The 138,459-nt window shown below is 41.9% G+C and overlaps 3 protein-coding genes across 5 annotated transcripts; 2 read left to right on the top strand and 1 right to left on the bottom strand.

The window, feature by feature from the left end:
- Positions 1–18,442: 18,442 nt before the first annotated feature.
- On the bottom strand, positions 18,443–40,666 carry LOC117538212 (exportin-5). Its single transcript, XM_034203787.1, has 33 exons — positions 40,565–40,666; positions 39,899–40,020; positions 39,749–39,821; positions 39,491–39,628; positions 38,181–38,363; positions 37,986–38,012; positions 37,719–37,904; positions 36,922–36,998; positions 36,793–36,837; positions 36,591–36,681; positions 36,392–36,475; positions 36,159–36,284; positions 35,956–36,046; positions 35,743–35,871; positions 35,450–35,565; positions 35,186–35,341; positions 34,797–34,838; positions 34,604–34,693; positions 34,323–34,519; positions 34,134–34,236; positions 33,792–33,973; positions 33,246–33,346; positions 33,049–33,145; positions 32,822–32,958; positions 32,607–32,704; positions 32,436–32,482; positions 32,222–32,328; positions 31,528–31,587; positions 22,155–22,249; positions 21,957–22,064; positions 21,509–21,646; positions 20,823–20,987; positions 18,443–20,555 (listed from the first exon to the last, which is right to left on the bottom strand). Exons 1-33 carry the CDS (start codon positions 40,664–40,666, stop codon positions 20,406–20,408), a joined length of 3,663 nt encoding a protein of 1,220 aa, XP_034059678.1. The 3' UTR covers positions 18,443–20,405.
- A 1,900-nt stretch (positions 40,667–42,566) lies between these two features.
- Positions 42,567–72,799, top strand: tp53bp2a (tumor protein p53 binding protein, 2a). 3 transcript variants are annotated; one of them, XM_034203782.1, is made up of 22 exons: positions 42,572–42,660; positions 42,947–43,103; positions 54,625–54,772; positions 55,784–55,897; positions 57,200–57,270; positions 57,790–57,891; positions 59,470–59,644; positions 59,805–59,986; positions 60,118–60,282; positions 60,501–60,539; positions 62,111–62,158; positions 63,510–63,693; positions 65,749–65,865; positions 66,075–66,196; positions 66,312–66,708; positions 68,428–69,266; positions 70,391–70,528; positions 70,685–70,818; positions 70,931–71,097; positions 71,228–71,427; positions 71,519–71,600; positions 71,659–72,799. In XM_034203782.1, exons 2-21 carry the CDS (start codon positions 43,077–43,079, stop codon positions 71,558–71,560), a joined length of 3,411 nt encoding a protein of 1,136 aa, XP_034059673.1. In that variant the 5' UTR covers positions 42,572–42,660; positions 42,947–43,076; the 3' UTR covers positions 71,561–71,600; positions 71,659–72,799. The 3 variants fall into 3 exon arrangements, with proteins under 3 accessions (XP_034059672.1, XP_034059673.1, XP_034059674.1); XM_034203781.1 differs by having other exon boundaries at positions 42,567–42,660; positions 71,519–72,799; XM_034203783.1 differs by lacking the exon at positions 60,501–60,539 and having other exon boundaries at positions 42,573–42,660; positions 71,519–72,799.
- Positions 72,800–86,749: 13,950 nt separating this feature from the next.
- LOC117538205 (semaphorin-4G-like) lies at positions 86,750–116,195 on the top strand. The gene is made up of 16 exons (XM_034203779.1): positions 86,750–87,036; positions 96,898–97,208; positions 101,944–102,092; positions 103,292–103,354; positions 103,444–103,542; positions 103,696–103,789; positions 103,868–103,981; positions 105,174–105,328; positions 106,156–106,331; positions 107,930–108,074; positions 108,992–109,214; positions 109,551–109,666; positions 109,803–109,957; positions 110,344–110,402; positions 111,216–113,847; positions 115,325–116,195. Exons 2-15 carry the CDS (start codon positions 97,061–97,063, stop codon positions 112,223–112,225), a joined length of 2,706 nt encoding a protein of 901 aa, XP_034059670.1. The 5' UTR covers positions 86,750–87,036; positions 96,898–97,060; the 3' UTR covers positions 112,226–113,847; positions 115,325–116,195.
- Positions 116,196–138,459: the final 22,264 nt, after the last annotated feature.

The following is a 138,459-nucleotide window of genomic DNA, read 5'->3' as shown; positions in this document are numbered from 1 at the left end:
CTCACTCGTGCCCAGCTGTTCTGTGGTGGTTAGTGTTTATATCCATAAGAGTAAATTGGCAGCAGACGGTTAACACTGATCAGGATAAAGGCCGAGCTTTGACCCTACACCCCCTACCGTACCAAAAGGTCCTATGTTACCATGGTGACAAGGCCAAGGCACGTGCCTCCCATTGTTGAGCTGTATCCTCCAGGGTCAGCCACACACCCAGTCAGAGGTCAGATGTCATCCGGCCCCTCGCTCAGGTCAGCACTCACCAGCCCTCAGCCTTTGACCCCTCCAAACACTGAACAAATTGAGAGAAAGGGGAAAGGGGAGGGGGACAAGATGGAGAAATCAAACATATCAACTCAACAATTCTGCTCGAACACCTGACAGTTTAAGATATTCTGACAACATGTGTATATTTATTGTGCTTTAGGACTTTTGAGTGCAGACTAATAGAGTAATCCTGTGTATGCAATGTACAGTATGGTCGAGGATCCCTCTTTGTTACAGTATGTCTCCCTCTTGTGGTGAAATATGATTGAAATGTTAAAGTTCCTGCAGACTTGATTCAAAGCCAAGCGCAAAAATGCAGAAAAAGGGGCATTTAGGATAAATACCATATAACCATAACAACCCTTGTGTGATTTTCCTCTAATACCTTTGTTCCATGTCATCCCCTTTTCTTTTACAGTGTTTCTTGTCTATATCTACTATGTAAACTATTTAATAAAGAGCAAAGTTCCCAAAAATGCATAATGTAAAATGTATGCTGGATCTTGGTGCATCATAAATATGAGATACGCAAGATAGTGTATGGTCTTCTACCCTTGACAGTCATTTAATGTTGGATTCAAACCATTTCTTTCAAAGTTAAATGTCCACATATTCATCATGGTCATTCATATTTTTTTATAAACAAAACAATATGATCCTTTATAGTTTTTCTGACCAAAGCAGACATATGTCCACACATTTTGGAAAGCCTTTGGTCAGAGGTGCCATCTTCTCCATTGAGCCTGGACGCATGTTGGGATATTCAGGTCATCGAGTTGCTAAGTGTTGCTCAGGCGTTGACAAAAGAAAAATCTTAAGTTTATTAAACGGAACAGGCTGACAGTCCACACTTTGTTAGGCGGCGAATGAACAGAGTGGTTTTGACAGGCCTAACCTCTTAAGCTTCGGGTCCCACTGAGCTCGGCACAGCTAGAGCTAAATGCCATCTGTCCCAACATCATGAGGCCCCCCCCCCTCAACTGTCCCCCAACAGTTTAGCATAACGAATCATGCAATTTTACTGTTAAGGAAGAATATGTTATTGTTTATTAGGATTAATGACCTTAAGACACCTACATTATTTCATGTTGCATCTCTCTCTCTGCCAACACCTGTTTGGGGTTTCCACCAGCCATGTCTTAAACTTAAAAAATAAAGAGTAGAGCAGCCAGAGCAAAAAACAGGAGGAAGTTAAGAGTGAGTAGGATGAAATGGTAAATCTAAACCAATACTAGTGACCCCTGAGAACTGTCTTTGCTTCACTGTAACTACGAATAATGAGTCAGTAAAACATTAAGAAACTTTTTCTTTTAAGTTTTGATTCTGCAAACAGTGCTGCACAGACCCTGTATTGTACCATATAGAGATGGCATGGGAAGGTTAAGGTCCTGCACTTCCTACCGGTCTGACACTGAAAACCTATTCAATCCACCACTCATTGTTGTCTACAGTTAGTCTCTTACTGTGACTTGTCAATGGCTATTTCAAATTCAGTTTTCAACTAATTTCTCTTACGCTTTACTGACTTCCAAACACAATCTGAACAATAAAATAATGATATCACCATATGAACTTGAGTCTCTCCAGCCTTTCACAGTATTGTCTGCTCCGTTAGCTGTCATCTAATGTTAGAGCAGAAATCGACCTTTGTGCCCGGTAGCTTTAGCACTTCATTAAGGCCCTGGACCTTCGCTGCACAAGTAATTGTCTTCCTCTAACAAAAAGACTGACGCATTGTATCAGTTGGAGGTAAATTATCAAAGGAAGCCGATACAATGGACATTGCAGCCCAATTTAAGAAACAGGTCTGGAAGGGGCCTCCTGGTGAGCCATATTGATGGTGGTTCGGTTTGGACTGAATGACATGTGCTGAGATCCATATAGAAAGAAAATGGTGTGAGGGTGAGAGAATTGCAGATGCACATTGTACAGTTTGTAAATCTGAGTGCATTGGCAGCATGGTGTTCAAGAGTTGTGTGAAATAATGTGGGGTAGTGTTTCTGTATTTGAGGCCATGCTGAGAAACACAGGCAACCCGAAGAGCTCTCAGAGGAGAACACTGGCTAAAAACAATTGGGATCTCCATGAAGTGATGTAACATGTGTATTTGTTCCAGCCTTTCAGTTAGAGGAGCCCTACTGTAGAGGTGAAAGAAGAAAAAAAGGCACTAAGAAAGGGAGGGAAAGAGCGATAGTAGGATGAGGAGGGGGCACACAAGGCATCGTGGAAGGCATCGAACAGTTCAAGCCATTTATGCCATGTAAAATATAAAAATACAATGCGTTTTGTATTAAACTAAACTTAACATATTAACACCGATTCAATTATGAGTCTTGTGTCACATTTCCAGTTTTTATACTGACCATGTGTGTTCCTACACCAGGATTTTTGTAATCCTTAGAGCTGCAACTTTTAGCACTAACTATTTTTTTAATTGTTTATGTCTCTGAGCAAACGAACTAGACATTTTCCAGCCTCTTCAATGTGAGAGTTTTATGATTCATTTTGTTTTTTGGACTGTTGCTCAGACAATTGAAGCATCTTAAGATGTCTTTTTTGAAGATATCGTTTAAGAAATGTTTTCAATATTTTTGATTAATCAGGAAGATCATATGCATATTGATAAATAATAAAAATGATCATTAGTTGCAACACTTAACTTACACTAGCTTTCATTTTTATAAACAACCCTTCCCCCATGTTATGTGGAGACCAGGTTTGATTCTATTGGTCCGATGTGGGCCTGTCCGCCATTTAGCCCTGCACTGCAGTCTTGGATGTAATGGGCCGATCTAACTACTGACTGTCCTGATATTCACATCACATCCCAGTTATTGGACACATAATTCCTCCACACATCGCTTCAATCTTATATCACCCACACACACGGCTGACTACAATTATAATTTCATATGCCCCAGTGTATCAGCCACCCGAGCAATTTTCTGCCATTTAAATGTGAATTTATGTCTCATGTAAATGAGCGGGGAGTCGATTTAGGCCCAGTGGAGGACTGACCTTTTCCCAGGGAGCATTGTGCTACAGCCCTCTGGTCATTTCAAGGTCCCCGTTCATCACCTTGATTTAACAGACGGCAACGGAAGCGGCCTCACCGTCTTATCAACTGCTCTCCTTAACGAAATGCAGTATCACCAAACATTACATAAAGAAGCAACTATTTTTAATAGCATGAATGAATGAAAACTTTATTACAGACTCAGGGTCCAGATAAAAGACAAGCTAACTTAAAACGTCATATCTTAAAGCGTCATATCTCAACATATCTCCCTACGCTCTTTAATTGGCAACCTTTATACAACAGCCCCCTTAATGAAATGAAAAATAATCACTCTCCATGGTATGGTACTTCAGAACAAGGGGGTGCAATATTAACATCAGAAATCGTTATCATCAAGTTGTCTTATAAACTCAGAGTTTTCACTGTATGTAACAAGCCCTATCCCTGTGGTAACCTAACTGCACCACTGTGTGGGTTAACTACTGTTCGTCTCTGTTCACATGTTCAGTGTTAGCACATGGCTCACCTCAGGCTCTGGGGTATATAGTAAATGTGATTTGCAGACCCCCATTTAAGAAGAAGGAACAACATTCATATATAATCTTAAATTCGCCTATCAAGGTCGTTTTTTTAACTTTTTAATATGTGTGAATAAAAAGTGCGTAGTTTCACAGTCCCATGAACAGGGCTGAAGGATTATATTATATTTCTTTGGATGGCATATTTTCAATCGTGAGAATAAAACCCTTGACAAAACATTCTAATTAGTGCATGTTTCACAGGGTCAGTTATTGGCTGTTTTATAGACCGCATCACAACATAACAAGCAGTAATATGTGACCTTTACTGAGAGCATTTCTCGACAACCCGGGTGCCACATCACTTCAGTTAGACCCATCAGAGAGCAGGCTTCTATCCACACTCATCAGGGGAAAACACTTCTGTGGGTGTCTTAATCGACAACTTCAACCCCCTTCGCTATAAAAAAAACATTTGTATCTATTTGTATACTTTTCACACTTAAAGACTGCACACACACCTAAGGAATATATTCAACCTAAATGAATAGTTTTAGAAAGGCACCTATTTTAGTATATGGTTTGCTTTTTTTCCACATGTAAGTTAGCCACTGTTGTAGTTCAGGGAAGAAATATGAAGTGAACCTTTCAGCTGATCAAACTATGTCTGAAAAACAAGACCTTGACAGCATGATCGATCACTTGCTCTTATCACAACAATAACCAGTCCACCTGCTGATTATCACACGCTCTCCAAAGCCACCGCCAGTATTGCAAAACGCACAGAGCCGTCAGCTTACTCACCCTCAGGTCTTATCCAAAGCCCAAGGTCTTTACGCCCATCTACCAAATACATCTGGCTTTTGCTCATACCATAGAGCTATAGTTCATTTGTTTGTGTCTGTGCTTAGTTTGATAAAATGTGCTTTTTAAATTTAGAGTTTTCTACATAATTCTTAACTAAAACTGAGTGAGTTTCGTAAGATGGTAAAGGAGAAATGTGCCCGTTGAAAGTATTGGTCAAACATGAGGAGAAAAGAAAGAGGTATTTCATGAGGGTGAGGCGCACGCAGAGCTCTTTTACAACTGACATCAGGTACTGTACATGCAGGGAAACGAGATCTCAAGCGGGCGGTGACGCATCGTTGTGAGGCTAATAAAGGCGTAGAGAAGATGCAGCAAGGAAAGGGCCTTCAATAACATACGCTGTACTCATGTCGGTATTTGAATCCAGTGTGGAAGCCATGAACATTACAGACATTGTACTGCTACTACAGCATCAAAGACCTGGTAGAAACAGTGTATATGTACACCATACAATTTCACCTCTAGGCGTAGTTTAAAAAGACATGGCACGGCACAAATGTGTTGCTTGAGTTACGGTGCAGGGTTAAGACAAAGTCCAGAAAAATGCAGTGTTGCAGGTAAAGTGCTGTGTAATTCCAGCCCCAAGAAAGGACTTGAGGGACCAGGAAAAGAGCAATGCGGCTCACAACGCGGTCGTGATTGATGGCCTCTGTCCGTGCAATAGCTGACTGAGCAACATGTACATCTCTCTTATTCACACACTTAATGGCATGCACACATCCTATAGTGTGCTCAGTCTCAACATTTATGTGCCCTAACCTATATATGTAATGTGCATGCCTCCCTTTAAGTAATACACGTAATACACTTCAGGGCTGGCATGGTAGCTCATACTGTATGATAGAAAGAACATACCATGCTACCTCATCCTCTTCTAGAGTCCGACCTGGGATCTTTGTCGCATGACTTCTTTCATCCTCTGCTCTGTTGAATCAAAAAGAAAAAACAGGAACAAATATTTTATTTATTTTTTAACCTTTCAGGGATGTGCATAATATATATATCATTGTATATTGGTATTATGGATCCACAATACTGCATGGGCATATTTGTTCCCCAATCTTTCATCCTGTCACGTCTCTGTTGTCTGGTGCCAATACACGTCTGGTCTGGCGTGTAGCCAGGCTGGGCCGGTGGCCACCGCGGCCCAACAGCCGAGCAGGCAGGCCTAGCTTAATGCTGACACATCGCTAACATCAGCCAGGGAGAGGAGACCTCTGGGAGATGCTGAAACATCAGCACAGCACCATTTCAGATTTACAAGGAGGGATACACTTGCTCATCTGCAGTCCGAATAAGAAAAAAATTCACACTATCATGTGAGTGATTATATTGGTAACCTCCTCTTAAAGGCTGAGCAATTATATGTATTTAAAGACATCTTGAGGCCAAGATATATTAGCCCTACATTGTGCGAAAACACTAAAACGGCCACACCCCTATAAATACATATTTGATGATTCACATAAAGCCACCATAATAGACCATTGCAGTTTTTCCCTAACAAACAAATCAGATCAAAATATTGATACAGTCCTTGGTTTTCAGCGGTTCACGTTCAATGCATCATGGTATTTAGGGTGTAGCATGAGCTGCAAACAATCATGACTACGTTTTGAAAACACAAGTACGTTAGTGGCTAAAATCAAATTATTAGCATGAACAAACATTAAGGTAGTAATACAAATAAAACAAAACACCCAAGTCTTACAAAGAGTTTTTTTTTTAAAAACAGACATTTTTAGGAGTATTCGACTGAGCAGCGTAATCATTAATAAAAGTCGATGACATTTTGCAATATTAATCAGAAGAAAGGCTAAGAAATGATTATTGTACAAGCTGTATCAACATCTGACACCAAACAGCCTCTTCACAAAGCCAATGGTTTTTTCATTCCATTTACATGATCATAATGGCTGCCCTTTGTGTTTAGCAAGCAATGCAAATGAGATCGGTTGAAACGAGGATGTGCCATCGATATGCGGAGATATAACCAGGAGTGCCACTGATTGATGATGCAAACCTACTCCCTATTGCCTTGTTTGTGACCTCTGACTTCTCAGCCCTCGAGGGGTTAAACTTATTACCCTTTGACTCGTTCGACCTCTGCTGTGAAAGGAGCTAGATTGAAGGATGACCACAGCTTAGGTCCTATTGGCCGCTTTCTGACCAAACTGTGGCCAGAGGGCTGACCATCCAAACCCTAGAGGGATGTGACCCTGGCCCCGCCACACGCTCCGAAGATAATACTATTAACAGGTCAATACAAGCCTAAAAAAACAGGGGAGGGGAACACTGCTTTAAACCAAAAGGATGAGCGAAAATAAGAGAGGAGGGGGAGATATAGTGGAAGGAACAGATTTGCAGGATGGATTTGGAGGTTCTGTTTGAACAAATGTCACCAATTTCATTTCCAAACAGGGACGCATTGAACTGGATGCGTTTTGAATTCTACGGATTCAGAGCAAGGCGCTCCTGAAGAGTTCGCATTGTTATAACTCTGCTTATTCACAGAATGCACGGTCATTATCGTGTCCTGAACAAACACACGAAAGACCACAAAGTGAGCCCAAGTCGGGGTAGAAAAACAATATCATCATCAGTGTAAAAATGTCACAATAAATAAAATGGGTCTGAATTGTGGAATTATATCAAATTTGAAACTTAAGATACTGCAGCTTTTAGAAATAAATGTCCAGTAGTAAATATTTGCATCAATATATTAGAAGAGTGTTGTTCCTGTACCTCCATCTGTAGTATGAGCAGAAGAGGGGTGTATTGGGTGGCCATACAGCACATTACATGAAAGACATGTGCTCCCTTCCCTACTCCCTCACCCACTCCTTCACCCAGTCCCTCACCCACTCCTCGTTTTAGGATTACAAGCCTTTTTGGCCATTTCCCTCATCTTTCTCTATCACTGAATACAATATGTTTCAACCTTGGACTAATTAAGTTTTTCTGTGACACATAAATCGACTTTTTGATGATGAAAAGACAAACAATATGCAGGCCACAACTCAACTCACTGTGTTACTGTACATTCTGTCACAACCACTAAAACACATGGAAAAACCTCCTCATATTCACACATACTCAATCAAATCTTCACGCTCATCATAGTAGCCTACTATCATTTTTTTTTTAAAAACACAATACTTTGCTTATATTGTAAAATTGCTGCCATGCTTTTTTACTAGACTTGATTTGAAAGCCTGTACTGAAACATCATGAATACGCATATATAGGTTCTACACAGAGTATTCAAACGCACTTTGTCCATCTCCACCCTTTAGATTTGAGCACCATTAAAAAAAATGCAAAACTTAATAATCTAACAATCGGCCAAAACCGTGAAGCTCGTGAAATCCGTTTGAAAATGAGGAATTATATGAAAATAATAATAATCAAGCTCAAACACATGTAGCTAACAGAAACCACTCTACTAAAGTTGTCAGGTCTGCGGCTTCATTAGAGCTTGTAAACAGCATGCATCTAGTCTCACACTAACGCACATGCAATCTCACACAAACATATAAGCAGCAGATGCTCGCAAATTACTCTAAACAACGAAGAGACAAAATCTGCTAGCTAAGGAGAAACTGCAGACCCAATAAAACTAAAGCAGACTTGGAATATATCGCAGAAATGAAATGAAACAAATGGGAATAGTACCTTCTAAAGCATCTATGTGATGAGAGAAGGGTGGGACACCTGCAGAACCTTGCATGGTCTATCCAGAGCTCTTCAGCGACTGCTCCCTCACGGAGCAGAGTGTGTGTGTGTGAGCCAGAGAGAGAGCATGTGTGTGTGTCGATGGCTGAGGGGGGGGGGGGGGGGGGGGGTCCTACCCCTCCTTCTTAGGACTGTGCCTCCTTAACAGGATGGAGGGGTAGGTGGGGCCACTGCAATAAAGCAAACACACACATTTTTCTATGGTTGTTATGTCCTCGCTTCTCTGGCTGTTTCCCGCCTCAGACTTCCATCTTTCCGTCTCTTTCCAACACTTGCTCTCAACCTCATTCCCTTGCAGACTTGCTCTCATTCCTCTTGCTTCGTGCTTCTCTCTGAATCTCAGTCTGTCTGCAAAGCGCTTACACTCTCCCTCTACCTTTCATACAACACCCCCTCCTACTCCTTGCCCCTATCCCTCCCTCTCCGACTGTACGGTAATATTAACATGCTCCCATTAATCTGGAGAGGAGAGGGGCATATGTTGTTATTGGCTGGTGGTCCACAACCTGCTAAACTCCTGGTGTGTGTGTGTGTGTGTGTGTGTGTGTGTGTGTGTGTGTGTGTGTGTGTCCCATTTGTTTTTCGTCTGAAAATACTACAGCGCTAAGATTAAGCGGGACAGTCAGAGCATGGTGTGCTGAAAGATGAAAAGAGAGGAGAGGGACAGCGGAAAAAGGAGAGGAGTGGTGCCACGATGAACAGAAGGGAAACACACTTTTTTAACCTTTTAGAGTTTGTCTTGCTCTGGCTCTGTGTGCCACCCCCCATCCTCCCCTCCACTCATCCGGCCACCAAACCCATATCCCATCTGATTCGAAGAGTAGCCATCCCATTATAAATCATTCCCTTATTCCGTTGGCCACATGTTACATAGAAAGTATTGATTTTCCTCCCCCCCTGCCGCAGCACTGATTGCAAAGAAACCCTTCACAACGGTCACAAACAGGAAGCGGAAAAACAAACCACGGGTATGTTTCGATTGACCACAATGGCGGCTCACGAAGCTTCGGTCACAACACTAAAGACAGGAGATATTTGCTTTTCTGCACATAGCACCTTTTACATCATGTCAAAATGGCAGCTAAATAACAAATAATTAGTCTGTAAAATACAATGAGCAGTAATTGCCCCAGTATCCTAAATCAACCCAGGAAGAAATAGTACAAGAAAGGAAACCATTACATACAGTAAATCAATATTCAGTTTTTCTAAATCAAATATCAGTCCACAAAGATTATTATCTTAAATTTAGCTGTACAGTCTTAGGAAAATAAAAACCTGTTGTTTGAGTTTTAAAAAAAGGTGGGATAATAAACTGCAAATGTAAAATATGGTTTTAAATTAACCATTGTCCAAGATTAAAAGTGACCATCAGAAGAGCAAACACTGCTGTTTCCATGACAGCAGCTGAGGATACTTTGAACTCTGACCTAGTACCTCTGCCTGTGCTCTGAAGCAATGACCAAACCCAGGGTCAATCAAAATGAAGGTCAGCAGGGGTCAAATGGTAATGACCTCTCTGGTTACGCAACCACATCGTATGAAGAAGCATCTTAGCATCATTCATCCTAATCAGAGCGGTGCACCTTCCAGGGGTTCGCGGTGATGCTCGTCTGCATAAAGAGATAGACTTTCACCTAAGTGATGATGCATGAAAGAGCTGATATAAGATATAAGATGATAAAGTTAAGATATGAAGGATTAAAACATTTGAAGAATATAAATATGTTGCGGTCTATTCTTATAGTTATTTGATATATTAAACCCTCAACTTTATTGGTAGCAACTTTGTTAGTTGACTTACATTTTCATTTGGGAGAAACTTTGAATACATTATTTCACAATGATTTACTATAAAAAAAGAGTCTATTTATGTGCATTTCCAGGTAGAGGCCTACTGGATGTCCAATGAGTCAGCACTAAATAGAGAAGGGTTAAATGACTAATGAGATAATACAATTATCCGCTCCAGCAACCTAATGTACTACAACTTTCAAAACAACTGAAGTGTCTAATAAAGAATGTATTTACAAAACATCCCAAGAGGAAGAGGGGGATGATCTTTAAGAAAGGATGACACTGTCTTGGAGTAGAGAAACTGGGTTGGAGGAGTAGGGGTAAAGACAGATGAAGGGGTGGAGGGGATGATCAGAGGGGTGCCAGACACAAAGAGGCCAGGGCCACGGCCGGTGGCACGCGATGGGCAGATTAACCAGCGTTTCCTCCCCTAACTGAAGCATTAGGACACCTGACTGAGTCCCGCCAATGGCAGCCAGCCAATGATTTGTGGGGGGGGGGGGGGGGGGGGGAGAAAAGCTGGGGCTCGCCTTTCAACACTCAGGCTCTTCAACAACACAAAGAGGGGTGGGGTGGTGTTCGTGGGGGGGGAAAAAATAGGGGAGTGATGGGCCGGTGGCTTGGAGTTGGGAGGGGGGCTACAAGCCTTGCCCCTCACCATCTGCTGCCGAGGCTAAGTGAGGACAGGGGTAGGGCCAGAGTGCAGGGTGGGGTATACAAGCACGTGCACAAAAAACACACGTGCATTTGCGTGCACGCACCTGTTAGTGTGTCAGTGGGTTGGTAGAGTGGCAGATGGACAGCGCAAACTCCTGGCACCAGAGCTTGGATGTAAGTCATCCTACGTTAAGGAGTATCCCCTTCCCCCATATTCCTAACCCCAGCTACCTAATCCACAGTGCCAGCCAATTATTTATGTTTTGCTCAGTTTGATTAAGACATCGACGTTGAAGAGATATTATGGGCTGGGTGAGACGGGGTGTGTGTATGTGTGAACCGCTTATCCATGCGGGTGTTTACTGTAATCAAAACCAAACAGACACTGCCCCTTTGGCCCCCACACAATTAGCAATGTTTACTATTAGATGCATTTTAACAGTCACTAATCCTTTTTACCCCCCGAATTCAGCTCTTGTGAGAGTTACACAAAAAGGGAAAAATAAAAAAAAAGGTACTAGAGCAAACATCTATATGCCAGTGTTTCCCCAAACAAACTACACCCACTCACAAATTCTCATACATTATTTGACACAATTTCCCCCTGTGTTGTGTGTTTATCTGTACATCATCAGTGAGCTTTTTCACCCTGTTAAAAAAAAAAAAGGGGTCAGAGCAGCAGACTTGCTGAGCAGTAATCTGAAAATGCCTGTAATCCTCCATGCAGAGCCCTTCTGGAGACTGTGTAGCAGTTAGGAGAGGTGTAGCCTCATCGCCGTTTAGCAGCCATGTGTCTGACCAAGCTTGACACGCAACCAGAGCCTTACAGCTGCCAGCACACACACTGAGAGGTGAGGCACAGTAAAGCTGCCCTGGTCACTCACTGGAATAATTATGCAATTTGTTTGCCCTATACAATGCATTGAGTGAGTGCAGGTCACTGAACTTATTCAATTCTGTGTTAGAACAAGTGGTAGGTTTCAGAGCCAATCAAATCATTGGTTTAAAAACAAAAATACAGGCTGTGGACAATTTATTAATAAACTCCCATTTATGAAACACACCAAAACACATTTCAGTGAAATCTGTTTACTAGGCAACACCACCAGCAGCAATCATAAATCAGTCAATTAGTCGGTGACACTTCTTTTGAGTAAGTACACATAAATATTCCCAAGGAATATATGTAACAATGAAGTGGCACAGAAGTTCCTGAAAAAAAAATGTTAAAAAACAAGTGGATTATTTTACTAACTTCCACAATGAAAATTGTACTGGGGCAGAAAAATAGGGATCACACTTTTTTACTTTTTTCGAGGCTTTTGGGTCAGTTCTTTTCTGAGTATGCACCATTTTCAATGTAAAACTTGCCTTGGAGTCAGAGTCGAGAACACATGGTGTACTGTCTGCAGTGTCGTTTCTCTTGCACACCGTACGTCCCAGATGCATATCCAGGATGTAGTTTATCCCTGCGACCACCTACAGGACACAGCAGGAGTCATTACCGGCAAAATGTTTATGACATTTAATGAACATTGACCATGACACAATGAATTAAGTTTTACCTGGATTTTGGCCGATGTTATGTTCACAATAGTGTAAGTAAACTGTTCTTCTGCTGCGTTGGCTCTGTTGAATTCAACCACAGCAAACCGAGCTGCCCTTAAAACGTCGGTGCTGTTTACCGGGACTTCATGAGGCTGACCGGTCATCACATGATGTGCGGTTACAAGGGGACCGGACAAAGCACAAACGAAAATAACAATACAGACGAACATCCTGAACCCAACAACTTGCGTTGTAGTAGCTGATAAGAGCTCAGTTTGCCGCTTCTGAGTCGCGGAGTTCGCGTTCAGACCCAGGTATAAAAGATACTAGAAACACACACCTGTTTCCCATGTGTGTTGATTGAGGGTCCGACATGAAAATACTCCGACCAGAAACTTCTGTGTGGCGAGGCAACCGCGTTGCTAAGGTGCCGTGAAGCTGAAGCTGCTGGTGAAAAACAAATGTTAATTGACGTGGGAAATAAATATACATTTAAAATGTTGGGAGCGACAGTTATTATTTTTAAGACAAATAGAGCAACATTTCAGTCTGCAATTAACTCTATCTGGCAACCTAAATAATAATAATAATATGATATAAAATAATCAATAACTGCAGTCTCGCAGCTGGTTGATACATTTCCCTGCAAAAACTACATTATGAAGTCAATTAATATTCCAAACCATTACATAACAAGGCTACTGAAAATCAGTCTGGGGAATGATATAACAAATTCCCAAGGCATTGAATATCCCTTATGATATTGCACTGCTGTAAATCAAACTTGAGCAGGGTTTTCTGGAGTCTGTGTGACAAGGGATACGTATGTGGCAGGCATAATCTCATCGAGACACATTATTGAATGAGAGAACTATGTGAAGGTAAAGGGTCAAATAAATGCAGCAAAATACAGAAAGGTTGTGAAGAAAGACCTGCTTCAGTCAATAAAACAGCCACGTTAATTTTCTAAATATATAACTACCTCAAGCAACAAGGTCACATACTAGTCCAGGAAACAATCCTTTAAGAAATGCTTGGCAAAACATTAACCCTTTGATACACAACATGGGTCAACAGTGACCCGAGTTAATTTTAATTGTAAATATCTTTGCAACAAATTACTTTAACAATTCAAAATTCCAGGTATTCCCCAATTAACTTGTTTATGATCATCATAACTTCTTACTTTCATTTTTCCTTTCTTAATTTTTTAATAAAAATCATTTTTGTATCACTACCCAAAATACATACTATAATAATTATTATTTTAGCAGTGATTTGGACCAAACATGTATTCACTATGGATTTTGATAGCAAGCTTGTATTTGTAAACGATTGCCGTTAGGAACATGTTTACCGTGGTTTCACATGCCAAACTGGTCACATGTGACAAGGTTGCTTTTGCACGACTGATTAATGTAAGTCTTATTTTAGACTTCTTTTACTTAAGGAGATATTTGATATTTTGTGAAAGATAACTGTACATAATATTTGAACATTACCTTGTCATCCATTACTAGTGAGGAAGAGAGTTCATGTCTACTGTATGTCCAATTAAACAGGAGGAACTGGCAAAAGGCTGCTAGTGTACGATTATTATATATATCGCAACATCACAATGTAAAACTTCTTCACCAGTATCCTTCTGGCTGAAAAGCTCCTTGAGAAGAACCTGACCATTGTGGGGACCCTTTGCCAGAACAAGACGGACATACCGCCTGTCATGAGGCCATCCAAATTGAGGGAGAAGGATAGAATAAGAATCTGGAGTCAGTGGCAACATGACCATGGTGAGCTATGTGCAAAAGAAGGGGAAGGCTGTTGTCCTCCTAAGCACCATGCATGATGACAAAGCATTGGATGACAACAGTGTAAAGAAGAAACCAGAAGTGATCCAGTACTATAATAAAAGCAAATCAGGAGTGGACACAATGGATCAGATGGTTCGCACCTACACAGCAGCGGAGAACAAGGAGGTGGCACAGGTGGGCATAGTGCGTACAAATGGCCAAAGCTCTGCTGACTCAATAACTGCAGTTCCAAACCAGCTCTGGCATTAATATATATATATATATATATATATATATATATATATGGCTGTATATATATATATCAGCACCAAAACTGTGGGAGCTTCATGGGTTTTCATGGCCGAGCAGCTGCATCAAGCCTTACATCACCAAGCACAATGCCAAGCGTTGGATGGAGTGGTGTAAAAGCACCAGTGGACTCTGGAGCAGTGGAAACGTGTTCTGTGAAGTGACAAATCACACTTCTCCATCTGTCCTCTGAGGTACGAGTCTGGGTTTGGTGAATGCCATGAGAACGTTACCTGCCTGACTGCGTGGTGCCAACTGTAAAGTTTGGTGGGGGAGGGATAATGCTATGGGGTGTTTTTTCTGGGGTTGGCCTAGGCCCCTTAGTTCCAGTGAAGGGGAATCTTAATGCTTCATTTTACCAAGTGATTTTGGACAATTCTATGCTTGCATGACTGTGCCCCACAAAGCAAGGTCCATAAAGGCATGGTTGGGTGAGTTTGGTGTGGAATAACTTGACTGGCCCGCACAGAGCCCTGACCTCAGCCCCATTGAACACCTTTGGGATGAACTAGAATGGAGATTGCAAGCCCGACCCTCTCGTCAAACATCAGTGTCTGACCTCACAAATGCTCTTCTGGATGAATGGGCAAAAGTTCCCACAAACACACTCCAAAATCTTGTAGAAAGCCTTCCCAGAAGAGTGGAAGCTGTTATAGCTGCAAAGGGGGACCAACTTCATATTAATGCATAATAATTTGGAAAGGGATGTCATAGAAGGTTGTGTAGGTGTAATGTGTATGTGGCCCAATGCTTTTGTCTATATAGTGAATAAAGAGACGCATGGAGAGCACGCCCCACCTCCAAAAGCACATTACAGGGGGACTGTACTAGCTACATGTACGGTTTGGTCCAAGTCCTCAATCATTTTTGACCCATGTACGCAAACTTGATGTAGAAATACAAAAACTGTTTTATGTCCTAAATTAAGAAATGTAGAATGAAAATAATTATGTTTGGTGATCAAAAACAAGATATTGAATGAATACTTGGAATATTAAATTATTAAATAAATAGATTTCCAAAAATATATATGCATGAAATAACATTGTAAGTCAATACGGGTCATTTCTTACCCATGTTGTTCCTTAGAAGGGTTAAAATGGCTTTTGACTTTGCATGGCAACATTATGTCAGTTACAGTATAAGATCATTTATTGTGCTTCATTATTGTTCTTTGCTTTAAACTCTTTATTTATCTGATATGAAATACTTCCTTTATAACAAAACTTTGAATGAACGACATTAAGAAAAGTCACAGTTTCTTCTTAAAGGCAGTGAATAATTTTTCTCTCTTTTTGCAAATTAGAAATCTTGATCAGAGCAGTCCTTTTCTGTACCTGTAAATGTCATCATCTAACTTTTGGGTCGTGTGTCTGTTGCGGACAAATGCTGAGAAATGTCTGGAGCTTAAGTTTGCAGAGTCACACTGATGGGAGAATCTTGCAGAGAGGAAGCAGTGAGGGGAAAAGCAGGAGGAGCAAAGTACTGCGGGATAGACGATGGGCCCTAGAAGACATTGGGGAGATGAGGATTATTAAGAAGCATTATCAGAGTTCGTCATTTGGATATTTTTTGCCTAGAAAAAGAAAAATACAAAATACAAAGGCATCCGTTTGTTCAATCACAATCCTGATATCTGTGTAGCGTGGGTGGGAGAAGGCATACTGAAGGTGGGTGCAAGGTTTTGTTTGTTTTATGCACTAGAAACGTCTCTCTGCTCTGCCAGTTTAGACAGAAGAAAGAATTACCATAGTGCTTCAACACTTTTTTCAGATACATGATTTCCTTTATTAACCTAATTTATAGTACAAATATTTAAAAAAAAAAGTAAAACACTCAACAATTCTAATTAGCACAAAGACAAAGTTGCATTCATTTGTTCATTCAATAGATTAAAGAAATGCAGTTTACTTTTTAAAGAAAAGCAGCATATCCTTAAAAAACATCATGTTTGGCATACAGTATTGATAAATGCCTTAACAATGAGGTGGTTATCATGTTCGTGGAAGAACTGTCTGCACATGTAAAGGACTATGTATGACCTGATTGATTCAGCTCTCAATTACAGCCACTCGTAACTCTTTCAATGCACATACAGTATGCACATACAAATATTGTCATAAGAATGATTGTGGGTTTGTAAACAAATATCTTTGATAACTTGAAAGCAAACTCATGTCAGGATTGCTAACCGTAAATTGAAATCAGTAAGAGCAATTATTTAGGAATATATAGATCTATATATATCAATTATTTAAATGCAATTTCTTGTGTGTAGCATTTTAATGTTGGAACAGCTGGAGGTGAAGCTTATTTTACCTACTTTATAAACATTTGGGTAGTTTAGTCCTTAATAGTAGGCCTACATAAAACAATCTGATTCTTCATTTGACACATGAAGATGTGAAACAAATGTGTAAAAATCTATACAAAAGCAATGCTGAATTTACAATATTAATTTCTTAATTGTAGTGGAGTAATATTATAGTTTTTTTTAGCCCTACAGCTAACTTTTCTAACCAACATTTAAACTTTAAACTGAGGATGTTGGTTCAACAATTCAAGATGTAAGAGAGTGCATGTTTACTGTGAATTTACAATTAGCTAAATACATTTTACTACAATAAAATACATAACATACCGGTAGACTACACAGTTCTTCTTCATTGCGCTTCTTTACAATATTTGACGGTGATCGGTAATAGCAGAATTCCTTCCGGAATGGAATGTGAACTGCTTTTACGAATATGCTTTCAGAAGACTTCCTCGTTCACTAATGAAATATCCCTTATAATATAACAGTTAAAACATTAAATGAAGGTCATGCAAAGGTAAAGGCAAGGCAAGGCAAGGCAAGGCAAGTTTATTTATATAGCACTTTTCAACACAAGGCAATTCAAAGTGCTTTACAAAAAATGAAAGAGATTAAGAAAATGGCATTTAAAATCAGTCATTAAAAAGAAAAGCTAATAAAATAAACATTAAAAGAAAAAATACATGGATAAAAGTTACAGTGCTGTCAATTAAACATTAAAAGAAAAAAAAGTACATGGATAAAAGTTACAGTGCAGTCTAAGATATGAATAGTTCAATTAAAAGCAGCGACAAAAAGAAAAGTCTTCAGCCTGGATTTAAAAGTAGTCAGAGTTGTAGCGGACCTGCAGGTTTCTGGGAGTTTGTTCCAGATATTTGGAGCATAATAACTGAACGCTGCTTTACCGTGTTTAGTTCTGACTCTGGGGACAGAAAGCTGACCAGTCCCTGAAGACCTGAGAGATCTGGATGGTTCATAATTTAGCAGGAGGTCAGAAATGTATTTTGGGCCTAAACCATTCAGTGCTTTATAAACCAGCAGCAGTATTTTGAAATCTATTCTTTGACACACAGGAAGCCAGTGTAAAGACTTCAGAACTGGAGTGATGTGATCCACTTTCTTAGTGTTAGTGAGGACTCGAGCAGCAGCGTTCTGAATTAGCTGCAGCTTTCTAATATATTTTTTAGTGAGACCTGTGAAGACACCATTGCAGTAGTCGAGTCTACTGAAGATAAAAGCATGGACAAGTTTTTCCAAATCCTGCTGTGACATTAGTCTTTTAATCCTAGATATATTCTTTAGGTGATAGTAGGCTGATTTAGTAACAGTTTTAATGTGACTGTTGAAACTCAGGTCAGAGTCCATGACTACACCTAGATTTCTGGCTTTATCTGTTGTTTTGAACATTGCACACTGAAGCTCAGCGCTAACTTTTATACGTTCTGTAAAGACAACTATTATCACTTCACTACTATTTAGATGTTGGGCCGTGCAAAACAAAACAAATATTAAGACCCAGATATCAAGGTTCTAAACAAAGAACCTTGAACCTTGTCCATCTGTAGCAACTGAGCAATTCTAATGTAACATTTCTCATAATTCGAAATAAAAAAATATTTAGACAAAATTAAATCAAGATTGATTCATTTATTTAAAAATAAAACAAAGTATAAACCACACCAAATAAAAAAAAACGATGTTCTCCTTTTAACAGAACAAGTTAGTGTAAGTAAGTAAGTTCTTTTTTTTTTTTTTAAATGGCCGAAGGTGAACAATCATCACAAAGACAGGTAAATCAGTTCATTGGATCTCCAAGCTTCACAAATGTTTCTTTTACAGGGCAAGTAGGATGTGAACCCGTTTTCAGTCAAATGTAATCTAGAATTTCAGACCAATCTTCCCAACACAGTACTCATCATATCTAGCATAGCAGATCTATAAGAGTAAGATATATCCACCAAATCATGATTAAAAACAATCCCTTGAAAATGGAGGAATGTATGTCTGGTTCACCATTTTCAGTTTTCAATGTTTAGCACTCTGAATAATGGCAAATGTACAAATACAAAAAAAACTAAAGTAAAACAAAACTAATTAAAGACTTGGATTAAGCTACACATTAGTTGTTAAGCTTATTCATAAATAATCTTTGTGAAAACTGTTGTGGAAATATTTTCCAAGGCCCATAACTTTGACCCAGTGTATCAGTTCAAACTGTCCTGACTGAGCACAGGCACCTGTAACCTTGGCTGCTGTGCTCTCAGTGTTCTGTCTCCCTGTTCCTGCCTGTTGGCGTCAGCTGATAGAGGTGTTATCATTCTATCTTGTTATGCAGCATGTTGATGATGCTCTCTGAACTAGCTAAATACATGGGTCTGGGGTAGAGTTCTTCAGAATTGACGTGGCAACTCTACCGTGAAGTCAGAACCTCTGACTCTTGGACTTGTGATGTGAATCCTCCGGCCGTTAACTCCAAATAAACCATCATGTGTTTGACATCAAAGCTACTGCTCTTCCCGTGTCTCCTTCCTGAGTCGGTGACTCCCACTACATAGCTACACAGAAGTTTCCTCTACAAAAACTATATGTAGTTATGTTTCTCAGAAATGATTGTAAGGTCACGTTGGTCATCAGGTCTAGCATGAGTGTTTTGGCACAACATTTGGCTTCATTATTTGTAGTATTAGACATGCTAAAACGACTGCTTTGTAATATCTGCACACTAAAACATTGCTGTTCATAATCATATCTACAATATCCAGTTGCTTTCTTTTCTTAGGGTATGTTTCCATGATGCATCTTCACCCCATCTAAGGAAATGTACATGAGGTACATTTTTGCATTCTTTCAGAAATTAGAGCCAGGATTTGTCCAAAACATTTCTTCTTCTGGACCGGCCTTGACCGCAGCAGCAGCAGCGTGGTTGCACAACAAATCTGTAAAATGTTTTTTTTTTACACAAAAAAAGGTTTACACACACACTCCTTCCTAACAGGCTACTCCTGTTGCTATTGGCTATATTTTCTTTACCTTTTTAGGTATCATTAGAATGAATGTCAAACCACAGCTGAACTCGCTGTTTGATACCATTGTCCCATAAATCTGACATGATTAGTGTGAATGATGCTGGACAATGAGCAAATAATGGCGCCTACAAACGGCTGAATCATCCTGTTAGAAAATAGTTTTGTGGCTCAATTAAGCTTCTGCTGAAGAATATAAAATAATGGTTGGTAGCTATTTTCAGATTGTCTCTTCTCACAATACGATGAAGAAACATACTTTAATCTGAAGTCTTTACTACTACTTTTTCCATACCTCATTCATTGCTAAGAGTAAAGGAATCAAGACGTAATGTGCAATAGGATTTTAAAATGGATCTACTGTGTTATACTTGCTTGTACAAAAGACTGGTGGTAAGATTTCATGAGTGGTGCTGTGGTACATCGATGGTAAAAAATAAAGATGACCTATTGAGAAACAGGGGTGTTGACAGTCATGTCAGGGAGAGCCGCACTGCACTGAGACCCCGGTGTGTACACATAACTCTCTGCAGTCAGTATGAAGTCCATTAGAAGCACTCTGTGTTCCTACAGGGTATTCTTCTCTGGGGTGAAGAGAGCTTCCAGGCCTGTTGCTTCACTGTTCTGCACTACATCCTTGTCCGGCTTCGGGCTTTTATAGAGCGATGGAAGATTCCGGATATGAACCTCCTTCCTGAACTGCTGGCACAGAGCTTTCTGTTGACGGGAGTCAAAGAGAGGAGGGGTTAAAACAGAGCTATAGGAGATCTACCAGAAAGAATTTCATTACATTGTACAGCCCTGTTGAGCTGCTGCACATTTTCTTTCTGCCGAGCACAGAAGATTTACTGCACAGCCAGAATCACACACTGCTCAGTAATGACTTGCACTCTGAGGCCAGGGTGTCTGGTCACTTCTGATGAGCAGTCTCCAGTGGGATATAACAGCGAAGCACTGCTCTCTAGTGGCTAAATGTGGCATTACCCCAACGGTTCCTTCGATGAGCTTCCTGAAGTGGTCTTTCCTCTTCTTGTCTCCAACCTTCTGGGCATTAGGGTCCAAGAGCCGGTGGTCATACTGGTCCAGAGCCTCCACACTGATGTTTGGGATCTGGGTCATCACTACTCTTAGCTCTGGATAGCGAGCTCGCTATAGCAGATAAACAGACCGGTAAGGAGATGATTAGCAATGCATTCTGAGGAATTAACTATAAAGACCCACAGATAAAACTTCTATATATTACTGATAAAATAAGTACTTTGTGACTTCACAGCAGAACCAATTAGTCATTTGACTGCCAATGACTCAGAGGCTCATTTGATAACCGTTTCATTGTTTGATGTTATTTTTGGCAACGGAAATATCCAATATTTCTCACTGGGAGGCTAACATTTGGCATGGAGGTCAAGTTTTTGTGAGGCTGTGTGTGTGAATGAATGTACATGGTCACAGCTTGTGCGGATTTTTGATGGTTCATGCTTCTTCCATTTATGACAGTCAACTGAACAGTTTTTTACTGCAAGTTAGATAAAACGTGCATTTCAAGACATCACTTTAATCATCTTATAGTAAAAACAAATACGAAAAACAATGGACTGGGCAATAACGGTTAAACAAACAAGGTCAAAATAAAGAGCAGATATGGCAGAGGTTATTGCTTTTAGCCTCACCAGGTTTTCATAGATGAGCATGGCCAGCTGAGAGAGGGTAGAGTTACAGACTTCATGTTGCCCGTGAACCTGAAGGGCCCTGAGGACGCTGGTATAAAACCATGTGACTGCTTCAGGAAGAAGATTACCCCCGATAACCTGAAGGGACAAAGAGCGGATTTGAGAGGAAAACTTTAGAAATATGTGAAAATTAAAAAGGTACATTCAACAGCCACCTTTAAGTCACAGACAATGAGTGAATATCAACAGAAACTCAAAATAGCCTGACTCGGTAAACATGAAATTGTGCATTAAACGGTCAGAAAGGTGTCAGAAAGTACTTCCTGTGTTTAAAAAGCCGTATCAAGCATGGTCGTTTCAGCCTTAGACTTCCATTGTATTTTAGGAGATTTGTGCACACTAATGAAATACTATAAGGCTAGCTTTTATATTGTACGTTTGTTGCTACCTGGCGCAGAAGTGTCCAGCAGACCATGGAAGCAGTGCGGTGACAGTTGGTGGTGTCCTTCCACGACAGGGAGGTAAAGGTGAGGGTCAACATGTTCATGTAGATGTTCTGGATGAGAAAAACAGAGACATTGAGCCTATCTGCAGCATTTCAGTAATAAATATGCTGTTGCTAGAGTGTTATGCGTCTCAGGCTGACCTCGTGTTTAAACAGGTGTTTTCCCAGCTCACTCAGCTCCTCTGTGGGCTGGGCAGGAGACGCCGTCTGTGCCGAATCCATCATCATGTCTTCCTCTGGGAGAGAACAGTTCAAGAAAAGTATTAAGATAAGATAAGATGGAACTTTATTTATCCGCGTGGTGAAATTCAGGCGTTTATAGCAGCCACAGGGTCAGGGTGAAAAACAGGATTCAAACAAGGTAAAAAATAAAGATAAAATACAATACAAATAATAATACAAACATTTAAAAATAAAGTGATAAAGTAACTGTTGAAAGAGATATCATGGTAAAACGTTGGTCATTTGAAGTAAGACTAGAGGTGTCCCAAAAGACTTGGAAAATGTGCTTAGGAAACCTTAGACTCGTGCATTATGGGTGTGCTGAAAGTCTGATTTTGCATAGAATTGTTTCTTCAAATAAAGCATGATATGTCGCCTATTTTGGTATAAATATCAGCCTATAAAAAATTAAACATGATAGACTATGCACTATCCAAATGATTTGGACAATCATAGCAGTATCATGGCGATCAGAATACTAATCAGATAATATTAAGAGACAGTTAAATACAACTAATTGTGATTTGACAATAGGCAGGAACAGTACTCGACTATGTCAATTATTATATAAATTAGACACACAAGAGTCATCATTCATGCCATCTTGTCATTGTGAGTATTTGTTTGGAAGTGTTCATTGTGAGAAATCCAAATAAAATCTTATGAATAAGATAGAGCTTTATTGTCTCCCCTAGGAGAAATCCGTCCTGGGCATCGAGATAATACACATAAAACATTCAGGTCAATCAGTCATAGATACAGAACAGAGATCACATATCACATGGCAAAGAAACAAACAAGAAACATACAGGTACAGCACTTTCCCTATTGCACATATCCCTATTGCACTTTCCCAAATGCATTCATACATAATCAAATATTGCACTTTTCCCTATTGTATTTATACATAAATCAAATATTGCACCTTCCCTACTGTATTCATACACAAATCAATATTGCACTTTCCCTATTGCACCTATGCATACACTCTTAAAAATGCTGGGTTATTTCTTTAAACACATTGCTGGGTTGATTTGGCTGGGTCATAATTATGGGTTATTTGGGTACTTTAAACACACTGCTGGGTTGTTCATGCTGGGTCAAAGGGGTTATTAGGGCTTCAATTGCAGTTGAACACCTGCCTGGGTTATTTTTAACCCAGCGGTTGGTTTATTCATTTCCCCGCTTCTGATCATTCTGGAACCATCTTCGCGTTGATACGTCGCAACTCTCTTTCCCAGGATACAGCTCCGGTGAGCGCTTTCACACACACACACACACACACACACACACACACACACACACACACACACACACACACACACACACCCACACACACACACACACACACACACGGACCAAGAGCCAGAGAAAGAAGCTCATTGATTAAGGTAAGTTTAGGTTACTAGAGTTATTTATTAATTAAATGAATCATTAAAGTTAGCAACTATTAAAGTTATTTTTAGGAGTGAGTGACCGAAGTCACCGAACTACATATTTAGTTCCCTGCCACATGTTACCATATGTTAGCTTAGCTTAGTTTAGCTTAGCATAGCATAGCATTTTTTTCTATCTAACATAGATTTGGCAGACCCCTTGTAGTAACTGTACATTTGTTATTTGGTACCTTACAATACATGTTAAGACATTGCACAGTTTTGTGAAATTCTAATGTACTTAATCTGATTTTATTTTAGTTTTGTGAGGGTTTCCCCATGGACACGTTTGTCACAGAGACGTTGACTGCATGGCAGCTTGAGCACTTGATTGAGACATTTAAAGGTAAGTTCATTTTTATTGAGACAATGTTGAGATGTTACTATTAAATATGTAGTTATATATTAAAAAGAGGAAGGCTATATCCAGTTTTTGAAATTATAGTCTAAAAGTGATGCTGTATACAACATAATTAGCATATTGTACCGTGAGGCAGAGTCCTGCATCGGGTCGGGTACCCACGGGTACCCGAGAAAAACGGGCGGGTGCGGGTCGTTTTTTTATTCCTAAAGAAATGCGGGTCGGGTCGCGGGTAGCGTCTGAGTCCTACCCTACCGGGCGCGTTTAGAAGCGGAGCGTCTTGCGTGCTGGCTCGCAGTTTTTGTTGATTTGGGCATATTTCCTGCACAGACTACTTTGTAAAGACCAAGTTAATAATAATTGTAATATCCCAGTTATAAACGAGATGAATCAAAGATGTGTTGCTGTATTTTAGTAGCAAAAAACAGCGTAAATTAATTATGATGATGAATGCATTTTTTTACCACTCAAATACAGCAACACATCTTGATTCATGTCGTTTATAACTGGGATATTACAATTATTATTAACTTTGTCTGTACAAAGTAGCCTGTGCAGGAAATATGCCCAAATCAACAAAACTGCGAGCCAGCAGACAAGACGCTCTGCTTCTGAAATGCGCCCGGTAGGACAAAGTTAATAATAATTGTAATATCCCAGTTATAAACGACATGAATCAAAGATGTGTTGCTGTATTTTAGTGGTAAAAAAATGCATTCATCATCATAATTATTCTATACATATAATGTACGCAGTGAGTGGCTGTTGGGAGGAGAACGCTGGCATTTCTCCTCCTACTTGAAAGACTCCGGAGGGATAGGCTCTGCAAAATTAGTTTGTGTGTGTATATATATATATATGCTTTATATGCTCTGAACATTCCACTTCCTGCTTGCGCCACGCCAAAAAATAGGATCGATCCTATATTTTAGAAATTCCTTGCGCCGAGGCGCGGCGCGGCGCGGCGCGGCGGGTCTGGTGGAGTAGCACCCATTGACTAGAGTGGCCGCGATCGCTAAAAACGCCGCGGCGCAGACGCTCCCGGTGGAATCAGGGGGTAATTATGCCGAAGCTTCAAAGTTGTATTTATCATCTGAATTTGCCGAAACAAGTTTAATATTCTGAAAGCCAATACTTTGTTTAATTTAAATCAGATGAAAACAAACTGTAACGGACCCTGCCGTGTTATCTATGATTACTAATGTCAGCGAGAGGGAGGGGGAGCGAGCGGCGCTACGGCGGTAGATTTTTTCACTGCTGCGCGGCTCATTTGAGGAAAAAAAGTCCTCACAAAGTTTTGTCAGTTTTTCATTGTGATTCATTCTACGTTTTATAGGCAATTCGCCAGATTCTTCAAGGCACTATTCAGGGGATAGAAATAGTACAGAGTTTGGAAGAAGACCGCTCCATCATCAGCAAGCAGAGAAAGCAACTTGCAAGACTACTTGTATCTCACCTGATGGAAACCAATGGTGAAACGTGAGTGAGCCGCATATGAATTATTCTGTGAACATACACTTTCAAAAAGATGAGATAAAACATTTCAGTAAAGTAAATGTACGATGTTGCTGTCCAACACTGGCTATCACACACCTTCAACAACAACCATGTGCATGCAGTGAACGGCAGAACTCAAATGCACTTTAAAAGCACAATTCAATGTTCAATTCATGGATTTGAATCGTCATAAACAATAATTACCGTCTCATCTCATCGTTCTTTGACAAACTTCTACCTTCTATTTTAACAGGCCATCCACAGACATGAAGAAAGCCCTTGCCGCGGCATTGGTGTATGAATTCCCTTGCCTTTCGGATGCTACACGCAGTGGCTATGTAAGTTAATCAATCAACTGATAAAGGAGAACACTCCATACACACACACCTAAAATAAATGTGCTCAAACATTTTTCCTAGTGCAGTCACACGCACATTTTTGGATTGCTCCTTAAAATCCCATGTAACCATCTTCATGGTTACATGAGGCCAGGCCAATTTAAGCTGAATCAAATTTTCTCTTTTACAGGGAGCTTGGTACACACCTGGCCGAAATCACAAACATTCTACAGGTTTCCTGGAGGAGCGCTTGAGGAACGTCAGGAAGCGCATGAGAATGCTGAAAAGACCACGCCACCAAGAACAACAGGAGGAACAGACCGTCCCCAGTACACCAGGTAATACTAATAACCAATGTTAATTATCCCTGCCAGGCTAGAATGGATAAATGCAAGGTATTATATTTTCGGTCCCATGACTCTTCTGTCCATCCATCTTCTAAAAGCTAGTCTCAGGCACCGCTGGACCGATTGGCAACTTTTCACACAGTCAGGGGCCAGAACCCCAAATGTTTGAAATCAGCTATAATGAATCTGAGGACCTCTGTACTTATCATTCAACAGAATCTGATGTGCCTCCTGAAAAACTTCTAGAAATGGTTGAATGGATGAAGGTCAATAGGTATCCAGTGTCCCAAGTTGAGGACTACATGAGTCAAACAGCTCTACATAGAGGCAAGTGGATTCGCAGCAATGGATCTAAAAGCCTCCCGGAAATCTTGACTGAGTTCCCTAGGCTTGTAGACAATCCTGGCATGGTAAGAAATTATTTTGCTATTGCGGTTCTGTCTATTTGAATGATACTCTATTTGTGTTAGGATTTGAGGTAAGGCAGCACCCAAATGCAGATTGAGGAAAAGCGGGTTTCAAAGTGTAACAAAAGGCGAGCTTTAATTACAAAAAGCTGTTGACAATGAAAAAACAAAACCATGAATCCATAAACAGGTAGCACAAGGTATACATCCAGACAAAAACCGATAATGACAAAACATGGAGGGTGACATGAAAGACAATGAACCCACAAGGAGCACAGGGGAAGACGAGACTAAATACAGAGAGGGGTAAGACAGGACAAGACACAGCTGGGCAGGGGAGGCAGAAACACAAGGCCAACAGGTGAACACAATCAGACAATCAGACACAGGTGAGGAGGGAGGAGAAAACACAGGGGCACAAGTTGAACACAATCGGGTTATCAGGCAGGAGGGAACACAGAGACAGGAAGCAACAGACAAGACGGGGGGTGAACACTTTTCAAAATAAAACAGGAAACCAAAGACGGATCTAGACATGACAAAACACAACACAGACAGATCGTGACAATTTGACTGATACTCTGCAATGCACTACAATTTTATGTTTAACCACTTAGACCAGACCCTACAGTATATACTTTGTAATAATTGAATAATTGACCTGTTGAAGTGACACTGGCTGTCAAATTGTCCCTAACCCTTTTCCTAACAGGTACTACAAACCCATATCCTTCTTTAAACACTGTTCTGTTGTTTTTCATGTTTTCCAAAATGTATCAGATATCACAAGACTTCCAGCTGCTTCATCCAGAGGCAGTGGGAAAACTGTTTCAGAACTGGGCTACTATGAGTGACCGAATCCTCAAATATGCCCAGCGAGAGGGAAAACTGCCATTGGTGTTTGATGACATGACACCAGGTAAGCTATTTCTTACTATTTATTACATGGCTTAGTTGAATACTCGATTCTGATTGGTCAATTCAGAACACGTTGTTAATCCAGTACAGACAGACCGCTGTCAAAGATTTATTGACCGTTGTTAAGGACGCTCACATCTGCAGAAAGAAGTTAGGTCGATAAAGTTGGGCAGAAAAGCAAACTGCATGCAGTTTGCTTTTCGAACTGACAAGACAAGAGTGACAAGAAAACAGCGGAGAAGTAACGGGGCAGAAACCCTCCTTTTTACGCAGCAGTCCAGACATAGACATCAAACGGCGACACATATTCAGTTGCCAGTTCCTTTGGCATTAGGGCAGGGGTCTCTAGATACTTTCCAAGGTTTGACATCATGAATTGTGCTACTTTTAAAGCAAGCAACGATGTTTTCAAATCTGTAATCAAAAAGCTCCTCAAAAACGCGATCGAAGCAGTTCCTGCCGTTGCTACGTTAGTTCAAACAGTAACAAAGGACTATTTTTCTTAGCGGATGCATGTGACTTTAAATACATAATAGCGGACTATTTATTAAATCAATAAAAACATTTTCTAAATCTATAAAATCATTTAAATTAATATTGGGAGTCATTTCGATGCTTTGTTGAGAATGTGGCCATGTAATAAGCGGGATAATGTGCAGCGACTTGGTCAGATCTAGATCCCTCCACTTCGTGCTCCTGATCAGCCTGTCGGATGTTCTTTTCCCTATATTGACCGCGTCGCTGCACATTATCCCTTACGTAACACACACACACACAGGTTCTTTGAAAATAGCAGATCTACAAGCTTGCATTGCGTCCCAATGAGACTCATTGTGAGCTTACATCTGCATTTTAAAAAATATTTTAACAATCATCTTGTATGGGGTCCTGTGAACAACATGTTTTCGGATGGGAGTCTGTGGACAAATACATAAATACATTAACAAGTTTGTGAACCACTTCATTAGATACCTTGTTGTCTTTCTTTGATTCCTGCTCCCCCCTTCCTTTTCTTTCTCTTTCTGAAACAATCAAAGCGATGGAGCTTGCACAAAAACAAATTTCACCCACTGTTTTACACCTGTGAACCTGTGATGTGACAATAAAGATTCAGATTCTGATAAGATGCCACAACACTTCCTGTGATTATAATTATAATTCACGCTTTGTTTTTACCATTCAACACCAGGGCAGAAAAGTCAATATTGCTTCAGAAATATCAATCTTTATATACTATTTAAATGTTGATTTTAATATGTTTTATTCTTATATTGCGTAGGCCGAGCTTTGAAAGTCCTGCCGACTCTGCTTCCTCCATCGGTCTACAAGAGTGGAGGAAAAGTCCACAGACCGACCATAGAGGAGTCCTGCAAGTCCTTCATCAATATCCAACCAGTAAGTTTTACTTTTGTTTTTCTACTTCAATAATAATGGGTGTTTCTGTGTTTAATTACTAGAATTTTCATACTTCCATAAAAAAGATAATAAAAACAACATGCTTAACATAAATGGCTGGTTATATTGCAAGTAACTGTTGTGTAATTAACAGGTGGGGACCAACATGGTACAGTACCTACAGAGAGAAATCAACCCTTGCCGCTCATCTTGTGTCTTGGTGATGACACAACAACATGCCAGACCTTCACCATTGTATCAGAAAACGCTATCGAAACGGACACTTTGCTGGGTGCAGTAGATCTCTGTTTCAAGGCTTACTTTGTGTTTGACATCAATTACACAAAGCAGTGTCTGCCCACCTGGGAGTTTATCCAACAGGCATTGGTAATACCAATGCATGGTATTGATGGACATGAATCCTCAAATGTAAAATTTTTGAGGACATCAATTGCCGCCTTGGCCTAAAGTTTTACACTACACACACCACACACACACACACACACACACACACACACACACACACACACACACACACACACACACACACACACACACACACACACACACACACACACACACACACACACACACACACACACACACACACACACACACACACACACACACACACACACACACACACACACACACACACACACACACACACACACACACACACACACACACACACACACACCACAGTTATACTGTAGTACTCTCGTTGATAAATTCAATTACGTGATTAATTTGAAGTGCTGAATAACATTATTTATGATTTGCCATCAGTCAAGCATTTTGCATTCCTTAAATGGCATGTCATATTGAGCGAGTTTGTTTTTTTTGACCTCTTTTTGTATCTCATTACCAGTGAGTACAATCTCACAAGCAACATCTTGTAGCTGTTTTTCTTCTCCTAATCGAAACTTCTGGGTAATTCTCTGCAAGTTCATCAACTCTTTTGTGTACATGACACATCATCATTTTCTCCAAGTATTATTTTTACACGATTTAATTTGAAAGTTGCAAATTCCTTTCCTCTCACTTTTTCTTTGTTGTGCTTGAAATGTTAAGCATGGCAAGAGAATGCCAACTCTTCTGTTTCTCAACACCTGTTTGCTGCTGCTGACCAAATGCTTTTCAGACACACTCGCACGCACGTCATTTTCTTACTTTACCTGATTTGATTTACATATTATTTACTTATTTAATTTACTTCATATATTTATTTACCTTTTTATGTTTGTGTTATGTTTTTTTACAAATGTTGTCTCTGTCTGTTTTTTTCCAATAAATGCATTTTTGAAAGATAATACGGTCTGTTTGGAGATAATTCATTACACTATTATTATATTCTATTTAGCCCAACAATATATTTAATTTCAATCACTTCAGTCAAATAAACAACCCAATGTATGGTTTATATTTAACCCAGCAATATAGTTAATTTCAACCACTAGCTTGGGTCAAATAAACAACCCATCACTTGGGTTAAAATTATCAAACCCAGCACTTGGGTTAAAACAACCCAGCGCATGTTCTGTCCCATAGTGACCCAGCAGCTGGGTTACGGTTGGGTTATTTTTTAACCCAGCAGTTTTAAGAGTGTAGTGTCCGTCAAATTGCACATATCCCTATTGTGTCCATACCTATTTACCAGTGGCGAACCGTCAGGGCCTTCAAGGTATTCAGAGAATACCCTGGAACACTCAGATAAAACAAACAAAAAATCGATTTAATTATATAAATAAAATGTATATAAAATGAATAAATGAGAATCGTATCTGTGTTGTTGATCTATATTACAGTGTTACGTTGATTTGTTTGTCCTTCTCGGACCATGCACTACGCATTTCAGTGGTTTTGTGTTAGAAAAGAAAGCAACCAATCAGATCTTGTTCTGGGTCTCTGGGTAGAATATCCTTCAACCAAGGTATTCTACATCCTTGATAGAATGCCCTGGCCGTTGCACTGAATGAGAAAGTACGTTTGGACTGACTGTTTGATCAACCAATCATATATTGATTTGTAGTCAATGGGCGTATTCTTTCAGAGTTCCCCTCGGTTCCAGGGTATTCTAGAAGGCCCGCTAGTTAACTGGCTCGAGACAGAGGATCTAGATGAATGTGACGAAGCAATTCATGCCGTTTTATTGTTTTTAACGTTGAAATGACAAGTGTAACAGGTGAAGATGAAGTTGTTGCGGAATTGTTGTGAGTACTCTTTTCAAGACGACAATTCAGTGAAAAGACGGACATTATAATGCCGCGGGGGGGGGGGGGGGGGCGGTGGCTGGGTGTGTCTACAGAAGGTCCAGTTGTGATAGCCACAGTTCGCCACTGCTATTTACACATAATGCACTTCGCCTGTTTAACTTTCTCGATTGCACAAACTACACTGTAAACATTGCACCTCCCAACAACTCCTAACACAGCATAATCACAATTGTTTCTGACTGTTCAGCAGCTTGATTGACAGAGGAACCAAGGAAAACTTATACCTGTGCAATTTACAGTTTGGTAATCTATACCTTATATAATATATACATATATAATAAAAACAAAATACAACTGTATTTAAAGGGTTATCTTACCATCTATTTCCTCTTTATCTGCTGCTGGTTCATGTCCTTTTTTAGATATGCAGCTCACAGCTACAAGAGAAGAAAGAACAGAAATGTTGTGGCCGCACAATAACTCAACTCCTCTGCTTACAATATTAAGAGTAATGGCTGATCAGGCAGTTGCTGCTATATGCTGAATTATAAAACACATAATATATTTTTAGCACCTTCTGAATATGCACCCCCAAACATCACCCTTTTTTCGAGTTCACAGTGGGGGTCAGTTATTTAATTACCAAGGCAAAAGACAGTCAACATGTAGACTTTCAGCTCTATACAGGAATTATGGCTCATATTTGCACTTTGCTGATGTGTTTTTAGTTTGCACACAAATTGCCCACATGATTAAAAGTGCATTAGCAGTAACAAGCCATGATTTTCACCGTGTGTTTGGCTTAAATAAAAAAAGGTTATGTCAGGGACATTATATTGCTATCATAAAACAAGTGCACCGTCATTATAATAAAATATCCGTTTGCAACAGATATTTTATTTTTTAATCAATAGCTCTACCAACAAGTGCACAAGTAGCTGGCTCATTGCAATGCTAGTTAATACACTGCATTCCTTAACTCCAGTTTAATTCTAAAATAATAAGTTAATAGCAACATTAACTTTTAATTCACTTTCATTTATTTTGAACACAAGACATTCTGAAACTTACAGAGAAGGTCCAGCACCTCCCTGGTGAGCAGGCGGACCAGCTGCTCCTCCAACATCTCCTGCGTCACATGGCTCTCCTGACACACCACCACCTCCTCGTCCTCACCACTACAAACACAGAAAAAGATTAAATAAAGATTGTATTTAAGGAAATGTATGCGAGTATCGTTAGCAAAATGTACTGCAAGTATTCTGTAGCCCTGGATAGTACTTACTTGACAGAGGTCCTCTGGCTGATGAGTTGCCACTTGACGTTGAGTCTCTGTAGTATGAAATGGAAACAAGACCATGAGATTTAGCAACCTAAACAACAGTGAGTGTATTAAATATATAATATGGTCAAATTAATGATAAATGTTACAGAATGGGAGATGTGGAGATCTGACCTGCTGCATGTAGGCAAACAAAGGTCCCAGCAGGGGGCACAGTAGACTGTTGTAGTACTCCTGAGGACACGATAGCACCAACTGCCTCAGAAACACCCGTAAAGTTATTAAGGAAATAGTACCATGTCAACATAAAGCAACAGTTCAGATTAGTTCATGTAGAATGAACAGCAGTGATAATATTGGATTTTGAAATAAAACAAAAGCAAGGATATGAATCATAGGGCGAAGTCTGTGGTCTGGCACATGGTCCAGGGACGAAAAAGCAGAGCCAGCTATTTCTTCACTCAGCCTCTCAATGGTGTAGAAATCCTGCTGCAGGGACACACCTGCGCTTCCCAGGACATGGAAGCTACAGAGGTAAAGAGAGTGTAAGATAAAGTAACATTTAATCTGAAAAAACATGTTGAAACAAAACCAAACGTTTGGGGATCTTTCTCACCAGTTGTCATACAACGTGGACAAGAATCCCTGCATTCGCTCCAGGTTGCTTTTATACACAGCAGTGTCATAAAGGTCCAGAAGGTTCTGAGAGAGACCTGAAGAGAGGACATATATAGAAGGTGTAGACAAAATCTATGAAGATGATGGCTTACTCATGGGGAGTGAAAGAAGAAATGTTCTGGAAGCCCATCTTACCGAGAACCACATTTTTCTCTGCGTCCATCACATCATGGGCCCTGGAGAAGGTCTCACTCAGACGAGCCATGTTCTCGGGGGTGAACAGACTGTTTTGGGTCCTGCAGTGAGGAATAGAGCAAAGAGACTGGTCACAGATCAGTATAATAGCAGGAGGTATTATTGGGACACTGCTAGACAAACTAATGAGCAAACACAGAGGGTAAACCACTGACCTCATTTTATCACACATTTAATGTAATTGTAATTAAATAAAGTAACTGCCTTTTTTTTGTTATTTGCACCGCCTCTCAGCTGCCAATCAAATCAAAGTGCAATGCTCTAAGCAGACCACCTGATCATGCGAAACCTTTCCTCTTTATTTTCCTTTTTGAAATCAGAAAAGGGCTCCAACATGCTGCCATATACATTGTAAAGCTTTTTTATCAGCTATGAAAATGCTTTTTACATCAGCATGTCTGACTTGGCAAACCTTACTGCCCAGGTGAAGACATTTGTTGAATGAAGAAGTAATGAAAAGTATTGTGATAAATAAAAAAGGCATACCTGATTAGAGCCAGCAGGTTGGGCAGAAAGGCCAGAAACTGGGCAGTGCAGGGGTTTCTGTAGATGGGAGCTCCTGTGGGGGTGAGGCCCCCCACAAAGCCCCCAGCTTTGGCTTCCTCCAGGTCGGCAGGCCAGCGCGCACGCTTCACCACCCCCATCATGGCATACAAGCAGAAACTCAGCTAAAGAAGGCCAAAAAAGAAGAGATTAAGAGTTACACAATTGTTTCATTATTGGGCTCATTGCTGTCTCAATACTTACAATTAGCCCAGTACTCTTTATGAGCAAACACCTGCAAAATGAGCCTTAGAGCTCACATACTAAGTAGACCTACACACTTACCCGCGCTCTATTAAGGCCCGATGTGTCTGCATCTTTATTCTGCTCAGTGACAACCTGATCGGCCCCGACAAAGGACAGGTACACGGCAGGGTTCGACAGCACACTGGAACACAAAGAAGAGATACTTATCTTTCATGACTTTAAAGCTCATGTACATATTGAGGGGGAAAATAAAGAATTCATACGCACTGCCTCATCTCCTCCGAGGTCCAGTCTGCAACCACTGAAGCCATCAGCTCGTCTATAAAAGCCTTCTGCTTTTCAAAGTCTTTGAACTCGTTACTGATGAGCACCAGAGACTCCATTAGAGAACTTTCCATCTGAGAGAGCGTGGCCTGGCTTGAGCACAGCTTCTTTACGTGATTGTAAAACATGTCAAAACAAGGCTGGGGAGGAGAAAATAAATCATGTTAACTAATGGATATACATGTCATGCAATTTTACTTAAAATTGGTGAATTGGACACTCACCAAGAGGACCCTAGGGTAGTCTCGGCATATTTTGATGATTGAAGAACAGGCGTGCCGTCTCACGTTCTTTACAGCTCGGGACCGAGGTGCCTAAAGTTATCAATTGGATGTTTATTTTTTGGGGTTTTAGACATGTAGGATTAGGAAGATCACAGGTTCTGTTATGTTAATTGGTTCTGTGAAAGAAACTCACCTTATTTTCCTGACCAACCTCAAATGTGACTGCTTTAAACAGCTGTAGGGACAAAATAATAAAGTACTGTTAATATTGATGATAATACTTGTTATAAACTTGTTTTTAAATGTTGTAGAAACTGGTGGCATAGCAACACAAAGCATGCAAAATTGTGTACATGGGATATTTAAGAACACAGACATCCCCACATTTGAAAAGAGTAATACATATCATATTGAATAGAGTTTTTCTCTACCTAAACTTAAATATCTTAGAAAACCATCAGCACTACATTAAACCATCATAAAACCATCATAAAACTACTATATATGTATATTAGCCATTACTATATTCCGGTTTGAAGATGCACATAAATAGTATGCAGTGACCATGAGGACTCCGCTGACCTTGTAGAGGACCTGTGGCAGGAAGTTTGGTCTATGTATGACAAACGGGAAGAGAGCAGAGACGTTGGTGAGCACACAGGACAAGATGAGCGGGTCTTTGGTGTCGTAGTTCAGCACGGCCTGCAGAAGCTCCATGCTCTGATCTATGGGCAACTTCTACACGGTAAGAGGCAGAGGGAGAGGGGGGCAAACGTTTACATCATTATAGTCCACATTATTTGTATCACTCAGGTTTGTTCCGTAGCTTAAAGCGATTCCTCTTACCTCCTCCTCCAGATTTTTGAAGATCTGTGTGGCCATACACTCCATGAACACAGTCATTGCATCCCACTGCACCACTGATGGAGACAGGAAGGAGCACAGGCCCTCTGCAGTCTTAGCTAGTGAGGTTTAGAGAGACCAGACAAGTTAATTAGCTGCTTTTAGGAATGTATGATCATCCATATAAATGCAAAGTTTAAGTAGAGAGCCAATGGTGTATGCTTTACGTGTTCAATTATCCAAATCAGCCACAAATGTACAGATAAGAACATTTAGAACACAATAAGGACACTTACATGTGATAGCCCCAGTATCAATAGGGCTGCTGATCTGATACTGTAACCATTCTGCTGCTATCTGGAACGCCTCCAGAGGAACAATGCGACATGCAAACCTCACCACCAGTCCCAGCTGCGCCCGATAAGCTGTTAAACATGAACATACACTGTTAAAAACATCAAGGGATCAGATAAGGACGACCCAGGTAAAGCTACATCTGTAATGCTTACAGTTGAAAAAGAAATTGAAGTCCTCGTCACTGTCAAAGTCCACACAGGAGTACTGGCAACTTGGGTTATCGTCTCTAGAAGGAAATCCAGCCTGAAGAGAAAGACAAGTTAAAATGAAGACCCCTTGAATTATACCTAACATATAAGACACCTGTGGTACCCTGAAAATGTTTACATCTGGTTGGCTTACATCCATGTCTCACCTTGACTAGGTTGGTCATAGACGTTCTGAGGAATTTGGCGGCCATCTGTACAACTACTGCGTCCTTACAAAGAGCCTCATGTCTGAACAAAGAGCCCCAGGTAGGCAGGGTGGTTTTCTTCAGAAACTGCAGAATATCAAACACAGCTGAAGGATTCATATTCTACAGATTCAAATGCAGTTTACTACATAAGGATTTAGAAGTGAAAGCCATCAGAAAAAAAGTGATCTCACCTGACTGGAATGTGTAGTGAAGGCTAAAAGGGCTTCCATGTACTTGCTGAGATTTGCAGGTACTTCAACCTCTACATCTGAACCCTGTGGAGAGAACACATTATACACGTTGCTTATATGATGTTACACAAAATGTATTCATGGCCAGGATAAAAGGCCATGTGAACACAGGAATTGATATGTTGTCAAATTCATTTACCACTAATGAGCAGAGCTGGCCTCCCAGAGCGCACAGCACCTGACACAGCCTCTTCAGGAAGATGTAGCGCCGCTCCACCACATCCACTGCTCTAAAAAAGGTATTCACAAAGGGGCAATACTGAATACACTTCTATGTGCTTTGATGGCTCTTTTAAATCTGTTTGGTGCTCCACAGAAGGCATTTGTGTCACATGACTTACTGTGATTCATTGGATTTCATACATATTGCCAGTCCATCCGCTGACCTGCAACCAGACAATCCATTGATTAACAGTGACAATAGGCTGAAGCCAGTAAAAGTGGTGGATGGTGGAGGAAGTTGTACTCACTGGGCTGCAGAAAGCATGTAGTCGATGGCCACATCATCAAACAGCAGCATGAAGGGCTTCCTGTCCTCCAGCTTGCCCTGTGGCAGAAACACACAATACATGGTGTGTTATTGTTAATTTAATGTAAAACTTCAAGGTAGAAACTGAGCATACTGTAGCATGAATCATCTGATCTACAGTTCTAAAATAAATGATAGGGCAGTTTCATATTCCAAATCCATTACTTTCACCAAGACTGCACAATCCCCTAATTTATTTTCCTGTATTTTTAAATTCAGCATCTAGAATCTAGATCAGCAGCAAATAAACACAGTGATATACATTCAAAACAGATTGGCTGATGGTGAAAATGTCAGAGTCAGACTCATGACTTATAGGCGTTTAAATAACACCATCAAAATAATTTCCTTAAGACTTTAAAAGAATCTCTAAGAGCACACACAACTTGTTCGGACTAACCAATATATAATGTATATATTATAAATAATCAACTAAGAATTATTGTAAAACTAAAATCTAAAAACGGCTAGGTTTGTCTAGGAGTGCGTTGTGAGGCAAAGTCGTTGTATTTTTTTAAGTAACCACAAGGTGGCCCTATTGCTACAGATATGCATCACATCTTTCCATTTCCCAATAAATTCCATAAAATCTGGTGAGATGTTTCCAACATATCATACAATAGCTACTATCTGACAAACAGAGAGAACAAAAAAGAAAAAAAAGGGAATTACAGCTGGCATCATGGCTTAAGCTACAGTCTAAGGGCCTTTCATTCCTGTGTTTTCTCTGCGACTCACCTTCCGACTGATAGCGATGAGCAGACACTCGGCTGCCTCCAGCTGCAGCTCCGGTTCACTCAGCAGTAAACACAACATTTCCAGCAGATGACAGTTTCCGGAGGTGATGTACACCAGAGACACCCAGTCTATGTAGCCTGCAAGTGTATTCAGCGTCGCCACGGCAACTCTGCAGTGAGCCCTGGCCTGTGCATGGAAAATCAAGGTAAGTAATCAAGTTCATAAGAGGTTCATTTTTAGAGCAGAGAAGCTGTGGGGTGTTCTGACCTGCAGCTCATGTTCGGGAGACCCTTTCTGGAAACAGAAATACAAGAAAAAAAAGATCAGAAAAACAAGAAATTACCCTACTTTTTTATTTCAGCTATATGAAAAACAATGGATCAATACATAAAAACCATAACACTGGCACATGATTTTGATTGCTACTTATTTCTACAAAATAAAAGTTTGGACGCCACTGACCAGTTTGCGGTATTCCTCCACATTAAGATGCAGAATGGCCATCATGAAGCTGAAGATGCTTTCCATGTTTTGGGTGAGGGTCTGCTGGATGTCTCTGCGTCGCTGGGTGGGCAACGTCTGGAACGTGATCACATCCTCCGCCAGTCTCAGCAGGATCAACATCACCAACTCTGTCTGAGCCTCCTATGAAAAGGCAGAAGGGCATTTTAGCTTCAACTTTATTTATTACATTTCACACCTGCCTTGTATAGTCCGGTTGAATCGAACCCTGGTGCGTTTAGCCGCTTGGTGCGGTTCATTTGGGTCGTTGTGAACACAATCCGAGACCTCTTAAGTGAACTAAACAACCGGACTCTGGTCCGCTAAAATAGGTGGTCTCGGAACGCTTGCTTGCGAACTCTGGAGCGGTTCATTGTTGGTGTGAACGCAGTCCGCACCATAACATAGGAAGCGTAGTATTTACGTGTCACAAGAACACGGATATCTTCAAAATCTTTAGCGAAAGAGTCTTTCAAGACATCCGCGGTTGTTTAGTTAAAGAGTAAAGCAGAATTAAGTGTTGAACAGTGTCGTGTAAAGTAAAAATTCTCCGTCAGCTACATAAAAGTAAGAACACCTGTCGTCGGTGAAACGCCCCTCCTTACTGCAGAACGTCTCTCATTATGTTATAATGTTTTTTAACGGATGTTGTCTGATTATATAATCATATGTGCGGGCCGCTAGTGTCTGTCGAGACCCAGACTAACAGCAGCATGAGAATAACCTGCCGAAAGTGCCGATGCTCCATGGCGGAGGCTCCGGTAGAAATTGCCGGGATTTGCGTTTTTACCCCCTTAATGTCTGACCAATGGTTGAACAGCATTTCCGTGCACATGACTTGTGTTTAAAGTTTATAGTCCGTTTGAGTTTTGCCAGTGTGAATGCAAACCGAACCTTCTGAAAAATGAAACAATGTAACAAACTGTCGCTTGGTGCACACCAGAAAATGGACTATTAGGTGTGAATGCACCAAGACCATAACAACAAAAACATTAAAGGGCTGCATCTTTTGGCCAAAAAATATACTTTGTGCTCTACTACAATAACCAATTGGGAAACAAGTTGTTTAGGTTCATAGTTGCTCATTTATCCTTCATTTGCTACAATCTTCAAGTAGTTGACACAATGACACCAGATGAAAATGACTAATCCTTGACTGGCACTTATTTGCATGCGATTTATGACATAATGTTATTCAAATTTCGTGCAAGCTGGCAGAGGAAACGACACATATGCAATAACAAACTATATACACGCTATTAATTACTCACCCCATTGCTAGTGAGAGCCTCCATCTCTTTCAGCATGTCTGGCCAATGTTGAGGCCATTCTCTCTTTATCATTTCCACAGTGATTCTTGACAGGCCATCTTTGATGTGGCTCTCCTCCTCTAGGATAGAATGAGTACCCTGATAAGACGCAAAACAGGTGTTAGATAAGTGTCTACTACTGTGACAGTAAGATTCAGGATCATTTAAACCAAAAGACAGATAGTTATATTGTTAACAGCCTATTAATGTCACACTTACAGTTGATAACAGGTGCATGGCACATTGCTTCAACTGGACCTTCTCTTGTTGTGGCATGTTGTTCCATCTGAACCTGCAATAAAAATAAGATTAATTTAGCTTTTAGCATGTCATTATTTGTTATAAACATGATTTCTCTGTTGCACTCACTTGATTACGTGTTCCAGGATTTGCAAACCAAAGTGTCTTACAACAGCTGGCTGGGCTTTGTCAGCCAATTGCAAGGCACATGGGACACAGAATGAGCTGGTCTCTTTAAACTCCTCGCAAAACTGATGTGAAACAAAAGCTTGTTATTACAGACCCATCGATAAACTTAATGATATAAGGTATAAACATACGATAATATTACCATATTGGTGTAGTTAGTCAGTAGGAAAGTGGCTTCAACAACAGCTGCCAGAGCAACTTTTAATTCAATACCAAATAGCCTAAAGTTAACAAAACAATTAGCAATTTAAGCTAGATGCAGCCCTGCAAGGTTTATTGGACTTGTTAAACCAGGCTCAGTATTTAATAACCCTCTGCAGGACTTTCAGTAAATAACAATGTCTTTGAATGAATGCATGTCTTCACTGGATATGGTGCTGGGGTGATACTCATGGCATGCAGGGGCTAGCTCGCAAAACATCTGGCCATCATTATTTATAAGCGAACGTAGACAAACTGTGTTAGCAATGGTGTTAATACTAGACCATTACAACATATTATTTTTTTATTCAGCTACGCAGTTACTTGAGACTAATTTCACACCAACTACAATATATGGTATTCTCAGCTAGCTAGCAGCTAGCTAGCAACCCAAAACGATGCTACCTTTAGGGCCTCCAGCCGGTAAACTTGTCCTGTTTCTGCATCCATCATCACATTCAGAGCTTTGATAAGCTGATCACACATGGCGGCCACCTGGTCAGCCATGACTTCAGGTAGTGTCTGGAGAAAGCGAGGATCTCCCTTATGCAAAACACCTGCACGACAGTGAGCAGCGTACACAGGGACGTACCAACGTGCACACAATGTGATGTCCGCGCGTTTGAACTGTTGGCTTTCCGTTGAATTAGAATTCTGGGAGTTGTAGTGGAACCGTCATGTTTTTTTATTAAAAAGAAAGATCGTCTATGTACTGCAAGAGATATCCCATCAGGGTTACGAAAAATCATGATCATAGGAATACTCAATCCATGTTCCTTCGTTTGATTTGTATTTATTTCTTAACAGAAAGCATAAAAGCGACTGCGATGTTTTTTTCTGTTTTTACATGACTAAATGGCCAGATTATCTTTTGAGATAAATCAAACTGACAAAACGTACACGGACCCAGGGGCAAGACAAAACCCTCGGAAGCTATTTCAAAATAAAAGCCCTCGTCTGGTCTGGACACTTGATAGATGAAGCTTTCCCTTAACAACCATAGCTATTCACAAAAGGCGATTCATCCTAATTTAAATAGCAAGCCGATACACGCAAACCTTGAAGATGGATAACTAGTAAAAGTGCAAAGTGCAACGCCAAAAGGACTTTCTAAAAAATATTTCCTTGTCATAATGTTCTACCATAACCACTTCCCCTGTTGGATATTTCAGTGCCACCAAATTCACTTCACACATTAATGGTTTCTCGTTTGCTAAAATACCCAAATTGGTTAAAAAAAATGCATTTGCTTAATGTTAATTAATTTGAATATTTTATGGGAAAAAATCAATAACTTCTCTACACCAACAATTCACGTTACACATCAATGGTCTTTTACTTAATTCATAACCCTAACATGGAAGCAATGAAAATAACCACGGCTTTGATTGAAAAAAAGTAAAGCGTTTTGACGTTTGTTATGAATTTGCGACAATTGCACTGGCTTTTGCAAAGCGAACAGTGCCACAATACGCCACTATTTGAAAGTGTTCATAAAAACAGAATTATTACACGCGTATTATGTGCACTTTTCGTATTTTTTCAAAGCGTTGGTTTTAAATGGGAGTGCCCGGTGTTAAACACCCAATAATCACATCTTTTGTTTTTGGCTTTGTTCAATATAATTTTTTATTTTACAATATATCTATGTTAAATTACTTATAACATGCTTCATACTTGCAATGCTGTAGTAGCTCATTAACGCTCCTGTTCCTACTTTTTTTACTGGTTTCCCACCAGTAATACAATCAACACACATTCTGCTACAGCGGTTCAGCTTAATCCGGTGACTTACTTATGATGATGATTTTAGTAGAATTTTACTTTATGACATGGAAGTTATGTAATATTTGATTTTATCATTTTTCGGCGTTTTACTTTGTAGGCGCGGTCCCTGTGCACTCTGCAGATAGAAGTGTTCCATCTCGGAGGACCCTTATACAGTCTATGGGATGACGGAGCCTATCGGCATGTTCTGATAGAAATTAGGTTGAAACTCCTTATGTACCTTACTATTGTTGTTTAAGAGACGAGGTTTGTGTTTTGATAATTGTTTGTGTTGAGTTATTGAACCATCAAGTTTGAATCAGTCAAAAATCGTTCTTACCTAACGCTAACCGAACTAGGAAAGCAAACTTTAACTTTCATCTTCTAAAATACGAGCAGAGTGAGACCTCTTACCTTTTCAACTCAGGTTGATCTTCACTTTTAATGTAAGTTTTAATTTACATCTAAAACATATTTCTGCCCAACTGAATGATTTGAAACAAATTAAGTAGATATTAACTTTTATTTCATGCGAGTGTAAATGCTACAGTGTGTACCGATCTAGCCGTTGGGGGTGTTTTCTGTTCCAAAAGGGGGCGGAGCTTGAATTCCAAACTGGAATGAGTTTCCTCCTATGGTTTCCTCCCGATACGTCACTCTGGGATAGGCTGTGAGCTGCGGAGCAACACTGTCTGTCAACGGAGTTTCGGGCTGATTACCTTGGCGTTTTTGGGGTAAGCCAAAAACAATACAAATAATCAAAGAATCGCTGAATAGATTTATGATTAATTTTACCTTTAGTTTGTTACAAAAGGTGAGGGTTTTTAGCTTTGCCTCCCTCTCGCAACGAGCAGTTTTAAAGTTCGATGTTCACACAACTACAAGGGAAACTTTTGTCGGGAAGGCCTTGTGTTATTTGTTGCAACAGGTCCTCGACACGGGATAGTATTCATGTATTTTATATTGTGTGCATTTTGGTTGGACTTATGCAATAACGAAGTCCTGTGTTTTGAATGCAGGACGGGACCCCCAAGTGAGAGAAAGTAGCCTTGCCCATCGCGGCTTTAGGCTCTGGGATTAAAGTGATCGCCTGTCCCACAGCTTTCGTCGAAACTGCGAGTTGGGGATTCATGCTGTGTTGGTTAGCTAAATGCGGTACGAAGCTAAAATGATGCCGGTAAGTTCATGTTTTAATTACTTGGCTACAAGTTTCATCGTTGTCCTTTCGCATTGTATTCATTGTATTTAATTGTTTTCGACATGATATCACTGCACTTACCCTGCATTGTGAATTACCTGGACATATAATTGGACGCTGCAAGATGATGCGGCTGCGACTTTTGTGTTAATAATTTGGCAGCACAGGTTTCTGCTGTGAAGTTCACCATGTGTGACAGCAGTGTGTGATCTGCGTATGATGTTATGTCATATATTTGCTTTCCACGCATACGGTCTCTAGCTACCTTCACGTAAACCAGCCAGAGTCCCCTGCGTCAAACTACCTTTTATAACCTGCCTCGGGACAGTTTACATTAACCTGACAACATAGTCATTAACGTAACTCCGTTAAGACATGATCCTGCTCAGTACACACAACAAGCAGGGGGCACCTGCCAAGTCTGGATGGCACTAAGCTAACCTCAGCTCTGGACTCCTGCCATGTCATCACCATCATCACCATCATCAGAGGTCCATTTCTCTTGCTGCAGTCAAAGCCTCTTTCTCTCAGCACTTCTTTGATGTATGTAGAGAGAGAACAGCGGACAGTCTGTATGTGCTCACAGTAGAGAAATAACCTTCCCAACAATTAGAATTTGAGACATGTTTTTTTATTTTAATAATGCAGGAATGCAAGCAAGGGTGCAAAGTTCAAAGAAGTGGTGGCTGAATTTGTAACTAGTAAGCGTTCAACCCAGCAAAATAATCGTATTTATTTTTAAATCGTATAAATTAAAGTTCCCTTCACAACTTTCTAGACATCAAGAAGGACATGTGTTATTGCTATTTGTTTTCATCCTTTTAATTGTACCAACAAAGTATATTTATATATATATATATTAATATACTTTGTTAATTTCTTTTTATAGGCTAATAGTTTAATAAACTAATCTTTTAAAAACCAAAGCCGGTTTAGCATTAGTTGCCAGGCTTTTTAGTTTGAAGAGGAAAGAACAGCTATTGTCTGAATGTTAACACTGCAGTGTTTTGTGTTTTTACCTCAGCTTCTCTGGTTGTTTCTAGTTATTTGTGTTATGAACAAATATGTTAAGTTACATGCTGTACGATGCACAGACTGTACACTTGATTTACAAAGATGTAAACAACTAATGACAAATCCAGTGTAATCCTGTGTGGTAGTATGTCTCAGGTTCTACTAATAATACCCGTCTGTGCCTTGACCGGTGCTTCCAGTAAAACAGCTTGATCAGTGAATTAATCATCTTAGCTGTGGAGTCCTATCTGTCTGGTGCATGACCTCAGTCTGCTCCTGGCACATGGTTATTTGGTATCACCAAGCTCCCATCTTGTCGAAACTAATATACATGTCACCCTTAAACTCTTTCAAACAAGATTTGTGAGACCTTGTTAACCGCCCTCTTTATCCCCATTTCTGACTCCTGAGAATATCTGTGTGTTTTGTTGTGTTTGAATGGGATACAGCTTCTGGTGTTGGCCTGATAAACACAAAATGGCCTCTATATATCAACGTCTGATGTGAGGTATTGTCTTAGAAATTACACCCATAGCCCATGACCCCGCTGGTACATGCCAGGGGCTCGGGGGTAGTGAGAATGTAGTGTCGTAATTACTGCTGGGATGGTAAATAAGGGGTCACTGTTTTCTGAACACAATGAGCTGCAGGGACTCTTTTACAGCTTGTTGTGGAGAGCACATTGTGTGTGCGCCTGACTGTGAGTGTTGTGGCAGCACCCTGATAAGAGATGCTCACCCTCTGTTGAACCATAGAAGATATAACTCGTATACCCCTTATTTACCATCAGGTTTTCTCAATCTAGGCTTTGACTGTCGACAGTTACTAATGACACATTTAGTCTTGGACTCTCTGCTGGTTTTTAAGCTTATATAATGTTGTCCTTTTTGTTAATATTGATTATATTCAATACAATGCTCTGGCAATATACAGTGACAGAAACCCAAACCTGTTAACATGCAAGTTCCTGCTTTATTTTGGATGTCAAATGTTGCAGGCATAAATCACTTCCTCATTCCTTTCCCATGACATAAGTTGCTTGCTGTGTAGATTTCCAAGTAGATAAACTATTTTGTGCCCATCCTGCATTATTGAGTTTTGCCTTCTTTGACCACACGCATGTCTCAATTATACCTCAACAAATCTCTCTGTTGTTAGACTTTGTGGTGGGAAAAATGAAATGGTGCTCTGGGAAGCCTGATTTTGCTGTATATGTCAACAGAAACATGAGAAAGCTTTCTCTGTGGCCACCATAGCCTTTGTGTGTAGCCTGTGGGAGAGTATGATGTGGTTACATAAGCAGCCTCATTGGTGATAGCCAAGGACTCACAAGGGCAATGTTTTGACTTTTATTTTAATACGAATATATTTAGATTTTACTGTATTGGCTCAAAAGAGTAGTGTCAAAATACACTTCTCTCCCAACTTAACAAGCTAGTAATTTTATATAGTTTGTATTTTCTTAAGATAGCTTAGAACAATATACCATAATGTAAACAAGCAGGATTTCATCACAAGGCAGAACAAAGATTTTTTTCGCTGAGTCAATGACGCTATTTTACAAGATTTCTGTGATGCACCCTGTTAGACTGCAGGACACTAATGCTACAATACCAGCCTCACATTAGCTCGGTTTCTGAAAGGAAGCACACATGAGTCACCTGAGCAGGTATTGACTTACCTACCATAGAGTATTGAGTGACTCCCATCCGGGGGAATCAAGGTGAAAAGCCGAACTACACTCCAGAAAGACACTTTTTCAAGCAGCGACAGCATTTAAAACGGTCTAACTATTAGGAACACTGCGGCTATGGTTCAGAAGTAAAGCCAGGGTGATCAGGGAAACAGCTTGTGACCCTTTATCATTACATATTCCCAGGAACTAAGATAAAAATTAAGGTCCATCTTCTTCTTCTTCTTAAAGCTTGGACTTGGAGGTTGTGGTTGAGTTGTCAATTTTAGCTTAGACAGGTTCTTACTGAGTTAAATGATCCGGAAGTACTTAAGTGGTGATAAGAGCAGTTAGGATACTCTAGATCAGGGGTGCCCACACTTTTTCAGCTTGGGAGCTACTTTTAAAATGACCAAGCCCAAATGATCTGCCTAAACTGTGTCGCGAGCGGGGAGGGGGTTCTAGTGTACTAAACGGCGGATAAACTGTGGCGCGCATTTGCGCTTCAGATGAGGAGGTGAGGCCCCCTCATAACGGCATGAACCCGTATGCCAGTGCCACAATACATTTGATACCCTTTCTTTAGTAGAATTGTATAAATTGACTAACTAGGTAATCAGCTCGTCGGTGATTTGCAGCCCATGCGTGGTGAACTGCATGTTAGAAAAGATGAGATCTCAGACTGGCTTACCTGTAAGTCAATCAAGTGGCAAATGCCATAGTAACGGCCCCTACACACGGCGGCGTGCGTTGAAGCTTGCCGGCTGGCATGTCTGACGCTCGACCAACAACCAATCACATGAATCTCCCGCCCCGGACACACAAGCGGCGGTTTCATTGGCTAGAGCTTGTACTGTCATATGATTCGATTGGCTGACGCTTCCGTCGAAGCTTCAAAAGTAGAACATTGCTCAACTTTTGAAGCGAACAACGCTTTGCTCCCACAATGCAGTTTGGCGAAGCGTGACGTCACCCCATTCAAAGTGAATGGGCAGAAGCGTTGAAGCTTCAACGCACGCCGCCGTGTGGATGGATGATAACGGCTAACTTTTTTTTTTTTTCAATGCCATGTGATCGACCCACACTACCTTTGCGATCGACCGGTCGATCGCGATCGACGTATTGGGCACCCCTGCTCTAGATGATAGGAAAGGAGCTTCAATGCTTCCTTTATAATTTCCTTTAGTTTAGGATAGATTTGTCCATCCTTTACAAAAGGAAACAAGCTATCCAATTCCTTGTCAACACACCATTCGGCTGTTCACAGAAACAAACAAAGTATGAGATAGATACTACAGTAGATGCGCTTATTGTATCTCGTAGTGCAGAACATTGTATTTCCCACGGCAGAAGCACATCAAGAACACCTTGTTTCCCCTCCTGCCAAATCTGAAGAGCCAATGGGATATGGTATAAATATTATAATGAGAACAGTAAGCAGTCCATTTTCTCATTTAACAAGATAACATCGCAGTTGTTGCATTATTCTTTATAATTTACTGCTGTGCAACCCTGATGTTTGAATACATGTCACTTTGGTTTGTTTGAATGTCAGACATGTATTGATATTCCAGCCTATGTAGTCCTAATATTGATACTACTGGAAACCAGTGTTTGCTGCTCTCCCATGTACTTTTGTTCACACTAAAACAATTTGTCCCGGAACTAAATATAGACTCTAGTTCCTTTGGTTAACAAGTGGACAAAAAGACAGTTCCTGGAAATGTTTCTTCATTGGAAAAGACCTTTTGTAGTCTGCCTCCTCCAATCACCCGCTCTCCTGCTTCAACAAAGACTCTTTAGCACATGACAGATACAACACAACCAACAAAGTGGGCGTTTTTAAAGGATGCCAATTAGTGTGCCTGTCACATTCTCAATTGCTGGCTTTTAGTTTACTTTATGAGATAAGTGTTAGAAAGATGAGTTTTGCATACAGTAAACTCGTATACCACGGACAAGCCGACAAACTATTTAAATAGCAAAGTCTGTGTATGTTATCTGAAATAGCCTCAACTTTGCTGCGGCCTTGTTTTTACTCTGAATGATCTCATCCAACTGTAGAAGGCTTGGAAAAAGGATACATCCACTCCCTTCTGGTTCATTTTGACTGCCATTTCCCTTATCTGTCAGATAAGCGCGAGTTGGAACGGTCTCGTATAGGCCTGGAATGGAAAGCTATTGTGCAGATCGTACAGTGATAGGCTAAGTAGTAAGTACTGCAGTGCAGACGGAGAGAAGAGGTTGTCCTGATCCAAGAGTCACAGCTTTCTGCAGCTTCAGTGCGTTGTAAAAGCTGCTTGTATTTTTCTGCAGCTACTGTGCATTCGGATAACGCCCGTGTCCTCGTGTTTGTTACCCCTGACCTTTTCTCCCTCACCCTGTCATCCCTCCTAATGTAGCATAAAGAAAGTGAGAGAGAGATGAAGAGGAATAATGCATAATGCACATTAGGGAGTTTTCTGCTGCCTCGCCTTTTTGAAAGACTGCTATGCTGGAACAGTGTCAACTTTTGAGGCTGTGGCAGAGAGAAGATGATGCTGCAGTGTCTTACAAACCCGCTGTAATCAGATTCAGAGGTGACTCCCTCAACAAGACCTAGTGGCGTCATTTGCTTACCACAGCAAAACTTGTAATTGAAAGTGTGTGTGGACAGAAGGCCCCTAAGGTGAGACCCCTCCGGCATGGTCAAAGATATAGTCCCTGTTATCTTATCTGCGGTCACCCTGCCTCACACTACCCAGTCTCCTAGTAGATGTTTTGTATATGGCAGTCAATCCCACTGTATCATATCAAGCCTGTCTGACACTCTGCCTCATTGGATATGACTACATCCAGGCTCCTTCAAGGCAGGGATACATCTGGAATGCTTAGAAAGGGTACATGTGTATATAGTAAATTCATAGATATTCATCAACACACTCGAATATTGGGCTCTTTTATTGAGCATAATGCAGCTTTTCCAAAGTTGGTGTCAATGTGAAGTTGTTCCCTTGTGCCTCCAACACACACTGAAACTATTTAGCTTGCTTATATTATACTACCTTTGCCTTCACTTAAAAGCAACATTTTACAGCCTGAGAAATTAACATAACTTATACATATTTATTAGTCTTTTATCAGCAGGAGGTTTTCAATCAGGTCAACCTGATTACACGCGACGCATGGCTTTACAGGTTCTTTGTTTGAGATTAAACAGCTATGCAACACTTTGACAAGCCGAAAATACATGTAATGCTACTTGCAGAGAAAAAGAAGCCTTGGTCGTCCCATCTGCACCACAATCCTTTTTTGGTTGTTTGTTATAAGTATTTAATTGTACAGTATTAAACTTCATACCTATGTTAGTTAGATTAAACAGGCCATATACATTTTGGGCTTTTATTTGAGTTTTGAATTAGTTTATTTTATATCTATACAGTATATTCTGAATAATAAATAAGTTAATTACATAAATAATGTGTTGATTTATCTGTAATGCAATTAATCTCTTAGCTTTTTTTAGTTACAATCAGTGTTTAGGAAGAATTTCATAAATGTCCATGTTGAACAAGATAAACATTATGAACAAACATGACTGAGCTATTATAGTAAGGATTGATTTGAGAATAAGAAATCCCTTGCTGATGTTACAGCCAACATCAGTAAGAGTATGTTATCGGATTTAATTTAAACAGCAAGCGAAGATAATGAATGCATGTCCAACATTGCTGTGGGTGTTTGTAGTTGTATTGATGTGAATTCTCAGTAACAGGATGCTCTTTAATTGGCCTGTCATCCTGACATTGCAGAGTAATTCCATTACAGTACAATCCGTTGTTGTTTGTCTATTCCTGGAAATGGGAAACTGCAGTGGCAGACAGTTTGGATCAGTCTTAACTCAATATGGGACCAATTGCATTTAGACGATGATCTTGACAGCCTCATGCCGCAGAAATGACCCTCACAAGGAGAGCGAGGACTTTCAAGGTGGGACACTGAGATTCATGTACTCCTATAGGCTGTTGGAAGCGACGTCACCAAAAGATCATTCTAATTGTTTCCCTTCTATCAAGACTTCTTTCCACTGCTGCACATGTTATCTGGGCGATCAGTGGGAGTGCCGCTCTCCCACACCAGCAGAGCATTCCTCCCTGTAATTGGCTACGGTTACAGTGTTGATCTTTAAACTCAAGTCTCATCTCAGAGTCCTCTGTCTACACAACTAAAGAGGCTCGAAAAGCCTGTTCCCTTTTAGGCGTGCAATATATGGCATCTGCTTCATAGCAATGAGATCCAAATTACACAGTAAATAGCCCAATCAGCAACTAAGAGGCTGTAGGCTTTGTAGCTGATATCTTCAGTGTACTGTACAGTGTTCCGCATTATAGTCCTGAACCTCCCCACAGGGACTCCTCCTTGTTTCATTTCATACAGGAGAGAATTATTGACAAAGGACCCTGTTTCCTTGCAATAACCCAGAACAACTGTTAAAGGGTATCTTTGTTTTTTCCCATCTCTTATTCTCTAGCTCTCTGCTTTTTTCAGCAGGGCAGGTCAAGCATGTGCTGCCAGCTGCAGTCACTCTCTCAAAGATGTGTTCTTATTACAATGCCTTTGGTCTGAGGGTTTGATGTCATTGCCTTTCATCTCACACACACTCCTGTTCTGTGTCCAGAAAAGATGTTCTTAAGCATGTGCCAAATAACCCTCGAGACTGTATTTTTGTGTTCTATCAATATCACAACAGAACCTCATTTGATAGATTTAAAAGCACAAACCAGGCACTTAAATGTGAGTAATGAATATAAACACCTGCCTGCTCTTGGGCGTTGGTTACCCAGAAGAATATTCTCTTTTCAACTTAAGATATAGCGTATTTGCTGAAGGCTATTGAATTTAAGCTTACTATAGTTATACTGAGCCAGTGGTCTGTTGAAAGGCTATATTTTGATATAGCGGCTTAACTTAATCCCTGAGATATAGCCCCAATGACCTAGCCTTATAGCTGCTCTGCTTTGAAAGTATCTACAGTGCAGGCTGCAGTGTTAACAGACACATCTCTTTGCAATACATACAATTGTCAGTTTGCAATTCTGAGCTGTCCCAGTGCCAAAATCTGAGAGACAGCTTTGACTTAGCTAAGGCTGTGATCGAATTAGAAATATATTTTTATAACAGCGAACTGCAGCAGCTCGTCCCAGTTTGGCTCAGGCAAAACAGGGGGGTCAGGGCACTCTTCTTACCTGTCTCTCTGGGATGGTGAGGAAATTCACCTGCAGTAGGACATTATGGAGACGTTTGATATATCGTAATAAACCAGTTTTTGCATAGAATATAAGTTGTATAATTAGTCTGCTAACAATGGAAAGCCAAAGTGGATGTTCTGCTGATAATAATGAAATATGAATTCATTAACTAGGCAATAAGAATATGCAAGATGAATGCAAATGTTCCTGATTGGTTTAATTAATTATGAATATGTTGCACATGTGTGCGTGTCCTAGCCTTTAAGCAGCGACCGCACGCATTGGCTGGATGAAGGTCAGCAGCAAAGTGCTAACTCATCCAGATGGAGGCTGGGCTTGGGTAGTGGTGGACCTGGATCATTAACTTTAGTGCTGAAGAGAATTGGCTTTCAGTGTAGGTATTGCCACCCCCAAGACTCCACACCCCTCCCATCTCTCACTCTCTTTCAGCCCCGCTCTCCCCCCCTCCACCCCCCTCACTTTGTTGTCTCTCGTCCACTCTCCAAATATGAACAGGGTCATTTGAATGTCGTACGTTGCTGGGAAGTTGTGATGATGTCAGCGGCTCTGCGCTCATCTCTTGAAGGCATTTTTTGCTAAAAGCAAGCTTCATGACATTGATGCCAGTTGAGGTTTTATTTTAATTACTGACCCTGACAGTGCAATTTATTATGTTTACTGATTCCCCTTTAGTTCTCAGCTTCCACAAACAGTAAAACGGTTCTGATAAGGAGACAGGAAAGGAACTGTTTTGGCTTTATTCTCCGGGGTGGTCTTTCACCACAGAGCTGTTAGGTCCTGTATGGCCTGTGAGGAACACAGAGGGGCAATGTCTATTTACAGCTTTCTGTTCTGTACTGTAGATCACTGACGAGGATGACTCACTGCTGATTCGCTCTATTGATGGGGATCTTCAATTTGCATCCCTAGGAACAAACCAGTTGACTCAGCTCCTCTGAGTCAGAGCGCTCCCCGTTGTTTGCACCTTTGCCTCATCACAGGGAAAGAAAACCTTTTCCGGTTGTGATACAATACAATGATGTTGCTAAGGAAAGGTGTCCCCTGCCCACTCACTCAGTAAGCTTCATTTGAAGAAGAAAAGGGGGATAAAGCCACTTATCTTAAGGCTGCTGTGCTTTTGCTCAGTGCAACCTTCAGTTCAAAAGCTACTCAAATACTTTTGTTTCTGCTCTTTGGCTGCAGCTGCTCTGCATGCTCGCCCCCTCAAGCCCCTTTGTACTCGTGACCCTGCTGACCTGATGTTCCCACCATGGCCCCTTAGGCACAGCCGCTCACGGCAGCATGCTTAGAAAAAACCTGTCAGTCCAACCTGGATGTTCAGGAAGCTCACAATACAATTCTAACAATGAGACACTTTCTCTGGCTGCTATTTTTCTATTGGAGTCACTGTGTAGACATAGTGTTGTGTCGAAACCTAAAGCTAAATACCAAAGTTGAATACGTTTGTGTGACATGTCCCAGGGCACCTATGTTATGTCACAATATTCGTTTTATTACAGCCTTTTACAGCCCTCACTCTCCTCTCGTGTGATCAGATTACAGATGGGAGTATATTCCAGCTTGCCCTAAAAGCCTCTTAAGCATACATCTGTATATTATTACACAGTCACGGTTCTCCACTTCCTGTTTACTGTCAGTGTTTGTGTATTTGTAGGGTGTCACACAGGCAGAATATGACTTGACTCCCAGATGTCCATTTTAAAATGGACTGTCAAGCCTTTAGTTTGACAAAGGCCTTCTTTATTTTATTAAACTGGACTCCCAATAGGGCTGAACGATTAGTCTTTGTTTTTGTTTTTGTTTTTTTTGCTCTTCTTGTGGGTCAGTCATCATGTACCAGTCATTATTGACCAATCAGAAGTGGCCCATGATAGTAGGTGATAGACAGATTGATCCAATCACCTGGCAAGTATTTTTGAAATACTTTTCCAAATGGCTTCCAATGGAGCTTTCCTAGATGGTTTGGTGAAACAAACCATCTGAGTCAGGTTAGTAATGCTCCATCACATACACACACACACGGTGAATCTTAAACTGAAGCTTGACTTTAAAGCAACCCAACGGAAGTTTCATGTAAGTTTAGTTATTTCACTCGTAGCTCGAGCTGCGGGGGTGCTAGAGACGGGAGCACGTTGATACGACCTTCCTAGCCGGAGATATGGCCACATTTTACAATAAACTTCCGTTGGGTCGCTTAAAAACAAATATCGCAAATCGAATCGCACTTGCAATATCTGTCAGAAAAATCACAATTAGATTATTTCCCCAAATCGTGCAGCCCTAACTCCCAACACCTATTATTTTACCTGTATGTACCCTGTATGAGTATTGATTTGAGAATCCTTTAAAATGTTTTTTTTAATACAGAATGTGTTGTGGTTTTATTCGAATTGAGACATGAATTCCACCTTTGGGACACTTACTCTATGACGGCTCTATTTTCTGCTCGGTGTCAAAGTGTTTTTTCCTGCAGTAGCTTAAGGCATTCACTTTCCGCTTCAATGACATCTTCATTGAGTCCATTTCTTGATAGTCCTTGACCATTCTCTACTATCTGTCAGCCTATCACGAACATACACATCCAGTATTGCCAGAGTCCTCAGTGGGCTGTCTGAGATGAGAGTATGAGAGTGTTTGGCAGTGGTATTTAGGGGTGTGTGTGTGTGTGTGTGTGTGTGTGTGTGTGTTCTCTCTCACAGTGGTGACAGCACTAGTTAGCAGTTAGATGGCGTTGGCGGAAATGGAATTCTGGGAGCTGGCCTGTGATGTCTCTGTTGACACAGAGGAACGGGGACTGGGAAACACACTGCTCTCTGTAGCCCCTTTCAGACATGCACCTCTTTTCTAATGAGAATTTAACATGTGACTCTGAATAAGTATGAACATCCTATTAGGCTAGACCTGGTAACATTTCTGTGTAACTTGAAACTCAGCAAAAGTCTAATTTGAAATGCTCATGGAATAACATAAAGACTGCAGCAGTACAATGTGAAACATGCAGAGAGAGATATTAAAAGTCTTGCACTGCCTCATAAAATGACTGTTATCTCAATCAATAAAAAATCTGGCCCACAGTCTCTATTATTTTCCTATATACTCCTGCCAACTGTACTAAATGAATAGCCAGTTGAATCCTTTACATAGAGAAAATGAAATGAGTGTCTCAGCTTGATGTCTTGCCCTGTAATGCTTGTGCACTGTGAACTATTCTAAAAGAGGCAGCAGAATTCCCTCTTCAATAATATTTTATACAAAAACAAACAGTGAAAAAGCCTCTGTACTATCACTGTTGGGAATGGTGGCAAGGCTTCTTTTGCCCACAATGGTCACTAAATGCTTAAAGTCAATATGTGTTTTAAATATAAATGTGCTGCCATGTTTGAATAAAGCAGTTCAAAGCATAAACCGGAAAATCACGAGGCATGGATGACAAAATGCTACATTTAACAGATGGATAAAGACTGCAATGTTACTCATTCCCTGTCTGAAAAGTGATAGTATGACCAGATACACACTTCTTATTGTTATTTAGCTCTATCTAATGCCTCTCTCTTTCTGTCCCCAGATGTTCCTGACAGTATACCTCAGTAACAATGACCAGCATTTTACTGAGGTCCCCGTTACCCCGGAGACACTGTGCCGGGACGTGGTGGAGTTGTGCAAGGAGCCGGGGGAGGCCGACTGCCACCTCGCTGAGATGTGGCGTGGATCTGGTGAGTGCCAGTTCACTGTTATCCTGATCCGTCTACACACCATGAACAACAGGAGATGTTCAGTAACAAGCTGAGGAATATGGATGTGGGCAGACACTTGTTTGTCCTCTTCCATTTAATGAGAGGGAAATTGCTTTTCTGAAGTAGACCATATATGGAGATTAGCTTTGTGGTCAACTGCTTGCTGATTTCTTTTTAAAGGGTTGCATCTCTTTTGGGTCTGCAATGCAAATGAAGCAGAGCCCATAATCCCTGTAACAAACACAAGCACCCAGACATCTCCCTCATCAGGTGGGAGGAGGGGGGGTGGGTTTCTTCCCCCTTTTCCCCCCATCTGTGAGAGTCAGGAGGTATTCAGAATCAAAACTCAAGGAGCCAGGCTTCGTTGCTGTTACCATGGTGATGCTGCCATAAGAGTGAATCAAGTACCAATCATTGCGTTTGAGTACTTCCAAGTAGTCTGAAAAGATTGTCACATTTTGCAGCCATGGCTCTCCTTGAAAACACAGCAGCGACATTTGGATGAATTTAGATGTAAAGCTTTAAGTAACCTAAACATTACAATCATCGCTGATTTGTTTTGCAGGCACGCCATCACAATGGATCATTTTCATTGACCTCTACTTGACTGTAATGTGTCAGTCCATTTGTGTAATGAAATGGTCTTAAGCAGGTTGAAGAAGATGTCTGAGGAATGGATGATGAGCTCTTTGGCTCAGTACCAGCCAGAATAATTGACCACACAGTTGTTTTCCCCCAAGGTCATTACTCAGAAAGATCAACTAGATGCAGAAGGTGCTGGTGAAAGTGTCACTGTAGCCCAGCTGCGTTGGGCTAAAGTGTTTGAGCGAGATTATTCAAAGCAGACCTCTCACGTGCACCTACATCACTATTGTCACGTTTTCAACCATGCCAAATCAAACATAATGAAAATGTTTCAATATTGATTTTGTAGGTGTGACTTTTTCTGTCTGACGCGAGTGCTGAAGTAATTATGTATTCTGTCTGCAGAGCGAGCTGTAGGTGACGGAGAGAGGATGCTGGATGTGCTCCAACGTTGGGGACAACACAGGGCAGAGGTGCGCTTCTTTTTGCGTCACAATCGAGCCCCTAGCAGGGAATCTGGTAAGTGTCTACCCCCACCACAAATACAAGAGATAATGAAGCAGGAGCAAGGGTTTCTCAGTCCTCTCACACAAGGGTCATGGTTGGGACGAGGGCAATCCCCAGAGAAAATACATTTGACACCAACGTAGTAAACTCCAGAGATGCCTGTAGCCTCTAAACGTACACACACCAACTCTGGTGTTAAGGATCCATTTGTGGCTGAGAATAAACCAGACCACCTCACCTTGTACTCTACATATTAGCAGGCCTCAAATCATTGAACAAGCCTTATTTAGCTGTACTGTTTGAGGCCAGGGTTTCCAAGCTACAACGTCATAAGCCTGTTACTTTTCAGTTTTCTTAGGAACAGAGAAAACGCTAGTATTTTGGTCGTGCGCTATCCTTTCAGCCCCCAGTTGCGTAACTAAGTCCTTTTACCCCTCACAGCTTGAGTCTGGCCCAGGGATTAGATGGCTGTTTTCCCTTCCTGTTATCTTAGTCCGCTCTTGTTTTCCCACACTGTTAGTTTAGCTCTGCTCACTATTTGCAACCCAGTTCTGCATTACCTTTTTCTGTTAAGACTTTTTTTTATTAAGGACTGGTGCATTTGGTGTCCCGTTTCTGTGGTGCTGATATTATTCATGAAAGTGTAGCAGTAGGGAGTTAAATGTTAACACTTCCTGATTCGGGGCAGGCTCTCACCAGGTCAGAAAACGACAATTATTCTCTGCTGAATTGAGCTAGCGAAGTAATTCAATACTCAATCTTGCTTATGGAGCCTTACCATGGTGTTATATTTACAGCAACCAGTATTTAACATGCATACGTATGTCAGGGGTCATCGAAGACCATTATGCAAGCTAAAGGGCTTTGGTAATGAGTCAAGGCTTTGAGATCTGGATTGTCAGACCCCCACCACTCTGAGCTGTTAAATGCCAGTAGCATGTTTGGATATTAGCGCACATATTTACACAGATAAGCAAGTATACACACAATTGTGGAACCCAGTGCCAGGCGGTTATGTATTACGCTAAATCCTGAGATTACTGCAAGTCACAAAGAGCTCTGATCCCAGTTGTTTCCCAGGACAGCTTAGATCATTTATTCTGTTGTGCCGAGCCGTCTACTGATCTACACTGTTCTGCAGCGAGTCCAGAGAAAGTCGTACAGTGAACGGCCAAAGAAAGCTCCAGTCATTCTCACAGTTGTCTGCAAAGGCCATTCGTTTTCTTAGTTTTCCGTTTCATGGTTTGGACTTAGATGAAGATCCACGGTAGATTTTGATGTCTGAGGAAATCTTCCATCTTGTTGGTTTCTCAGGCGGCTCAAGAGGCTCAGAGCAGAAGAGGAATGGAGTGAAGGCTCCCCCAGACAGACGCATGGAGAACGGGGTGAGTTTGAATAGGTTTTATTTTAAGAGAAGTTAAAATGCATTTAACAGCATGCTTACAATTAACAGTTTCTTATTCAAGAAAAAAGCATAACTGTAAATAATTCAAACACATGTTTTAATGCATCTCATTGTAATTATAATCATATATTCCTTGGATCATGCATTTGTTTTGCAAGAAATGTTCATACACTACGAATAAGATGTTTCCATATATTTTCTTTATTCTTGTCACACGGTTCATAGACTTTATTATTTCAAAAACATTCTATGACCTGATTTATTGTTCCTTTTTAAACTGAACAACAAACCAGCTTGATGATTTGCTGAGGGGTTGTCATTAATTCACTTCAAAACACCCTGAAGTATATAAATGCTAATGAAACATTAATCAGTGCATCATCATAACAAGGACAGTTTCTTGAATAATCAAGTTGAAGATGTCACTTGAAAATAAATGTTGTACTTCAAATCCCTTTAATGCGTTCTCTTTTATCCCTTTTATTTATACCCTTCCCAGGTGGTGACACCGCGGATGGACATGACACTATCGGAGCTACAAGAGATGGCTTCCAGGCAGCAGCAACAAATAGACTCTCAACAACAGCTCCTTGCTTCCAAGGTGAATAGAGATGAAGTGCAAGATGAAAGGGGAGATGGAAGAGAGAAGGGTGAATACTGGGGACAAGAGGTTCAAGTGGTGGAGATGAAAGTAAAAGCAAGGGAGACAGAATAATACAGCAAGATGAAAGAGGAAGTTATTGAGACAAAGTGGAGAAATGGAACATAATACAAAGGCGATAAAATAAGTGGAGTGCACTCATGGAAATAAAGATGCTTGGATAAGAACACACATGATGGTTGTGATAGACGGGTATGATGAGTTGTGTATGGCTGCAGGTGTAGTGTTTATCATTTGAGAAGCCTGAAACTGCAGCCTGTCTGGGATTCTCACAATGCAGGACTTGTGGTATTTAAAAAATCTCGCTTTCTTTCTTGCTTAGGACTGTTGTTTTTGAGTTTTTGGTGACAGCAGGGGATTGATATGACCGAAACAGACGTGATATATTAAAACATTGTGTGCAAAGAACATGTTTCTTTGCTTATACATATTGATCTCTCTTGTTTAAAAAAAAAATTAATATGCTTTAATATGGCCCGCAGGCTGAAACCTGTCTAGCATTCTGATCGAAGCAACTGTTGCCTGAGGATGATGTAAGCCAAGGAATGCTGCTTCAAGCAGTCATGAACACTTGCACAATCCGGAAAACAAACATTACAATCAGCACACATCACCTGGTATAGTTCCAGGTAGAGACAGTGTTCTGTTCCAGGTAGAGACAGTGTTCTGTTCATCTTAGAACCGGTTTGAGGCTCAGGTGCATAGCACACTGTTTCATTGTTTAAGACTGAAGATTTAACTCCGTTTCACTTTACACAAAGATTTCTTGGCTCTTGTAGCTATTTTCATTTGACAAAAAGCAATAGGATTTTGCTTCTGGATTTTGGAATATTGCAGAAAATAAGATCTGTGCTAAACCAAACTTTTTATTTTTACTTAACACATTTTTATCAGCAGGATCATTTCCACATATTAACACCACTTCATGATTTTGATCTCAAGTGACTTGCTAAAGTAAGGCTATAAACTCACTGCATATTGCTCGCTTAGGTGCTTATCACCACCTCTAAGCTAAAGCCAGACTACTGTTTTTAGCAATTGCCCTTTTGTTAGACACAGAAGCTTTGGACATTCACTACTGGGGTCCTTTATGAAGTATTTTATGTCTTAAAACTAAATGTCAAATATGTTTTGCTTGTGTTAGACACAGAACTTTCTGTATTTCATGCATCTAATCAAACACACTTTAAAAAAACAAAAACGGGAAGTGTTAAATGCTAACTAATTCCAGTGTTTTGAGACTCATTACTGTTGCACTCTATTTAGCCTGGCATGTTGATATAAAATGCATTCCTAACAGCCTGCAGGAGCAGTAAGAGAGGAAGGTGTATTCTTACAACAGCCAATTTACTAGTGGCCCATAACATCTGTACCTCAATGCCTGAGGACATTTTGACAGCACCTGTTGAGGAACGAAACTCAGCCATTGATTACTCATTAATGATAGTTAACAGGGTTGTGTCTGTTAAATAATGTTCCTGACCTTGTCTCCCTTTCTCCTCTTGTCCCTTTCTTCAGGAGCAGCGGCTGCGCTACTTAAAGCAGCAGGAGCAGCGTCAGCAGCAGCAGGCGTCTGAGCAGGAGAAGCTGCAGCGCCTCCGAGAGAACATCGAGAACCAGGAGACTCGGCTCAAGAAGGTCCGGGCCCTCAAGGGCCAGGTGGAGCAGAAGCGCCTCAGCAATGGAAAACTGGGTAAGCTCCTCAGGAACTTAAAGGATTTTATGAATAAATGCCTGCTCAGAATATTATATGACAGGAAGCGTGGAATATTTGATTTGAATAGATTATTTCTTTGATTTCATGATGTTCTGTGTCCCTGAATTCTCTCATCTCAATTCCACTTCCTTTCCAGTGGAGGAGATCGACCAGATGAACAACCTGTTTCAGCAGAAGCAGAGAGAACTAGTGATGGCTGCTACCAAGGTGGAGGATCTCAGCCTACAGCTCGAGTTGCTTAAAAATGGAAAAATGGACAACTTCAATGACAACCAGAGCTCTGTGGCTGAACTCGACCGTCTGTACAAGGAGCTACAGGTGTGCAGAAACAATAGTTACTAAATTACATAAATCAGCACAACACATGGCTCCAAACACAGTATTTATTTTAATGAGCACAAACATTGAACCATCTCTTCCTTTTGTCCCCATGTTTTGTCCTTCTTCAGCTGAGGAACAAGCTGAACCAGGATCAGAACTCTAAGTTGCAGCAGCAGCGAGACGGCCTGAACAAGCGCAACATGGAGGTGGCTGCCATGGACAAACGCATCATTGAGCTCCGAGATCGGCTGTGGAAGAAGAAGGCAGCGCTGCAGCAGAAAGAGAACTTGCCTGTAAGTATCACATCAACAACATAAATACACATATGTGACCTGATGCAGAACCCCCTGAGGTGTCTTTCTGGATAAGGTGTTGACATTTGTTAATGTGTTTTTCTTGCAATTTCCCCAAGCCACAATATTTCAAATAAGTTATGGAAAAGATGTTGATCAGAGCTCCCCCTAGTGGCCTCATATTAAAGGCTGTTTGTATGTCTCTTTCCCTCCGGAAGCCTCAGATACCCTGGCATTCAGAGCTCACCCATTCCAACGTAAGGCTCCTTAACTTAAAATCTTCTGTGTGGGAAAACCTAGTGATGCCCTCACTCGAAGGAGATCACTCCTATCCGTCTTTTTCCACTCTTTGATCCCTTTGTCTGAGATAGCTGGTGTGGATTGATTATCATTTTGATTAGAGTCGCATCTGAGTTTACACTCCCGCTGTTTTCAGTTCCATTTGGCAGAAACAGCTTCTGCAGAGAGGAGAGGAGTAATAAGCGCATGCTGACACTTCAGAAAGGCTGGAATGTCAGCGGAGATGCTATCTTCTATGACTACACAGAAACAGGAAAAGACGAATAATTAGTTTACTGAAGGCAAACAAACTTCTTACCAAGAACGTTTGCTTTTAAAAACATATTGCATAATACAAACTGAATGTAACAGATACTAGAAATACTTGAAAGGCTGAATAACCTAGTCTCTTTACTAGATCTTATTGTCGTTATAAGCGTTGGCTCTCAGCTCGCTGCCTGGTGTCTCCCTGCTCCACTCTCCCCTTTACAGGAGTTGTTTTGAACACATGTTGCCATGGGACTGTAAAGAAGAGTCAACAGACTGTTGGGAAGGAATATTAACACGTTCACTGCCTGAGATTGAATGCTTGTGAAGGGATAGCAGAAGATGTAAGGGTGGCAAAAACGAAACATAATCATTCTGATCGAGTGATGAATGATTTTATGTTTTTACCAGCTTAAAAACACAAGTCATTTGACTTTGTTTCTTTCTTTATGTCTACTGATCAGGTGGACTTCCTCTCAGACAATATGCAGGTGTTTCATTGGCCGTCACCATTAACTTTCTGTCTTTCAACCAAATTAACATTCAACCAATTAACCTCAAATTTCGTTTTGCAATATATTATGCTGATTCCTAACTTTGTAATGCAAATCAAAAAGCTCCTCTATGAAATGATATTTCCCCTGGGTTGTAGATACTGTACAAAAACATTGCCTCTTGAGTTTACAGCATGCGATGTTTACTTATGCAGTGTACAAGATCTATGAGTTGGAACATAAATAATAAATGTTATAATGTAAATGTAACATATCCTCCCGCAGCTCTGCCTGGAAGATTTCTAGATGAAGTAAAAACGTGCCACCTTATCCGACTTTAGGGAAGCCCAACTTGTCTTTTAATGTTCCCTTTACAAATCGAATAAAGTAGGAACAGAATAGAGAAATATGTGTGCGTGTGTGCATGCCTGTGTGTGAGTGTGTTTTAGAGATGAAGGCTTGAAAGGGCCCGGTGAGGAGGTGATTTACCCACACCCTGCCTGGAATCATAATGAGAGGGCCTTTTTCACACTGACACAAAGACCCTCCATCCAAGCTGCCTCTCTCCTCCAACCAAACAGCAAGAGTCTGTCTGACATCACCCAAAAACCCTGTTTAACCATTCTGACTGAAGAGAGGTAGCCTGAGAGCTGCCAGCCGAGAGACACCCCGCACCGTATTATGATGCGTAGTACAGGGAACTAACAAAAGGCTAATATCAGATTGAAGAAAGGGATACTTTGGTATTTTGAACTGCTGTTTTATGTTTGTGCTTTTGTTTTTTCAAGAATGGCTATCCCGGTAAAGAGAGGGCTTCAAAAGACACTCATCTTCAGGTAACTAAACTAGCATTGAAGCTGATCCTAAAGTATGTGTCCCTTTTTCTTTCTGATCATCTTGTTTCCAAAGGGACAGCTTGTCATCATGAATTCAGGAGGATATATTTTTGTCCAGGGGATGAGCTGTTTTTAAAAACACGGTTCAAGTACTTTACCGAGTCTAAAGGGACATTTGGAGTCTGTTTGTTTGGTTTGGAAATCACAAGTGCATTTAATTTATTGTATAAGATGTGGTATTCATGACTAACTTACCCTCTTTTAACTTCAAGCGTTCTCTGATTCAAGCCTGGAATTAATCTACAGGATTTCAAAAAGGTTGTGCTGTAGATTTGACATCACCTGTCCAAGATGGAGATCCCACGACAATCCAAGCTGCTTTCAATTCCCTGCACAATGCTCCATTGCAACTTGTTTTATAAAAAGCACTATAGGAGTCAAATCATGGGTTTCAATATTTGATACATCTGTGTAAGCTAAATCTTTTATAAATCAGCAACTGTAATGCATGTGTTTTCTTGAAGCAATGTGGTTGTTCATGGTCCTCATGAAACCATGGCCATCATCAGCGTTATAAGGTCTCACCTTCATAAACTCTCACAAGTGTCTTACTCTAATGCTAGTTCTTCTAGCATCAGCTACGGGTTGGAAACATTATGACTGCCTTACAAATCTTTGAACCCTTCCATACTAGCCAGAAAAACATATTGATGAACAACTTGGCCCTGGTCTGGCACCACCTTTAGGCCACAGCTTTCTCAGCATTTGTATCCATTATTATATTATACAACTCCGTTTTCTTTGTAACTTATTAACCATTAGAGCCTAAGAGGGCTAATATGGACTTGTAGTGTTTTTGATTAGTGCCCAAATGTGAAAATGTATTAAAAATATAACATTTTAGCATGATTTCTGTGATACTCATCTCAATGTCAACAAAGTTTTATACATTCGTAAGTTGTGGTTACTATTTTTGTCATCCACGTTTATGTGTCTGAATAGTGTTTCTCCCTTATGGCAATATTTGTGTACCTCATTCCTGAGTGAGCAATGGGATATTCAGTGCACAGGAAACTATTGCACGTTAATTGAGTTAATAGCATGGAAATTCCTTTTGGAGCATAAAAGTTTGATACAATTAAATATCCTTTTCTTGAGTAGATTGTCTATAATGAATATGCCTGCAAAATGTATCTTCCAGTTCTCCTAAACTTCCATTACTAGCTCAGGACTGAGGCACAAATACAATGCCATACTCTCTCCTGCACACGTAACACACACATTTGAGACATTCCCTCAGATCTTTGCTTCTCTAACAGACTCTCTTCTCTCCCACCTCTTCTCTGTACAGGTGCCCACAGATGGCCCAGCCGGACAGCAGTCAGGTCCGTCTCGTGTGGCGGCGGTCGGCCCGTACATCCAGTCGTCCACCATGCCCCGGGGCCCAGTGAGGCACGAGCTGCTCGTAAAACCAGCCTACCCAGACGGCACGGCAACCCTCCCTGCCCACGACCCGCAGAGCAAGGCCGGCCCAGGTGAGCAGCCGGAGACCACACAGCGCCCACACAACGCCTGCAGCCTTTTACTTCTAAAACCATTCCTTTTCATTTCTGTAACATGGCTCGAATCAAGACTCGGGGGCGGGCCATCAATAGTAAAAATGTATTCAGATAATTGAGGCAATTGCTGAGTTCTGCAACAGCTCACTTGTAAAATAAAAGCTTACATTTTCAGATCAAAGAACGGTTAGGATCCCAAAAGTGTTTTCAACTACTATTCTAGGTGTTCCTTTGTGATTGTACTCCCATTAACTGTTTAAATGTGACAACACCATCCTGCTTTCAGTAGAAGCAGTGGATTCTGGGACACCTGCTGGTTGCGATGTCGATCTGAGCTCGGAAGGTAGCTAGTTACCTCCTGGATGGTGTGTTGTGACCGAGTTTTGCTGAGCCTGAACTTTGAACTCTTTATCCTCTTTTACATTTTCTGAAGAACTTGTGATATGCTTTGCAGTGAGTGAGCCAGTTATTGAACCATTGTTCCTATTGCCACGATGTGTGTCTCTTCTGCTTTTATCCTTTTTTAAAAGTCAACTTTTAGAGCCAGTACAGACTAAGCTGCTGCACTCTCTTTCCACAGACTGCAGTAGCATGTGTGCTGTGTGCTGTGTGATGGAGTGGAATGAAGTCTGACCAAAGCAATGAGAGACCAGAGCAACATTTCCCATTTAGAAATGTTCTTTGTTCTTTCTCAGTAATTCTTTCTCAGAGGCTCTGTCTCTAGACTCGATCTCTTAGCCCTGAACCAGTCCCCCAGTGGATAGTGGGCCAGCTTTATGTTATTAAAAATGAATGATCATACACAGAAATGAGTCATTACAAAAGAACAGCACCAGGGACCACCTCTTTCCTCATTCAGTCTACTCATTATCAGCCCATGTTTTCCTATTTAAAGCAATCCCACATACAAGAAGTGAAAGTATCAGTTTTTTCCCCAGTCTGTCATGATGTTGCACGCAATTATTTCTGCATGCTGAGTTGATTTGCAGCATGTAAAGAGGAGAGAGAGGGATGGGCAGGGAGGCAGAGGAATCTGCTCTTGGTATAAACACATTCCCGGTTCTTCTAGCAGGGACGTTGTGCAGAGTTTCAGGCCGGCTCCTGGGGGTTGTTCTGATCTCTGCTTGGCCCCTCAGGGGGGCCCCTACCTGGGCCGTGCCAACAGCATGACTCGAGCAAAGGGAGATATGGAGCTCTAAGGCTACTTTTGTTTTTCTTTTCTTTCGAATGCATCTTCCTCAGAAGCCATGTTCTTGCTTAAGCCTCTGAAAGAGCTGCGGGCTAAGAGAAAAGGTACACACTCGTGTTTGTGTGTGGTGCGTGTATTTCTCTCCACGGCTTTGTGTGGTTCTGTTTATTTTTAAAGGGGAGATTCCTACTGAAAAAGCTGAGATTTATTCTCATAATTGGCTAGCTACATTATTAGTCCTTTCTGCTTGTTTTGCCGCTGTTTGTTAAAGCGGGTTTTTGTTTGTTCTCCTCAGTTATTTTCCGCCGCTCTAAATGGGTCAGTCGGAAACAAATGCATAACCTTCAGTTGAACTGACAAGCTGTGTGTATCCTGACCATCCAAATCTGATCTTGTTGGCAAAATATGTTTTGTGTTTGTTGTGTCGTTCTACGACACCACTAAACTATGGGCACTGCAAAGGATAATCATTATGATTATGAAGATTTGACTGTCTTTGATGTGATGCTAATCTTGCTAGTTGCGAGTGCTCCATGCTTTTGTGGCTCATTTGACTGTTGATGTCTGCGGACATGCATGGCTACTGGCTGAGTCTTAGTCAGTCAACCAAAACAACAAATGATGAGTAACGATGGAGGCATAGTGCTTTTTTCAAATGACTGTTTCATGACTGTTTGCTCTGTGTGACTCTGCATACAACACAGCTTTGTGCTTTTGTGGGACAATTGTGACTGCAGAAGGTTACCACTTATCTTTATTAAAAGAATTATAGTATTTTTTTGACATTAACACATTCTCCGCCTGTCCCTTTTTCTTTCCCTCCTCTCCTGCTGGTCCCACAGGCCTTCAGCCATCCAAGCTGGCAGACTGGGGCTCTTCAGGTCCAGAATCCAACACCAACGGTCATGGTTCATCTTCAACATTGCCCCGAATGACCTCCCACTCCAACACAGAACAAGGTTAGAGCAATACACACATGCAAACACCACACACACATACAACTCCTCCACAGAAAGTGCACTGCAATCTTTCCTGGAACTGTGAAAACGGTAATGAAGGCAGAACAAAAGCTTTGAAAGGGGCTTTTGTTCTGTCTTTCTATAGAATCACGCTTGCTCTGAACATGCGGTGAAACTGATTACTGCCTCTATATGTTGTGTGTGAATAGATGAGACTGAAACGAGGAGAGATAAGAAGGTGCGTCCACTCTCCATGTTTGAGTCAACGGACGTTCCCGCCACCTCCCTCCGCAAAAACCAGAGCAGTGATGACCTGGTCAGGGACGCAAAGGTGAGAATGAATGAAAACAAACTCCTTAAATACTAAGTAAAGGTCCAAGAAAATACTTGTTTAGCAGTAATAAATCCATGCATCTAATTCTCTCTCTGTCCTTTCATGTCCACAGTCGGCCCCCAAAGGTCCAGTCAAGGTGCCTCCTCCAGTTCCCACCAAACCAAAAGGCCCTGGTGTCGTTCCCTATGGGAAACCAGGCCTCAACACAGGCACCTTCCCCAAAGCCAAGCCCCACAGCCAGCAGCCCCAGCCCCCCCAGGGCCGCAGCCCTCTCCCATCCTCACAGAGCCAGACACTCCCCCTCCCCTCCAAGCAGGACGCTCCACCTGCAGCCACCGTGCGGCCCTTCACCCCGGAGCTGCCCTCCTCCAAGCCTCAGACTTTAGCGGCCAGCTCCATTTACTCCATGTACACGCAGCAGGCCGGGTCAGCCAAGCCCTTCCACCCGCCGAGTGGAGTGCAGAACGCTCTCAACAGGAATCAGAGCCGCTCCAATGGATTTGTCAGTGGTAAGAATACCCAGATGTAACTTTTTGAGTTTAGTCAAAAACACAGTTGTTCAGGTGACACATGAATATGGTCTTTCTGCTGTAAAACACACAATCAAAGAGTATATGAACACATGTCAATCTTCAAGTTTACGTATTAATCTCAGAGTATCTCTTTAAGAAGATTGAGCATTCAATCTTAAGACTAATACTAGAGTAAAAATCTAGGGATGACTTAAAGGTCACTTATTATTCAAAATCCACTTTTATACACAATAAAATACTCTGCATTAAAAGATTCTGAAAGTGTCAGGAAAAAAGATTCTCTCACTTTTTGTCCTGATCCATTTATATAAAAACCTGTCTAAAAATGAGCCGATCAGATTTTGGCCACTTTATGATGTCATAATGTTGTATTGGCTTGTGTAACCATTAGCCAATAACCAACCAAGGTAACACCCCCCACCCCCACCTTATCACCTGCATCTCCTCCTAGAGCACCATTGACTTCTTTTTAACCAAATATCTCTCAGAGGGGCGTGGGGAGGGGCTCCTTATTTTCATCTAAAGTAACAGACAGAGAATCAGCACTTTTGAAACAGGGCTGAAACAGAGGGGATTATGGGATGCTACAATGCGTGATCTGTTTGATATTTTGAGGTAAACACTTCAGAGACATGTTTTGTATATATCTGAGACCTATAATATATTAATGAAAAACTGTATACTAGGGCACCTTTAAATCTAAATTCAGGAATCTAGACAAGCGTTTATAAAAATAGAATATTGTGTCACTTGAGATATATTCACTGTTAAGTAGTTCTGCCCTGCTGCTGTTCTGTTTAGCATATTCAACAGGAATATATTCACACACCGTTGACCACAGGATGAGCTAGAGCGTCTACACCATCTGTTACATCTTCCCTTTACAAACGCAATAACAGGCAACCGTGCCTGCTGCTTTTGACTGGAGTTGTGGAATTGAAATGGAACACATTTTTCTCCTCCCCTGAGTCAGTTTGGAGGATTGAATCAATGCTAGCTCTGTACATGCAAAGACATTAATGGGAAACAAAAAAAAAGATAAGATACCACTAAGATAAGAGAGGATAAGAGATAAGAGAGATGCATGGGAAGTTTTAAACGAAAAGTCCAATTAAAGTCTTAAATAGGCATAGAAAATGTCAAATATTACTGATGCATATACAACATATAGGTACATTATAATTAAGAAAAAAAAAAAATGTTTTGCGAGATATCGCAATACTTTTGCGAGATTTCGCAAAACATTTTTTTTTTTTTTTTTTTTAAATAATTTTTTTTTTCTTCTCCATGTCCCCTAGGGGGCTCCGTACCGAACTAGTATTTTATTTATATAAAAAAAACAATATACTCTGATTTCAACTGCATTCATAATTGATATTCCCATCTGGTGTACATTTTTGACCAATGTTCGCCTTAAGCAATCATTTATATTTAATACAAACTTTGAGCAGCTGATTTAGAGACTGATACAAGCAGGTTTTTCTACAGCCATTGAGAAAAATAAGCAGTATCTTAGAGGAAAGAATATATTATTCTATCCGGTTTTTCTTTTAACCATTATCACTGCATTGTTTACTTAGCGCATTGCTGACCTGAGCATCTTGTAATTATCACATTTTAATTTGCTTGGGGGCAGAACAAAGGGTCAGTTATTAGTGTATCTGTGTAACACTTGTTTCCTGTCTTTGTTCATAGTGTACGGTAAACCAGTGATCCCCAGTGGAGGCCTCCTATATCCAGAGAACCCTTACATGGACCGCCGCTCCCCTGCCTTTGAATCTGAGGTCGACCACAACGGAGCCTACAACGTGGGTCCCAGTCCATCTGAGGTCCCCCAACCCGAAACGGAGCGCACCCCCCGGCCCCTCAGCCCCACCAAGCTGCTTCCCTTCATTTCAAACCCCTACAGGAACCAGAACGATGGCGACCTGGAAGCCCTGAGGAAGAAGCTCTACAACGCCCCCAGGCCGCTGAAGAAACGCAGCTCCATCACTGAACCCGAGGGTCCTGCGGGGCCCAACATTCAGAAACTCCTCTACCAGAAGACCACCCTGAAAGCTATGGAGACTATTACCACACCGACCACTCCCACCTACGCTGGTGAAGCAGAGAAGGCGGCGGAGGGATCTGCGGGGCCGCATGTTTCTCTGGGTGGAGCGGACCACCAATCAACAGAGACTCCGGAGGGGGGACAGCTCCCGTCTCACATCACTACAGCTAATGTCCCCGTGCCAGGACCCCCTGAGCACACCAAACCACCGTCAGCCTTCCAAGAGAGAGAGGACATTATCCCCCCTCCTCCCCCATCCCACCCAGCGCCCAGGCCAGATGACGGTCACTTCCCACCACCTCCAGGTTCTGGCTCTGAGGACGCAATTTCCAACCTCCCCCCTCCACCTCCAGAAGGCTTCCTGGAAGAGTTCCCCCCATACCCCCCACCCCCATACCCCAGTGGAGCGGAGCAGGACAGCTTGGGAGAGGACACCTTCAACATGAAGGCCCCCGAGGTCACCGGCCAGGTCATTCTGCCACCGGTATGTATTAACACATTAAATGAGACACAACAAAAGAAGCATTCATATTTGTCCTCTTTTCTGTCAAGCTATTTATCAATCTATACTATTTGGTGTGTTTGCCGCGTGTTCAATATATCAGCCATAGAGATGTCTGCCTTCTGTTGAATATCTCTAAGGTCTGTGGATAATCTTGTGTATCCGAGTCATGATAACTGGAAAGAGGCATTGCGCTTCAGTTTTTCAAATACATTGTTTTTGTTTTTTGAGCACCACAAAACAACTGCCATCTACTGTAGATCAAATGTTTTCGAGAGAAGGCAGACATCACCCTGTTGATATGTCCAACACACCGCAACTCAGACCCAAATATTCTAAATGGATAAATATCACTAGAGGAAAAAGTTTATCTTGGATTTTGGGTGAGCTGTCAAGCTGCTTAAACACAAACATTATGTACCGGGCGGTAACCCTCTTGTTTGTGTCCCACAGTCCTGAGTCTCAGTACAGTACAGACTACAGTTGTGTGCTTGTGTTATTAAATCCTCTCACATGCTTGTTTGTTAGCACAGTAGCTGGTCATGAGGTACAGTTATTGTGCATTCTACTTAATAAAGCTGTGCTGGTAAACAGTGCTGAGCTGGTCTGTTATATCATTATATAATTCCTGTCAAGTACTTCTATTGTTTCTGGAGAAAATGGACCTTATTCCACTTACAGTAAGCGGATACCCAGCCTACTTTCCCCATTATGTGTTGAAAAACAGTTCATATGTTCTTGTTGTTAAGCTCTTAGCGAGACTTCTTAAGTGGGTTTTATGCTGAGGGGACGGGTATTACCAGTGAGTAAACCAATTAGAAATAAGTATTCATAATTTCCCCCCCCTAGTTTTCTCCTTCTGTCGCCTCCATTTGAGAAGCAATTGTTTGTGTAATCATGGTTTTAGAAAAATCTGTGTTTCTGGGTAAACGGGATAAGCAACGCTCGTAGAGCTGGAAAACAAGTCCCTCCTCTTCTCTCAGTCCACATTGAACACAACAGAGTGGACGATCAGGAGGAGACTCTGATTTGACATTTTCCTTCTTTGTGTTGTAATGGCTTTTTATGATCACTGACGTGTTACACGGTTATGATTGTGTCTCCAGGGAAAGAGGACCAACTTGCGCAAGCTTTGCTCTGAACGCATCGATCACAGCATGAGAGTGAAGTTCAACCCTCTGGCTCTGCTGCTGGACTCTTCTCTGGAGGGAGAGTTCGACCTGGTCCAGAGGATCATCTATGAAGTAAGATATTTACTTTTGCGTTCTTTTGCTTAGTTTTCTACTGTGTTAGTCGGCTACCATTGTGTCAGTGTTAGATAACAAATATCAAAAAGAGACATTTTTGTTTGCTATTTTCTGTGGCTCACACTACCCCCTTTTAAACTGTTTCAATCTCAGGTGGAGGATCCCAGTCTGCCTAACGATGAAGGCATCACTGCTCTACACAATGCTGTCTGTGCTGGACATACAGAGATTGTCAAGTTTCTGGTTCAGTTTGGTGTCAATGTCAATGCTGCTGACAGTGACGGCTGGTACGTTCACTGCTGACATGGCTGATTACCTGAGACAAGTCTGAACTGTCACAATGAGTTTTCAAATTGTTTGCATTTATTTACTCAACTCTCAACTCCTTCCTCCCTCTAGGACCCCTCTTCACTGTGCTGCATCCTGCAACAATGTGCAAGTGTGCAAGTTCCTGGTGGAGTCCGGTGCAGCCGTGTTCGCTATGACTTACAGCGACATGCAAACAGCAGCTGATAAATGTGAAGAGATGGAGGAGGGCTACACCCAGTGCTCTCAGTTCCTCTATGGTCAGTTATTTGCTATACGTTATGAATGCATTGTTATAATTGTTATTGTGTCCTGTGTATGTTTCCGGCAAAAAAAATGATGTCTTACACTTCATATCTTTTGTGTGCTTCCAAATCTGTCTACCCTCAGGTGTGCAAGAGAAGATGGGCATCATGAACAGGGGAGTGATCTACGGTCTGTGGGAATACAATGGTGAAAACCCTGATGAACTGGTGTTCCGCGAGGGAGACTGCATGACCATCGTCCGCAGAGAAGACGAGGATGAGATCGAATGGTGGTGGGCACGCATGGGAGACACCGAGGGTTACATTCCCCGCAACCTCCTCGGGGTGAGTCGAAAGTCACTGAAACTGCAAAGATGAGAAATTGTGTTTTTTTTTATGTGCACTGCTAACATTCCTTCTCATTTTCTCTTAACAGCTCTACCCCAGAATTAAGCCAAGACAAAGAACACTGGCTTAAAACATAAAAAACCCTGCACATTGCAGTCTGCCAGAGCTGTACACACACACACACACACACACACACACACACACACACACACACACACACACACACACACACACACACACACACACACACACACACACACACACACACACACGCGCTTTAACAGACTGGGACAGAGAAGGACACTGCTGAAATGAAGAGACAAGGACAGACCAAACAATATGAAGGATTATCTATGAACTCTTTCTGGCACTTTTTTTCTGTATCTACAACAGAGGAATTCTCCCTCTCGTACTTTTCCAGGCCACACTGTGTACCGTGTACTTAAGACACTTTTGGCATTGCTTTCCTTTAATCCACTTTTTTGTAATAAGTGTCTGAAACTATTTCCTACTTGACAGAAACTCAAATGTTGGGATGTAAATGGATCAAGCAGTATTTGTTATTGCGCAACAGTAATTTTTACACTTTTCGATAGTCTTTTAAAACTTGTTTTTCTGGGCTACTGGTTATTTTCTAACACTTGAGTCTCTACGTTGCATGAGGTGAATGAGTGGAATATGATAATGCTCCGTTACCATGACAATCTCTGTGGGGCTTGTTTCTCGTCATCTGTGTTGCCTGTGCCTCTGCTACCTGCACTACTGGGTTAAAATCAATCGTGACCACCACTGTTCTTGATTTAAAAAAAGAAAAGAAGAAAATGATATGATTGGTGGGAAAAACTTTTGATTGTTCTATTAATGTTCATTCTGTGGTCTATGATACCCACAAAACCAGTCTGCTCTCCTGCAATGGCACATGGTTGAGATGCCATAGATACTGTGTATACATGTATTTCTGTCATAAACACTAGTGAGAAGTTACTTTAGGAATTATATTCTTATCTAAGTTTCCAACTCTTAAGATGCCCTTTGATCTGGAAGGAGATTTCCATCCATATGAATTTTATATTTTATTACAGCCATTTCATGACAATATTGTAAAAAAAAGCGAGCGTAAAACCAGACACCATGATTTTTTGTTGTAATCAGTTGTACGATTTATTGTAATGACGATTTATTCAGCTGAATCAAAAATAAAGATGCAACTTTTACAATATCGGATGAGTTCCTGAAACTTACCACATATCTCTGTCAATGCAGATTGTATTTATTTTTGTTACTTTTTCTTTAGCCCTTTTGTCAGAATTATAACCACAAATGTACTGTAGTATTTCCAATATTTCTAATAAAATACTTTATACTAAAATGCAAGTCTTCTTTTTTAACCACACATGCAATCCGTGTATCTACCGTCCAATTGTTTTTCTTTATTAAACACGTAAACGGAAGAGCGTCTGAGAGGCCTTTTTGCTTTTTGCCTTACTAAATGGTCCTTGGAGCGAGGGGCGGGGCCAAACTCACGGAAGTGATTTCAAAACAAAAGCACTCGTTTGCTAAAATCACACTTGTAATCACTACAGTATCCTGCTGAAGGAACGGTGATTATTATAAACAAGGGGAATTTAGCGATCACAACGAAAACGGCCAAGACACATATTGAGCCCAGAAAATGGATGTTATTAAGGGCTGTAAATATAATAAGCCCATGTCTAAAATGGACAACATTGATAGGAGATTTAAATTATACAGCGGTTCTGCACTGCGGTCACTCCGCCGCCTCTCGAGTTTGTTTTTTCAAATCAGCTGCTCTTCATTATTCCTGCTATATTTGACGAGTGATATAAATATTTGTTACCACAAGTTCTTAAGGAAACTGACACTGTTGGACTTGGTTCTAGTTTGACTTCTACCAGAAATAAAATGAAGTACTTTTACTGTGTACTTTGTGAGTAATCCTCTGTCAGAGTCCCTATAGGCTATAATGCATGTTTTCTGCTGTCTTTGATGAATAATAAAAATATAATTTTACCATTAGTTCTTAATGAAATTGATACTGTTTGACTTTGTATTAGCCTACTACTTACAATACATTGAAGTACTTTTACTGTGTATTTTTTGAGAAATACTCAAATACAAAGTCCCCTGCTGAGAACAAAATCAAGCCACTTTTGCTAAGTTTGATGAGGGAATTCTTTTTTGTTGCTATTAGTTCTTCGTGAGATTGATCCTGTTGGACTCAGTACTAGTGAAACTACCCCCACAAGTACTATGAAGTACTTACTGTGTACTTTTCCAACAATCCTCTGTTAATGTTCCCTCCTGAGAACCAGAATGTATGTTTCTCTGCTATTTTGAATAAGCGTTACAAAATCTTTCTTCATGAGACTGATATTGTTGAACAGAGTATTTTAAGAGGATATGGTAGACATGATATCAGCAATATTTCCAGTCAGTACTCCGGCAGCAGCATTTTACACCTTGGTAAGTCTTTAGAGTCTGGCCTGGATAGCTGGTCTATCCTTCAGCAAAGTGACACACTCTGTCACATGGTTGGCCTCTTATGAAGCTGCTGTCTTTTACTATATAACTATTCCTCTGCCGCTAGTTCGTTCCTCGCAGATTCTTCAGTCTCATCAGCCTCATCCTTCCAACAGTCCCAGTCAACGCTTCCAGCACACTTCCAGTGTCTGACTCCATATGATATTGTCCTGATGCTGTAAGGGTGATGCCCCATGATCACAACATGACCCTCTAGAGTCTGAGTGCCAAGGACCTCATATTATGTCTGTCATTAATGTTAAATCACCCATTATAACAATTTGCTTTCCTTTTTCTCTTCTCTTAACTGAATAGCCCTGTCTTTAAGTATAATACAATGTAAAGTCCTTTTCCTGCACCATTTTAAGGCTTCAAAACAGGCATTTTTACTGTATGTGTTTGGAGAAATGACACAATCAATGGCCCAGAATTGTACTTTATAAACTATGAATCTTGTGGTGCTTGAAGAAATACAAACTGGCTAAGCCGGCCAGGTTATATACGCCTTTTTTGGAGCCCTTTTTTGCAATATTTATTAAAATGTCACTAGTTATTAAAACAAACCACTATCTGAGGATAATACAAGCAACCATAAAACACCCATACTAGAGCCATGGAAGTCCATGAATAATTTATCCTTTCACAAATCTTTTCAACTGCTGTAAGTGCACTCTCTGCAGATTTTTTTAAAATATTCTTCATTTGCAGTATTTTTTTTAAAAAGTGTTCAGAAAGACTGCATCAATTATATGCTATATATATATATATATATATATATATATATAATATCCATATTTTTATTAACTAACCAAAGTCAATTTAAATAGCGGGCAAAAATGGGTTAATTGCCATGCATGTGGTGTTTGATATAGTTTACGTTCAACTATTTTAGGCAGAAAAACGTATATTGACTAAAACTTTTTTAATAATTTACTATAATTTCGAAAGGTTTTTGTGAGAAATCATTTCAAAAGTCAATTTCATTTTATATTTAAATTTGAAATGTTTGCACACAATATTATTAATTTATACATTTTTATGAATTTTTTTAAATTATGAATCCATTTATTTTATTGTATTTCCTTGAGGCTGGGAAGATATCCAGCATGTAGTTCAACATGCAAATGTTCTAATGCAAGTAAGTATAAATATAACATGGAAAAGGAAATAAAATACGTTTCATAGGAGGATGTGGATTTATTTTTCTCTCACCTTGTAATTACACAATCAAACCATCTATAATTTAGCTCTGGCCTTCACTCACAAAACATTTTTTGTTGAATTTGACAAAATTTTTGAAGCTCTATTGACTGACATGCAATGACTGGGACTGATGGAAGAATCTGAGAGGAATGAACTAGGAGCAGAGAAATAATCATATTTTAAAAGACAGCAGCTTCGAGGCCAACAAGAGTGACAGAGTGTGTCAGTGTGCTGAAGGATAGAACAGTTCTCATTCATAACACTCCGTTCGATGTCTCACTATGGGATGCGCCTCATCGCGGAGCAAACAGAAGCATCAATCTCATTACGCCAATCCTGATTGGCTGGTGATCTTGACGTCAGCGTCAGGGAATTCACCCCCTATAAGTAGCTTGCGCCACGACGCATGCGCCATTCAAACACCTCTTCTCGCTTCAGAGCACATCTCTATAGTAGCCGGACAAGCTTAACGGTCCACAGACTGAACCCAAATATAACCATTTCGGTCGCCGGGCGCTCGCCGGCTACTCCTTCTGCTTCGCAAGAAGACGGTAATACTAACGCCAGTTAGTATTAAAATCGACCTCGCCGTTCTTTCCCCGGAAAGTAAGGTTTTGATTTTTCTCAAGCTAGCTACGCACCTGTTGCTAGCTAGCTTCCCCTTACTACCGACACCACGGTAGCGAGGACGCTTTTCTTTTTCTCTCTCACGGAGGAGAAAAGGATTAGAAGTATATTGACACACCAGTCAATATTCTTTGAGAACAAAGGACCCACACCGTCCCTTTTTCTCCGGATTAAGGACGGGTTGGTAACACTTTTTCTCTCAACGACGTACCTGTTACGAGCGGGTCCTCTCCACGCCACGAGGCGAACAAGATGGACGCCTCTCCCCCTCACACCAGAGGAGTCAGGGACTCGGAGGCTCGGTCATGCGGCTGCGGGTTGAAGATAGCAGGCACAGACTCACACCAGGTCTGCTCGTCCTGCCTCGGGCTGGAACACGCCCAGGAGGCTATCGACAACCCCGGCTCGTGCGGGCATTGTGACCTTTTCACCCGAAAGAGCCTCCACCGACGGCTAGCACACCAAGCTAGCTTGTTGGAACAGGACTCCCTCATGTCCACTGATTCGCCGTTTGGCAATCAAGACACGGGGGCGTCCGCTGCAGAGACTGAGCCCCTCACTGTGTCGGTCTGGGGCTCACTAACAGCGGCAGCTGCGGAACCGGGATCCCACGCCGTGTCAGGCCGGGACCCGGTGGCGGCAAGAGACGCGGGAACGGAGCCCCACGCCTCACCAGGCGGGAGCCTCCGGCGAGACCTCACCATGGTCTCGCCCGCAGAGGCTCGGCCTGCTCCGCATACTGCAGATGGAACTGCTGGTGGCAGCCCACCTCCTACCGAGGATGGGCCCGTCACCAAGCAGGAACCCCACGCTGCCAGCGAAGGTGGACCGTTTCCAGTCGACCATGACTGAACGGTCCTACAGAGCCGCAGCGTTGTCCGCCAGGGCTCTGAACGTTTCCTCACTGCTAACCGCATACCAAGCGGAGCTCTGTGAGGATATGTTGAGTAATCCTGGACCGGCCGTTCTGGATGAGTTGGCCGCGGTCACAGACATTTGTCTCCGTGTCCAACGCTGCGCCGTCCAGGCCACGGGTAAGGCAATGGGGATCATGGTGGTGCAGGAAAGAGCGAGATGGCTCAACCTCACCAACCTCCCAGACCGGGAAAAGGAGGATGTGCTTGACATGCCCATCGTTCCCGAGGGGATTTTCGGCTCCGCTCTTGCCTCCATGCAGAGGAGATGCGAGTCGAAAAAGGAGGAGGACGAGGCCCTCCACCTCTGCCTCCCTCGAAGGGCCCAGCCGCTGCCTTCGCAGCGGCAGCCCTTCGTCCAAGCTGCTCCGAACCCTGCTCGGTTCAAAATACCGAAAACGCAGAGGTCGCAGTCCGCCCCGAGTCCCCAGCCCAGATAGGGGACGAGGGCGAGCTGGCCTAGAAAATCTCCGGTTCCGGCTGCAGCCCAGGCGCAGCCAACCCAGAATTTCGGCCAGCAGTCGAGGAAGAAGAAGCGAGCGGCGTGACAGCCCCTCCTTCTCCCCTCTGTGACAGAGCTGGAAGTCTACGGTTCCCTAGCTCTAAATGTGTTCCCGCCGCCTCGAGAGATGCCTCAACACCATCCTCAAGTCCGCGTAAACACATGTCACACACTTATTGATTTTTCTGTCATAAAACATTTTCCGCTGACGCATCCAGGCTTCGAGCCAAGGGCGCAGCTCGAAAATGAAAAGAAAAACAATAAACAGTCCGTCAACTGTTCCCCTTCTGAGAGCAGCTACGGCCTCTCTCAAAGGGCGGACAATTGACGGGTCTGTGAAGGCACCACCGTCACGCGCATGCGCAGTACCGGCTGGGGCTGTAAAGGCACCACCGTCACGCGCATGCGCAGTGCCGGCTGGGGTCGTGAAGAAAAGCCCGCCCCGAGTCCCCAGCCCAGGCTGGAGATGAGGGCGAGCTGGCCTAGAAAATCTCCGGTTCCGGCTGCAGCTCAGGCACAGCCAACCCAGAATTTCGGCCAACAGTCGAGGAAGAAGAAGCGAGCGGCGTGACAGCCCCTCCTTCTCCCCTCTGTGACAGAGCTGGAAGTCCACGGTTCCCCAGCTCTAAATGTGTTCCCGCCGCCTAGAGAGATGCCTCAACACCATCCTCAAGTCCGCACAAACACATGTCACAAATTTGTTGATTTTTCTGTCATAAAACATTTGCTGCTGACGCATCCAGGCTTCAGGCCAAGGGCGCAGCTCAAAAAAATTATAAGAAAAACAATAAAACCAATAAACAGCCCGTCAACTGTCCCCCTTCTGAGAGCAGCTACGGCATCTCTCAAAAGGCGGATTACAGGCGGGTCTGTGAAGGCACCACCGTCACGCGCATGCGCAGTGCCGGCTGGGGCTTTAAAGGCACCACCGCCACGCGCATGCGCAGTGCCGGCTGGGGTTGTGAAGGCACCACTGTCATGCGCATGCGCAGTGTCTGTGGGGATTGTCGAAAAGGGGCACCACTGTGTTCAGACACTAGAGGGCCCCATAACACAACAAATAGAGACTCAGAGGGGAAGAGACGCAGGCCCGGACTGGCCATCGGGAGGACCGGGAGGTTTCCCGATGGCCTGGCCTGTTAAGTGGCCTGCTGGCTTGAGGAAAATTTGTTATGTATTGTGAACGCAACGCTGCGCAAATGTGGGTCTGACTCTGCCTCACAGAGGGTGACTGGCTGTCTACATGATGTGGCCTGCCGACATGGCCACTTTCATACAGATCATACACTAATGCCCTCGATTGGTCTCGTGTCATTTAAGCTCGGGAGCGTGTGTATGTGTGGCGCGAGCAAGCGAGAGAGAAAGCGCGTGCACTGGTTACGTGTATTGTTGTTGTTAGCATCCGGTGCTAGCTAGCGGCGCTAACGGAATGAGCTGTCAACAAGGTGGAGGAGAGTCCTCTGCTGTCAGACTGAGAGACTGATAACTACAGCTCAGGTGAGGTAAAGGACTCTCTGAGTGCTTAGATAGTTAACTTAGTCTAAGTTCACTGTGGGTCTCAAACGGTTTGGTCACCATTTATGTAAATACATATTTCCATTTGAAGGTGGAGTGATTAGTAAAATATGCATGAATAATACAAAAAAAAAAGTTAACTAGGTGAAAAAAGGTAGGATAAACTTTAAAAACTTGTTGAGAGCTAAAACTAGTCTTTGCTGCTGCCTCAAAGAGGAACAGGGGGAGACGGGTGAGGCTGGTTCAGGAGCACAGACACACTATGCCATGCTAATGAACCAAAAACAAATAAATAAACAAGTTTCAATGTTTTTTCATATTGGATATGGTATGTTATTGGCTATGGCCATGTTCTTATGATTTTATGATTATTTAAATGTATACAGTTCTGTTTCATATGGGTGTAGTCTCTTTATTTCCCCCTCAAAGTGCACCAGATTGATGCATTTAAGTCCAACATTTAAAAACAAATCTTACCGGGGGAGCATGCCCCCGGACCCCCCTAGAGGATTTGAGGTCCACCTCCACTTAAAATATGTTCACATGGATAGTTTCCTAAATAGATTTGCACTTTTAAAAAAAAATAGTAACCCATGTCCATATGTTTATTCTGGGGTAGTTTTAAAGTTTATGGCTATCACTATGGGCAGCAACGGTGTAAATATTGACAAATAAATCCAGGAAAATTACACAAAATAAAACTGGTAGTGGCCTGGCTGGGTGTATAATTCCCGGCCTGACTTATTGTCCCAGTCCGGCCCTGAAGAGACGTGACATCTCCACTGGCTCTAAGGAGCATGCAGTGGAAGATGCTCACATCATCTGCTTGGGTTTTCAAGACAGTAACACGGGGCTACAGACTCCAATTCGCTGTCACCCCCCCCTCGCTTCTCGGACATTCTGCATTCGCAGGCCCGAGGAGAGTCAGCCCATATTCTGGAGAGAGAGATTCTCTCTCTCCTAGAAAAGAGGGCTATATCTATTGTACCCGCCGAGCAGAGTCAGGGCGGCTTCTATTCCAAGTACTTCCTCGTTCCCAAACGGGGAGGGAACGGAATTCGGCCAATACTTGATTTGAGGGCTCTGAACAAATATCTAAAAAGATATAAGTTCAGAATGCTCACTCACACATCTCTGCTGCGGCTCGTGCGACAAGACGACTGGTTTACATCAGTCGACCTGAAAGATGCGTATTTTCACATCCCAGTATATTACCCACACAGGAAATATCTGAGATTCGCATTTCAGGGGATCTGTTATGAATACAGAGTACTCCCCTTCGGTCTGTCTCAGTCCAAGGGTGTTTGTACGATGTACGGAAGCCGCGATAGCCCCGTTAAGACAACAGGGTATTCGCCTGGCGACCTACATGGACGACTGGCTGCTTCTCGCACAGTCAGAGCAGGAGGCTGTTACGCAGACAAATGTCCTCGTAAAGCACCTGCTCAACCTGGGTTTCATAATAAACACAGAGAAGAGCATGTTGTGCCCCGCGCAGACTATACTCTTCCTGGGTTTACGCCTGAACTCGGTGCCCTTTTCAGCTCGCTTGTCAGCGGATAGAGTGAAAGCTTTCAGAGCTTGTCTCACTCTTTTCCAGCTGCGCAAACATGTTCTCTTCAGATCATGCCTGTGATTGCTGGGGCTCATGGCGTCAGCCATCCTGGTCGTACGACTGGGACGCTTACACATGAGGGAGTTTCAGCGCTGGGTGGCCGCCGTAAAACTTCAGAGTGATGGTTACTGTGAAATGCGTAATGGCACTGCGCCACTGGCTGCACCCGACTTTTCTAGTACGAGGTGTGCCTATGGGTGCTGTCCTTTCATGGAAAGTGGTCACCACGGACGCATGTCTGACAGGTTGGGGAGGTATTTATGAAGGTCGCCCGGTGAGGGGTCTCTGGAGCAGAGACCTCCAGCGGGCGCACATAAATTACCTGGAGCTTTTAGCGGTGTTTCTCACCCTAAAACGCTTTCTGCCTTTCCTCAGGGGACATCACGTCCTTGTGAGGACAGACAATACGACCACAATATCGTATATTAACCGCCAAGGGGGTTTGCGTTCTCTCCAGTTACACACACTGGCGCACAAACTGATCCTATGGAGCGGTAGACGTCTCCTCTCTCTGAGAGCGACGCACGTACCGGGAGTGATGAACCTCGGGGCAGATCTACTGTCCAGAGGTATACCACTTTATGCAGACTGGACTCTACATCCAAGGATTGTGAGCCAGCTGTGGGTGCGTTACGGCAGAGCCGCGGTGGATCTGTTCGCATCGAAAGACAACGCTCAGTGTCAGCTGTTCTTTTCGATCCATCCATCCATCCATCTTCTCCCGCTTATCCGTGGTCGGGTCGCGGGGGTAGCAGTTCCAGCAGAGAGCCCCAAACTTTCTTTTCCCTGGCGACATCCCAAGGCGCTCCCAGGCCAGCGAAGAGATATAATCCCTCCACCTGGTCCTAGGTCTACACCTTGGTCTCTTCCCAGCTGGACGTGCCTGGAACACCTCCCTAGGGAGGCGCCCAGGTGGCATCCTAACTAGGTGCCCGAACCACCTCAACTGGCTCCTTTCGACGCGAAGGAGGGGCGGCTCAACTCCGAGTCCCTCCCTGATGACCGAACTTCTCACCTTATCCCTAAGGGAGACACCAGCCACCCTGCGGAGAAAACCCATCTCGGCCACTTGTATCCGCGATCTCGTTCTTTCGGTCATGACCCATCCTTCATGACCATAGGTCTGTTCTTTTCGATGCACGATCTAAATGCACCGTTAGGCGTGGATGCACTCGCGCACAATTGGCCCCCGGGCCTTCTGTACGCGTTCCCACCCCTGGCTCTGATACCCCCAACTCTGGCCAGAGTGAGAGAGCAACGCCACACACTTATCCTGATAGCTCCGCACTGGCCAGCTATGTACTGGCTAGCGGAGATATATCAGCTGCTGTGCGGGCAGCCATGGCAGCTCCCACTACGCAGGGACATACTGTCCCAAGCGGGGGGGGGCACACGCAGAGCGCTTGGCTCTATGGGCCTGGCCCGTGAGTGGTACAATCTGAATACAGTGTGACATGAAGCTGACCCTGGCAGCTGCCAAGCGAGCCAGTGGCACTCATGCACTATCTGTACAGTCTTCATGCACTCAGTTCGCCCCAGGGCAAACAGAGTGTGGTTGAAGCCCAAACCTACCTTTATCTTAAGGCGGTTGGTTCAGGTACCACATTTGACATTGAGGCATCCTCCCCGCCACTGTATTCCTCCGGGGAACAGCGGCCGGATTTGCCGTGTCCAGCCCGTGCTTTACGCACGTACAGGGACAGATCAAGGGTGCTTTGTCATAATGACCAACCCCTTGTGTCCTGGGCTAACCCTTATAAGGGCAAGCCTGTTACTAAGCAACGGCTCTCCCACTGGTTTGTGGAAGCAATTGCTTTGGGGCTCATACGAGTCAGAGTTCGCAGGCACCCTCGGGTCCGCGAGCTCTTTCGACTCAGGGTCTGGCTGCATCCTGGACTCTGTCCAGGATGTCTCCCATCCAAGACATTGGTGCAGCGGCGAGCTGATCCTCGCCGCTCACTTTTGTCCGCCTCTTAACAGGCTGGACGTTCTGTTCCCAGTGTGACTCAAGCAGTGCTGGGCACCTGGTTGAGTCAGAGCTCTACCTGTTAAGTTCTGGTTGGTTTGGTGATTTTCGAGATAAGCTCGTCTGACAATACGGGAGCTACAATTTCCCATAGTGAGACATTGAACGGAGTGTTATGAATGAGAACTATAGGTTACTTACGTAACCCCAGTTCTCAGAGTAACATGAAGTGAGATGTCTCACCAGACGGCCCTCCTTGCTATGGTGAAGCGAGAAGAGGTGCTTATTTTGAATGACGCATGCGTCGTGGCGCAAGCTACTTATAGGGGGTGAATTCCCTGACGCTGACGTCAAGATCACCAGCCAATCAGGATTATTGTAACGAGATTGATGCTTCTGTTTGCTCCGCGATGAGGCGCATCCCATAGTGAGACATCTCACTTCATGTTACTCTGAGAACTGGGGTTACGTAAGTAACCTATAGATATCCAGGCTAGACTCTAAAGACTTTCCAAGGGGTAAAAATGCTGCTGCCGGAGTACTGACTGGAAATATTTCTGATATCAAGTCTACCATCCTCTTAAAAATACTCAGTCCAACAATATCAGTCTCATGAAGAAAGTTTTTTTAACGCTTATTAAAAATAGCAGAGAAACATGCATTCTGGTTCTCAGGAGGGAACATTGACTCACAAAGTAGGCCTACACAGTAAAAGTACTTCATTTTATTTCCGGTAGAAGTCAAACTAGAACCGAGTCCAACAGTGTCAGTTTCCTTAAGAACTTGTGGTAACAAATATTTGTATCACTCATTGAATATAGCAGGAATGAAGAGCAGCTGATTTGAAAAAACAAACTCGAGAGGCGGCAGAGTGACCGCAGTGCAGAACCGCCGTATAGTTTAAATCTCCTAACAATGTTGTCCATTTTAGACATGGGCTTATTATATTTACAGCCCTTAATAACATCCATTTTCTGGGCTCAATATGTGTCTTGGCCGTTTTCGTTGTGATCGCTAAATTCCCCTTGTTTATAATAATCACCTGTCCTTCAGCAGGATACTGAAGTGATTCAAAGTGTGATTTTAGCAAACGAGTTTTTTTTGTTTTGAAATCACTTCCGTGAGTTTCGCCCCGCCCCTCGCTCCAAGGACCTTTGACCATTTTGTAAGGTGAAAAGCAAAAAGCAAAAAGGCCTCTCAGACGCTCTTCCGTTTACGTGTTTAATAAAGAAAAACAATTGGACGGTAGATACACGGATTACATGCACACTTTATCCACTTTTCTCATCATTGTTAATACAATTGAATAGAAATGTATTGGTCTCCATGTGTCATTTTTTTTAATACACAATCTTTGCTGCCCTCTGCTGGACAGAAAGTGACACTTTAACTTTCCAGAGTATGAATCCAAATCAGATCCAAATATAGAAAATAGTCAGAGGTGCCGTAGCAGATTCAAAAATATGCGATTAGAAATATTTTCCAATCACATGGATACTTTTGGTCTCAAAGACAAATACAAACTTAAAACGTCATCTGCTATAAGGTTCTAATACATAATTATGTTAGAAAACAAATAAGTGATCGGGGGCTAAATCGCTTGGATGAATATGCTCAAATATTAAAAATAAATATATATGTTAAGTAGTAGTATTGGTAAAAAGCTGAAACCGTGTCTAATGTAACTATTAATTATTAAACATTTTGTTTTGTAAATGATACGAGTTGACTCGGACTGTGTGAAAAACTAATCCTTATCACAGTCTGGGATAATTCTATGATTAGCAACAACATTGATTTTGATGCATTGCAGCAAACATTGCAAACGTTGCTCCATAATACAGAAGAAATGCCAGAGGAATCAAGTGTAATAGCATGCATTTGCACCATGCATTAGAATACATGGTTCTATATTGTAATGGCCCTGGGACAAAGATGTGTCCTTAAGGATCTCAGTGTATTTGAGCTGCACCATTTATTGTATACCTATTTTAGAAGCTCAGGTTAAACTTCCAAAACTCAGGGGTTTTCACTTCTCACAAAATGTTGGCATTTTTGCCACAGCGTAAATTATTTTAAAAAAAAACATTTGAATAAAGGCTAAACATTTCCCTAGTGACACACAAGTGTTGCTAATATGCTTATACCTAAACATGCAGATGATTAGTAGCTAGGATTACCATTCCTTGCATCCTAGTAAACCTTGTTAGTATGCTTACATTTTTATAATTAGCACTGAACAAAATCAGCAGTATTCTTCCTCTGGGGACCATGAAGGTCTGTTTAAATTTCATGGCAGGTTGTTGATATATCCCTGACCAAAGTGCTGCACCAACAGACAACATTTTCCACATTCACTATATTATAATCTGTTATGTCTGAACGCTGTGTTTGCTGTCTCTTAGATCTCTGTTACAGAGAGGCAGACAGAGGGAAACACTTCAATCCATTTTTATTGTTATTTCTAGCAAGCACATATAGGAAGAAAACCATAAATTCTGCACCTTGTAATGTAACTAATCCATAACTTACTGTTTGGTCATACATGCACAAACCACCAGTCCTTCAGGTACCCCTGTTGCCATGGTAACCTGCAACAGGGACACTCCTTCCTCATTAAGCTCTATCGTTAATCTGTTGTGTCTCAGTTGTATGGGGTTAATGTAGCTAAATGTGTTGGCCCTTTACTGTGTGTATTTCCTGCGGAATTGCAATGAGACATGGAGACACAAGGCTGACTTCAACATCAACTCTGCCCACTGAATATGACTAACTCTATTTATAATTAATAACTACATTTATAATGGATTCAAAGTTCTGTATAAATCAGAGAACACAGTCGTATATGGGATGACAGATAGCTGGTGTTTTCTCTCTCTTCATAATCAGAGCTCTTAATAATCTCTGCAGCACACAAGCCCTTTTTTGTTTTATGAGCATTGTGAAGACCTGCAGGGGGTCTGCACACAGATACATATCTGATCTAGGTTGTGACTGTAACTTTATGCAGTATAATGACTATGTATCTCCTCATGAGCCTGATAATTCATTGGAATTGTGTTCCTCTGGGGATAGGAGCAGAGGAGAGGGATGGAGATGGTTTTCCTCAAAGGCAACTTCGTTAAGTGTTGAGCCCCTGCGTACATAACAGCCACATTTACTGGGATATGAGATCTGCTGCTAGACCAAGAATTATACCTGAAATCAAAATGTGTCAGGCAGGGAAACAGTGTTACGTGAATCTGACACAAAAGTGTTTTAATAAAGAAAAAAACTAAACCTAAAGCTACATGGACTTCAGGGTTCAAACATCCATTGTTTTCTGTAAACATTTTGTCATTTATCATTTTATATCGCCATACAACATATTTTTAAAACAGCTCTGCTTTTGGTTTCGATACCAACTCAGAGTGATAGCTGCCCCAATGGCCAGCGTACCAGAGGAATAAAATCACCAACAAATGGCAAAAGCCTATTTCTCTCAACTTAGTGGTGTGTAACTAGCTGTGGACAATTACTGTTCGAAGTGGTTGGTATTTCCAAAAAGAAAAAAACATAATAATGATTAAAAGCATATTTCTCCAAATAAATCTTGCAGTATAACCAGTAAATGTGTGAAGTTATTTTGCTTGAGTTTTACTGTATAACTATGACTTACTGGTAGTTATTGAATATTTCCATAAAGAATATTTAACAAATGTATCAAAGGCACATTGGTTAAATTCAGAGGTAGGAAGTAACTACATTTACTCAAGTACTGTACTTAAGTACAATTCTGAGATAAATGTACTTGAGTATTTCCATGTTATGCTACTTTGTACTTCTACTCCACTACAATTCAGAGGTAAATCATGTACTTTTACTTGACTACATTTATTTTGTACTTGTAGTTACTTTAAACATTTGGATTAATGATGTGAAATATAACAGTGGAGTAACATTCACTATCTAGCTACCCTGCAGTATACAAAGTCATTAAAACTAGCTGCACCTTTACCGGCTTTGATAAACACTTTAATGCATCAATAATTATAATCAAAACATATAATATGTATTATTCTAAAATTGACCAATCTGCATAAGTACTTTTACTTTTGGTACTTTTGTATATTTTGATGCCAATACTTTTGTACTTGTATTTTAGTAACATTTTTGAATGCATGACTTTTACTTGTAACAGAGTATTCCTACACTCTGGTACTTTTACTCAAGTATTTCTCCCACCTCTGTTTAAATGTAACCAGCAGAGCAGGCCTACTCTACAGATGACTCTATAATCAGCACACCTGGCTGGGTGCACTTCCCTCTGCGCGCTAGGGGTCAGTGTGACGTCACACTGGAGCATTGAATGGATAGGTTGCACACTTTGCCTCACAACTGTCATCACGCTGTCTGCAGCTCGTGTTACACACATAGACTGTATATATAAAGGTTACACATTGCATAGAAGTGGTACAACGAACCAGGAATGATCAAATAACAACAAAAAAGGAACGGAATACTTAATTCAGAGATTCGTTGAGAAAAAAGAAGGGACAAAGTGAGCGTCACGAGAGGGCGGGCCGCGCCACCTGTGACGGCGGACGAGCGGAGCCACAGTCCCGCTGTCAGTGCTGTGAGGCGTTCACTGAGTGTGTTTGAGAGTGTGTTTCTGCGACTAAAGTCCACCTGGATTATTTTGAGCTCAGTGTCTTTCTCTTCGAATAATTTGAACACGATTCAGGTGAGGCACACTATCTTGACACGACCGTTTCTTAGATAAAACCCACAGAAAAATGTATTTTCTTAGTAGTGAGTGTATCTTCGTGGTACCTTTTAAAGTATTTCTGCTGTGTCCATGCAGTGATAGTGGTGTGGTATACTCGTGTGTCGTCGTGGTTCACCCTATTTGCAGTCTCCTAATATTTATGACAGTTATTAAATGGTCCTATTAAGACTGCTTATGATATTTACCCTCATAAAATAAGGGGTGGTTTTCGTCTCGTTATAAGGGAATGTACCGGATGGTTGCACCAATTCCGACAGGTGTAAGCCTATCTGAGGAAGGAATTGGTCATTAATGTGTGTAAAAGTAGCTTATTGTTGCATTTGAAACACCCAGTGACACATTATGTGAATTATTGCTTCACTTTACTGCATTAATGCGTTACAGCTCATCAGGGTTCAGTGGACTTACTTTGAATCCGTGTGGGCGAACTGAGCAATATGCAAAGTAAAGCTGAAGCCTGTGATTCATATAAAAAACATGAGGCAAGAAGAACAGCTGTGGTTGGAGTAGATCAGCTGTAAACATACAGTGATGATGTTGAAGGTATGAAGAGATGATTGATCTGTTGAATATGGGTATCAGCCATTTCCTGTCCAAGCTGATACTCTTTAAAACTGTGATCTAATCATTCCATGTAAAGGGACACCCAGTGAACACATCTACCTGCTTGGTCTTTAAAGAAAACAAGGTGTAGAGGTATGGCAAGTGGATGAAAGGCTTGTAAAATATGAAAAGATGCTGCCATTTGACACAAAGTAAATAATTGTTATGTAGATAGTGCCCTTGATGCTTCTCCCCCATTCTTCAAAGGGTACTAGTTCAGCCCATATTTAAATGTTAGTCTTTAATAATGATGCTTTTATAATGACTTCAGCTATGCTTTTAGTTGTTAACTTAATATTCAGCTGCAGCCACGCATTGGGATTAGCACAGTCGAATAAAGCAACCATAATACATCCTAATGCAATCTATTATCCTGGCTACATCCACACTGCAAACATGCTATTTCACCTGCAAAATCACAAAAGTAGTTCCACATACCAAATACATGTTTGCGCCTCATTTATATAATATTGTAATTCTGTGTCTCTACACCTGTTATTTTCTATGAATCAGAATCAGAATACTTTTATTCGTCCCAAAGAGAGGAAATGTACATTAATTACAGCAGAAAAGAGCCAAAGATAGCTTCACATTAACTATTGCCATTTCTATTGGCCTTTCTATTGCCTTTCTTTAGTAGAGATGGAATTCATCCTCTGTTGTTTTTGTCCTCACCAAATTAAGGTTTGCTTCTCATTTACGTATTCACAAACGCATTCACACACAAATGGTGGGAGGGGTGGGCAGCCATGCGAGGTGCAGGGTTTCCCATCACGAGCAGCTTGGGGCTCAGTATCTTCATCAATGACACCTCGACATGCGGACAGTAACATCCAGGCATCAAACCTCCAACCTTGTGTTCAACAAAATAACTACACTATATTTCAATGTAATTGCCAAGCCGTTACCTAACAGCAATCACAATGATAATATCCTGACCCTAAGGAGTGAAGGTGCTTAAGGTACTTATCATCAAAAGCCTTGGATAACCAAGGGCTTACAAAATGCTTGCGAGAAGAAAAATAACCTTTATAAAAACTTCATAACATTTAGGACAAAGGCAATTGAAAAGCAATACAAGGCATATCAAAGTAAGTTGACAGTTATAATGAGACAAGCAAAAAGAGAATATTATAATAATATGTTAAAAGAAAAGAAAAATGATATCAAGGGCACATGGAAAATCTTAAATAATGTTATTGGAAGTAAATCTGTATCCACTGGCCTGCCCAGTCACTTCATTGATGACAAAAATAAGGTTGTAAAAAACATGAATGAAGTGGTACATGAATTCAACTCTTTTTTTGTAAATGTCGGACTTAATCTTGCAAAGACTATTCCAAAACAACACGATGGGCAAAAAGAGGATGGCGGAATTGGGGGAAGTAAAGTGTTGCAGTCAATGTTTCTGGGAGAGATTAACGAAATTGAAATTAGATCCATTGTAGACAAATGCAAAAATAAGACTTCGACAGATAGTGATGGGATCGACATGACAATAGTGAAAACGACTATTGACTGCATAATTAAACCGCTAAGCTACATCTTTCATTTCAGACAGGTATTTTCCCAGATAGCATGAAAATAGCTAAAGTTATCCCACTTTTTAAAACAGGTGACAAAAGCCAATTTACCAACTACAGACCAGTGTCCTTGCTTTCACAATTTTCAAAGGTCCTTGAGAAATTGTTTGTCCAAAAATTTGATAATTTGATTGAAAAAAATAAGTTATTGAGTGAGAGTCAGTATGGATTTGGGAAAAATCGATTTACAGCTTTAGCTTTAATGAAAATAACAGAAGAAATTACAACAGCTATAGAAAGAAAGAAATACACAATAGGTGTATTTATTGACTTAAAAAAGGCATTTGACACCATAGACCATTACCTATTAATTTCGAAATTACATAGATACGGAGTGAGAGGAGTAGTTCTAGATTGGTTAAAAAGTTATTTAGATAACAGACAACAATATGTAGAATTTGCTGGTAGTACATCGGAGTGTTTGAACATAGAATGTGGTGTCCCGCAGGGCTCGGTTTTAGGGCCTAAACTTTTTATTTTGTACATCAATGACATGTGAAACGTCAACATTATTGCAATTTGTGTTGTTTGCAGACGACACCAATTTATTTTGTTCAGGAGATGATTTAAACATGTTAGCAAAGTGTATTGGACATGAAATGGTCAAACTTAAAAGATGGTTTGATGAAAATAAGTTAATCCTAAATTTGAATAAAACGAAGTTTATGGTTTTTGCTAATAGAAAAAAAGATGAAAACATTTCACTGTCCATTGATGGAGTTTTTATTGAAAGGGTTTCTGAATTTCGATTCTTAGGTGTGACGCTGGATGAAAACCTGACATGGAAATCACACATAGCACATGTTAAAACCAAAGTGTCTAGGAATATTTCTGTTCTAAACAAGGCAAAGTATTTGCTAGATTACAAGGCATTGAGGATGTTGTACTGTTCACTCATTTTGCCATTTTTCATTTATTGTATAGAAGTGTGGGGCAACACGTATATGAGCAATATAAAGCCATTGTCAATATTACAGAAAAGGGCAGTAAGAATAATTCATGAAGCTGACTCAAGAGAACACACCAACAGACTGTTTTATAAGTCAGGACTCTTGAAACTCAAAGACAGCTGAGCTGCAGACATTATCAGTAATGCACAGGGCAACAAGCAGAATGTTACCAGCATATTTACAACAGTTGTTTGTTTTTGGATCAGACAAGGAAGACCACAGAAGGAAATTCAATTTTAAGCATCCATATGCAAGGACTACTCTTAAACAAATGTGTATTTCGGTAGTTGGTGTACAATTGTGGAATTCTCAACACAAGGATCTAAAGAATTGTATATGTATTTTTCAGTTAAAGAAGTTGTATAAATTAAGAAAGATGGGACTATATGAAGCAGAATGTGAATAAGTCTATGTACTCTGGTCCTTCATGTCTTTGATGTGATGTCTCCTCTGTATTCGCGGGTCCCATTGCCATTGTTATTGTTGTTATTGTTATTATTATCATCATGCGTCGCTTTCCACATTCTTCTCCAGTAGGACTCAGATGAGGGTGTTGCACTTTTCTTTTCCTTATACATGTGATGTTTTGGTGTTGTTTTGTTTCTTTCCGTTAACCGTCAAGTGGGAAATAAGTATTTTTTTTGGTGTGTTTCTCTTAGTATCCTAAGATATTGTTATGTTTGGCTGTGAGAAAAAAATAATTATTATTATGAAGGGCAGACCATCTATTTGTATTTATTTATTTATTTTAGAAAGGGGCAGGTCACATAAGATTGTATTCTTCTCCCTGCTCCTTTTCGCTCAATGGTAGTCATGTTTTGTGGCAATTATTCTACATTTGGTTTTGCGTACCATGAGCGGGACAAATCAAAATGAAATGAAATGAAAATGAAAGGTGGTGTTTTCTGCCCAGACTGAGAAGCCCTTTGAGGCAAATGTGGGATTCTCTGACATGGCTGAATGGAGTGTAAGCTTTGAGTGAGATTGAATCTGGTTTTGGAGAGTCTAAACTGCTCTCTAGAGACCTAAAAAAATAAGAATCTTAGACTTTAGACTCTAAACTATTGCCACATTTGGACGGCCATAAACCCAGAGAGAACCAGCTGCGGAAAGATTCAAACAAATGAGCAAATAAGCTGTGAGGTTGTGTTGTGCGCAAAAATAAATGATAGTTACAATAGTTTCAATGTTGTTTGTGGTGTTGTCAGATAACTACAGTTTCTGTTTAAAGAGCCTAGTGTTGCACTCACAATGTGACTGTATAAAGCTACAGTGGGAAGATAAGGTTCAATTCAGTGGGCTTCCTGTTGTCTGTCTGTGAAACTAGAGTGTTTGAAAGCAGTATGCATGCAGCTCAATGGCTTTGGCTGTCATCATTTCTACTATTTGTCTCTTTCACACACATGTCCAACTCAAAAACAGAGAGTTTCAAGTTCTTACGGACAATCGTGGTCTGTTGATGGTGCTGTCACCGCAGTGCTCCAATCTCTTGCATTCAGGCAGGTTTAATAGTAACTTCATAATTGCCTGATAAAAGCCACCTCTGTGAATAAATGTAATGGGACTGTGAGCTGGCAGTGTGTTCGGAAGGCAGTCAGATTTAGAAAGGTTAGGTAGTGAGTGGTAGAGTCTCTGTGATTTCCTCTGGGTCAGCCCTAACTTTGTTTTCAACATGTTTCGACTGGTGTGCTCAGTGGCCAATTAAGTATTGAAAGCTTCTGCATGTAGGGGTCTGGGGTACACTGATAAGACTGGGAGTAATGGATTTCAGATAAAAGATAATTGGGAATGACACAATTACTGTTCTTTTGCTCTGCGTTGCTGGACTTTCCGCTAGCATTTTACCTCCTGCATCGCTGCAATAGATTCTCCTTCCTCTCGGGATTATAAGACCACACCAGGACCCCTGAAGTTGACTGACAGACTGATTGACTGAAAGGGTTTAGACCCTGACAGCCCGATCAGTCAGATAAACGACTTCTGAAGAGCCCATAAGTGCCCCTTCTCTGCCACCTTTTAAGGGAAGCTTAGACAAGACTGGGAGGGAGTGACACACCTTTACGATGTGTGACAGTCCGCCTCCGAGAGGCAGCACATCCTGACAGAGAGTCTACGACAGACGTAATTGGAGTCCCCAAAGTGTATTTCCATCCTGGCAACAAGATAGAGCCACTAAAAAGTAATTTAGTCTGGTGAAAAAGTATTATTTCCCAAACGGCTACATTTCATTAACTTGAGAAAGTGGTGTTGTTATCACTGTGTTTTGAGATTTTCCTGATGCTTAGAGAAATGAATACTTAGCTTTTCTATTGTTTTGTTGACTCCAGTAAAGTAGATATATCCCTTTGCTGACACCTGAAATCCATCAATGCTTGAACATTTTGTTGACTTTTATCTCAAACATCCTTTCTGTCAAAAATATTTTGCCATTAGGGTTGATTTTTAAAAGCTCTTCCTTGCAGGTATATTCCAACATCCAAGACTTAACCTTCAGCTGCTAAGAACTACATTTTTTTATGCAAAAAAACGAATTAGTTAAATGTTTCAGCACTAAACAAATTCACTACTCATGACGTATCTTTTTAGTAATGCCTTTGTGTTCTTGTTTCTGACGATATAACTTGTGACTACAATGGCTTTTTGGCCGCTGGCCCAGCTCAGGTGTAGGAGTAAGAAGTTGTTTTTGTGAAAGTTCACATATAAAGTGTTCAGGAGTACAACACTCCATGAAAGTCTTACATAGTTCTTGTGTCCTGTGGGTGGAGCAGTGGTAAGAGGTGATAATATCATCACAGTGTTTACAGTAGGCCTACTTACAGCCCGTCCTACGGTTACTACCTACTGTTAAACTAACAGTTAATAGTACATCTCTTTCCTCCACACCTGCATGCTGCTGTGTGTGTCCGTTACATTATGAAAAGCCGACCGTTGTCATGGTGTCAGCCCTGAGGGACTGCTCTGACTTTCTCTGAGCTAGCAGTCAGGGTCACTTGTGCTAATGGCTTCACTTTTCAGTTATTTTTGTATTGCATCCATGCATGTGTGTGTGTGTGTGTGTAAATAGATTTAGTGTGTATGTGTGTGTGTGTGTGTGACGTGCATGTGATAGAAGGAGAAGTAGCCTGCTTGGATGTTCAGCTCTTTAGTGTGACAGAGAGGAAAGCACGAAAGAGTGTGACTGTTTACATTTGAAACTGGTGAGGCGTTTTAGAGACGAAGGTTGAGTATAAGGAGAGAAATAGAGAGGGAGCGATAAATGTACGGTTACTGTTTGACAGATGAGACAGAAATGCACTCCTAAAATGTGATGCATTCAATGAAGCAAGGAACATTTATTTTTGACAAATCCGTTAATCCCAGATTTCAAAGAATTTTAAGACGTCTCGAAAATGTAAAAATTCCTAATGAGATGCAGACTTGCTGTCCGAAAACCTATTGGACAGTGGAGGATATAGACACACACACACACACACACACACACACACACACACACACACACACACACACACACACACACACACACACACACACACGTTAACATTCTTCCAGATGAATGTGGTTAAGGTCAGTGATGCACCATGGTATGACATGTATTTCCAATGTTGGTGTGTGTACTGGTGTATGTGATGGTGACACAAACACACTCCATCTCCTTCACTTCTATAAAAAAAGAAGCTCTCGTCCTGCAGTTACGCCATTGGCATTCACATCACAACACACCAGGGGCGGATCTAGACAAATATTCATGGGGTGGCAAGAGGGTGGCAGGAGATTTTGAGGGGTGGCATCCCCTGACAGAAGTATATGCTGATTGAAATCGCAATCATATCAATCAATTAGGGGTGTAACGGTACACGTACCCATACTGAAATTATCCGGTACGGGCCCTTCGGTTCGGTACACGTGTGTACCGAACGAATATAGCGTTAAACGTAAAAAATTGAGAACAACTTTCTGGAAGTAATCTCAGGTATATATCATAGAGCGACCAAATCATTTCATTGGACGAGAGGCATACTATGAGAGCTGGTCACAGGGATGCGTTCAAATGTAGTCAGTAATTTGAGGAACTGTCGAAATGGCGAACGCAGATAAAGTTGAGCTGAAAATCCTCCAGCATCATTGAAGTCTCCGATTTGGGAACATTTTGGTTTCGCAGTTACGTACAAGGATGACGGACAAAGACAGGTGGACCGAACCAAATCTGTTTGTCGACATTGTTCAACTAACATTGGTTACGCGGCTAGCAATACATCACACTCATTTGAAAAGGCATCACCGAACGTGAATATCACCTGTACCAAAAGAAAAAAGACTGAAGTGCAAACCCAACTCCCACTGCATGTAAGCCTCCACCACTCGAGAACAAGTTCAGACCGAGCCAAAGCTATTACAAACGCCAAGTATCCTTATGTTGCCATGTTAGCAAAGCGCTACCTGGCTGTGTCTGCTACCTCTGTCCCTAGAGAGGGTGTTCTCCACAGCAGGAGACATTGTTAGTGCCAGCAGATCTGCCATTTCAGCAAGCAATGTGGACAAGTTCATCTTTCTTTAGAACAACATGAAAATACAATGAAAAGCAAGTCCTAATGTCAAGCTGGCTGCTTAGGTACTAGTACAGTTCAAATACAGATTATTTGAGTTCATCGAAATGCTGCACCTTAATGTTTATTTTACTATATTTTGTATTTATTTGAATACATTAGTCACAGTTTAATAATAATAAAAACAAAATATTTAATGTTTTGTGATTTTTTTTCTGCTGTACCGAAAACGTACCGAACCGAACCGTGACCTAAAAACGAGGTACGTACCGAACCGAAATGTTTGTGAACCGTTACACCCCTACAATCAATGTTAACTTGGAAAGCCACAATATTAATATTTTAACTCAATCACATAGGTGATATTATTGTGGCACATCAGTAAAGCCTTACATATAAGGTGGCAGACGTAATTTAATGAATTTTAACTGAACAATAACTGAATGAGTTTGTCTCACTCTTAGACCAGCAGGGGAACCAAATATATACAGACTGCTGCAATAAGTACATTAATTAACTGTCTCATGGATGTTTGTCTGAATGGATATGATAATATTAACAATCATATTATTCCTATCAGCTGTCAATCACTGTTAATAAATAATAATAATAATAGATTTAATTTGTTAGCGCTTTTACAGGTGCTCAAAGAGTCGCTTTACAGATATAGTGAAGAACTGCATGATTCACATATTCATTTATTATTGAATAAACTATATTTTTTGGAGGAGTTAATGATGAATGTTCATCAAGATGCTTGCTCACCCTCCTTCAAATTTGAAAAACAAGTAATTATATCATTATTGATATACAGTTACAACCTTGACTTTACATCAGAAAGAACAAACATTAAAGAAGTGACTAACTGCATCAGTTAGGGTTAAAAAACGTGTATTCAGCTAAAACATCGCTGCAGTTATTATCCAGTGGAAGGTCCTTACTTACTGGCCTAGTTAAATCAAAGTGGTTACTTTCTGTTGGCTGGGCAGTGTAGTTTTACACACCGTCTTATTTTACTTTCTCAGGACTTAAAACTGTTTTTTGGGGGCAGACCCCCCTCAAAGAAAAAAAATATATACACGCATACAAGGTCATCATCTTAACAGTTTGTTATGCTCATCGAGTCATCCGTGAGCAGAGCATCAAGTTGGCATGTCTATTACAGCTGAATGCGGCGATTACTATCTTGTTCAGCAAAACGCCTCACAAACTTATTAAGATCAACAGCTGTAGTGCGTTTTGATTCAATGCTGAGTACAGCCAAACTTGACATTCTCTTCTCTGTCATTGTAGACCGCAACTACCTCATTCCTTCAGTGCTTGGGTCCGAAAGGCTTCTCGTTTTGCGCCGTCCCCCCGTTCAAGTGAATTCGCCACCAATCATATTTCCACTCTCGCGCCAGGACCGGGGGAGGGGTTACATGACGTGCATCTTGTGCTGCATTCACTTGCACTCGGACATTAGAGACTTTCTCTCATAAATGTCCGATGAGCCACAACTTTTCTTTCAAAACAAAGATGCCAACTGGGGTGGCAGCTGGGGTGGCAAGGCTATTGTTTAGGGTGGCAGTTGCCACCCCATGCCACCCCGGTAGATCCGCCCCTGCAACACACACAGACACATCATACTTCACAGTCATTATCCTCATGGATTTTGCTCCTCAGGTATGTCTGCAGTTTGAACTGGTTTCATACCTTATCGATCTGGATTGCTCCACATCTCAGTTTAATCCTCAAGTGTTTGTGTGATATCGGCATGTTGTTCTCTTTGACAGCCCTTGTTTGGTTAATGACAATTACAATAATTAGTTTAGACTGTGTAGCTGCTGCTCACACACTGCAATACTTTGCAACACGGAGAGCCGGCCCCAGTCTCACACAGCCCCATTGATCTGCAAAAACCCCCAATATGTTATTGAGCAAATGTCCTTTGTGTCTCTTTCGTATCTCTGTCGTCATCTTACGAAATCCTCCGCATCAGCTTATTTAATGTGTTGCTCAACTTCAGCTATCCTTCTTTTTGACTTGTTTTACTTTTCAGTAGACACTTGCAGTCATAGTGCCCACATAGTGCCCACATGTTTCTTCCTTTTTTGACACGACTACTAACACTGTTGTTTTTTATTTATTTTCCAGGTTCATTTGGTCCTGTCCACAGCACTGAGGGAGGTTGCCAGTGCCAGCAAGTGTGTGTGTGTGTGTGTGTGTGTGTGTGTGTCTGGGAGTGAGTGAGTCGTAGGTTGAATATGTTTGTGTGAGAGCCTTTGAATTGGAACACCGTGGTCGGAAAGTGTGTCCCATGAGACGCTGGACGGAGATGCAGGGGGCTGGATCCTCTGCGATGCGCCTCCTGCTGCTGAGCTGCTGTGTGTGTGCTGCAGCTGGGTACCCGTTCAGAACGCCTCTGGACCTGGATGTGACTCCACGCGTCACCGTGTTGCGCAGCGGTAAGCACAAACACAAGCAGTTGTTTCTTTCTCAAATCTGCATGATTATGAACAGTTTATGGTGCGTCAAATTTCAGTTTTCTGGTCATTTGACCCTCAAACTTCTATCTGGTTTTTGGTGAAATACCTAAATATGACTCATAACTTATTAATGCAGTGTTTTACATTCAGACCAGGTGTTGAAACTCTTTATATACTCAGCCTCTTCCTGTAGTAGGTGCCTCCTTCTTTCTCTTTATCTCAGTTTCCTTTATTTTCCCACTCTTCCTCTTCTTTTCCATCACTAAAAGAATGGAGAAACAGCTTGCGCATATACTTGCTTGGTTATTCTGACTCCTACCTCTTCTGTAAATCTTTTTTCTTTTGAACAAACTGTGATTACTCTCCATTCACCCTGCATGAGTGATGGCTTGTAAGCCGAGGTGTTACAGAGATAGAGGCAGATGAGTGATGAGCTTACTCTTGGATCCCTGCGGAGCATCAGGGAGACTGACACCACTGTAGGAAGTTCATAAGCAGTGTTACCATGACAACTATTGTAGTATGGCGAAAAACGGCCTTTTACTGTGTGTGTGTGTGTGTGTGTGTGTGTGTGTGTGTGTGTGTGTGTGTGTGTGTGTGTGTGTGTGTGTGGTGTGTGTGTGTGTGTGTGTGTGTGTGTGGTGTGTGTGTGTGTGTGTGTGTGTGTGTGTGTGTGTGTTGTGTGTGTGGTGTGTGTGTGTGTGTTTGTGTGTGTGTGTGTGTGTGTTTGTGTTGTGTGTGTGTGTGTGTTGTGTGTGTGTGTGTGTGTGTGTGTGTGTGTGTGTGTGTGTGTGTGTGTGTACACTCTAAAGAGTGCTGTTATCTGATACTTTTATTGTTGGTACACAGATGTTCTCACGTTTCCACTTTGACTCGCTGGCTGCAATTCACTTTATAAGATCTACTTCTTCTTCTCTTTATCTAAACAGATGTCTTTCTTACAATAAATTACCCACTTACACTCATTATCTATCTTTCCCCCCTCCTCTTTCTATAAACCTCTTGATACCTTTATCTCTGTTTCTGTACATCATCTGTTAGTGCACCTCCCTCCCACAGGTCCTCCTCCACGACTCAGCTCCGTCACTCTCCTCCACTCCCCCTCCTCCACCATCAATCTCTCTACCTTTGCCCCTAAGCTCTGTCTCTTTTTCTCCATTTTTTTCTTCATTAGTTTGTACTTTTTCGTGGTTGCGCTGCCCTCTTTTTAATCCCATTACCTCGCCTTTACCTCAAGTCTTTGTTTCCTTTTCTTCCCCCCTCCCGATGAGAAGATTTTGGTATACAAACTTACCTCTAATCCATTTCATCTCTGTGTTTCTTAGCAACCCAAAAAGCAAAGACTCCTCCAAACCTGTGTGGGGTAGTTCAATCAATCACACACACGCACGCACGCACACACACGCACGCACACACAGTATTATGATTTGATAAATTCCAGTGAGGGTAAACGCTGGAAACACTAAGATTTAGCAGGTTGTGAAAAAAGAAAAGATTGTTGAATCTACCTTCACAATACACACACTGATTTCAACCTGACCATTTTTTGGGGGATTAAAAGTCTTTGGCTTACTTATTCAGAACCACCCGTAGGCCCGTCAGAAAATTCAAACTGTAAACAAGCCCTGACACTCGAGTGTGAATTCGCATATAAGGCTGTCACGTCACAGCCCGTCACCTAGAGGTTCAGCGAGTGTGTGTGCTTGCGTGTGTGTGTCCCTGAACACTGTGTACTTTGCTGATCAGCTGAGGTACCTCCAAGTGTTTGCTCGGTAAATAATATCATCTGGGCTTCTCTCTGCCCTCTTTTTCTTTCCCCATAAAATGAATCAAACTGGTGTTTTCTTGCATGGTCTTATAAGCCAAGGCTAAAACGTGCTGTCAAATACATTTAATAAATCTTCCTCTGCTGCGTCACACTTTCTGTGAGGTAGTTTTCAGTTACATGGCTCCAGCTGTCAGGCAATGTGTGTCCTAATACTTGGATTACACCGAAGAAAAACCCAGGCTTTGTCTCTGCTGTAATGCATTTTCCTCACTAACAATGAGGACCTCGTATCACGTAGGTAAAGCTATTGTTCCAAAAATCCTATAAAGCTAAGACTCTCCTTCCTCCTGCTGAGAATGAAGGAGGAAAAGTAAACACCTGTTCACTCAGGAGGAGTCTCGGATGGAATCTGACTCCTGCTGAAGTTAGAGGAGAGGATTGTGTTTTGCAGCGGCTGATGGGAATCTTAATGAAAGCGTACTTGATAACCATGCAGTCTTCGGTGAGGATGCTGAGGGGCTGAGGTATCAAGAAGGCCAATACTTTTCTTTTTGGCCAAGTGGAGCTACTGCATTTAACATTTAGGTTTCCTCAGCTGATAATAAAGCCTGTTCAGCATAAGTCACGTCAGACATTTGTTTACATTTCTTTTGTAATGTTCTCTGTTTGGTCACTTCACAGTTGGAGATGTTGTGGTTTTAACATGCCTAGCGGTTCTTTATAGTGTGTGTGTGTGTGTGTGTGTGTGTGTGTGTGTGTGTGTGTGTGTGTGTGTGTGTGTGTGTGTGTGTGTGTGTGGTGTGTGTGTGTGTGTGTGTGTGTGTGTGTGTGTGTGTGTGTGTGTGTGTGTGTGTGTGTGTGTGTGTGTGTGTGGTGTGTGTGTGTGTGTGTGTGTGTGTGTGTGTGTGTGTGTGTGTGTGTGTGTGTGTGTGTGTGTGTGTGTGTGTGTGTGTGTGTGTGTGTGTGTGTGTGTGCGTGCGCACGCACGCACGCACGCACGCACACAAGCTAAGTGGAGTCATGAACGATCGTATGTTGAGAACTTACGTAACCCTCTGACATCGCATGATCGCAGCCAGGGACTTCATAAATATGTCCTGCACGCGTTTGTATACTGTGTGTGCTGTACAGCATATCTCTTTGCTGAGTGTTTGTATGAGTGAACCTCATTAGTATCTGGTCCTGTCAAAACAGATGCATCCCAATATAGCCTGGAAAACTTGACGGGGGACATGCACTCAAAGCAAAGAAAACTCAAACCACAGAAACCCACATTAAGTCGACGTGGACCTCTGATGTTGTGTTGGGCCTCTTTTCATTATCTTCCTCTTCCTCAGTGGAGCTCTGTAGAATGAGCATAATCCCCTTAACTTGAATCTTCCATGGTTGGGTTTTAATTTCACTCTGGTCAGGGCAATATAGAGCTATATATAAAACTGAGAAAAGCAGAACATTTGGTTTGTGATGCTGGAGCCATCAGATGTGTAAGGAGATGTATTGATGCTCTGCTGGGCTAATATGTATGGAAATAGTCCTCCTATTTGACTTTGTTGACATTGAATTTTCCTTAATGATACTAGTGATAACTATTGGATGCCTTGTCATGAGATCTGGTGAAAACATTTATATTCAGTGATGCTGAATGAATATTTGTTTGTCCAGTTATGTATGTTTCATGTTCTTTGTGTGTGGCTACCTTCATGTTCCCCTTAGGAGGAGTCTTGTCAATTTGGTGATCTCAGATTTTTCATAAATTGCCATTATTTAACCCAAATGTTTCAATACTTTGGTTTATAACCTAATAACTGTAACACTAACCTTAACTCATACTTTTTGTTATTACCTTTATTTTTTTTAAACAGAAATTCAGGAAAACAAAATAAAATGGTTTTGTTTGGTTGTTTTGATGATGGAACGCCAGGAAACAGGCATAAAGGAAATGTCTTCCTAAAATGTTGCATCTGTCAAAAAGCAGCTATTGATAATATATCTTGCATTTCCCATTTTCTTTGGTACCGTGTATTTTTCCTATTTCTGAATAAACACAGGGGGCGTTGAGGTCATATAAAGCAATTTTCGGTGCAGCTGCAGTATAATGGAGTTTAATAGAATAGTTTTTTCTAGCATTCTTAAAAAAAATTATTCCAAAGTTTGTCCCTGAAATTCAAAGAGCGGGGCCTTCTTAGCGCTTTGCTCTGACGTTTGGCAATCATACAGCGAGAAAGCCATTACAGAAGATGAATAGATTTCTATTGCTCCTTTTATCCTCATACTGTCAGGTATCTGATGGAAATAACTTTATGCATATTAAGTGATTTCCAAAGGCATTCACTGAGATGGGTTGGTGTACGAATATCTAGGTTTTTTGTGTTAAAATGATCCATCAGAATCCCGATGAATATGTTCTGTTAATAGCTAAGCGCACATGACACCGTATCTCTCCATCCTCCCTACAGAGAAGGAAAAGTCAACATCTTGAGTGTCTGAGAAGATGCCAATGTGGACAGAGGATGCTTTTTCTCTGAAAAGTTGTTTTTGTTAACCCACAGTTTTTCCCAAAGAGACAACCCATAATCAATGGCAGCAGAGGACAGTGTTTGTGCTGAGAAATGCCCAGGTGGTAGTGTGTGTAGCCATGAGACTGAGGGGCTGTTTCTAACAATGGCACTGTCCACAAATCACACAGTGGATCCAATACTCCATATCATCTGATTTCTGAGGAAGAACAATACAAGGAGAAAGACTGGAACATTTCTATTGGGTTTTGCCCACACTCCTATTCAGTGCATCTCATTGGTGATTCAGCCAGTGTGGTGGATGTCTGTGATGTGTTTTGTAAATTACATTAGAGGCTGCTTTAATAAATAGATGTAGCAGAAGCAGCCAAGGCGTTACAAAAGATCACATTCATTACAATCCAATTCTCCTCTCCTCTCCTCTCCTCAGGTCTCCAGGGCTGCAGGCGTTTCCAGTCGTCTGCATCCAACTACAGCACCATGTTGCTGGAGGCTGACGGTGAGCGTCTCTATGTCGGGACACGGGGGGCTGTATTCGCTCTCAATGCCTCTGACATTTCAGCCAGCTCTGCTCTCACTGTGAGTTTGTTTTGTTTTGTTTCTGTAATGCTTCATGTCGTGCTCCTCCCCGCGCCATAGCTGCCACGCCACGGCTTCATTTGCATTCCACAGCGCAGGAACTTTTTGAGGCAACCAAATCTCATTTTGAGGAAAAACTATTTATTCCCATGACACCCCTTGTGTGTGTAGTCAGATTACTTTAAACACAATTACTCACAGTTTCCCCACAGGAGCATCTTGCTGCATAAACTACATATTAACGAGAAAAGAAACACAAACTAGTGTATGTTCTCACTGTAACTTGAAATAGATACAGCTTTTGTGTTGTCATCCAAATGTTGAAGCATGTTGACACAGAAATAGTTTCTAATTCATGCCGTAATGAGCATACTACCTCAACTCAGTGTTGGCAGTTTTAACTTAGCACCCCACAGAGCCAACAAACAAGAGGCTGGTTTCAAATGTCATGACATCAGGAGTTATTCCAAAAACAATGCTTCCATTCCAGACATAAACCAGAAGAGTAGAACAGCTGCTATTTTTAGATTGATTGATTTTCATCATGATCTTGTATCGTATTTCTGCGCAGGGTAGATGCAGAAAGCCACGGATCAATAAATGTGTCGCTTTGGCGTCACCAAGTCAACTAGAACTAAAATCTAAATGACTTATAAATAATAAATCATGTCCTTTGATAATGGCAACACTGCCTGTTTCCATTTCCTTATATTTGCTTTCCTGGACTGCAGCATTGATCTTGTTGTTAAAGTAGAGCAGGAAGATGTCGTTAAATTTGACCGTCTCCTTAAGCACCAGTAGAAGCTAAAAATACTCTTTCATTTGTCGTGCTGCTGTGTTTGTTACTTGACGACAACCTGACGTTAAGCTGATATGCTAATTATGTTAATACAACATTGGTGTATGTCGTAAAGTACAATTGCTGATGTGTGCGTCACTCCCTCACAAACAATTCTGCGTTGCCACCTTTAAATACGTTTCAACTTTCTCTGTTACATAAGAGTACACAAATATACTGCTGTCCAACAACAAAGTAAATTCAGATGCTGGTTGTGAGATCAGAATTGTTAATTATATGAATTATTAAAGCAGAAAAGAGATTAGTCTTAGTGTTCTGCTCAAATGTATGCAGGGCAGTGATATGAAACCATCTAACTTGCCTCTTTCTGTCTCACTGTATGTTATGTGATGTGTGTTAGATTGAGTGGGAAGCCTTCCCCGAACATAAACGTCAGTGTCTGCTCAAGGGAAAAGACAATAAGGTAGGCATTTAGTTGTTCTTTCTCCTGAAGTCTTTTTACTTGATATTCCTCACTGTAATATGTTTTCTGACTTTCTCTTCCTCTTCCAGACGGAGTGTTTTAATCACATTCGCTTCCTCCAGAGGTTCAACTCCACTCATCTCTACATGTGTGGGACGAATGCCTTCAGACCCCTCTGTGCTTACATAGTATGTCAATGCAACACATTACAACACCTCCAGTGTTGTTGAGTATATATCATATTTTATTTCTTATCGGAATTATGTGGGGGTTTTCTGTAATTCCTCATGTCTGATTTCAAGGGGTTGAATATATTTCTCTTTCACAAATGTTTTTTTTAGGACGAGAAGAGGTTTGTGATGTCCTCTAAGCCTGAGGAAGGCAGAGACAAATGTCCATACGGCCCGACAACAGGCTACACTGCTCTCATCATTGGTAAGACTTTCAGGAGTTGTGAGTCACCTCCAGAGTTTTACAAAACAATAAAGAAGCTAATTCATTGATTTCCTTCAGACCAGCAGATGTATACAGCTTCCCAGTACGAATTTAGGAGCTTTCCAGATATACGGCACTTCTCTCCATCCCCCACACTGAAGACAGAGGACGCCCCCACACGCTGGCTTAATGGTGAGTTAACCTCAGGGGATAATACTAGCATGTTATGGTGGCAGATCTGCTAACGTAACCACAGTAACTCAGATCCTGATTCTTCATCACTTGATTTAAAATACATGTTTTCCATTTCCTTACTTCTTACCCGTTGCTTCACACATTTTTAAAGCATTACAACTTACACTCACAATTTTGTTTAAGTCCAAATTGTATTTAATAACTTATATTATCTCTTGAGTGATCCTCTAATACCACCAGTTAAACATCTGTTGTAATTCCCTCGAAGCACAGGCAGACACAAGTGGCTTTCTCATAACGGGTTTATTCCTCCGAATCCACCTTGAAAACTACACAAACAAACAGTATAAATGACAAACATAGTTTTGTGTTAGACACACAATAACATGCACAGCATGTGAGATAATAAACATAAAAGTAATACAAACACAACAACATACCTCGTTGGGCTGCATGCTCTGTAAACAGAGGGAAGTATTCTTCAGTTCTCTTCACAACTTATATGTATAAGAATACAAAACTAACGGAGCTTTAAGTATCCGTGCATCTTACTCTGAGGGTGCTTCTCATGTTCTCGCTCTCTAACTCACGCGAGAACAGCATAATGAGACGTGAGCTTGGACTTCAAAATAAAAGACGAAATATTGCACGCATGAAACATTACAACAATAATTATTATTACACTTAGAAAATACACATTACAGTTAAATTATGAACATGTCAAGGCTGCACTTACATCTGTGGTGATAAGTACAGCCTCACAAAGCCCTAGCTGACTGCAGCCACTTATTTTTGATAAAATATCCCTCCATACACCTGTTGCACCATACACAGTTTAGGGATGAAATGGTCAAACAAATGTGATGTTTTGCAGATAACTGAAGCATCTACAGTAGCATCATCTCCTTTTATCGCTCTACCATCTGTTCAATGAATTCAAAATGTCTTAGTACTGGGATTTAAATGCATCTCCCCCATCTTAGAAGTAGCCGACAGATTAGTTTAAGATCCTTATCGACATTTTTCTCACATTTGACTGTTTTGGTGAAACAACTCAGGTAGTATAAAACATAAATAGTTTGTTCAGGGCAACTCCAATACCCACTCTCAGGTCATACAAGCAGTATGTCAGCTGCTTTGTTAATGCATTTGTCAATAGGAAATAAATATATGTTTTCCTCCCATACAGAGGCCGACTTTGTGGGCTCGGCGCTGGTGAGGGAGAGTTTGAGCAGCAGCACGGGCGATGATGATAAGATCTACTACTTCTTCACGGAGAAGAGCCAGGAGCAGACGACGACCTACAGCCACAGCAGGGTGGCCCGAGTGGCTCGCGTTTGTAAGGTGAGTGGTGATTTAAAAAGATGCAGGATATGATTTACAGCATGGAGCCTTGCATCAGAATAGCTTGAGTGAATTCTCGGTTGATGACAGGAGCGGCTGCTATAATAGATGAGGAGCTGAATGGGGAATGCATTTGAAACAGGCAGAGTGTGTTGCTGAGTCAGTGTGGCTCAGAGTGAGAGGGATGGATGACTGCAGGGGGAGAGACTGTTTAGCATCCTCTACTGCCTAAAACGTGAACGATGTGAATGGCCTGTTGCTCAGGAAGGACTTAAGTATTGTAATGACTAGCTGTACAGTGTAATGACCTTGTTTTTCTCTCGCGTTAAAAGGAAGTAAGCTTTCAATGAAGTAAGCTCTCTGCGAAAGCTTGGAAGCATATTTGCTTTTGTCCTCTTTATAGAAATGCCTTGGGTCGACATGTGCAGCATTTGCAATTTGCCACAGGCTGAATACAATTAGAAGTTCAAATCAAAGGGCAAGATGATGTGAGTTGCAGGATTTCCAAAAATAATTATGGCTTTGAGTCAACCTATCAAGAAGTGTTCAACCTTCAGGTGTCAATCGAGGAATAAAACACACACATCAACAAACCTGTAGATCACAGCGGGGAGTCTAAACTATGGGGAGCCATAATCCTATTTGAAGTATCGGTATTGCTTTCCCATGCCGTCTGTTGCACTCTTTAGGAGGTTTACTTCCCCTTGTCTGCCACCTTGAGCCGAGTGTTCAGTTTGTCTTCATTTACCCAGGCCTTACCTCATATAACCCTCTCTTCTCCTCTCCCTCCTCCTCCTCCTACTTTCTTCCCACTCTTCTTTCCTCAGGGGGACCGGGGAGGCCGTTTAACTCTCCAGAAACGGTGGACGTCCTTCCTCAAAGCCAGGCTGACTTGTTCCCTGCCCGAGTACGACTTCCACTTCAACATGCTGCGCAGCGTGTTTGTCATGCCTGGCCGCACGCCGCAGGACACGCTTTTCTACGGCATTTTTGGCCTGGAGTGGTGAGTGATTTCTCAATCTCCGGCTGGGAATGCAAATGTAAAAGAGTGAGATAAAAAGACGAGAGGCACTAATCAATACATCGAGAAAGTCGAAGGAGACGGGGAGGAACGAGATAAAAGAGAGAGGCAAGACTAAGTGAACCTTTTCAACCCAACAATATGAGAAAAAGAAGATGGATGGAGGAGTTTTACAGCAATTTGAGGAGAGAATATTCCTTAGAAATGCAGGTTTAAAGAAATGAAAGACAGTTACATAGAATCAAACTGGTTTACTCCTCTCTGAAGCTGATAAGAAAATACCAAAATAGAAAGTTGTACCTTTTTATGTAAACAACCTTGGTTAGCTAATGCCAGTGACAAAGTTATTTCCGGTGGCTTCTTCCCAATAACGGAGCGTCCACACAGCAGCGTGCGTTGACGCTTGGAGGTGGGCGTATCTGAAGCTTGGGGATTTTTTGCGAGCAACACGACCAACAACCAATCACATGAATCTCCCGCCCCCGACATACAAAGCAATAGCAATGTTAAAACGAAGTAAACTGAATATAAAATCCCCAAACAGGCGAAAACCTACCAGTTTCACCCACTGTCTCTGCCTCCTCCCTCCATGCCTCGCTCCTCCGGTTTGTATCCCGGTAGATGAACAGAGACTGATCATACAGCACCGGGTGATTCACTACCGCTACAATGAATTTCCCCTCAATTTTTTTGAATATGAGGAAATGACCTGCGTAGTCTCTCCCAGCATACACGCGGTTTGATTGGCTATGCGATTGTACTGGCAGATTTGAATAAACGGGATTTCATTGGCTGACGCCTCCATCGAGGCGTCAAAAGTTGAACATTGCTCAACTTTTGACGCCAGCTACGCCAGCAACGCTCCACGTCGCTTCCCAAAATGCATTTCGGCTAAAAGTGACGTCACCCCATTCAAAGTGAATGGGCAGAAGCGTTGGAAGCTTCAACGCACGCCGCTGTGTGGACGGGCCGTAAAAGCATTTCCATGGTCCCCAATGAAATGCTTTTAATGTGAAGCCATAGAAGCAGAATATGTTGGGTGTAACTGGAGCCGAAGAGGGAACAGCCAGGCTTTTATGGTCAAGTTGGCCTCTACAAAAGTAGCTACTATGCAGAGAGATAACCCCTGAATACATTAAATGCATGTATGATTGATTTCATAAAAACGTGTAGATTATAACAGCCCTTTCAGGAAACTAATTATCTTTCTTTCTCTATCTGCTTAGAAGTGAATGTTATTCCAAAGCAAAATGTTTTGTGGTTTGTAAAGAATGAACAAACACTGATTATCTTGTCTCCACTACACCTCTCTGAAACCTTTTTGTAGTTCCCTCCTCCTTCCCTCCTACTCTTCACAGAGATGTATGACTCCTAATAATCTCCGTACTATCTCTCGACAGTGCTCATCCCCTCCCCCGTGCTTTCCTCCCATTTTATCTGTCTCCATCTTTTAGGTGAGCCACTGCTCGACTGTACTTCTTCTGCCGTCCCTATGGCAACACTGGGTTTACTGCTGTTATTGTTCGTTGCTTGTGCTCTGGTCTTTTTCTCACTCTGTGTGTGTGTGTCGCTGTCTCTAGGAAAAACGTGAAGGCATCTGCGGTGTGTCGGTTTTCTCTGACTGAAGTCCAAGAGGCCTTTCAAGGACCTTACATGGAGAACCAGGACTCTGGCTCTAAGTGGAAGGAATACACTGGAAAGATCCCTGACCCTCGACCTGGATCGGTAAACACTCACACACACAGAGGCTCCACTGCTGCCCCCTCAGCCTCTTAAACACTACATAAAGTGAAACCGGATGTACTTATATGTTTCTGTTTTCTTCAAGTTTGTATCTTCTTGGTCAAATGCACTTATTGTAAGTCGCTTTGGATAAAAGCGTCAGCTAAATACAATGTAATGTAACATAAAGCACCAAAGAACTGTCTCACTAGTCTGTGGCCTTGGAGGATACTCACCAGAAAACTGTAACAGAGAGCAGATGAAAGTAAAGATGCATGAGTAAAGATGGAGGGAAAATGATAGCGAGGAACCTCGAGGATGAAGCTTGACACACCACCAGCTTATGTCACTGAAACCCATTTCCATGGCGATTAACTCCAGCCCGTAGCTTTGGCGACAATGGCTTATTGCGGCAGTCTGGGTCGCAGCATCGTTAGCAGGAGCAGACATTATCCACTGTAGTGTCACTGCAACACTTTGTAGGACTTCATTTTAACGTTGCTATTAAAACGAAAAGGAGAGACGGTCAAGAGCTTTAAGTCGGGAGCGTGAAAGCCTGTTAGAGGAGCTGGCTGTAGAGAAGCCGTTCCCTTAGTCAGGTGCTGAGAGAGCTGAGTCGCCCGCATGTCAGCTCAAAGCAGCTGCTTGACTTACAGTCTCATTGTTGGCCATGTAAAAAGCAGCGTCTTCCCCAGACACTATTTTCAACAGGCACGCATTTTCCTCTTGATCCTTTAATGTTCCCTGCAGACCATCTCGCTGAGACTCATCACATCCTCCCTGCCTTCCACCATCCATCTCTATTTACAGAGAACTTTATTACAAATTAGATCAAATGTCTCTCTTCTCCCTGCAGCCCACGTTGTTACTTGTTCATCACCCTTCCTCTCATCGCTCTATTTGACATATTTTCCCTGCAGTGTATAACTGATTCTCTGAGGGCCAGGGACATAAACGTCTCCACCTCCCTGCCTGATGATGTGCTGAACTTCGTCAGGAGGCATCCTCTGATGTCCCAGCAGGTCCAGCCTTCAGACAGACGGCCTCTTTTGTTCAGGCGGACCACAGACTACACACACATGGCCGTACACATGATCCAAGGCGTAGATGAAAACACATACCATGTATTGTACATGGGCACAGGTGTGTAGGAGTTATTGTCGGGTATTCATGTGTGCTATCTGTAGTAGTAACAATCTAAAACTTAAAGAGAATTGATTCCACTCCGGTTTGTAAGGCTGCGTTTTCAATCACACTCAATGTTATAATCAATTACCCATCTTTCAAGTTTTAAAGGTTTGCATGTTCATTTATTTAGCATACTGAAATTAATACAAATCAATTGTGACCTTAAAGGAAGTAATATATTATGATGTCTTTTACTTACTGACAGAAATTCCTATAATATTCAGCTTGTAGTACAGGCTACTGAGTATATTTGTCCTTAAATGTGTCTCCTCTTTTGTGTGCTTCTCTCAGATGAAGGCTGGTTACATAAAGCTGTAGAAATCGAGGGTCAGCTTCACATTATAGAGGAGCTTCAAATATTTGAAGAACCTCAACCTGTGAACAACTTGCTGCTGTCTGAAAAACAGGTAGTGGGTTTAACCATTACATATTCTCTCTCTCTCTCACTCACTCACTCACTCACTCACTCACACACACACACACACACACACATCAAAGGAGGATCTTGGCCCTTCAGTTTTTAAATCCTCTCTCCTCCCACAGATGAGTGTTTACGTGGGCTCTCCATCCGGCGTGGTGCAGCTTCCTCTCTCTAACTGTCAAAGATACACCTCCTGCTACGACTGCGTGTTTGCCAGGGACCCTCACTGTGCCTGGAGCGGAGCCCAGTGTGTGGACGTAATGGCACAAACAAACAGGTGGGTGCTGGCGGGTATTTGTGTGTGTGTGTGAGATCAGGTGACAGAAGTTTGACCCTTTAGTGTGTTTTGATTTGACAAACGCCAAGTATTACAGCGCCCTGTCACAGTGTCAGCTCTGGATCTGTTGCATAATCACAATGCTGGATACTTGATGTTTGCTGTGATAGTCAACAGAGCATGTGTACTTAAAGGGTACTGATACAACCAGGACAGATTTGATTACTCAGTAAAACACTGTTATTGAGGCAATACGTTATACGAGACAGATATAACACAAAGTAGAAGTAGGAGGAAAAAGAGATCCCAGTATATGTAACAACAATGTTTATTATGTGTTTATCCTTTGCACTATACACTTCTATTATGTTTTCTCCCCCTCACAGATCCACTTTAATCCAGGATATCCAGCAGGGCAGCAGAGGTTGTGAAAACACACAAGACGGTATGTAGAAATCGCATCTGCAGCTTTGAAAATAAAATGTGCTTTTAACGCAGTGAATGATGAAAAGGAGATTTAAAAATAGAGAATGTTAGGAGGGACTCAAAAGACGTTTGGCTGTCATCAGATGGCACGAAGGCTTTGAAAGTTGATTATGCACACTTCGTTGGCAAAATCCTCCTTTCCCTTTTCTAATCACATTTATGCCATCTCTGGAGAGAATTCTGTTTGATATTCAAGTCAGGAAAATGCCTTCTCTCGCTTTACAATTGCAATCCGATAAAAATGTAGCTTTCTCTGCTTTATCATTGTTCGCTCTCTGTACAAAGTTACACAGTGGCATAAATGAGAAATGAAAGATATGGAATTGAAGTTTATGCCTCAATAACTTCAGACAGCATAGTAGGTGTTTAGTAATCGACATATAGGAATCAGATGATAAAAAGGCTAAAAGGAACACTCTATAAATTGATGATGGTTAATTACTATTAAGCGGGATAATTATGAATATTCTGTAAGTGTCTTTAAAAAGTGTCTTCATCGCTATCACTGGAGAAAAGCGATAAATAAAGCCTGATTGAAAAAAATACAGGAATTATCACTTTCGAAAGAACCCTCTTCCACAATGTGTGAATAATTTGAAATGATTTCACAGTTTCTTTTAGAGAATATAAGATAAAAGGACTCCAGGTTATTTAGCGCCACAATAATAGCTTTAAGCATATGTTGATGATTATGTCGATATGATGTGAATTACAATTATTTCCGGTAAACTTTATGCAAAAGTAGACTCACTCTTGAGCATGTGTGTTGCAGACATTGTGGTGCGTGGCCGCTCTGTGCGTGTGGGCGATGACGTGCTGCTGCAGTGTGAGCTCAGCTCCAACCTGGCGACACCGCTCTGGACTCTGGACGGCAGTGAGCTGCAGGGCTACGGCCTCCATTCTGGATTCAGAACCGGCACCGACGGCCTGCTGATCATCGAGGCCCGGCAGCACCAGAGCGGCTTGTACACCTGCTACGCCGTCGAGAACAGAATCAAGGTCGCTCTGGTTGCCTACAATGTCACCATCCGCCTGGATCTTCCCCCTCCTCCACCTGTTGCACCAACACAAGACACTTACAGTTTCTTCGCCACTCTGCCCGAACCCACTGAGCATCCCTTCACTGAGAGACCCCTCCCACCCAACCCGGCCCCTCTCCTCCCCCACTCAGATCTGCTCTCCCCCCGCAATATGGAGGCCATGTATCTATCCCTCATCACCATCCTCGGAGGCCTGTGTGTGGTCCTCACCGTGGTCCTCGTCTACGTTGGCTTCTGCCTGCGTGTGGGCAACCAAGGGAAGTACTCTCTACGAGCCGCAGCTTCTGCCTACCCCAACAATAAGAGGCAACACAGGAACAGGAAACAGCACAGAAACTCTGCCCACATGGAGCTGAAGACCATCTCGAGCCACTGTAACGGCAACGGCATTTGTAATGGCGGTTCAAAGCAGCACAAAGGTGACATCCAGGACGGTGGCTTCCTGCAGATCGTCCCCGGTGAGGCCCATTTAACACCCAATAAGGAGCCTCCTCCCCCGGCCCCGCCTCTCCCACCCACCCCACAACATCCCTCTCCACAGTGTATGTTCCCCAACGGGCTGTCGGCCACGCTGCCCAGCGTCCTGAGGAGGATGAATGGAAACAGCTACGTGCTGCTGAGGCAGAGCGAGTCTGAAAACACTTCCCCGCACGGCTACTCCTTTGCCGAGGAGCTCAACAAGATGTTAGAGAAGAGGAAACACACTCAGCTGATGCCCAGGCCGGACGAGAGCTCTGTGTAGAGAGCAGCTCCCCCTGTGGTGGGCAGACTGCTGAGCTCTTACCTGGTGCTGAAGTGCCTGTCATATGACTCATTATTGTAGAGGACTAACGCAATGCGAGTCATAACTAAATTCTTTAATTTGGATTTTCTTTTGTCCAAAAAGAGACGTTTATTCTTTTTGAGCTGCTTGCCAACCTCAAAGGTCCCATGTCATGGCCATTTCTACTGATCATAATTCCATTGTTGAGGTCTACTAAAATAGATTTATATTGTGCAATTTTCCAAACTCACATTGGTTTCTCACAGCATCTCTGTATAGTATGTGTATTCACTCTCTGTCCTAAACGGCTTGTTGGAGCTCCTGCTAATTCCCAAATGTCCCAATGCATAACAAGTAATAATGAAGAATGACATTGAAGGACTGAGCATAAGAAAAAAGTGCAATCTACCTCGCCTCAATACTGCCCATGTAGACTTTGGCAGTTAGTAATCTGATCCACAAAGCACAAAGACGCACACAGACTCCACAAGGAGCCCCATGGGAACATAAATACATGTGAAGACTTCTGCTGGTGGCCATATTTGGCTCGTTTCAAACTGGAGGGCAGCTAGCCAAAGTTTGTTTGCACTGACAAGTGCACAGATGGCCTATGCATCTTTAAAACATGACATTCACACGTTCTAAATATTGAGGGAGATGGATGTGGTGCGCAAGGGAATATGGTTTGCAATTGTTTCACTTTAATACTGACGTAACTACTTGCAATAACCATCACCAAATAATCTACAGTAACTCATAACACTTTACACCAGCCATTATTAAGAAATGGTGAACTAATCATTATTTAATATGACTATTAACCATCATTTGGAACTAAGCATTAACCAAAGTGATTGAATCGTTATTGAAATAATCATACTTATTTAATTGTAAATATACAACAATATTATTCATTATAACAGTCAATTGTCGGTGGTTAAATTCATTTTTTGCCACTATGAACAATTTGTTGTTAATGACCTGACCTCATATGCAGGTAACCTTGTTTCTTTTTCGAATATTTGCAAATAAAAATAAGTATAACTGTAATTTACAGTTGCAGCCGAGGCTCACAATCCATCATGGTTATAAATGGTGAAGCCTCTTTGTAATTGTTCTACTCATGTGGCCATTAAACATAAATGTACATAAACAAATTGGTCCATATGATATATACAATACGCTTTTTAAGAAAGAACAAGGAAGTAATCGTATTAAACCTTTTGGTAACTTAAGAAATATTAAGTAGTGATTATTTCACCAAGGGGTCGTAGACATCCTGAAGAACTATGACAGTATTATTATTTTTAATGCACTTTAAATATCAGTTTTAAAGCGCTTTGACAAAGGTATGCACGCTATTACGGAGTCTGCAACATGTCAAGAACCAGCCGGACGGAGGAGCCCTCTGATTGGCTGTTTGTCTTCATGAAGAGCTGCAGCAGTGAAGGCCAACGCTCTGTGTTTCGGACCCCGTCTGACTCGAGTGGATTAGAAGGAAAACCCTGACTGTGACTCAGCTGAGACTCAATCCACCCCGATGGGACTAACACGCAGAACGACAGACTGAGGGACCCAGCGTTAGCCAAGAAGCATCAAAGGTAAACTGTTTTCATATCACATCTCCTACACTGGCACTTTGCCAAACAAGCACTCAAAGAAATACATCATGGATTGAGAGTGTGTGGACACTGCTCCGGTGTTTTAATGACTCGTAACATACAGAACACAATGTTATCTCACAGTTTACTGGACCAAGAAACATCTGTAAAACATCTGTTAGCTAACAGCTTGTTGACTGCTTGGTTGTTTATACTTTGTGAGTTTAGGTTCAGAGATGTCCAAATAAAAACAGCCTGATTCTCAGTTACATCAAACAGCATATTTACATTATGAGAGGAAACCAACCATGGAAGACTTTAAAAAGGAACCTCAAAGGTAGAGCTGCAGCAGTTACTCATCAACAAGATAGTAATTGCAAACAATGTTGATGGTTGCTTCATCATTTAGGTACATTTTTTATGAGAAAGTGGCAGAAAATGCTCTTTGTCAAATATAGAGATTTGTTTTTATCATATTAATCTCGTTTTCTGGGATTTTTGAAAGGAAAAAATTAGATATCTTAAGACATCATCTTGGACATTAATCATTTTTAACAGTTTACAAACATACAGACCCATTGAATAATCAGCAATGCAATTCATGGTTAGTTACAGCCTAAATCCAAGACATCAAGGATTTAAACTACATCCTTGAACCTCTCAGACTCTCGTTTTCATTCCAGACATTTCTTTTGCAGCTCTTTCTCGACAAATTGAAGATGATATATTAATCTTCTACTTGTATCAGTATCATTTAGTATCACACGGTTTTATATTCCTCATCAGTTTCCTCTTGCTGCATCCTTTGTTTTGCTCCTGTCAGAGGGCAGCATTAATGAAACACCCGTCCGACCTTATTGCTGAATGAGAGAGAGACAGAATGAGTTAGAGATCTCACCAGAGATTTACAGTGTGAAACACGCTCAGCTCCCAGTTATCATCTCAACCCTCAGGGTCACACTGCTTCTGTATTTTATTACTGTATGTGAAAAAAATAAGTGCAAAAGAATCTCGATTACATATAGACACAGAAGGATTCATACACAACCATCGATGATCCTGAGGCTCGCTTGCATTACCCCAAGTCTGATTGAATCTAGCAGCCCTGTGATGTCAGAGTGTGAGGCGTTGTACGTGCTGTTCAATATGCCAAACCTTCCAGTCAGCAGCTCTGATCAAAGACATGAAAGAAGAAGGGTGAAGCTGCACACTTTAAAGCTTTCATTAAAGCCCTTTGACTTCATTTTTAGAGATGAACACAACAGCCGTGGTGTCATCATTTGCAAAGTTTTCATTCCCTTCTCCTGCAAGAACACTTAAAATCCATGTTGCATATATCTAAATCCTTTGAGCTATGTTTTAAATGCCCGGGCCACATATCCTGCTGTAATTAGTTTTTAAAATACCTTAAAATAGAGACACATTTCTGACACTTACTGTATATGTTTTCCATATTTCTCCTTCTCTGTGTGCACAGGTCAGTTTGAGGTTCTCTTAATTTCATTCCCGGGACCCCTCCACCAGCGTCAGATGACCCACTGCAACAATGTCCTTTGAAATGAGCAGCGAAATGAAGTGGAGCATCATTAGTGACTGCAGGAGAGGAGAATAGCTGGATAAGGGCTCCAGCACGACTCTCTCTGCACCTACATCTCTTCTTCCCCACAACTGGAATAAATATGGTCGGTTGCAGTGTGTTACCGGTGACAGGGGCTCTTTGAGAGCATCCTCGCCTGTCTGATGCAAATACCAAACTCGTCGTATAATGACCTTTTTTCTCACACTTGCTGCATGAATTATGTTTTAACACTGCTGATCTTCATGAAACAACAAAGACTCAATGATTTAATGAAAAGTGCCAAGGTTGATGTTCAAAAAGAGCTTTTTGAGCCTTTTCTATGGCAAAAACCAGAATCAGAAAAGATTTCAACAAGAAGCGTATTTATTTTGTTATTTTGTACATTGTGTTTTGGAAGTTAATGTTGCTGTTTATTTGACACATGTGAGACACCCTCCTGACAAATGGGAGGATCACAAGTTTCCTGTGTTGCACAAAATGTGATAAATAGAAGCACGGTAGCCAAATGCATGCAGAGGTTGCACCACAGAATTAAATATTTATAAACTACCTACTAATAGGAGGAAGATACAGTACATCAATACACATATACACACTAACCTACTCAAGCTTTTATGTCACTGTAATCGCCACTTTTAATATCTCTATTTGCATGATACCCCATAATTGTGTACACGGTCATTATTTTACCATCACAAAGAAAAACAGGGCAGGGTTCCTTCGCATTTCAGTCATAATGTGTTCAAATAAAGCTTTGTACTTCAAACCATTCCTTTTCTCATTATTTCTTGTGCATATTTACAGTTTGCCTCACTACATTTCAGAAAGATAGTTAGATTCTGTTGTTTTGTAACTGAGAGGAAGAAAAATGTGGGTAAATATAATCTGCGGCACAGCCTGGGGCGGCAAAACAGAAAGGCACAGAGCGTTCTGGAGATGATGGTTCAGAACCACCTGGAAAACAGTGTTGATGACAAACCCAAACACACAGGAGGCCTGCATGTCCTAAGCCCTGTGAAGGCATTACGAGAGGATATGTAACCCGCAGCGTTTATAAAACTGCCGCCGTCCCCTTTTTTAATCTGAGCCTTCTGAACTGATCTTTCAGAAATGCCAGTCAATATATAACACGTATTTTCCCATCACCCATGTGACCTTTTCTCATGTTCCTGGGTGTGAGGCCAACAGGCAGCTTTCAGACAATAACTCAGCCGTTGTAATATATTAACGGCAGCACGCCAACACACCCATAAATAGGGACAGCCTTGTCATGCACACGCAGTCAAACGCAGCCAAAGGGTAATTTGTAAAAGAGCCAGGTGCCTGCAGTGCGTACAGCTTGACTTGTGATTAACAAACTGTCATGGTGTGCGCGATATTTACGTAATGCTGCCTTAGTTTGAATCTGGGTCATCAGGATCTCTTTTTGCCTCTCAAGTGGCAGAATAGAATAAATTCATTTATTGTTATTAAAATGTGAGGATTAATTCAATACTGGTGATTAGATGAGTTGGGTGCCACGAAACATAATATTCTTATTTTGCATGAGAACTGAAGTGATGAAAATTGTGAGTGTCTAAATGTACAAAACAGGTAGGCTACTGAGCACTAAGCAGCACAAGATTAATCTGACTGCACTATATCAACATCTACTTAATTAAAATATCATTTTGTAAAATATATTTATGTTGATGGCCCCACAGGTCTCTCACCTTATGTACTAAGTGTTTACCCAAGCGGCCCAAAAAATGATCTATCCTGTTTTTTTTAATATGGCAATCCTAATGACTTTTCTTCTTGCATCATCAGAACTAGTGATATCCACATCCTCTGTAGTTTCCTGTAGTGGACATCACCAAATATTAGCATGCGTTCCCTCCAAACTTAGACTTCATCCACAATTAATCACTTTAGCATTGTCATTGATAGCCTGTTAGCATGGTGGCAGTCTCAATCTTAGTCTAGTTCTCTACTGAATTACTGAATAATTGTACCTCTTGAGGCTGAAATGTATTTAAATGAAACAAGGAAAACAAATTGCTCTTTGGTTGAAGTGGTTACAATTTGACGACAACTTGTGATAAGTGTTTAAAGAAATGTTACTCTGTCTAAAGGAACCAATTCTAAAGATTGTATAGTGGAGAAGAGGTTTAACAGAATTAGTTTCCTGAATGTTTCTCTTCTCAGGCAGAGATACCAGACCTGCTTTGAACGAGCATTACATTCAAGCCACTTCTGATAATAGCTTGGTTAGGTGAGAAAAGTATAGAAAAACTGTAAAACAGACATTGACTGAATTGCTGAATATTATACACTTTGATCATTTATCATTTATCAATTTATAACTGTTTCTATGGTTATCGTTGGGCTTTTTCATTGTTCAGACACACTGATAGAGATGTATCTGCCTGGGCTTTTTGTAAAACTTTCCATCTCACACAAACAACCTGTCAGATAACCTAATCTAAGATTAAAACATCTATTCCTGGAGTAAATTTACACCTCAAAGAAAAATTCAACAAATCCTTTTTTCCTACTCGTGAATCCAAGCTTTGGAAACATGTCATCCCGGGAGAGACGGATAAAAGGGCTGTCGGTGACAAAGGAGAGTGAAAAATAAGATCTTAGCTTTTAGACAATCAATCGTGTATCAAGGTAACATTCACTGATCTAAAGTTGAAGGAGTAGCGAGTAGTAGTCATCATATTGTTGAGGATGCTTTTTCCCACTCCTCTTGTTCTTCTCTTTTGGTCACGCTGTCACTTTTCTCTCTGCTTTTCTTTGCCTCATTGATCTGTGCTTCTAAATGATCACTAAGACGTAAGCAGCTCTGCTTTTGTGTTTCTTGTGGTAACAATAACAATGGAAAGACGCACCCAAACAAGCATGTGTCCAAATACATAATAAACCATAGATGCTACAGAGGCAAATTTCATAATGGAAAAGCAAAGCCAGTGTGACTCATTAAGATTGGCGAAGGACAAACGCCTTTAACATTACTATTGCGCACATCTTCTGAATACACTCACGGCTTTGTGATGGGACTAAATAACACATAAATGACAAATGAAGAGCTGAATTGATCGCTTGATTTCAAACGTTTATTTTGTATTGTTTTCTTTCCCTCCATCTACCCATCAAAAGACACTGCATTTGTTGTTGAATGACAGCCAGGAGGATTTAAGAGGATCTGGAGCCTCAGTAAAGGAAAGGAAATCTAATACTGCTCGGACAAGCATGACACTGTCTTTTAGTCAGTACACTGTGGTCTCACATCCAAAAATGTTTAAACTAGTAAGAGAAAACAAATGTAGGGTCCATTTATTCTGTAGATATTATAAAAACACTGATGGTGTACTGTGTGCAGGCATTCAACTTCTACACAACAGGCTTGTATGTAGTTACTTGCTGTTTTGTACTTCTAAATGGATGTCACCATTATGGAAAGACTATTGAACTGACAAAAGGAAGTGTGTCACTGTGCTCTTTTTCTTCCCCAAAACAAACAAATACTGTTGCTGGTGCACGCAAACATGCAGCTCCTCTGCCTCCTCCCAGACCGGTTTGACGCCAGAGAAGCCACGCGCCTCTGCTGTCACACACACACACACACACACACACACACACACACACACACACACACACACACACACACACACACACACACCACACCACACACACACACACACAACACACACACACACACACACACACACACACACACACACACACACACACACACACACACAACACACACACACACACACATCCATATCAATCAGCCCTTTATCTGCTTCCTCAACTCGGCCCGACCGGCTTGCTGTCTGTCTGTCACACTGCTTCAAACGACACACATGCCTGTCAAACTCAGACAGTCTGTCATCAGCAGATATACCAGATAAACCTGCAGAGAACTTTTAAGTATTGTCCTGAAACCCGTGTCAAAACCGGGATTAATTATGCGAGATACATTAACACTAGCATATAAAATGTAATGGTTATACTGTGATGTAAGCTCAATAAACCAATTCAGGCTTTTGTTGTAGTTGCCTCAACAACAACCTATTTTTTGTTATTCCTTCTGACAGCAGAAAACTAAATCAATACAAAGGCAGCCTTTTCAAAAACAAGAGTATTCAATAAAAAATGCCCTGTGGTTTTCTGATCAAGCTAAAGGAGTGGAAGAAGTGACAGGAGGAGGAAATTAGATGTAGCCAGTGTCACTGGTGAGGACACAGACACACTATTGTTTAACCTCTAAGTAATTACATTCAATATATTTTAGAATTGACAGGAATTATACAGATTATAATTAATTTCAATACATACATTTAAAAAATATGAGTATTTAAATAAAATCAAATAGATTTAAATGCTTAAAAATAAACTCTACCATGATTCATTTCTGTGAGTGCAGGTGATTACCACTTGGTGACACGTCACACATTCTCTAACACACACACATTGTCTAGATAGATGTTTTGATTGCAGCTTGCTCTAGTTTCATTTGAAACCTTGTGAGCAATAACACCGAAACTGGCACTGACATGTGATTTTTTTGTTCCTCACTTTTGCATTATACAACAAACTAACATATTTAGACAAACAGATTTCTGCTCAGGTGTTGTTTACCTATAAGGATGTGTAAAGCAACTGGGAACACACGTACCCTAGAGAGAGCCAGAGACAAAATGTCTTATTTTTGACCGTTGGACTTTTGAAATATTGACAGTGTGTAAACATCTTCCAGCTCTGCGCACGCATCCCACTTAGCTTTGATGTTTGAAAGCGGTCGAACAGAAGAGAGCATTTGCACACTAAGACTGCGTGTTATTGCATGTGCATCATGTGTGTTTGAGTAATTACTGTGTTCTCCTGTCTGTGTGTGTGTTGCCCAGGGCCATGGACTGGCTTCCCTATTGGACTATGATCTCACACACTAACTTCATAATCACACATATGGCGCCACCTAGTGATTCTCTCTTTTTAATAATGTCTAATGTACTTCTGTTTTCTACCACTGGAGGTCATAGACAGTCTACTAATGAAAAATCCTTTTAGTATAGCGTCTCAAACCACCAGCACATATAACAATGCATCTGCAAAAAGTTGAAGTATAACTCCAAAAATACTAGTTTTCTGCCTCTATTTCGGCATATCTTCCCCATTGGATGGACACCCACCACATACTGAATCAAGCAGCTGTGGAGATAATCTGAAGGAGACAGAACAATCCGACCTGTAAGCAATCTCATCGTCTTTCATATTCAGTGCATTGTTTCACAGTCCAGAGGCCAGTTAAGCTTTCACTGTCTGCCTGGCCGACATCTGGGCTGAAGGAGCAGGATTACATTCTCCATATGTTTGATGCAGCATGCATTGTGGCTCAGACGTGAGTCAAACCGCCTCAATAAGTGATGAAAGTCTTTGTTTCAACCTGAATGGAAAGCTTAGGGTCTGTTTTTTCTTTTACATGAGGAAAATTCAGATTGTGGTAGATACGCCTAAGTTGATTTCCTTTAATTGTACAACGTTCTTGTTGTTCTGTTCTATAAGAAAGCACAACCCTGTCTGGAAAACTGAAACAAGCCTGGAGGTTGGGCTGAGTAGGCGAACGACTTTGACCCAGAAAACCTGGCATCAGTCATTAATGACAGCAAGTGTCCAACATCATGAATGTGTCATTGAACAGTGAGGCTGAACTCCTGCCAGCTCCTGAGCCGCTGTTCCACTGCTGACCGTGACCTCTGACCTTCCTGTGCAAAAAGGAAGATCCCTTAGGAAATGCAAATATTCATCACTACATCAACATGATGAAAATATTAGATTCACTCAGTGAGCACTTAAAATAATTTGTATTATTTCACACACACACACACACACACACACACACACACACACACACACACACACACACACACACACACACACACACAAATCTCAGTCTTATACAATTTCCTAAATGTTTAAAAGTTCTGTGTTAACAAGCAACTAAGATTAAAACACCCCAAAATGAAATTACAGCCAATTACAATCTTTTACAGCAAGACATATTATCCACTGAGTAGCAGCCACTGTGGCCAAAAGTGACATGGAAAAACTAACCAGTAACACCAGTGGTGATAACGTACTTAACATAGAAAGACTACTACGATTTATATAAAAGTATTCTCTCACAAGTAAACTTCTTATGTACAAAGCATTTAGGGACGTCTTATATTCGAAGTGTACTGATACTGTATCTCTTCATACCGTATATTGTGTCAAATTTGAATCTGAAAACTAACCCTAACAGCTACAACTGTCTAAATGTTCCCTTTGAAAGGTAGTATACCTTTAAAGTAGTATTAAACACAAATAATATGTTTTATCTTCCTTCAGAGTAGACAAACATCTTTATCTTTAACCTTATTTGCAGCATCGCCACAGTGCAGTCCCTCCATGCTGAGGAAAAGTCAGCTTGGTGGCCGGTTAACTGACGGGAAAGCTTTCATGTTGAACAGGCCGTACCCTCGGAATATTAAATCACTTTCCAATTGGTGGGAGCGTGGTACAAATGAATACGACAAGCCACACGCACGCACGCACACACACACACACACTGAATCTGTCATGGTGTCCCCGCTCTTGTTTCACTCACTGTGAAACACAATCAACAGGAAGGAAAGGCAATTTCAGGCTTCAACGACGAGAACACTTGTCTGTATTTCAGTGTCATTCTTGTTTAGGGTGAATGGAGAAGTCAGACTAAGTAAGAGTGTGTGTGTGTGTGTGTGTGTGTGTGTGTGTGTGTGTGTGTGTGTGTGTGTGTGTGTGTGTGTGTGTGTGTGTGTGTGTGTGTGTGTGTGTGTGTGTGTGTGTGTGTGTGTGTGTGTGTGTGTGTGTCATTTCTGCTGATTTACGCAATTTCCTCTTTCCATCATTTCGTCCTGCCATTTATTGGAAGCACATGTTGGCAGCACTCTTTTGAGTATACTTTGTTGCTGAAACTTGCATCACTTTCTCCCACTATCATTAACACTATGTTAACCCCCCATATGAACAACGTCCAGATAACAATGTTTTTGGAACAATTTTATTTCACTACATTTAAGTTTAAAGTAAAATGCAATGGAATAAATGCTATGGTGATTTCAAAATTAGGGCAACAACCTGATAACTGAGTCATTAGTTACTGCGCAAGTGCATGAGCAAAGAGTCCCTTGTTAATTTTCAAGCCAGCTGTTTTTCCAGAGTGTTTGCTGCATGTATTTGTTTACACTTTTGCCATCTCCCTTCACTATCCCATATAGGCATGAAATGTAATTTTTTTTAAATATTCAGTTGCTCGTATAATGTTAATGTTATGACAACCGAGCAAACGTAATCTGCTGATGAATAATAGTATGTTCTTTGAGCTCCAGAACCTGTTACTTAAAAAAACTAAATTGTTTTTAGCCCAAATGAACTGAAAAACAAAATCTTTTGTACAGACTGCTGTTACATACACGCAGGGACACAGAACAGTACGGGCTCAGGATGACACAGAGATATTAGATGTCATACTCTGCCTGTGTGGGTGTGTGTGGGTGTGTGTGTGTGTGTGTGTGTGGTGTGTGTCTTGTGTGTGTGTGTGTGTGTGGTATGTGTTTTGAGAGAGAGAGAAGAGAGAGAGGAGAGGAGAGAGAGAAAGGAGAGAAGAGAGAGACTTCCGAGAGAGAGGAGAGAGACGAGAGAGAGGAGAGAGAGAAATGAGAGACTCGAGATGAGAGAGGGAGAGAAGAGAGATGAGACGACGAATGAAGAGAGAGAGAGAGAGAGAGAGAGAGAGAATATATACATAAGTGTGTAAAACTGTTTTTGTAGTGTATTTGTCTTTTGTAGAGATTTTTAATTTATTCTTTATATATAAAATCTAGCCTAGGGCAGCAAATTGGCTAGAACCGGCCCTGGTACTAGGCCTCAAGAGCCTTTCTTGTGCTGGCAGACATATAGAAACAAATTGGCGGGGCGCACTTCGCACGTGCACACACTAAAAAAGTCCATGCGCTCCGCGCTCACATTATGCTGGGCCCATAGCCGCGGGAAGTCATTTTGCTCAGGGGGTGCTGCCAAAAGTGGGGAGGGAGCCGCTTAAGCGATAAGCCGCATAAATTGTTTGTTAAAGGCGAGACACGGCAGGCAAAAACATCGTTTTTCATGCACTGGTCAATTTTGAGATGTTGTGCTATTTTGATTCCATAACATGTTTTCTTTCAGGCTTTTGGAAGGAAAACGTACAAAATACACATTTAAGTGTTCATTTTACTATAGTTTGTCTATTTGCATCTGTATATTTCTCCTAAATTCACCAAAAGTTAGCATTCTAACGTAACATAAAGTACCGCGACCGCTGTTTGCACAATGTCATCGTTGGAAAAGCTCTGTTTGAGTATGTGCATTAATAAACAAGGCAAGTCAGGCTGTGTCTCAACGCCGTGTATTCACACTGAGCAGGCAATCATACAACGGAGGTATATCACGTGAGGCAGATATATATATAACACAGGCACAATACGTCCACAGGGTGGAGCTGCAACCTAGCCTAAACCACCCTGTAACAAGCTCCGTCTCTCCTGCACAATGATCTCATCGGATCCAAATATGGTCATTTCCTTTGTATCAGCAACCAATCGTGAAAGTACAAAAGGGCAGACACTATCCGGATAACTATTGCGTGTGGACGGAAGCTTGTTTGCGATTGCGTTTGCGTTAATCCTATGCGTTTAGCCGTTTTCGTCCTCGTGTGGCCGGGGTCTAAGAAACAATTGCCTTATTGTAGGTAATTAACTGGATAAATTACCCTATTCACCTGGGGTGTCTCGCCTTAACTAGGCTTAATAAACCATTATAGGCAGGGATGCACATAACTGGTGCGCAGGTGCGCATGCGCACCTCCGCCAAAAAAAGAGCACCGACAAAGCGCATTTGCGTACCAACATTGAGAGAGGGAGAGATAGAAGGGAGAAGAGAAAAGAGAAAATAGAGGAGAGAGGAGAGATGAGAGAGAGAGAGGAGAGATGAGAGAGAGAGAAGAGAGAGAGAGAGAAAGATATTTGCGAGTTGCATACATGTATGAACCATGATATGAACTCAGGGTCGGCTCGTAGCACTGGCTAGATGTTCGCCTAGGGCGCCAGATCTGGGGAGGTGCTGCTCTGGCAGTTCTGGGAGGGAAAAATCATTTTGACCGTTGGGGCTCATCCTAATTTTCGGCCTTGATGTAGCAATATTCATAATTAAGTAAATGTAACACCCTTTTCACCCCGGTTACACGTTTCATTTGCCCTGTACGATGGGCGCTGTAAGTGATGAAAATGGGGGATGTTGGCTTATCTGGCGCCCGCAGCTCACAGCCAAAATGCGAGTGAGCGAGGGAGGGTGCACCGGTACCAGCGCTGTTGTTATTAGAATCTGATGCTGTGCTAGCTGCTCTAACGGATATAAGAAGAATATGTTTCTACAATAATGTGGAGGGAGAGTCCTCTCCAGACTGATAACTACAGCTCAGTGAGGTAAAGGACTCTTGAGTGTTTAGATCAGGGGTCCCCAAACTTTTTCCTGTGAGGGCCACATAACTTTTCCCTTCTCTGATGGGGGCCGGGTCAGTTTGGAAAAAGTGTGACGATCGCATGGGTGTCTAAACGTAAACATTTATTGTTTTCTAGAAAGCCACACATAACCAAATATTAATAACCCTTTCCGGGATCTTCACAGAAAAAAAGTCAGGAAATAAATAATAACACTATTAATGAAATAAATAACACTATTTATAAAATAAATAATAATCAAATAACCCTCTCTGGGTTCTTCACAGAAAAAAAGTCCATTGAAAATTACTGTAACTTTCTGTTGTGCCGTGCACAATCTTAACAGGTAAAAGTTTAGCTTAGTTGTCAGAGCAGAATCTCTCAAAATAAACGTGGAGTTACGTAAAAAAAACAATTTTTTCGGGGTTCGGGTGTTTTGTTTGATTTTAAACAAACAAAGTCTTGGCTTTCAGAATATGAAACTTTTATTTCCAATGTATTTATTTCTCACTCGCAATCTGCTCTTCCGCAGCGCCGCCCCCCCCCCCCCTCACTCCGCTGAAATTATGAATGTAAGAGTATAGTAATCATAGATAACACTGCAGGGTCCGTTACAGTTTGTTTTCATCTGATTTTAATTAAACAAAGTCTTGGCTTTCAGAATATTAAACTTGTTTCGGCAAATTCAGATGATAAATACAACTTTGAAGCTTCGGCATAATTACAAGCGGAGAACGGAGTAATTTGACGTCACAGCAAGCATAACAACAGCCGGTGTTTCTCGTGATTGTTTTCCCCGGGAAACAAACACAATACACACAAACGCAAAATTACACAAGCACACACACTCACACACACACGTATACACACACACACTCGCGAGCTTCCCCTCCAAACAAAAATATCTTCCCTCGGTAGTATTTTGATCATTTGCTCCGCTAATAATCAATCAGATCGATGGATTCCAGAGAAGAGACAACTTTGAAGGCCTTTTTCTCAAAATGATGACTCGGTGACAATCATTATATAATGTGACATATTTCGCTTAATATTTGAAGTACAAAAACAATCCTGATATCATTAGAAAGCTAGGAATATCCTCTTTCCAACAGTGTATACAACTCAAAAGGTGTCTTCGGGTCAATGCGACTGATTTAGATAGAGCAGGTCACAACATTTTGACAGGGGCTAGTCTAGGATTCGCGTGGCCAGACTGAAAAAAAAAAAATTTAATTAAAAAAAAAAAAAAAAAAAAAAATCATAATGCGTCTCTGGTATTGTTCAGGGGGCCGGGCCAAATGTGGAGGCGGGCCGTACCCGGCCCGCGGGCCTTAGTTTGGGGACCACTGGTTTAGATAGTTCACTTTAGTCTAAGTTCAAACGGTTTGGTCGCAATTTATGTAAACACATATTTCCAAGGCACTCCTTTATAATTATTGGGATAAACAGGTTTTAAATCATTCCAATGTATACTATAGGACAGTAACCAAAAATATCCTTTAAAACTGGAGAGATAAAAAAAAATGCATAAATGTTAAGGTAAAATAAGATATGAATGAAATAAAATAAGTTACATTCATTTGTTATTGGCTATGGTAGGTTATTGGTTATGTTCACATACTTATTTGATTACATCCACTTGTCTAAGATGACAACAGAGACTTTCGACCCAAAACCAGCTGTTGACTTGTGGATGCAAGCAGCTAATCGCAGACTCAACCAGAGAGAAAGAAATAGGCCTACATCATCAGCAACCATGTCTGACAGAGAGGAATACAGTGAGGAGAACAGTCAGGAGGGTAGTGATGACAGCTTGTAGGATTACTGGTCGTGCTAATGTTGTCTTGTGTTCACCTCTGCATGTGTGTTCTGTGTTCACCTCTGCATGTGTGTTCAGTGCCGTGTGTCTGGCAAATAAAGTCAAGACCCCCTCAAAAGTTACGGTTTATTTCATTTTAAGGATGAGCACCAAGCAACATCTCCAGGTGCTCCTTTGAGAACCAGGGCAAAAAAGTTATGTGCACCCCTGATTATAGACCTACATCACTTAGCAACAGCTGCACATGCCCACATGCTAACTATGGGTCTTACAAACCTACATAACATTACAAATGGTCAGAAAATATTATTTACAATATTAATAAAACTATGAATTCAATTGTAACTGATTGACAAGGCAAAACACTGCACAGCGGCAGCAGCATTAAAGGAAAAATATCGTCTTACCTTGTGTTGGGGCTTCACAAAACTCCAAATGTAGTCTGGGGTGGCACTAATGAAGACCCTCATTAGAGCAGATACATCCACATTGTCCAAAATGTTACTATGGACATGCATTAAAGTCAGATGTGTCAGTCTCTTCTGTGTCATATTACTCTAGTTGTAGAGCAGGTGGTGGGCTGAGGAGTAGCTGGTGGTCCACTATTTTTATTGGGATGTTTGTTGGAGAAAAAAAATCCAAAATCCTTTTTTGCGCCATTCTATAAAGTTGTCACTCTGCAGTGTGTGTGTCGCGTCAATTACGTCACTCTCCCAGGACCTACGACCTAGATGACTCGGATTTTATTTATTTGGAAAATAAATTCAAGCCACCTGATATATATACCATGACTATTATATGCTACTGTATACAGCTAATTTTATTTTAAGTAAAATCATAACTATTTTATGTAGTTTAATCATTTTTATTTAGGTGGTCACTCAGTTTTTCAAATGTATACCACTCGCCAACAGGGGGTGCTGCAGCACCACCAGCACCCCTACTTCCCGCGGCTATGGAGAGGCGAAGTCACGCCCATCTACTTCCGGACCATGGGACCCCGGAAGCGAAAAATTTACATTGAATTCAATGGAGAGAGAACACGTATCTTTTGATCCCGTTTGAATTGTGCCACGAACTACACATATGATGTTTGTCAATCTTAAACAATCATTTCCAGGTCAAAAAAGTCACATTTTGTCGTAAAACTGCTGAAATATAAGACTATGAAAAATACGCTACTACAAAGACTACAAATCCCAAATCCCATTCTGGGTCGCGTAAGTGATGTCACAGGCATGCTCGTTGATTTATAATAAGACTCGTAATTAAAGCGAAGAAGAAGAAGATCTCATAACTGATTTATTCCCTCCAATAAATTATAGATCGCTAAAAATAAATTCACTTTTACAAGATGCCTGTGTGCTTTGTACCAGGTTGTAGTCATAAAAGTGATCATACCACTTGCTCCTTCTATCGATTCCCGTCTGATGAAAGGACCAGGAGTCGCTGGATCAGACATATCAGGTAATATCATAGGTAATATACATGTTGTGCATGGAACATAGTCAAGTTAGCTACCTAGCTAGTAGCGACGAGTAGCGAGCACGTTAGTTAGCATTACATTACTTAGCCTTGTCATTTTTAGTAGCCTTACCATGAAGTTATTATTTTATTACATGAAGTAAACCAAAATGTTAAACAGTAACCAAACATGATGGTAAGTATTTCGTGAAACTTTTGAAGAGTAGCCTACTGCGCCCTCCACCGGGTGCTAAGGAAGCAGTTCAGGGAGAGTCGAAGGCAGGCATGGAGCTTTGCATGTCATTGTTCTGGACGTGTTTCATTGTGATGACAATCTGTTTGTTGGAAAGACAGTCGTTGTGTGCTTATTGAGAGAAAATTGTTAGAAGAGATAATTATTCAAAGTGTTGTTACTGACCTTTTTCTCTTTTATTTTCTTTACCTCACCTGTAACTGCTGAGACGTTGAGGAACATGCACACTGGACTGACCTGCTCTGGCAACCTGATTTCCACTGTACGTAATAGTATTTGGTTATGGTATATTATTTATATACATCAAAGGCACAATGCACCCCCCAGAGACATACATGTATTGAGTGTGATATTTTGCATAGGTCATGTGAAATCATCTTTACATACTAGAAAACTAGGAGCGGCAACTTGTTTTGAAATTGAATTTTTAATATCCGATAATAAAGTTGATCTGTTTTCTTTATTCTTCTCTCTTCCCAGCTCCATCCATCACCATTCTCTGTTCCTGCAGGTCCTGCTTGCTAATCAATGCTCATATTTTTTTACACAATTACAAATAAAGTCATTGTATTGTATGACATGAAGTTGTGCTTCATTCGGAGTCAATAATAAATTAATTCTGCCTTCAACTGCGCAATGATTGTGGACTGCACCGACATCCATGTAGCTGCCCCCCAGTAAGATGAACCAAGCAAAGAGGGTCCCCATCATGCCCAAGGACATCCAGCTGGCCCCTCCGCATCTGCGGAGAGAGGGCTTAGACTGACCTGAGACCAGCACACCCAAACACAACAGCTCTTTTAAGAGCCACATTTTCAAAGAGTTGCAATCCTACGTTATTATAATGATTAAACTGGTTCATGTATCACTTCGTTTACTGAACCGTGATGAATGAAAGAAATGAGTGAGGTAGTGGTTTACTGAAGTTACAAAGACATTAATATATGAGTAACAGGTCAGTGTAAACACAAGCTTCTGTCAATTATGGATCATTCAAACTATATAAAAATATGTAATAAAGTTCTAAAACAAGTATTCGGTATATTCCTTGATAGCTTTTGGAGAAGGTTGTTTTTAAGTTTACTAAAATCTATCGTTTCAACTGTTTCACTTTATAAAAAGGGAACAGGTGAGGAGAGCATCATTGAGTTTCTTATTCTGTCAGTAAATTATCCAAATGAATGTTTTTCATTATTTTAGTCAACCCTAAACAAATTGATTGTACCTTTTAATGATGACCTTACATGGTCGCCAAAGTTAAATTAACTTCAGAAAATCAAATCTGTTCTGAGAAAAAACTAATAAATGTTTAAAGATAGGAACTTGCCATCCCACTGAAAAACAGTCCGTAGAGATTTAAAGGCGTAGTTGTAGTTCAGTCCAACGTTTCATTTGGATTCATTTGACAACAGTCAACTATTTTCATAAAGAATATATATATTTTCAAAGTCAACTTTATTGTCAATCTTACTCAGTTTGAGAGATCAAAAAGACGTTTAAATAAAATTATACAATTTACAGATATGTATACAAATATATATATCCTATATACACCATCATGTATAATGATGGTGTATGATGTAGAAGGAAGTGTGGTAGATAACAAGTAAATATAGAGTTACATACAGATCCATGTTGCAGCAAAAGATGGAATAACTAAGAAGCACGCAGTATAATAATAATTACATGCAACAATTAAATAACTGCTCAGCATCTCCACCACAATCCCAATCTGCTGTGTCCTGTTTTCCTCTCCTCTGCATAACACCCCATCACACATACGAAACACAACGCAGAGTCCGAGGGTGTTAAGAGTATGTTTATTGAAATGTCCTCCTCTCTACTGGCCAACACAGGGAGAATATGCTGGGTGTATAATTGTTCCAGGAGGAGGAGATTTCCATGCCATGCAGGGTCTTTGGGGATGGGGATGATGATCGCCTCCTTCGTGGTCCACACAACAAAGTAGCAGAGACTCCGGTCTGTGATGTGCAGCTGCCCTTGGACCTGGTGCCAGTATGGGTGATTCTCCTTGAGAATATATGACCCACCCTCCTCACGGAGACAGAAGGATGGTAACTGGACTGCCTCCGTGATGGTCATGTTCCTCTGGCTGTGTGGACACTTCACCTCCAGCAGGGCAGATGGCTGCACAAGTCCATCGGGTGATGCTCCCAAAACACCCGACTCACTCACAAAGAGACCAGACTCGATTCGAACACTGTCACTTGATAGGCCTCCACAAAAGCCTTCGGCCTCGTTTACAACCCCCCAGTTGACAGTTGGCGATGTCTCTGGCCAGTGGGTTGTATGTCTCCTCTCGCTGTTGGTAAAGTTGAGACACTGGCTGGACTACTTTGGAAGTGCCAGGCTTCCTCCACTGGCACTCAACATCTGTGGAGCTGATCTGCCACATGGCAAATATTGCCAATGCTGCAGCGTGGCTGCATTTGTAAATCTCCTGTGCACAATCACAGACAGCGCTCTGCATCGCGCCATCGTCTCCCATGCAGATCTGTAAAAATAAAGTAAGTACCATTTGTTAGCATGCTATAATAGATTGAATGAGCAATAATGCAAGGATGGTCCGGATCTGGGGGTGGGAGGGTTTATTTTTCCATAGTTTTGTCCTCTTGTCTGTTGTTATTGTTTGTTTTTTCTGTATTTTTTGTAATTTGTGTTGTATTGGTTGTGATTGTACATTGTATTTTTCTAAATGTGTATGAATACATTTTTGAAAAACATTTGATCAACAATAAAAAAGGATTTGGTCAGGATCTAGACTCAGTGTGTAGTTTATTAATTAATCAATGCTCTCTACATTAGGAAAACACATACCAGTGTACCAGAGGGAGTCACACACAGCTGTGCCTAGATAACCAAAATCCTTGAATCGACACACAGCAAATAAACTCAAATGACACAACGAGAAAAAGGAGATAACACATACAGTATAGTCGATATAAAACGAAGTTAGATAAAACGAAGTTCTTAAGGAGAAAACTAGTTGCTAAAACAAAACACGTTAGTGTACCTTGTTAGCTAATGTTAGCTAGCTGACATTAACGTTACACATTGCACTCATATTACTCACCGAAACCTTGTAAAGCCGGTCCCGCATGCTGGCTCTTACCGAACCGACTAACTCCCCTTTCATATAGGTACAGCTCTCAACGTGCCCAGACTTGTAGTGATTTTCACCTCGTAAAATACTTTTATTCTCATTCTGAAAGAATGTGGTGAAATGTGCTAACGTGACGGCCATCTTTATGTTGGTGACGCGTATTGTGCGAGACGAGAGACCTGTAGTTCACTGAGCGGTTTCACACGAAAAAATGTGTAACTTCACAGTTTTACGACACATTTTTATTTTTTTGACTTGTAAAATGTTCTTTTAAATTGACAAACATCATATGTGTCATTCGTGGCACAATTCAAACAGGATCAAAAGATAACCTTTCTCTCTCCATTGACTTCAACGTATAATTTTCCGCTTCCGGGGTCCCATGGAGGCTCCCGGAAGGGGAGGGACTTCGCCTCTCTATGGCTGGGCCCATGTGCCTTAGCACCGCTGCTATGACTCCATCCTAGGGGAAACACTGTACAATATACACTTCTCGCCAGAAATCAAATCAAAAAGAATTGTAATGGCCAAACTATTCCACAATTTAGGATTTTCCAGAGAGGGTTATTTGTGAATAAACGTCCCTCCGGAGCGTTTGCAATGAACGGGCCGGGAACATGTTGTTCTCATTCATAACACTCCGTTCGATGTCTCACTATGGGATGCGCCTCATCGCAGAGCAAACAGAAGCATCAATCTCATTACGCCAATCCTGATTGGCTGGTGATCTTGACGTCAGCGTCAGGGAATTCACCCCCTATAAGTAGCTTGCGCCACGACGCATGCGTCATTCAAACACCTCTTCTCGCTTCAGAGCACATCTCTATAGTAGCCGGACAAGCTTAACGGTCCACAGACTGAACCCAAATATAACCATTTCAGTCAACGGGCGCTCGCCGGCTACTCCTTCTGCTTCGCAAGAAGATGGTAATACTAACGCCAGTTAGTATTAAAATCGACCTCACCGTTTCTTTCCCCGGAAAGTAAGGTAAGGTTTTGATTTTTCTCAAGCTAGCTACGCACCTGTTGCTAGCTAGCTTCCCCTTACTACCGACACCACGGTAGCGAGGACGCTTTTCTTTTTCTCTCTCACGGAGGAGAAAAGGATTAGAAGTATATTGACACACCAGTCAATATTCTTTGAGAACAAAGGACCCACACCGTCCCTTTTTCTCAGGATTAAGGACGGGTTGGTAACACTTTTTCTCTCAACGACGTACCTGTTACGAGCGGGTCCTCTTCACGCCACGAGGCGAACAAGATGGACGCCACTCCCCCTCACACCAGAGGAGTCAGGGACTCGGAGGCTCGGTCATGCGGCTGCGGGTTGAAGATAGCAGGCACAGACTCACACCAGGTCTGCTCGTCCTGCCTCGTGCTGGAACACGCCCAGGAGGCTATCGACAACCCCGGCTCGTGCGGGCATTGTGCCCTTTTCACCCGAAAGAGCCTCCACCGACGGCTAGCACACCAAGCTAGCTTGTTGGAACAGGACTCCCTCATGTCCACTGATTCGCCGTTTGGCAATCAAGACACGGGGGCGTCCGCCGCAGAGACTGAGCCCCTCACTTTGTCGGTCTGGGGCTCACTAACAGCGGCAGCTGCGGAACCGGGATCCCACGCCGTGTCAGGGCCGGGACCCGGTGGCGGCAAGAGACGCGGGAACGGAGCCCCACGCCTCACCAGGCGGGAGCTCCCGGCGAGACCTCATCATGGTCTCGCCCGCAGAGGCTCGGCCTGCTCCGCATACCGCCGATGGAACTGCTGGTGGCAGCCCACCTCCTACCGAGGATGGGCCCGTCACCAAGCAGGAACCCCACGCTGCCAGCGAAGGTGGACCGTTTCCAGTCGACCATGACTGAACGGTCCCACAGAGCCGCAGCGTTGTCCGCCAGGGCTCTGAACGTTTCCTCACTGCTAACCGCATACCAAGTGGAGCTCTGTGAGGATATGTTGAGTAATCCTGGACCGGCCGTTCTGGATGAGTTGGCCGCGGTCACAGACATTTGTCTCCGTGTCCAACGCTGCGCCGTCCAGGCCACGGGCAAAACAATGGGGATCATGGTGGTGCAGGAAAGAGCTAGATGGCTCAACCTCACCAACCTCCCAGACCGGGAAAAGGAGGATGTGCTTGACATGCCATCGTTCCCGAGGGGATTTTCGGCTCCGCTCTTGCCTCCATGCAGAGGAGATGCGAGTCGAAAAAGAAGGAGGACGAGGCCCTCCACCTCTGCCTCCCTCAAAGGGCCCAGCCGCTGCCTTCGCAGCGGCAGCCCTTCGTCCAAGCTGCTCCGAACCCTGCTCGGTTCAAAATACCGAAAACGCAGAGGTCGCAGTCCGCCCCTCGTCCCCAGCCCAGGCAGGGGACGAGGGCGAGCTGGCCTAGAAAATCTCCGGTTCCGGCTGCAGCCCAGGCGCAGCCAACCCAGAATTTCGGCCAGCAGTCGAGGAAGAAGAAGCGAGCGGCGTGACAGCCCCTCCTTCTCCCCTCTGTGACAGAGCTGGAAGTCTACGGTTCCCCAGCTCTAAATGTGTTCCCGCCGCCTCGAGAGATGCTTCAACACCATCCTCAAGTCCGCATAAACACATGTCACACACTTATTGATTTTTCTGTCATGAAACATTTTCCGCTGAAGCATCCAGGCTTCGAGCCAAGGGCGCAGCTCGAAAAAATGAAAAGAAAAACAATAAAAACAATAAACAGTCCGTCAACTGTTCCCCTTCTGAGAGCAGCTACGGCCTCTCTCAAAGGGCGGACAATTGACGGGTCTGTGAAGGCACCACCGTCACACGCATGCGCAGTGCCGGCTGGGGTCGTGAAGGCACCACCGTCACGCACATGCGCAGTGCCGGCTGGGGTCGTGAAGGCACCACCGTCACGCACATGCGCAGTGCTGGCTGGAGCTGTAAAGGCACCACCGTCACGTGCATGCGCAGTGCCGGCTGGAGCTGTAAAGGCACCACCGTCACGCGCATGCGCAGTGCCGGCTGGGGTCGTGAAGGCACCACCGTCACGTGCATGCGCAGTGCCGGCTGGGGTCGTGAAGGCACCACCGTCACGCGCATGCGCAGTGCCGGCTGGAGCTGTAAAGGCACCACCGTCACGCGCATGCGCAGTGCCGGCTGGAGCTGTAAAGGCACCACCGTCACGTGCATGCGCAGTGCCGGCTGGATATGTACAGGCACCACCGTAACGTGCAGGAGGAGAGTAATGAAAGCGGGGATAAAATGAACCACAATGACTTTTACCTTCTCAACGGCTGGGAAAGGAAACACCTCGCTTTTGGAAGTGCAAGCAGTCATGCATTATTAACTGCAAACCCGACGCGAAAGTACTTACCCCCGTCAGGCAAACTAGACTGAAGAAGTATGATCGTCTTGGTCTTATTGTTAGCGGGAGACATCCATCTGAATCCGGGCCCGGTGCAGACAAGAAGCCAGTCCTGCAGGCTCGAGGAGCTAGCATCACAATTAGCATCAGAACTAGCATCTCTTCCGCTGCAACAACAACTACGCGACGACAACGGAGACCGAGGAATAAACTGAGACTTCGAGATTCCCCGGGGACGCCTCGGCAGACAGACACGCATGAGGCAGTGACGAGAGGAAGAGAACCGAGATCCGAGGGAACAAATATCCGCCATGTTGTTAGCCACCCTGCTAGCATATCAACGGCTAAAGCTACAACGGAAATTACTCAATAACCAGCTTGGCTGCAGTAAAAAACTCAAAACGAGATTTTCTAACTTAAACATAAAGACAGATAACAGGCTCATCACAGACAAACTGGATGTGGCCAAGTACTTGAACATTTTTTTCACAAACATAGCCACAACTCTTGTAAATAAATTACCCTCCCACTCAGGGCTTTTTGGAGTAGATCACATCATGACCTACTACAAAAACCTAGGGGTACGCAAAGATGATTTCAGTCTAGCAAGGGTAACAACAGCAGAGGTACTCATTAAACTGAGCGCCCTCCAACCTAACAAGGTCACTGGCCACGACAATATCCCCTCCAAATTCCTCAGCGACACAGCAACCGCCATCTCACCAGTCATAGCTCACATAATTAACCTCTCCATAAAACAGGGAAAAGTACCCAAAGACTTCAAAATTGCAAGAGTAACCCCCCTGCACAAAAAGGGCAGCAAATTGGACCCAGGCAACTACCGCCCTGTTTCTATACTTACCTCCATCTCGAAAGTCATGGAAAAAATAGTATATGAACAGGTCGAAAAGTACCTCGCGGAAAAGAAACTAATCTATGAATTTCAATCTGGCTTTAGAACATCCCACTCCACTGACACATGCCTTCTTTATTTGAGCGACCACATCAAACAAGAGGTGGACGAGGGCAAGTACTGCGGCATGGTGATGCTGGACCTACAAAAGGCTTTCGACACTGTCAATCACCCCATTCTGATTGACAAGCTAAAAGCAATTGGTTTTGATAAACTATCGGTGAGCTGGATGCAATCCTACCTGGAGGGGAGAGAACAGATGGTGGAGGTAAATGGTACTCTGTCCCCCCCCCTCCCAGTGAGCTGTGGTGTTCCACAAGGAAGCATATTAGGTCCGTTACTGTTCCTAATTTATGTAAATGACATGTCATCAGCATGTGACTGCAACTTGTTCCTGTTCGCGGACGACTCAGCCCTGCTGGTCTCTGACAGGAACAGGTTGCAGGTTGAAAAAACCCTCAGCTCCGAGCTCGGCAGAATCTGCACCTGGCTCGCCGATAATAAATTATCATTACTCCTGGGTAAAACAGAGTCCATTCTCTTCGGTTCGAAACATAATCTCAGCAAATCCGACGACTTCTCAGTTGCAGTGGGCGACATTATTGTCACAAGTAAGAAGGAAATTACATACCTAGGATCTATTCTTTAGGCAAACCTCTCCTGTGACAAAATGGAATCCAATATAATAAAAAAAGTCAATCAAAGAACTAGATTCCTATACCGGATCTCCTCTCTGGTAAACAAAAACACCCTGAAAACTCTGGCAGGAGCACTCATTCAAGGGTACTATGACTATGCTTGCACGTCATGGTACCATAGCACCTCCAAGGCGCTAAAAATAAAACTTCAAACATCGCAAAATAAACTGGTCAGACTACTGCTTGACCTTTCATCTAGAACCCACCTCACCTCTGCCCACTTTGACAACCTAGGATGGCTTAGAGTAGACGACAGAGTACAGCTACTTGCAATGGGACTGGTCTACAAGATCCACTACACCTCTATGGTACCCATGTACATGTCAAAATTCTTCCCAAAGGTCAAGGAATACCATGATCATAACACCAGAGGGAGCTCCACAAATCATGTGAAACCCAGATTTGGCACAAAAAAGGGGGAATACACGTTTCGCAATTATGCCACATCAAGGTGGAACGCTCTTCCCACAACTGTAAAGGAAAGTAAAACTATACTTACCTTCAAAACCTCTCTTAAAGAGCACCTTCGGGGGAGAGCATTGCAAAACTGGCCCCGGTAATGGTACAAATCTCAACCTGTCGTTCAATGGACAGCTTCCCCCCCCCCCCATCTATGTATATACTCGCATTTTAGACTCTGTTACTAACTGTATATCTGTAGACTTGGTATGTCTTAAATGTCCGGTTAGGTTGTATTAGAACGAAATCTAAAATGAAAATTGTAAATAAGCAATCTGTATGTAAAAAACCACCTGTATGTAAATTGTAAATAAGCCATCTGTATGTCAAATATGTCTTAAATGACATGATGAATTGGAAATGGGGGACCCTGATGTAAACAAGACGAAAGTCTTTCTCTGGTCTGCATCCCCTTAACAATTGTATGTTTTGAGCTGTACTGTACTGTACCCAATATACAAGCTGTTAATAAACTTTTCAATCAATCAATCAATGCATGCGCAGTGCCGGCTGGAGCTGTAAAGGCACCACCGTCACGCGCATGCGCAGTGCCGGCTGGGGTTGTGAAGGCACCACCGTCACGCGCATGCGCAGTGCCGGCTGGAGCCGTAAGGGCACCACCGCCACGCGCATGCGCAGTGCCGGCTGGAGCCGTAAGGGCACCACCGCCACGCGCATGCGCAGTGCCGGCTGGAGCCGTAAGGGCACCACCGCCACGCGCATGCGCAGTGCCGGCTGGAGCCGTAAGGGCACCACCGCCACGCGCATGCGCTGTGTCGGTGGGGATTGTCGAAATGGGGTACCACAGTGCTCAGACACTGGAGGGCCCCATAACACAACAAATAGAGACTCAGAGGGGAAGAGACGTGACATCTCATCTGGCTCTAAGGAGCATACAGCGGGAGATGCTCACGACATCTGCTTGGGTTTCTCAAGACAGTTACACGGAGCTACAGACTCCAAGTCACCGTCACCCCCCCTCGCTTCTCGGGCATTCTGCATTCGCAGGCCCGAGGAGAGTCAGCCCATATTCTGGAGAGAGCGATTCTCTCACTCCTAGAAAAGAGGGCTATATCTATTGTACCCGCCGAGCAGAGTCAGGGCGGCTTCTATTCCAAGTACTTCCTCGTTCCCAAACGGGGAGGGAACGGAATTCGGCCAATACTTGATTTGAGGGCTCTGAACAAATATCTAAAAAGATATAAGTTCAGAATGCTCACTCACACATCTCTGCTGCGGCTCGTGCGACAAGACGACTGGTTTACATCAGTCGACTTGAAAGATGCGTATTTTCACATCCCAGTATATTACCCACACAGGAAATATCTGAGATTCGCATTTCAGGGGATCTGTTATGAATACAGAGTACTCCCCTTCGGTCTGTCTCTCAGTCCAAGGGTGTTTGTACGATGTACGGAAGCCGC

Source organism: Gymnodraco acuticeps, unplaced genomic scaffold (assembly GCF_902827175.1).
Source record: "Gymnodraco acuticeps unplaced genomic scaffold, fGymAcu1.1, whole genome shotgun sequence".
NCBI lineage: Eukaryota > Metazoa > Chordata > Actinopteri > Perciformes > Bathydraconidae > Gymnodraco > Gymnodraco acuticeps.
Note: the sequence above shows the minus strand (reverse complement) of the source record. Positions and strands in the feature narration are given on the sequence as shown.

What these genes read in the sequence shown, in the direction of transcription:
- LOC117538212 (XM_034203787.1), bottom strand. Translation starts at nt 40,666, where the DNA reads ATGGCTGACCAGGTGGCCGCCATGTGTGATCAGCTTATCAAAGCTCTG. An exon ending in CGGGCCTTAATAGAGCGCGG is followed by an intron (nt 33,974 to 34,133) that starts GTAAGTGTGTAG and finishes GGCCTTCTTTAG; the next exon opens with CTGAGTTTCTGCTTGTATGC. An exon ending in GCTGGACACTTCTGCGCCAG is followed by an intron (nt 21,647 to 21,956) that starts GTAGCAACAAAC and finishes TTGTCCCTTCAG; the next exon opens with GTTATCGGGGGTAATCTTCT.
- tp53bp2a (XM_034203781.1), top strand. Translation starts at nt 43,077, where the DNA reads ATGCGGTACGAAGCTAAAATGATGCCG. An exon ending in AGCCCCTAGCAGGGAATCTG is followed by an intron (nt 55,898 to 57,199) that starts GTAAGTGTCTAC and finishes TTGGTTTCTCAG; the next exon opens with GCGGCTCAAGAGGCTCAGAG. An exon ending in GCTGCTGACAGTGACGGCTG is followed by an intron (nt 70,819 to 70,930) that starts GTACGTTCACTG and finishes TCCTCCCTCTAG; the next exon opens with GACCCCTCTTCACTGTGCTG.
- LOC117538205 (XM_034203779.1), top strand. Translation starts at nt 97,061, where the DNA reads ATGAGACGCTGGACGGAGATGCAGGGGGCTGGATCCTCTGCGATGCGC. An exon ending in CTGACCCTCGACCTGGATCG is followed by an intron (nt 108,075 to 108,991) that starts GTAAACACTCAC and finishes TTTTCCCTGCAG; the next exon opens with TGTATAACTGATTCTCTGAG. An exon ending in TGTATTGTACATGGGCACAG is followed by an intron (nt 109,215 to 109,550) that starts GTGTGTAGGAGT and finishes TGCTTCTCTCAG; the next exon opens with ATGAAGGCTGGTTACATAAA.